This window comes from Amblyomma mixtum, chromosome 8 (assembly GCF_055824585.1).
Source record: "Amblyomma mixtum isolate Tamu chromosome 8, ASM5582458v1, whole genome shotgun sequence".
In the NCBI taxonomy this organism is placed as follows: Eukaryota; Metazoa; Arthropoda; class Arachnida; order Ixodida; family Ixodidae; genus Amblyomma; species Amblyomma mixtum.
The window spans coordinates 3,235,543-3,353,207 of NC_143019.1; the positions used below are offsets into that span (position 1 = coordinate 3,235,543).

Here is a 117,665-nt window from a genome sequence, read left to right on the forward strand (position 1 = left end):
TGCTCTGCACACTAAACACGAACACGTCCACAGGGGAGTAAAAAGAGAATAAGCTTTCTAGTGCACTGCCTTAGTGTGTAGGGCACCCCCTTTTACAAAACGGAGTGCTCTGCACACTAAACACGAACACGTCCACAGGGGAGTAAAAAGAGAGTAAACTTTCTAGTGCACTGCCTTAGTGTGTAGGGCACCCCTTTTACAAAACGGAGTGCTCTGCACACTAAACACGCCTATATGGGAGTAAAAAGGAGTAAGCTGTCCTCTAGTGCACTCCCTTTTATAAGAGGGAGTACCCTGCACTCTAAACACTAATACGCCTATATGGGAGTAAAAAGGATTAAGCTGTCCTCTAGTGCACTCCCTTTTATAAGAGGGAGTACCCTGCACTCTAAACACTAATACGCCTATATGGGAGTAAGAAGGAGTAAGCTGTCTTCTAGTGCACTCCCTTTTATAAGAGGGAGTACCCTGCACTCTAAACACTAATACGCCTATATGGGAGTAAAAAGGATTAAGCTGTCCTCTAGTGCACTCCCTTTTATAAGAGGGAGTACCCTGCACTCTAAACACTAATACGCCTATATGGGAGTAAGAAGGAGTAAGCTGTCTTCTAGTGCACACCCTTTTATAAGAGGGAGTACCCTGCACTCTAAACACTAATACGCCTATATGGGAGTAAAAAGGAGTAAGCTGTCCTCTAGTGCACTCCCTTTTATAAGAGGGAGTACCCTGCACTCTAAACACTAATACGCCTATATGGGAGTAAAAAGGATTAAGCTGTCCTCTAGTGCACTCCCTTTTATAAGAGGGAGTACCCTGCACTCTAAACACTAATACACCTATATGGGAGTAAAAAGGAGTAAGCTGTCCTCTAGTGCACTCCCTTTTATAAGAGGGAGTACCCTGCACTCTAAACACTAATACACCTATATGGGAGTAAAAAGGAGTAAGCTGTCCTCTAGTGCACTCCCTTTTATAAGAGGGAGTGTGCTGCACACTAAACACGAACACGTCTATAGATGAGTAAAAATTAGATGTGTGACGTGCGAAAGCGCGGTGGCGTAAATGCGACGCCGCGAGCGACACCAAAGCAATGAGATGGCGCAAATCTCGAAACTGTGGACTGCTCTTTCGGTGGCGTCCCGGACCGAATTTCTGGAAATGACCCGGGTCAAATTTGGAGGTCACCGTCGTGTCGAGCAGGCCAGTTACGGTTGTACGTCAATTCTCGTCCGATCGGCCAAGGTCAAATTTCGGAGATGGCCCGGGCGAAAGTTGGAGGTCGTCATCGCGTCTGGCACGCTAAATTATGAATGGACATCGTTTTTGCTCCATATCGGCCAAGGCCAGATTTCGGGGGAGGCCTAGGCGAAATTCTTGCCGCTTGGCATCACAGTTGCTATGGCAACGAACGATGCTCAAGCAAGATGCACAAGCAAGATTTTTGCTAGGCTCCGACTATCGTATGAGTGTTTCCGCCTTAGAAGGGATCAAGGTCTCCTTTAGCGCATTCCCTTTTGCAAAAGGGATTGCGCTAGAGGACAGTTTGCTCCCTTTTTACTCCTTTATGTTTGGAGTGTAGCGGACAGCTTATTCCTTTTTTAGTCCTTTGTGTTTAGAGTATGCGCCTGTTACACGAAGGATGGAACAGGACAGACGGTAAGTCCAGGGTGTACTCACCTCAAATAGTGCCACTGAACTGCACCCCATGAGCAGCGTGGTAACGACGCCTGCACAGTGCTCGAGATGACCGTCCTGGACTGCATAAGAAAAGAGGGGGTGGGGTGAGGTAGGCAGACTTTCGAGAGCACAGCTTCCACGGTTCGCATCATGCATGTGATTATGACGTGGACCAATCCTGGTAATATTTAAATTTATTTAGTTTATTTGCAGATAGTGCGGGCCAATATTCTGACTCAAGCAGGAAGGGCTTCGTGAGAAAAATATACAAAAAAATGCAAGGAAATAAAGCACGAAGTGCACACACAGGGAACAATTAACACAGAAAAACGAAATTCCGCAGTTGGACAACATAGTTCGTTCAGAATATAAATGAGCATTAAAAAGGCAACAACACGTTTCATGGACGACAACAATGCGATTTCATAGTATAATCCCTCTTGCCAAGGCAACAACATGATTAATGGAAACTAAAGAAGTGAAATATGGAACTCCTTACAAAAAACGTTGCATCTAAAAATGTTTAGTGGCAAAGAATTCAAAACCAAGACTGTGGCGGAAAGAAATGTGTGCGAGAGATGGCGGTAGATTTAACGAATGTTCGTACGCTGTGCCACGTTTTGCTCGTACGGAGACTTTTGAGATTTTCGGAAAGTCGGTTCAATTTTTCCGAGAACACTGCGAAGGATTGTAAAGCGAATAAGTTCTGTGCGGGCTTCCACTGTCGGTTTATTACTAACTAAGCTTCATAATTAGGGAGGAAAAGCCTGTAGTCTCTTGGACTTCCCAAAAATGGCTAGCAAGTGGGACGACTGTACAGTTATGTCCACGGAAGAAAATACTTACTGACAGCCTTATCAAAGCCCGCGTGTGGGTTGTACTAGTGTATGCATGTCGGGTGTTTTACATGATATATTTTGCATATTAAAAAATTGGCTTTTTTTAGTTTGAAGAGTGCTTTGTCGGCACAGCATTGTCAGCGGTGTAGCGCATTATAATACAAGTAAGAAGTACTGTAACTAATAGTCTGGTTAACTAATAACTTTTGAACTATTACTTTTGGTTTACTTATTTATTGAGGGTCTTGTAGCCCACCATAACATTCATATCAGTTCTTAGAATTTCGGAAACGTAGTTAACCTCGGGGCTGTGGGCCAACGAATTTCGGCTATTTTGATGAGTTACGTGCTCTGGAGGGGTTGCTTTGCCTGCAAACTTCTCGAAAGCACGTGTATTTTGGTGCGATGCATCCAGAATTGTTAGGCCACAAAATCATCGCCGCCGCGTCGCGACATGCTTGCGAACAACCGGCGCCGTGGCCATTTCGCCCGCAAAAGAAAAAGAAACGCAAGGCGTGCACGAACTTTGTGACAACCTGCACTTGCTTACTTTTAACATTTCTATTTATTATTTTATTCTTTTTATTTTCGGCAGCCGCTCGTCTCCAGTGCTCCAGTTTCTGCGGCCAGCACCTTCCTTTTTCCCCTCGTTTTCAAACAAAATTCAGGGGCCACTTAGACGATCTAAAGTGCGCCAGGCGGAAGTCTCGCCACCAACGAGACGACGGCCATAAGCACACACGAGGCTGCTACGGGGCGACTTGGATTGGCTAGTCAGGACTAATTAGTCATTGGTCAGAGACTGACTAGTCATGATTGGTTGATGAATAACTAGTAATTATTGGTTAATGACTAACTAGTCATGACTGGTTAGGGACTAACCAGACATGACTAGACATGACTAACTAGTCATGACTGGTTAATGATTCGATTTTAGGTTTGGTTTTATGGGGTTTAACGTCCCAAAGCGACTCAGGCTATGAGAGACGCCGTAGTGAAGGGCTCCGGAAATTTGGACCACCTGGGGTTCTTTAACGTGCACTGACATCGCACAGTGCACGGGCCTCTAGAATTTCTCCTCCAAAGAAATTCCAGCCGCCGCGGCCGGGATCGAACCCGCGTCTTTTGGGTCAGCAGCCGAGCACCATAACCACTGAGCCACCGCGGCGGCTGACGGGTTAATGAGTAGTTAGTCACGACTAATTAGTTGATGACTACGTAGCCATGATTGGCTAATGACTAACTAGTCGTGACTGGTTAATGACTAACTAGTGATGACTAAACAGTCATGACAAACTAGTCTAGACTGGTTAATGACTAATTAGCCATGACTAATTGGTTAATGACTAACTACCCATGATTGGTTAATGACTAACTAGTCATGACTTGTTGATGACTAACCGGTCATGACTAACTAGTCATGACTTATTAGTGACTAACTAGTCATGACTGGTTAATTAATGCCTAACGAGTAATGACTAACTAGCCATGACTAGTCATGGTTAATGACCAGTTAGTCATGACTTGCTACTAGTGATGACTAGTTGCGACTCAGATGTAACGGACGGACGGACAGTCATGGCCGCGAGTATGCGCGTATGAGTATGAGGCCTTAAACCTCCGCGATCATCCAGGGACGGCGTCGCCCAGGTGATCGAAAGCGACCGCAGCGTGGAGTCCGCCCTGCAGCCCAGGGCCTACGGCGGCTCCGAGCCGGCCACCGACAGCGTGGCCGGTCCGCTGGAGCTCTTCGTGAGCGGGATGGCGACGGGCGTGACGGCCGAAGCCTGGAGGCTGGCGGTTAACGACGTGCTTCCCCAGCACCTCAAGGTCGACCAAACGGCCCTCGTGGGTGCGGACGCGCCGGCCATATTTAGGGCCGCGTTCCAGGCCCTCTCGTCGACCGGCCTGAGGAAGACCCGCCTCTACCTGGGGGCCAATCTGGATGCTGAAGTCGCTTACCTCGAGACGTCCAGGGAGAGCCTGGGGTGAGCTCGGCGTACCACAGTAGAGGGCAGGGAAAACAAAATTGGAGGGGAAACTTAAGCTCAGCCTTAAGGGTATGATGCGATAGCGTCCGGGGTAAATTCTCTTATATTCAGAAGGTGATCCTCTGCTTTACATTCGTAGATCCCTGGGAGCCCTCATACCCCTCCTGGCGCAGTGGTGCAGCCATAGAGTTTCTTACTATTACCTAGAGGAAAGCTGGCGGCGCTGCACTTCAGCCACCATGGACGCCCAAAGCATCATGGGGCGGTGAGCTACTTGTTGCGGGACAGTCGCATTTCTTCGGGAACCATGAGTGGCTCTACTAAGGTGCTTCATTCTGAAAACGCTGTTCGTGTGTTCGCAGACGACTTTGGCGCGAACGCAGTGTGCAAAAACCATAGTAGTAAAACCGCAAGAACACACGAGGCCAATAAAAAAGGTTTTTATTTCCGAAATACCATTAAAGAACTCAACATTTTTTTTAAACATGTTTCTTTTTAAAAGTGCGCCTGTCAAACACAAAATATTAGTTTTTGTATGTTCAATACTTGGACAATAGGAGAGCGAGTCAGCTCTTATTTTGGGCAAACTTTGCATTTGCATGCTTTTCTGCTCATTTGTTGCAATCATTAGACAGGATATTGAATATTAGGACATTCTTGGTTATCAAACAGCGTTTATTTTTCTATTATTTTTTGGCCAAAAGTTGTAGTTCTACAGTCGGTAGCTCACCGCCCCATGATGTTTTGAGTGCCCATGGTGGCTGAAGTGGTCTTGAGGGAGCTCTACGCAAACTCCCATAGAAGGTAGTTAAGAAGAACTTCTTGTTGGGCGAGTTGGTGCATACTATTGTAGGTACGAATTGCGCACAAAAGACACACACAGGAAAAAAACACAAGAGGGAGACTTAAAGAGCGCAAATGCGCTCTTTCAGTCTCCCTCGTGTGTTTTTTTCCTGTGTGTGTCTTTTGTGCGCAATTCGTAACTACAAGAGTATCCCATAGAAGGGTCGCCAGCTTTCCCTCTAGGTAATAGTAAGAAACTCTATGGGTGCAGCGGTTAAGCGATGCGCCCCTCTCGTGCGATGGCAGGTGCTCACAGCGGTGGGCCTTGTGCGGCCCAGGTTGCTCTTCCCGATCGACCAGTCATTAATTTAACTGCCACCTGCCACGGTTGGCAGCTTGGTCACTAATCCTGTGGGCAGTTTGTGATGACGCCGCAATGTCACGTGACCTAGACGGCCGACCTGCCTCCTAGGGTGCTCTCTGGGAACCACCTGCTAGAGTCATGTGCCAGAGCCATGCTCGTGATTTTTCGCTCACAACATCGATACCGGATTTTATGGACAACGCGGCATTTAACGATGTCGCGTTAAAACGCTGGTGGCGTGGTTACGGAAGCGACGACTGCTACGCAACGGCATTTTGCAGTCGGAACAATTCGAGCAACGCCGAGAAGAATGTCTCTCAAAGGAGGCCCCGCAGCCAATAGAGTCGAACGATTGTCGTGGCGTCGCGTTTAATGCTCTTGCACCTGCCAGACCGCTGCCATGTCGCAATACCAGGTGCAAGGTGACTAACCGCGATACCATGGCAACAGGTAGACGCCACTGACAGGAGGACTTTCTTTGAGAGGCATTTGCGCAACAATGATTGGCGAGTTGATGGTAACGCCGTGAAGTCGTTGCGGAAGCGGAGACAGTCACTCACAGAGGAGGAGGTACCCGGGTTCTGACCCAACCGCGGCGACCGCGTTTGGGTGGAGGCAAAACGCAAAAGGCACCCACGTATACCGTGCGATGCCGGTGCACATTTAAGGTCCACAGGCGGTCGCAATTATTCCGGAGCCCTCCACTATGTCACCTTTCTCTCTTAAGTATACCTCTTTCGCTCCTCCCTTCCCTCACGGCGCGGTTGAGATGTCCACCGAGATGTGGGACAGGTACTGTGCCGTTTGTTTTCCTCACCAAGAAACCCCCGCCTTTTTTTCGCGCAGTTCTGCCGGCGCCACCAAGGCGGCGCGCTTCTGTCTGGAGCTGTGCCGCCGTATCCGGGCCCTGTCGTGGCACGAGCTCATTCGAGGACTCATCTACGACCAGGGCTTCATAGACGCCGCGAAAATGGTGAAGGACGAGTTCGCCTCGCTGACGCGCGCCATTAAGGACAAGGACGTCCTCACCTGGCTACCCGTCGATGTCCGCGACAAGGCGTACGAGCTGGCCTCCAAGATCGAGGTCGACGTCATACCGGCAAATGCCATCAGGTGCGCCGCTGTTGTTCAGGCGATGTACTGCGGGGATCCAATTTGAACCGTGCTTTCCTGTTCGCATGTGGCTAGGCCCGGTAACGTTGGCTAGGCCTAACCCCACCAACGGCGCCCCTAGGGGCGGCCATGTTGGGCAAATGACATCACTCGCCGGCGCAACTTTACCCGCTCGGCGCACCTGCCTTCGCGCCCTTGCTTTTGCGTAAAGCGGGCTGTTTATAAAGAACATTTTCATGCGTAGCTTATATTCCTGATGTTAATGTTGTATTACAGCCAGATGCAACAGACGTAAAGACCGAAATGAATCCGGAGCACTTCACTATGGCGAATTTCTCTCTCTCCCTGCTTTCAACACCTCCGTCCCTTTTCTGACAGCTCTCTTCGGATGTCTGCCTTGAGTGAGACAGTTGCTGCGCATCTTCTGCCCTCATTACCGATGGTATTATTAATGCGAGAGCATTAAATGGCTCTGTTGCATCAGCAAAAAAGTGTCCGCAAATATGTCCGCACAATTACGTCGTTCTCTGAAGATAAATGTGTGAAAGTGTGATTGTGACAGATAGCGTGTGATAAAATGCTGCCGTGCGAAAAATTTGGGTGATGAGGTGCACTAATACACTGACACGTCAAAATAGCCACGGACGCCGACTAGTACATGGACTCCAGACCAGCCACGGACGTCGACATAGTATGAGGATGTTTTGCTTTCGCATTCCTCCGGTGCTAGTCGCCGCAGTGATCGCTAAAGTTTTTCCAGCGGGAAACCATTTATGAACGAAATTTTTTCCATATAATGTAAGATTTCACTATAACAATCAATCAATATATGCGCAGATCACCCGACGGCAGTCTTTTATTTTTTTTTCGATTCACTTTTTTAATACCGTTAAAAGCGTTCCCCTTTGCTTTTCTATGGCAGTCTTGACTGTTCGATGAGATCGATCGAAACACTTTAAAAGCGAGATTTTGCCACACATCAGACGAATGGACCTTGAATGTTTGCATGACAGTCTCTTGAAATTTTCCTATAATCAGAATTTTTATCCGAGAACGTTAAACATTTTTTCCACTGCGTTCTCCAGCTGTGTCCGACTATATCTGCCTATGCTTAGAAGCGATGGAGCGGTCAGTGATATCCGCAGCGATTCTTGTCGTGTGATCACTGGTGATCAATTCACGCGTTGTGCATTTCGGTGCGCTTGAATTCAGCGAGGTCGCCATAGACGTGAGCCACTTCAGTCCGCCGCCCATGGATAACCCGCGGGCGTTCGTGTTCGGCTTCCTGGACGTGATCAAGGCGGACAACAAAATGCTCCTGGGCATCCCACCCACTCACCGGGACGTGATCCTCCAGCGAACCGAGCCGTACGGCCCCGTCTCGTACCAACCGGAGCTGGGCTCCGTGCTGATCCCCACGCTGTACATGAGGCAGCCGTACCTGTACGGGCACCGTGTACCCTTGTACTACAACTACGGGACCATGGGCGTCATGCTCGCCACGGCCATCGCTCAGGTGAGCGTCCTCAAGCGCAGCGACGCGGATGGCTATTCGCACGCAGAAGGGGAAGCAGACGGATGTGCTGCTGCGCAAATAAGGCAGGAATCTGCCCTGATGACAATGATTACGACGATGATGATGATTTATTGACTATCCCCTTTGTATCGGGTTGGCACAGTGTTTTCACAGCATGTGGCGCCCTCTAGGGAGTTACGAAAATTCGTTTGCACCTGATTCGAAACAAACGCATGTGGGAGACGCAGGCGCGATTTGGTTCCACAAGGAGTCAACTGTGCCTGTGTGTGTGTGTGTGTGTGTGTGTGTGTGTGTGTGTGTGTGTGTGTGTGTGTGCGTGCGTGCGTGCGTGCGTGCGTGCGTGCGTACGTGTGCGTGCGTGCGTGCGTGCGTGCGTGCGCGTGCGTGCGTGCGTGCGCGTGCGTGCGCGTGCGTGCGTACGTGCGTGCGTGCGTGCGCGCGCGCGCGTGTGTTGTAAAGTTCATTGATTTTAACGAAGGGAAAGGCGCACAACTGGCTCCCTGGGTCAGTGATTTGATTTATTTTCCATTTAAATAAAATGGTGCAAACTGAGACAAAAGCTGCATAAAGCAGCTTGAAAGGCCCTCAGTCCCAGTGAACTCATCAATCTCGCTTTCATGCACGTGGCGTTGGTGTCTACCAGCATAAACTGCTTTCGCTCAATATTCCGTGTTGAGCAATGCTAAACCGCCGGCATTTTTTATGTGAAGCATAGTACTTTAGCTACCACTTCAGCCCTTCACCGTGGTTATGCGCCTCCAAATCACGTGATACATGACGTCACAGCACGTGACACGATGACGTCACGACAGTGGAGAAACGGGGGCCCACCTCGCGCCGTCGCTGTGGTTGTGCGCCTCCAAATTACGCGACACGATGATGCTTCGCATTCTCCAGGCTTAACCAAGTTAAGCCTCAGCCATTTTTTATGCGAAGCATATTACTAGAGGTACACTACAGCCCTTCGCCGTGGTTACGCGCCGTGCACACCACGTGACACATGACGTCACGACAGAGGAAGCTGAGGGTCCACCTCGCGCCGTCGCTGTGGTTGCACGCCGTGCAGACCACGTGGTACAGTGACGACACACCACGTGACATACCACGTGACACATGACGTCACGACAGATCGCCGTCACGCGCTGGGAGAGGGAGAACGATGCCATCGCCCAGACACCGGAATGTCCTCGAGCGGCATTCCCGCGCATTTCGAACGCGCGTTCACACTCGGTGTAGGTGAAACGCTCGCTCCACCGGGCAGGCGGACGCGGCTTCCGTGGCAATCCAGGCGCCCACCCAACGCGCGTCTCGGGGTTAGTCGGCGTTCCGCTGTAGCCATGCCGTTGTCTTCCCCCACGACGAAGGCTTCTAGTGGTTGTATTAAAATGATCAAGTATTCAACCAAGGAAAGCCATGTATTAACAAGCCTAGCCATCAATATGCTTCGCATCTGACCAGGGTTAACCAAGTTAAGCCTCAGCCATTTTTTTTTGTGTGTGACAGCCTAGTCATTCTCATTATTTTGCGAAACAGCAGAGCCAACAGTTGTGCCAGCGCTCTTTCACGTGACCGTGATGATCCCAGGCCATCCTGAAGGAAGCAGAGCGCACCGCCGAGGCGAGCGATGAGGCAGGGACCTCCACCACCACTTCTCTCCCGCCGGCGCCGTCCTGGTGGACGGCCGAGATGCACGAGAGGCGCAACCGCACCATATCCTGCCTGAAGGAACTGCAGCAACGCCTGGGCTTCGAGTCGTCCTCGTCCGAGGAGGAGACGCCGAGCACGCGCAGCGAGGACGACACGCTGCTCGCCTGGGCCTCGGGCCTGGAACTCGCCTACCGCGCCCTGCACAAGCGGTTCGAGGAGATACCCGGCGCCGAGGTGCGTTTTCCGCCAGTGCGTAGAAAAAGAGCGAAACGCCGAGGCAGCGTGCGAGTATCGAGCGTTAGCGATATCGAAAGAATATTGCGTCATTAGCCACCGGTTCGTTATGTCCGGACATCTACTTTCTTGATGCCAGACGTATACATCGCAAGATGACAAATCGTTTGGCACCACTTCGAATGTACTAGGCCAACTAGTTTGGCCATAATGGACGTTTGAAGTTTCAGGAAGTCACGGTTTGAGGAAACAAAAATTCAGGGGGCACTTTGGCTCTCTAAAGTGCTGCAAGACGAAAGCGTTTCCTGGCGTACTGTTTTTTATTTATTCTTTATTTTTCATATTAGATTTTTACTTTATTTCTCGTTTTTGTTTTCTTATTTTCTTGTTTCTTATTTTCATTTTTTATTCCTTTTATTTTATTTATGAAGCCCATGCATTCACTAGATCCGCCTTTATTTATGCTCAAACCTTGAGCCTTCGTGCCAGCGGGTGTGAAGAGGTTTTTCTTCAAGTTGCACACTGGGACGTTGCTGGTTAAAACATGGATGGAGGAGAAGGGATTGTTTTTACCATGGGGTGCTGACTGCTTGTTTTGTCACAAACCAGAGTCAATAAAACACGTCTTTATTGATTGCTGGATGCGCTGCTCTTTTGGGACGTGCTCCCGCGTACAATAAAGAAAGACTTACCCTCGACGCCGTATGGGATACGATTCCTGGACGTTGAGCCGGATCTTTATAAATATGATGTAAATTTTCCTTCTTGGCCTGCACAGTATTTGGCGAAGCAGGATGGCTGTACGACACTGCGATGAAGGTGCGTGGTCTGTCCGAGATTACTTCAAAGAAAACATATTTAAGCTACGTGAAGTGTACAAGGTGCTATGTTTTGGAGATTGAGTCATCGAGTTGATGGGAGAGTTGTGTTCCCTGAAACAGTTTTGATTTTCTCACGCGAGTGAAACACATGTCCGCTCTTGGTGTTTGAGAGTGCAGCGCAGAACATCTGTTCATGATCTGTTGTAATCTGTCAGAACAGGCAATAAAGACAAAAAAAGAGCCTTCGTGGCGTAGTAGTAGCGTCTCCGCTTCACATGCCAAAGCCCCTGGTTCGATTCCCAGCCTCAACGCAGTTTCTATTTGAGTAGTGACGCCGAAACGCGGACAAATCTGCTGACATGGCTGCCGACACTGCTGCCGACACGGCTGCTAACGACAGTTTGAGGTATTAAAAGCTTTCGCCTTAAAAGTCGTCGGTGCGAATCGCTACAATGCGCTACGCTCTGATTCGACTAGTAATTTTATGCTCCGCAGTGCGCTGAATCGTTTGATACCACTCCGAACATTCTACGCCACTTAGGTGGTCCACAATCTGTGTACCAGTGGCACTCCCCCACTGGTCCCACTTGAATGGCCTTTTGTTTCATACGAACGCAACTTTGAGCAATGCTAGCTCAGCTGAGGGGTATCTGTGACAGTAGGTGTGTAACCTTTCCTCTCACATCTGTCAACACTCTTCTGTCTGCACGTGGCAGCGGGTGTGGCTCAGCCCGTGCTAGTGGGCAGGCCCATGCACTTTCCCTTTCATCCTTCCAACAGTCGCAACAACAGCAATGCTAGTATTAGAGCTAACGCACCAAAAGACATTGAGGACAGATGGAAGTTGGCTCATGGAGAAACGAAACGTAAGGAGAGGTCCTCGCTACCCGAGCTGACAAAAATGTGCCGGAAGTGATGTGTATTCGCAAGGGATGCTGGGAGTCTTTGGCCGATGGCGCAGGCAATGGTAAGTTCGACGCAGCGGCGTCGTCTTGTCTGCTGCCACTTGCCACAGTGGCCTGTAAGCTCACAATCGGGTGTTCAGGTTGCCGCGTGTCATGTTGGCAGTGGTGCCAACTTCCAGAGCCACTTTTCCCCAAATTTGCAAACAAAAAATCCCTAGATCTCCCTAGATACAAAAAATAGTGTTCAATTGTGAAAAAATGTATATTTATGCGTAGTTCAGTAGCAAATTTTATCATGCAGCTACCCTATTACCAGACGTTGATAAGCAAATTAGCTGTAAATTCTAAATGAAGCTACAAGATAAACGGTAGCGCTCCTTGGAAATTGCAAATTAAACGCTCTATATCGCGTATGTTTTTTTTTTCACTGTGCGCGAGATATTAGTAAACATGCATCGGCATGTAGAATTAACTAATTTTTTTTTCCCTTACGTTGAGTCGGTTTAGACTTCAGCCAAAGGATACGTACGAAATGCCTGGAGTTCGCTTGAGGAGTGTACAGAAACTGCGACATAAAAGCTGCTTGTTCATTTGCTGCGATTTCTCTAGAGGGTGGCTGACGTAACAGTTTGATTGGTTTGGTTTATTGGGGCTTAACGTCCCAAAGCGACTCTGGCTGTGAGGAACGCCGTAGTGAAGGGATCCAGAAATTTCGACCACATAGGGTTCTTTGACGGGCACTGACATCGCACAGTGCACGGGCCTCTAGAATTTCTCCTCCATCGAAATTCGACCGCCGAGGCCGGGATCGAGGCCTCGTCTGTCGGGTCAGAAGGCGAGCACCATAACCACCGAGTGCCACCGCTGCGGGTGAACTGGGAATTGTTCCCCTCTATGGCGTAGCCAGAAATTTTGTTCGGTGGGGGGAAGGGGGGGAGGGGGGGGGGGGGGGGGCTCATGTTGCAGCGCGGTCTCCTCATACAATTTGTGGAGGGATCAAACGCAAGAATAGTAACTGCATTGCCATTGCGTATTAGTTAACGCTACGCACCGTCTATACAAATGAAATATGTCTTTTTTTAAATAAAAGAATACATTCGTATGTCTTAAAAACTGTGGCAGACATAACTGATACCAATGCTTCCATTTCTTTGCGTTTTTAATAAGTAAAGGAAATATCACACGAAGTCTAGAACTATATCAGTCCAAAACCGGCAAAGCTGTACATGCCGCTGATATGAAAAACGTAAATGCCATGGAATTAGCAAGTATACAGGACAAATATTTTAATGAATCTTTGTCGTTCAAGAACCTTGAGATTTTTGTACATATGGAACGGCCCGGAAAAAATCTCAACGACGCTGTCCTTCGTTCCAGTGTACTGGGCAGCAGCAGCTGCCACGTATTGCGCGCGATTGCACTGAAATTTCAGTCGCAGCAACGAGCACATGTATAAACGAGGAGTTCTGCAAAATATACATGAGAAGTGTGCAGATAAAATGTAGTATTAGAAATGCGAAGATACAACTTGATAAAGGACAAAAAAGTGTCAATGGAAGCAAAGTCGTTGTATGTATACACAAAACCTCGCAACAGGATATTTAAATACACGTATGTCTCCATTAAATCTACGTATCTGAGCAAAAGTCACTCGATATAATGCGTCGAACAAGGCAAATAAACACCTTGCGGAATCACAGATAATAAGCTTTACATACGGAAAGACAGACGATCCAGGCAAGAACAAAACTATGATAGCTGAAGTCGCGATATGCACTTGGGCCATGCTGCGGTCGCGACAGCACCATATGGTTAGAATAATAGAGGTGGTATGCAGAAATCAATACGAAAGTACGTATTTTTTAAGTGCCTGCATGGCGACAATTATTCTGCACCCATAATTACAGAAGGGTATCCCTTTGGTTCAAAGAAAAAGTAAAAGCAGTTAGCTAAAAAAGGAACGAGAAGGACAAACGAAAGCCACGAATGATGCCGCAAGTTGAAGAAAGAAAGAAAGAAAGAAAGAAAGAAAGTATTTATTTAGCATAAAACATGAAATACAAACAGACAATTTCAGGGACCCAACAAAATTTGTTTAAGGGTCCCGACCACTATAAGCTATTACATATGACGTAGACGACAGCAACAAATAACGCAACTATATGACAATAAGCATGTTACAGCTGTAGGCACTGGATACTACTGACAATATCAAATAAACATGTTATAATTAGAAAAGAAAAACACAAACCACAGCACTAAAGAATGTAGACTAGGTTGAATTTAGTAGAAAATGTTTTAATTGTTTCTGAAAGGCATGAAGTGTAGGTGAAATTTGAACGTTATACTATTCCACAGATAAGGACCCGTAAATTGCAACGTTTGTCGACCATAATTTGTATGTATTGTAGGAAGCAAGAGCCGATGTCTTGTAGTAGACGTGTTCGTGCGTAATGAGTGACGAAGACATACTGTAGTTAAATTGAGTGTGTTGTGAATTATCTGATAAATTAAGGAAGCGGTATTATAAGTTACTAGGTCATATACCAAGAACGGCAAATAATTCATCCGGATGAGTATGCTGAATGTTTTGCGCGACAATTCGAAGAGCTCTTTTTTGAAAAGCATATAAGGGGGCGATGTGAGATGAATATGTGCATCCCCAAACAGATACACAGTAATTAATATGTGAATGGAAAAAGGCGTAATAAAGGTTAACAAGCACATCAACGGGGAAAAAATTTCGGCATTTGGAAAGTGCATGCAGGCCGTATGAGGCTTTTTTAATTATTGAACGGATGTGTAAATCAAACTTGAGATAACTATCTATCACAATACCCAAAAATTTTGTGTTGGTAGCATGCTGAATAGGCCGGTTATTGTAAATTACATCTGTATGCTGAGAAACAATTCTTCTGCCAGAGTGAAAAAGGATAAAAACGGTTTTATTAGGATTAAGGTTGACTGCATTCGCCATGCACCATTTATGTACATTTTGTAATTCTTTATTTACTTTTCTAATCAGGGCACTTTCATCGCGATCTGATAATACTAGAGTCGTATCATCGGCATATAATACAGTTTGAGCATAAGTTAATTGGGAAGGCAAGTCATTGATATAAAGCAAAAAAAACAAAGGTCCCAACACGGAGCCTTGGGGAACCCCGATATTAATCACCTTTGCAGTCGACTGTGAATTTCCGAAGAAAACAACTTGATGGCGGTCCTTTAGGTAACTTTCAATGAGTGTTAGGGGTGTGCCGTTGACGCCGTAACCAATTAACTTTTCTTTAAGAATGCTGTGGTTTAGAGAATCAAAGCTTTGGCGAAGTCGATAAATATGCCTGCTGCTAGGGAACCCGAATCAATAAACTTCCTAACTATGTCAACAAAGGTCGAAACGGCAGTTGTTGTGGAATATCCTTTTCTGAACCCAAATTGGTAGGGTGACAGAATGCTGTGTTTTTCTAGGTAGCTGTTAATTCTTAACCAATATTCGAACGCGTGTATGTTGGGAAACGCCGCGTGGGCAGTGCTTTCAATAAACAAGATCAGTCAAGATCGGTTATTGATGTCCTCAAAATTTTAGTATTCGCATGGTAATTTCGACCATGATACTAACTGATGTTTGCCTTACGTGACTCCAGGTGCATGGGCGTTGACATGAAATCCAATCCAAATTAGCAATGTTCGCGCCAAAATGTATTTTCTAGTCTCAAAAAGACATTGTAGGTGACAAAATCTAGAATGACTTCCGGCGCCGGAGGTTGCTTTGATTACCGGTGCGTGACAGAAAAAAATTTCGGGGGGGAGGGGGGGGGGGCTCAAGCTTCATAAGCAACCCCTACGCATCTGGTTCCCCTAGTTAGACTAGCTAAGATTAGGGGCGCAAGCATAGGGGCGCCTGCTTAAAAAAAATTGCGAGGACGCTTGGCAACTAAAGTGTTGAGAGGCGAGAGCCGAGGACACTGCCTTGACTACTTCCGGTGGATGTGACGTCACATCGTTTCCGTGGCTATATCGACGTCCGACCTATTTACACGCAATTTCCACATTTTTGCCTATAAATAATGAACTAATTAATCCACAGTCATCAAACATGGCTTCTTGGTTCATTTTTCTTCTATCTGAAGCAACCATTGGTTTTCTTATATCTTTTTTAGTTCCCGAGTTAAACGCGTGTGACACGCTTTGTTAACGGACGATAGTATGAGCCAATAAAGTCTTTCGCCTTAAAAAAAAGCGACGCAACCGCCTCTCTTCAGTTCTTTCCTTCCTCCTTGTTAGCCCTCCACTTTCTCTGTCTTTCCCATCTTCTGATTCTTCCTCCTCGTCCGCGCAGGAGGAGTACTGGCACTCTGCTCAGCGCACATTCTTCACGCGCTCCTGCATGCTCTGGTGTAGCTCCGGTGCAGCCACGGGACTGCTCTCACCGCAAGAGCACTGCCTCCTGCCCCTGCACGTCTTCGCCCCGTTTGCCGACGCGTACAGCTGCAACGTGCGGGAGGACTACGTGCAGGGCAAGTGCCGAATGTAGTGGGAGCGCCTGTTCCCCAGTTCCAGGGAACGGCGATCCCTATTTGGGGACTTGGGTGCGCCCTCTGTTTACGGCCGCCAACAACGACGGATGACGAAGACGGTGCTGAGACGCGGGACGACATGATTCCTTCCGCAGCTCTCAAGAGACACTCTTTATAGAGAGACTATTCAATTTCAGTTTTATATTTTTCTACTCCTCTCGCGTTGCTGTTGTATCGTTCACGTTATTGCGTACGAATCCTCGCGATCCTGCGTTTAAAATGGCACGCTGTGTATCGAACCTTTCTTACCAGCGCGCACATTTTCGCGCTAGATTTTATGACCTTTGCGATGCCTTAATTGAGTGACCTTCACAGACTATCGAATGCGCATTTTTACTTTCCTTTTTTTTCGCTCGGTTTCGCTCGTTTCGACTTTTCCGCTACTTCTTTCGCACCCGTTTTTCTTTATTTCACTGGGAATAGAATCTTTCATGTTCTATTTGCGCAGCCTTAAATAGTGCTTTTGGAGGTTTGCGGATATCTGATATGGTTTACTGACTGCCAGTTTATTTATGTACTTGTGCTTATATGGTTTACTGACTGCAACTTTCTTTATGTGCTTGTGTATCTTTAATTGTTCGCGTTTGTGTTTGCTTGTGTACCTAACTGAGGACCAGCCTAACGATGCTGTCTTGCTTTATGAACTCCGCACCTCAGACTGAAAGCTCAGCTTCACTGTGTTTCTCGATTGTTGCTTCTCCCTCAGGAAGATGCTTATACCTTGTGCAAGTGCCAATATATATATATTGGCATCATATATAATACCCAAAGTAATGAAACAGCGCTGCACTAACGTGGTTATTTGTTTGTCGCCTTTCTCTTTAGGCCTCGTCTGTAGGGGCGGATTTCTTCTTATTATTTCAGATGCTGTCAATCGCATTGGGATTTTTACAGGATGGGCACATAGTAAGAAGGTACAAATCGAATACAAATAGAATGGAATACATTATAAAACACTGTTGGTTGCAAATAATTACATGGGCATAGGAAAAATACAGATAACAGAAAATTAACCACAAAAGACAAAGCATTTTTTCGCAGAAAACGGTGCAACTTTATACATTGTAAGTAATGTGTTAATACAGATGCTGTTATATGCAGTGATATGAGTGGTCTGTTGTACTTGTTTAATTATGTTTTAATTATCGCGCAGCCGTTTTTCTACAAGAGTTGCAAATTTCTGCAAAGATGTGTTGTGACAGAGGGGTTAAACTATTCCATTCTTTTATGGCAAGCGGGAAAAATGAATATCTGAAACAGTCGGTTCGGAATGCGTACTCTCTAAGGGTTAATGGGTGCTAATGCCGGGATGGACTGGATTCTTCTACGAATATATATAACGAAGTACGCATGTTTAATGTATTATGTACTAATTGGAACAATAATTTTAATCGTGCTAGTTTGGCGCGTTTCTCTAAAGTAAGAATACATGCTTGCTTTAGTAGTTGGGATGGCGAATCACTGGTCCTGTATTTGTTAACCCTTTCGGCCCTGGATTTTTTATTTCGGCCGTAGATTTTTTTGCTCCACGTTTTTACAATGCCCAAGGCCCCATAACCACGCAGTAGAAATTTAAAGCTTGTGGTGCGAGTATTAATCGATTTACAGGTATGGTGTCAAAACGGACATCATGGCTCAATGGGTGTAAAATGCTAGTGAGACCGTTTTGGTAACCGCAACAGACAAGAAAGAAATTAACGAAAAAATTTCTTATTTTGCAGTGTGGAGACCTATAAAGAAGGTTTTTTTACTTTGTAAGGGATAGATAATCTCGCAGTTTCCACAAAAAACTTCGCTCCCTCCTGTTTACCTTGCGTTTTGTATCATACCTCCGCGTTCTTGTTCCTGCCAGGTTTTTGTTCCAGCTTGTGTACGTCACGTCAGCAGCTCACATGTTCAAAACTTGCGTAGCCTTCCTGGAAGGCGACTGTGGTCAAGATAAAGGCTTCCCTCGAATCTGTAACGCCCTCCTCTATCGAGCTTCACGAAGCACTTGCCCAGCGCCAAGGTCGGCAAATCTAAGTTCTAAGCTTGCGCGCGGCACACTGCATCTCCCTTGCGCTTGTTCTCAAACCAGCTGTTTGCTATAGAAAAATTCATAAAGTGGAACATAACCTCGTCGTTTCTGTGTCTTGACCGAATGATATTCCCTACAGGTGACAGGAAATTCCCTCTCATCCATAGGCTTATGAGTTCGGGATATCTCTCGGCCGGGGAGAAAGCAGAAGCTGATTATCAGCACACCAAATACGCTTTCTCAAGAAAACACAGCCAAACACGCTGCATTGATCCGAGCGTCGAGGGCGCGCCACACGTGCTGCACGAGCGGCGGAGCGCGAGTTTCAGTGTAAATACCCCGGTCACTTCTTGCAGCGAAGTGTCGATGCTCACAGCTGAAAGGAGGAGCAGGGAGGTAAAAAAAAAAGGAATAAAAGCGCTAGGTCAGGCGTGCATTTGTTCTCGCTATTCCTTTGGTCCGGTTGCTGTTCGCCGACATCCGCATGGTCATTTCCAGGCTCAATCCGAATATTCACCATATATGATAGCGAAAATTTCAATTTTCCAATTCATCAGAAAGCAAATTTTAAGCTTTTGTCCATTTTCTGTAATGAACATTCATGTCAGCAGTCCAAAAAGGCCGTTAGTATAGGTGCATCTGCTAAAATACTAGCAGATTCTATTCCACAAAGATGACCTATCATCACTTAATGGCCACCGCTGGCAACCGTTGAGCCCTGATGGTGTCAAAATCGCACATGTCAGAAATGTGTTCAAACGCATCGTCTACGCATTCAGTAATATTTACGACGGGGATGTGACCTTGGATAGGCATTTCGCACAACATAGAAAAATCTGAGAGGAGAAAAACGAATGGTTAGTGAGACAAAAATGAACAAATTTGCTACACCTCGGCTTCTTCACTCCATGCCTCCCATGCCGCTACTTCTTCCTTAGACCGCACAGCTCAATGGAAGTCCGTGAACAGCGATGTCGATAGCAGCAGGGATCCCTAAGGAACTATTGTATTAAAAATTAATACTATTTTCTTCTGTTACTGAGGCGTGAGCGTAATATTTGTGTTGTGGTGTCAATTGACACCGCCAGGGCCGAAAGGGTTAAAGATAAATCTTATTGCCTTTCGCTGCACTCCTCCTTGGTTTGTTAATGAGCTGTTGTGTACGGGGAAACCAAATTGTGTTTCCGTATTCGAAAGCTGATCGTATAAATGTGCTGTGTGCTAACAGTTTGGTCTCCGTTGGCGTTTCTCGAAGCCGTCTTCTAAGGAATAACAACCGTTTTAAAGCTGATGATACTATACTGTTAATATGTGATTCCCATCTTAGATCATGTGAAATGATTAATCCAAGGTATATGTGTTCGTGAACTCGGTTGAGCGGTATGTTATTGATGCTGTACACATATTCGGATCTGTTTTTTTTCAGGTTACAGATAAGAAGGCTGTTTTTTTTTTTTTAATGTTCAGTTCCATTTGCCATTTGTCACACCATATTGCCACATCATGAAGGTCGCTGTTTAAATCATCGTGGTCATTTATAGAGCTAATTTTGTTGTAAAGGATGCAGTCATCGGCAGAAAGTTTAATTTTAACTTGTATGTTAGTGCGCAGATCGTTAATGAAGATAAGGATTAAAGTGGAGCAAGGACGCACCCTTGTGGTACTCCCGACGTAACGAGCGAAGTATATCCTCGATTCAAATGATAATAGAGCCGTTACGTAAAGCCAGTGGCGGTCCTAAGGGGGGGGGGCGGTCGCTCCCCCCCCCCCCCCCCCCCCGAAGCCTTTGCACATTTTCCCGAACGTCCGTTTTCAGCCTCTCATTGGGCGAGACGTAATTTTTGACGAAGAACTGGAAAGCCTTTTCGCCTGTGATGTGTCAAGTAGTCCCCTATTTTGTACGTTCACCGTGTTAGCGGCTATCTTATTTCACACAATTCCACGTTCTACACGTTGGTAGTTATACCAAGTACAATTTGTAGTGATTGTCGAGCTATTGTGTTCCTGCCGTGCCCCCAACGTTGTCTTGCCATGCCTCCGGCGCGGCGACCACGGCGACAGCGGTGCCATGCACCTGCGGTTGCGGTGGCCAGCAACCTCGTCGGGGCCGAAAGGAGCCACCCATTCATGTCATTATCCCCCCTTAGGGACACAGCGACGCCAGCGAGGGGATCATCCTTAAACCCTAATAAACCAAACCAAACCTTTTTGGCTTGACAAGGAGCGCCGACCAGCCGCCTTGAAGAAGGGGTCAGGGCGGAACAAAGCCACTTCCCAGAATTGAGTAATGACGGCCGCTAATCCCAGTGGTGAAATGTCGGGGCAGGTGCTTTGACCTTCGCGGACATGCCATGGCGGGACATCTTAGCCGTCGACTTGTTTCCCCTGGAATCGAAATGAATATTGCTCGCGTAAACGTTAACATTCAGAAAATGAGTAATGGTATAACATATATATCGTTCGCCATTTATTGTTCAACAACAAAGCTCACAAAATTTTTGTGTAAACAAAATAAATAAAAAAACGTTGTTTCTATCTTTTTTTCTTTTTTAGGTATACAGAAGTCTGTCCGCCCCCCCCCCCCTCCTAAAACCACTCTTAGTTTGCTGATTAGTTTCTTTATGGCTTACTCTGTGAATTGCCTCGGAGAAATCTAGTGCAATCAAGTCAACTTACTTTTGGTTATCAATGCTCTGGAATAAATCATGTGTTAGTTCGAGTAATTGGGTGATAGTTGGAAGGCCCCTCCGAAATCTATGTTGGACAGGCGATAAAGTGTTCTCTTGCTCAACATAACTGGTGATATGTTTTAGAATGATGTGTTCCAATAATTTTCCTACCGTGCACGTTAGTGATATTGGTCTGTAATTTGAAACGTCATCTTTGCTTACTGTTTTGTGTATAGGAATAACTTTCGCTATTTTCCATTCATTACCTAGACTACAAGTTGATAAGGATTTATTGATTTGTTGATTTATTTATTGATTGATTTATTTATTATGGGTAATAAGAGACTATCACCCCCCCCCCCCCCCCCCCCCCCGCCCCTTCCTGGCTAGAAGGAGAGTTGAAATCTGGGTTAGTTGGTACATACTTAAGAAAAAACCAGCCAAAAAGACGGGGACAATGGAAAGACGAGGCACACACAACGACTGGACTACCAACTGTGATTTATTGAAAAACAGCCAGTCTCCCAGGAAACCTAACAGAGCATGCGCAGCTCAACGGCACCGCAAAACCAGCACAAAAAACCGCGATGAAGATAGTCAAGCTGCAGTGTCAACGGGACAGGTAACCTATTTCCTTCTGCATCAACATGATTGACGCCGTGCTAATACAGTTATCTCCTTGATTACTAATGTGAAAAGCTTCGAGGATTTCCCTCTAAACCTTATCCTTGCCTCTACCGAGAAAGGTGACATTACAAAACAATGGATAGCACCCGCAATCGCGGCAATGGCGAGGCAAGTTTGCTCCGTCAGCCGGAGTCAGAGTTATGGTGCTCTCGTAGCCTTTCATGTATACACCGGCCAGTTTGGCCGATGTAAACTTTTTCGCATGTCAGCGGAATCTTATAAACCACCCGTGTCGCACAAGGAACATAGCAGTTTTGATGCCGCGTCGAACAAACAGGGGGTCTAGTTCTGCCACGCGCGACACGTGAACAAAGGCTTGAAAGTTTGCAAGGAGCAGAAAAGACAACATTGACACCTTGTCTTGCAGCAACTTTTTTGATGTTATGGTAAGCCCCGTGCACATAAAACATTACCTCAAATTTTCTTCTTTCAGCCCCTAGAAATTCTTTCAGGCTAGAAATTTGCTGTAGGAAAACCATGCTGCTGCACCCAAGGTTTAAATCTCGGGAGCGAGAGCTTACACTATACGCCAGCTCTTCGAGCCTTCGGCGTGGCACCCCGTGAGCTCCGTGGCGGCGCCGTTGGTCACATGGGTTGTTCACGTGGTGCGGAGCAGCTGCCGGCGGCGCGGCGCGCCGGCGAAACTACTGTAGGCGAAACCGAGCTGCAATAGCTGTGCGCATGCGCCGTGTCGAGTGGCGGTGGGGGGGAGTGGAGAGGGGTCGAGGAAACCACTCCAGCTCTCGCATTACTCCAGTTTAACCAGAGCTAAACCACAGCCAATTTTTATTGCGTAAACAATACTGCGCCAGGTTTCGAGCGCCAGGTCGACCTTTATAGCCGCAGCGAGGTGAAACAGATGGAGCGCCGTTGCCATAGCAACCGTTTCAGCCGCGCTCCACTAGGCTCCACGCTGCTTACGCAACTTGCCCGGTTTAACCAGAGCTAAACCTCAGCTTTTTTTTTTTTTTTTATTTGGAAGTGATTCAGTGGGGCGATTCGAGGACTTTCAAGGCTAACTGCGCAGGAGTAGGCACGGCTGACTCGGCAGTCGTCACGTTTGCCAATGGCAGAGCATCACTTCACAGCAGGCCGCTTTCTCTGTTGACCAGGGACTGAAACGCTCGCTGTATTTTAAATACATCGCTATTCACTCTTTCTAGGCGCTCTTTCTATCTTTCTGTCTTCCTGCGTTCATTCCCTTGCGCCATTCAAATTTATTACGAAGCACAACAGCAAGTACTACTTAGTTGCTCATTTAATCACTGTACTAACTGTTCGAATATAGTTCTACACCGCGCAGGTGTTCAGGGACTATTTGCTGTGTATTCCTGCAGCCCTGATTGGACGAGAGAGCTTATGTTCCACACTGTAGCAAATTACTTGTGAGATGAAGCATACAGTGCCCACATTGCAGCGAGACAGTGACATGCAAACATCGAGCGGCTTTGCTCGCACTCACTGGTATTCCCTTTTCATGTCTCCTGTTCACTTCCTTTTGCACGCCTGAATTGCGAGGAGGAGGGGAGGGTGGCGTGCATTTGTAGTCGGATACAACTCAAGAACGAAGCGGCTTTTCCCCATCCAAGGGGACCCCCTTCCAGCCAGTGGCGTCGGCTGATTCTTACCACGCTGTTAGCATGAATATGGAGGGAGGGGACTGTATCCCTGACAGTGTAGGAAGACTATCCCCTTTCATCTACTACTCCCTGCATTGTCACGTTAGCAGGGCCATGAACGACGCCAAGGCCGACGCCATTGGCTGGAAGGGGTCCTTCAACGGGGAAAAGCCGCTTCGTTTTTTAGTTGTATCAGACTGTAGGTTCTGTAAGCAGCCAACGACACTAAAAAGGTTTTGTTTTTTGTTTTGCTAATAGCGACAGCAAGGTAAAGCCACCAGGAGCGCCAGGGTAGCAAACTTTCGAAAGGAAATCGACGAATCGCGATTTTATTTGCGCCTGCAATCTCGAAGCAGAGGCAGCCCCGTTAAGCCTAACAGCGTATTTCTCAGCGTGGTAGGCCCGTTCACACTTGCCCAAAAATACGGCGAGCGAAGCGGATTCGGCCGCCTTTGACACCGAGCGAGGCGGAAAGCGGCGCGGCGAGGCCTATCGGTCCAGACTGATATCCGCCGCACGGCGACAAACATGGCGGCGCCCTTCGAAGCCGGAACTACCGGAACCCTCGCTTCGGACTGAATTCTCGTTGTTGCTGCCTTTTTCACTGCGTTCACTGGCCGTAAATGGGGCACCGGCCTTTCGCTTCGTCTCACCCCGCCTATAAGAAGTGTGATAAATTTGCTTTATTAATTTTATTAAGTTGCTAACACTGGGCCGCGGTCCGCGGCGTCCTGCATCACGCCGCTGGCCAATCGCAACAGTAGAAGAAATCAGGATTTTAATGTTTGACTGTATCAAACAATACTTGTATCAAAATTCTAGAGCTCAAGTTTTTTCTTGTTATAAATTTCTTGTTTAGGTAACTATAGGCTGAGTTTATTTTTTGCTAGCATACGCTGAACTAAATGTGGGAATGCGCCTGCGTTTAGCGTACGTAAGCATGCATACGCTTATGGTACGTAGACCGCGTAAATTTATGCTCTTTTCTCACTATCTGTATAGTGCCTAGAACATCTGTGTACGCCGCGAGCGGCGACGTGGTGTGCGAGAAACAGCAGGTGCGCGGCAGTTCCGCCTCGCCCGGCCGTCAACAGATGATAACAGGTCCTAGTTTTTGCGGCGAGCGAATCTGCTTCGCTCGCCAGAATTTTGGACAAGTGTGAACGCGCCCTGAGGCAGCGCGCCGTACTCGGAAACGAGGAGCGCAAGATACAACAGAAGTGGAACTAATTAGAGAAGACTACGAAGGAAATGATAAGAAACCTTGAGCTAAAGCTCCTCAACTACCGAGATCCACGTCAGAATATGTCGCAAGCCCTAATGAGTGAGGAAATGTATATAAAGCAAGTAACGAGCGGAGAGTCACCCCGCCCACCCAAGCTTCCAGATGTACCGGCGAGAGACCGTGAGATCGCGATAATATATAGAACGGACTGAGAGTGACGGAATGCATACCCATCAAGCTATAGCTACTAGCATTAGGCTCGCGGCAAGAGAAACACCAAAAGACACTCACTTCATTACCCGACTCGACGGAACGCAGAACGAAAAGTTGGGGGCCACTTGACGCGCCTTAACGGTGCACTGATGAGGAATCTGAACTCCTCTTTTTGCCGCGGGAACTCAATCTGCACTTGAAAGCACAAGCTGATGGGCGAGTTGGTTATTCATTGTTTGGCGTGCACATCTTAGCTTGTGTTGGCGTGCAGAATCCCAGTGCATGAATGAGCTCTTTGCTTTGTTTTCTTTTTGGTGCCTGAATGTATTTATACGTGCAGCGTGCCAAATAAATGTCAGTTGTTAGTTCAGCGCTGTGTCGTCCGTTTCTTTCTCTGCTCTCTTCTTTGGCTTTTAGCCTTGCGCTGCTTCAAATCAAACAATCAATCTGCACGTTCCGAGCATTCTTAGAAACTTCGATTCATTGCCCTGTGTGGCTGATTTTCCTAATTAAATCGAATTAACGACCGGCTCCCGCCTTTTTTTTTTAATTCTCCCTCGTAAGGTGGGCGGAGTCGACCAACGCGTGGAGTGCCTTTCAGCCAGTCCCGCGGCGGCTTGCCGCTCTGCCATCGGCGGAGTAATACGTAGTAGTCCGTAGAAGCAAATAGTCCGCGCGTATTTTTATTTCTGCGGGCTTATTTTGCGTCTATATTATCCGCGAATGAAACTATTTATTCACGGAAACCTAAAAAACAAAATAAAGCGAAAGCAAAGCCTCCACGGAGCTGGCTGCAAGGCACTCCACGCGTTGGTCGACTCCGCCCACCGTACGAGGGAGAATTAAAAAAAAAAAGGCGGGAGCCGGACATTCATTCGATTTAATTAGGAAAATCAGCCACACAGGGCATTAAATCGCAGTTTCTAAGAATGCTCAGAACGTGTAGATCGAGTTCCCGCGGCAAAAAGACTTGAGTTCAGATTCAACTTCAGTGCACCTTTAAGAGTGCAATTCGTTTGCATTATAAAGATGCCCATTGTTGCTACTATGGTTTCCGCGTCATTTTTTTATGGGTTTCGGGGTTGCTGCTGAGGCACTCGTGAGCACTCAACCGGTCCACGTCGATCGAACAGCTGCATTCGAAGATGAGGCCGCAAGGTGACGTGAGCAGTCCTCATTAAGCTTGCCCCCCACTCGCTTCCTCTTTTAAACACGAATTTACCTTGGGCCCCTTCCAGAAAAAAATATACCGAAGACACTTTGGGAATTCTAAAGTGTGCTTGGTGAAAGCCTTGTGGTCAACCCACTGTCGCTTTGCCGAACCGCTTGGCGCGGAATCACTGGTCCGCTTCGGGGCCATGCGTCTCACTCACTCGACACCAACGAGACGTCTGGCTAGTACACTATAGTCTGGCGAAGGGGCGGCGGTGCAGATGCCACCGCAGGCGCGCGCGCTCGTTCTACCGCTACTGTGCGACGTCACGGCTGCTGTGCACAGCTGCGCCCCCCACCGGCGCGCCAGTTGCTAAGGTGGGGGGGGGGGGGGGGGAGGGGTTGCGCCGCTGCGCGGAGGAGAGGCTACAGTTGGCACGATTCTAGCGCAAGGACGAACACCGCGAGCATTTGCCATTTAAGGCTTTCGCCTCAATACTGCATGGCGACGTGCCTGCATTCGGGTTCTACTTTTAAGAAGATGCAGGTGACATTACACTTCTTCACAGATTAGATAAGACCACGGCACAGATGATGAGAATGGTCACAAGGCTCGCAAATCGCAAACTCAGCGTGAAAAAAAAAAAAAGATGCGCTTAATTAGTGCAAGCCCTAGCGATCAGCAGAATCACATACGCTGTTTCGTATACGCAAGCCTAAAACAGTCACAAACAGATAAGAAATGCTCCTCCAGAAAGTGCATAAACAATCCCAAGGACTTTCCAAGATGGGCTTCCATATCAAAACTACTTTAGGTATACACAACATGGTAGAATAACAACTGCCAGAAACATACCTGCCGCGTAAAAACAAAAAAAAAATGGAGTCACTTGAGCTCCACCTTACAAGGTTACGACGCGATAGGGTAGGCAGGTGCTGCCTCCGGTGGGTCTTGTGCAAACCAATTTGCTCTTCGCGAGCAGCCTCTCGCGATCAACCATTAACTTAACTGCCACCTGCAAGGGTAGGCAGTTTGCTTACAATCCGGTGGGTAGGTTGTGATGTCGCCAGAAGATCATCACGTGACCTAGGTCGCCCACGTAGGTTGATTCTCCGGCGGTGGCTGCCCAGGCCACTCTACGCCACCCCAATTATCGTTCAGAACGCCGACGCCAGATTATCTGCGTAACGAGGTCTTTAACGCTATCGCGTCCACAGAGCCCAACCCTTACCAGCCCGGAAGCAAGACACTAAGAAAACTAGGGGGAACTACCTGAATCAATAACACTACATAAGACATCCCCAAATAAATCGGAAGCAAACTAGGCGTAGCAACAATGCCACGAAACATGCGTCCAGAGCACCACAACGCCAGAAGATTAGAGCGGGCCTGGTCCGTTGTAGCGACCACAGAATGCATGGTAAGGTCTCGTATTAGCTTAGATTTGAAGAGGGAACGGAGGAAACTAGTGAAGCGGAAAGCTGTTAGCGAGTTTGCGTTAAGGGGGAAAGTAGAGGAATTCAGGATTTCGCCGCAGAACAGATTTTCCGCTTTAACTGAGGAAGACGACCGTAATGTTGAAACAATAAACGATAATCTCGCAGCTATCTTTACGGTGTGCGCCGTAGAAGTAGGCGGTAGGTTGGTTCTGCAGGATACTGGAAAGCTATCTCAGGAGACGAAAGATCTGATTGAGAAACGCTAAATCATGAGGGCATCTAACTCTGCACGCAGAATAGAACTAGCAGAGCCGTCAAAATTAAAAAATAAGCGCAAGGTAGCCGACATATGGAAGTTTAATATGGAGAGAATGGAGCATGCTCTAAAGAACGGAAGCAGCCTAAAAGCGGTGAAGAGGAAATTAGGCATAGTTAAAAACTAGGTGTATGCGTTAAGAGCAAGAGACATGGAGGACAATGCCATTAGCAATATGGGTAAGATAGTTAAAGTAGCCGAAGAGTTCTACACAAATCTATACAGTAGCAAATGTAGTCAGAACGCTACTGAGAGAGGCAGTCGAGCACAGCAATGGGACATCCCAGCAGTGATGAAGGAGGAAGTAAAGAAGGCCTTAGAAGCAATGCAGCCCACGCCATGGGTATGTGCGATTAAGCCTGAGGACATCATCATCAATGCAAAGGGGGAAAGCAGCTGGTGAGGATCAGGTAACAGCAGATTTGTTGAAGGATAGAGGAGAGACAGTGCTAGAAAAACTAGCCACCCTGTATACGCAATGCCTTGTGACCTCGAGCGTACCAGGAGCCCTGCAGTGGGCATAGTCAGGCTGATGATGATGATGAGGTATACAGACGCGAAATACAGGAAGGGATTGCCCTCACGGACGCGACGGACTACCCAGATCGAGAAGCCGCGACAGCAGTCACAATAACAGAGGGAAAGGTAACAACAAGGCTGACCACCAAGACCAGGAACATGACCACAGCAGAAGTTTATATTGCACTAATAATAAGCCAAGGGAGCACCAATACGGTCATCACACATTCATAACAAGCAGCTACGAATTATGGCGATGGCAGAATCTTGAAAGCAGCGAGCAGTATGTCCAAGCAACGTTTTTGACTCTATAACTGATGACAAAGATGACGGAAATTCCACTTCGTTTGTGAAAAGAAAAATCGTTTCGAAATCTTTACGGCATTCACAGAAAACCCCAACATCGCCAATATAGACCTGAGGAGCGGGAGGACACACTGACCAGCCCTGACCTGAAAACACAGCGACAGCTGATAACCAGGGCCGCGCAGGTAGCAAAATGAAACACAGTTCTGAACTAAGGGCACCGACAGGGAGGAAAGCCCTTGAAATGAATAAGCATTTATTCCTCCTCCTGGTAGGACAGATTGATTGATTGTAAAACATTTTATTCGCCGGGAAGAGCTTGGCAAGAGGTCGCGTTAAGTGGTCGAGAGTACATAGCCCTCGACGACTTTGTCAGCCCACTCCACCGCCAAAACTTGCGTTCTGGGGTCAGAGCTAGCCAGCACGGTCTCCCACCGCTCGAGAGAAGGAGCTGTAACTAGATCACCCGGAGGTGGCTCTATTTTGCAGTCCCACAGGATGTGATCGTAGGTAGCACGTTGGCCACAGTGTTTGCAGTTTGGGTTGTAAAGATCTGGATAAATGTGCGCGAGGAGTGATGGGGTACGTATCGATCTCGTCTGTAGACGACGCCACGTAACCTCTTGTTCTTTAGTAAGTCTTTTGTCTGGAGGGGGAAAAATTCTCCTCTCTAATTTAAAATGATTGGTGAGATCATGATATGTGATCTTGAGTCCTTCGTGAAATTCAGGGAGCCAGACTCATCCACTGCCCGGTCGACGAAACCTCGGGCTATATTGTGGGCTGCCTCGTTCCCCGGATTCCCCGAATGGGCTGGGACCCATATCAATTCGGAATAATTTGGTGAGAATTTGGTTGCGTTAAGGATTCTAAGGGAGGTGTTTGTAATTCGCCCTTTAGCGAAATTATTGATACCCATTTTGGAATCGCTGAGGATGATGCTCCCTTGGGTATGTGCTAGGGCGAGGGCTATAGCCGCCTCTTCTGCCGTTTCAAAGGATTTCGTTTTGATTGTCGCCGATACAATGTGGTCACCATTCTCGTTCACAACCACAATTGCAAAGGCATTGGTATTTTTGTATTCTGCCGCATCTACATAAAGTGTTGCAGCGCACTGTCTGTATTTCTTATGTAAGGCTTTGGCTCGTGCTTGTCTTCTACCCTCATGGTGTAAGGGGTGCATGTTTTTGGGGAGTGGTTTGATTAGTAGTGCCGTCCTATAGTCGCGAGGTAAGTCTACTTTAGCATCGTTATTCGTAGGTTGAAAGTTAATTCCGAGCCTGGTAAGAATACTCCTGCCAGTTCTGGAATTGGCTAATCGCGCTGTTTGAGCCATTAAATGGGCTTCTTTCAGTTCATTGTAGGTGTTATGTATTCCTAACCTCATAAGCCATTCGGTTGAGGCATTTAGTGGGAGTCCTAACGCAGCCTTATAGGCCTGCCGTATCATGCTATCCAATTTGTCCTTTTCTGCTTTCGCAAATTTGAGATAAGGGGTGGCATAGAGTATCCTGCTTGGCGCAAAGGCCTGCACTAGGCGGCATAAATCTCTTTCCCTCACCCCTTGTCTGCGGTTAGCTATGCGGCGGATTAATCGCGCCGTCGCTTCTACCGTGCGTTTTAGCTTAGTGAGTGTGTCAGTATTGTTTGTAAATACAACCCCAGTATTCTCATGGTCTGTACCTCTTTGACAGATCGTCCATTAACATAGACGTTAATTTGCGGGGGGGATGTCGTGGTACGCCTACCTCTTTGTTTACGACGGATCACGAAGAGTTCTGATTTTTGCTCAGAACAAGTGAGGCCGGATTCCCATGCGCATGCCTCAATGATGTCCACTGCTGCTTGGAGTGTGTCTTCTATGTAGCCTTCGCATCCTTTGGTTACCCAAAGTGTGATGTCATCTGCATAGAACGTGTGATGTAGGTCTGGTATTTGTGCCAGTTTGGGGGGAATTTTGATGAGGAAGAGGTTAAAAAGGAAAGGGGACAGGACGGAGCCCTGTGGCGTCCCTTTACTTCCTAGTGTGATTGGGGCAGACTCTATTGTTCCGACCGTTATCACTGCTGTTCTGTTAGTGAGGAAGGATCGGATGTAGTTGTACGTCCTTTCTCCGGGGTTGATTTCTGACAAGTTTGTCAAAATGGCTTGGTGGGTGACGTTGTCGAAAGCTTTAACAAGGTCTAAACCCAATATTGCTTTCGTTCCTGTTCCCTCGTCAGCTTCAATTATGTCCTTGTTAAGCTGCAAGAGTATGTCCTGGGTAGATAGTTGGGCCCTGAATCCTAACATTGTTTCAGGTAGGAGGTTCATGTCCTCCGCATAGTTTTGGAGCCTATTGAGGATGACATGCTCCATGAGTTTGCCTAGGCATGATGTTAACGAAATTGGGCGTAGATTCTCAGTGCTGAGTTTCTTACCCGCTTTAGGAATAAAAGTGATTTTCGCGTGTTTCCACTCTGGTGGTATGTTGCCTGCATGCCAGTATTTGTTCATAAGGTCTGTAACCGCCGCGATCGACGTTGCGTCTAAGTTCCTGAGAGTCTTATTTGTTACTTTGTCTGGTAGGACAGAAAAGTACCGCCATGTAGACTGTTTGAAATTCCCGCCATTACAAGACAGCGAATGGAATAGATTGTATTTTGAGAATAAAATCATAAAACTTTTCTCAGAGAAGTGAATAAGTTATTATCAGTTCGTTTTTTTTTTTATAGAACTTGGAATGGTCGCTCTGACGAATTAATTACTGAATGTTTCGCAAACGTGTTATTTACATAGAGTTAATATAACAAACTCATTTATTAGAAACACGGTCATTTAGTAGAAACACGGCAGTTCGAAGGGCTGTTGTATCTTTCAAAACATTTACGAGAGTTGCATATCGTTCAAGAATAGCGCTTCGAATAAAAGGACATTTCATCACTGGTAATTTTTCGAAAAAGTGGCGCAACGCGATCGCGACGCGCCGTCAAGCGGCCGTCAGGCGCGCTCTCTGGCAGCTGTTACAAAACATAGGTGGCGGCACTTGTAACGACGGACGCAGACATTTGTGTTGATAATGGATGATGCCTGACCACCAGAAACTGTAAGTTATCGCCTCGTGCGTTTTTCACCCGCTTCGAATCGCATGCATTTCGTCGCCTTGGGCTCGCGGAAACGTCCGAGCACCCATCGCTACGCGCGACACTGCGAATCCTCGCGCAACCGGCGCCGTAGCAACGGCTTTTCACAAGAACAACGACTCTCGGCTTGGGCTGCTAGCAGCAGCTAGCGGCGGTACGGTCGTTTGATAATAAACCGCTCCTTGCTGCGTTATTCACCTTTTCTTGTTTCGTTTCCGCTCGAAACACCGCCGTATTTCTCATCGTGTGAATGTGGTTCTCGAGTTCTAATTCCACGAAGTGGGCGACGCATTCTCAGGTCGCCGTTTTTTTTTTTTTTTTAAGCTCTCGTGCGACAACAAACAAAAACATTCTCACCCCCTCCGTGGCACATCGTTTGGCACGGTTGTTTCGACGCGCGCACATCTCGGTTTCTCACTCGGCGTTGTATTTCACTCCGCGACGGCTTCAGCTCGATTTTTTTCTCGCGCCTAGATATCGAAGCTGTAGTCTTCCTGTCTGGTCGAGCGACCCACGTTTTTTGTCGGGGTCCCCGAAAAAAACTAGCGTGTGGGAGACGTCGGTTGTCGGGACACGCAGCGCGTTGAACAGGTTTGTATAATAGTCTGACGACTGCAGGCCCGAGATCGTATACGCCGCCGCGCTGTTCGCAGTCAACGACAGGTTTGGGCTTGTGGCTGCTGCTCCGAAAAAATCAGTCAAGGCTGTTCTGACCAGCTCACTTTCTTTTTTTATTATCTTTCGCCGTTCCGATCTCGCGGCGAGAGAAAAACGCGGACACCACTCCGAGGCGTGTTTCAGCACACCACACGAAGTCGCCGACTTGCCAACTGAGCACCTTTTTCGCGAAGCGAGATCTCTCTCTCTCCCTTTCGAAAGGTGCTTTCGTGTGTCGGCGATGTCGTGTGTGTTTTCCCACGAGCGGCAGGGTTCCAAAGTCCCTGCCCGTCGCTGGCGTGTTCGGGACCCGCGACGAGGGAGCTCGGATTGCACGCATCTCGCGGCGGGTCTTGTCTCTGCTGCTGGGTTTCGGGCGTGTGTTTTGGTCATCGAACTTGGCTCGACGCCGAAACGTCGGCCTTGCATGTTCGGCCGCCCTCCAGTCGTGACGGGAAAAGTAACGGCCTCGGAAGAACGACGCCGCTGTCGCCTTTGTATCTTGCGTTTTACTTTTTTTTTTAGGCGCGGGCGTTTCTACTTTCACGTGGGACGCGCGTGGATGCGCCCCTGGAAGTCTCTTTTCGTGATTTGTGTTGTTGTTTTGTTTGTTTTCTGCCTTGTTTCCATCGAGGGGATTTCCGAGGGTTATCACACAGTTCGCGGTACCTACGCGTCGCGACATGACTGGGCATGATATCAGTTTGTAGCCGGCGCTGCCGAACGACCTGGTATTTTGAACCGAGATATGTGGAGGTGTATAGTGGGAGGAAGTATGAGTAATTTGTGTGAACGGAGTCGATACTGGTAAAACCGCCTTCTTCCAGCTTATTCACCCTTTTTGTGGTTTCCCTCGTGTCGCTGTCCTGTGCAGCTACAAATGTTAGTAAAACGAAAAAAAAAAAAAGACAATTCGTTCGCGTTACTTTTGTTTGACACGTCTCCAAAGGTGCGCTCGTATGTAAAAAAGAAATGAGAAACTTGCTTTTGAGACACATTTCTTGCCTTAAATGAAGCGTCTAACTTGCCTGTAACTTATAGGGAGTACTTTTTGAGAAGAAAAAAAAGCAAACTACAAAAAACTTTTGTCTTTACTGTCTGCAGACTACTGCTTACAGCAGTAAGATATGCATACACGCGGTTAGGTCATAAGACCTTTCTCACTGCATTCTTGAACTTCGTCATTTTAAGTTGTGAGCTCCGCACAGCCAGCTAAATGTTGACTTTGCATCGGATGTTTTTTCAGCACAGTCGCTTTGCTTCGGATGCAGCTGCTGGTGATATCAGTGCAGAGGTTGGCCTTCACCGTGGCCATTGCCTTGCTGTTGGTGACGCAATAATGACACATTGGCACTTAGTAGGTGGTACTGCAGTGGCAAACAGGTGTAGGCATTCTTTACAGGTGGAAGGCTGTAAAGTACCCATTGTGCTTGACTTGGTTTTTGTCTTTTGTGGTTAGCCAAAATGCTGGTTGAGTGGATTCCCTCTTCACAGTGTAATGCTGCCTCAGGGCCTAGCAGAGGGCACAAAATAACAAAAATGATCAAAAAACAAGCACAGGTGCAATCATAATGCAACGCTAAAGAAAAAAAAAACAATGTTTGTGATCCATCTTGCATGTGCACAGAATATTTGCTTGTAATATACTGCAGCTCGAGGACAAAAGCCTTAGCCTTAAGCACAAGTCTTGGATCGACTCAGGCACGTCTTGTCACGTATTTGCTATCCAGCCCAGTACAAAGGGCAGGGTTTTGCTTTGGTGCCCCTATCAGGGCTTTGTTAGTGTGCTCAAACAGTGGGCTTTAGTTCGTAAGTTGTGTACACTAAGGGACCATGTGATGTGTGCTCGTAGGTTGGCGATAGCATTTACACTACTGTTGTCACTTAAACTGCACTCAATTTGGTTTCTGCATGAAGGGTTGAGTTGAGATATTTATTTAAAAAAACCACTTGCTACCATTTTGGTTGGTTTTTTATTCTTTGGGCAGGTTTACTTGATTATCATCTCCTTTTCGGTTTTCCTTGGTTGATTTGCAGCGTCAACACAGATTTTTGTTGATGTTGTAATTTTTGTGTAGAATCTTGATCAGTTGCAGTGTATTTGGCGAGAGTAGGTATGTGCAGCTTCACAGTGCCATTCTTGTTTGAGCAGAAACGGGGAAATTTTGGTATGGGTGCCTGAGTTTCAGCATTTCGTTTTGGCGGAGATTTGTCGGCAAGTCGCTGTTGCAGAACAGATTGAGTACATGTGCAAGGCATTGCCAGTGAGGGCTGTAGACTGTGGACATTTTATTATTAGTGCAAATTATGCAGGCGCAATTTTTAGTTCAAGCTGTAGTGCAAGCATAGTGGCACAAGGGTCTAATTGAGGAGTGCATGAGTACAATGCGGGAAATGCATGCCACTTGCACATTGTTATGGGTGCCTCATATGCTGTTTCAATGGCTCTTGTGTTTTTGCCGTTGTTTGGCGTAAGTTGCCTCTTGGTACGCTCTTGCCATGCAAGTGTCGGCTTAGACTTCGCTTGTGTTCCTTCATACCTCTTTTACTGAATTATTTAGCCTTACTTGCTTCGAACATGAGCTTGTGTTGGCAGCAGACCATTTTGTGTTCCTTGTGAACTCTTCAACATTGCAGAACAGTACACAGAAATATCCTGATAAGGGATGCCACTGCTCATGTCTGGTGCCTGAAATCTGCAAATTGACTTGTCATTAAGGTGGCAAACATTGGACTTAGGTTTCTTCTGGAGGCCAGATTCAGTATCTTGTTTCTTGGAACCCGTTTTCAGATTGAGTTGGTGTCATTTGTTTCATAAGTGTTGTGGGAAAGTTACAACAGCTCGCTGAAGCTTAATTTAGGTCATCAGGTTTTGGTTCCTGTTCGCTTTGCAAGACCGAGTGATGTGTTTGAAGATGATCTGGATGAAGTGAAGAAGGTGTGCAAAATTTTTTTCAAGAGCTGCACAGCTTCAGGCCTGTTCAGCTGTGATGTAATGATGTGCACAATAAGAGAGTCACTCTCTGTACTGTGCAAGGATGCCAACCTTAATCTCTCTTCCATTCGTACAGACTCTTCACACTGTCATTGGTCTTTTCCATCAGCACATGTTCCAAGCTGAGCGGTCATAATCTTCCATGATACTGCGATTGAGCACTGTGTTTTCCTTCTGGTTGTGGACAGAGTTCTGTCTTTTGCCACTACGTTCTTTACTGCTCCCATCTCCTCGTCTGCATCTCAGGGCGCTCAGCTTGCTTGATGACTTGCCAATTGTCGCCAGCTTGCTAAATGAATATCTGGGCCATTTGGCAAGAACGCAAACACTGCTATGACCAGCACCATCACATTGTGTCCTTTTTGCTTTGGTGATGAAGTTTGCAGTTCTGCAAACTGCAAACTTCTGCAGTTCTGCGTGTGCAGTTCCTCAACCATTTCCTTGAGCCATGCGTGAATCTCGTTGAACAGACATCCTCTGTTAACTATCTGCCCGGTTGCTCTCACATTGCGTCCAATCACTGTGAGTGTGCTGTTGAGATTGTTAATATCTAGCTACTGAAGCCTTGTGGCACTAGGGTTACTGTTTTGAGTAGAGATACATGGTCGGCTGCCGTCTCTTTCTCTCGTTATTTCTCATCATCATCATCAGCCTACTTATGCCCACTGCAGAACACAGGCTTCCCCCCATATCCCTCAGTTAAGCCTGGTAACTGTGCAAGCTGTAGCCGCCTTATCCCTGCAGGCTTCGTGATCTCATCTGCCTACATGGCTTGCTGTCTCCCTCTGCTGCGCTTGCCTTCTGTAATTATTTTGCATTCGGTGACAAAGGCATGACTGAATAGCAGCACGTCATCAAAGGTAGCTAGACAGACGTCCGCAGGTCATGCAAGATATAGTGTTCACAGAATCTTAAGCATGGGATTGCTATGATGAAAGTTATGTGTAGTCAGGGTATAGTGCTCAGAGAATACATACTCTAGCTGTCAGGAAGTTCACAGACTGTAGTGTGAAGCAGCATGACAGGACTTTAGAGATTCATTGCAGTATTGTGCTAATGAACTGATGAACTGGACAAGTAGTTATCCTTTTTTTAAGGTGTCATGTTCTTGGGCACAACAAAGGTTTTCATTGTATCAAGTGTTGCCATCATAAAACACGAAAAAGTGGCATTGTTTCCAGGGATGAATCTGTGGGTCACTTTTGGAGGGGGTGGTTGGGAGGGGGGGGGGGGGCAGTTTTGCTTGAACCTTGCATGTCTTGGACTTTTGTCTTCGATGAGGTTCAGCATGGTATTTGTATGTGAAATTTCATGCAGGAAGTTGGGGGGGGGGGGGGACTGCATTGCTTAACCAACCACTGTGCCTTTAGTGGTACGAGAACTTGCCATGATTGATCAATGAGCACGTTGCGAGTAGTTACCACAGCTGGAGTTAACACACAATCGGAGATGACGCAATGGGAGATGATGCAATTTGAGTAAAATATAAGTTGGAATAGATTGGTGAATGAAAGAAGAATGCTGTTGCATTTCCTCCACATCAGCACGCCAATTGATCACCTCTGTTTCTTTTTTCTTTGGTGCTTTAGCACGTTTACCTGCCTTGTCAAGTATTGATTGACTGATGGTCTGTGCCTAGATTGGTCTGCATGGGTCCAGACTAAACTTGTGAGTGATGTTAAAATCACCTGTCTTGCACTCTCTAAGGAACAGTTCACTTACTATAGTAGGCGTGGTCTTATTGTGACCTAAGCAGTGTAGCATAAATATTAAAAAAAAAAATGAGTAGTTTTCTGGCATAGGTTCTCTCCCGGGCTTTTTGTCTGGTGACATAATTGACCATGAAAGCCTGCAAGATGGAAACTCCATGAAGAGTTAATAATGTGCTCCTTATCATTGAAATATTTTTTTTTATTTTGGGAACAAACAAAATGGGTGCTATTGTCAATCAAACCTGGGCTTTTGTTAGGCCCATCTTCATGAAAATAGCGTTTGTGTTAGGTGTCAGTTTGAAAGTACACGTGTCGTAAGAAACTGCACATTCTAAGAAGTGACCACGTATTTTGTCAGATGTTTGTGGGGGTGGTAAATTGGTGCTAATTTATTGCATGCCTGTAATTCCTTTCTTATACTATCGGTTTTGTTTTCCACATATAAAGTCTCTGACTAACTTTGACTGCTTCTCTTGCAGGCAGGAATTGTTAGTGTTTTCTTGCCTTGAGCTGAGGTAAAGTGTTCAGACATGTTGTAGGTTATAACATAACGGAGAATAAGGCAGCTTGAGACCTTTTATTCTGGCAGTCGGGGCATTTTGCAATATCATCTTGGATTGAGTGGATGGGGATGTTGCTAGTTTAAATCTGCGTGATTTCTGTAGTTCTTATTGTTGCTTTTTTTCATACTTGTTTATATTGTTCCTTGGGTGCGTGGTCTCCTTTACGTCGTTACTTGAGGAAGGCCTGCAATCTGTACGGCATCATGTCACAGTGCCTGTTGTGTGGTCAGAAAGCAAAAAGAAATAGGGAAAAAGGTGCCCCAACTGCTGCATAGATTATTTGGAAGAACACTGCATGCACCGTACAGACATTGTGAATTTGTTTTCATCAGGAAAAAAGCAGAGGTTCCACTTGTCCTTTAGTAGGAAGCATGGCCACTAGCACAGAATGATTGCATGCTAATTGCGTGTCTTGCATTGTCATTACCTTTGCTGTACTCTGCCTAGTACCTTGTCTGGTAGCATCCACCCATCACTGTCATGCCCCATACTTTCTGCATAGTCAGCATTAGTCTTTGTTGACAAATTCCAAGCTTGACGATGAATGCGTTTACAGCTGCCTGTTTTCATACCATTTTGGTATGTTGACGGAGATACCCTGCTGTGGAGTGGCATTGGGAATATATTGTTGAATCAGTCGTTTATGAGCGGTTTCATTTAACAATGAGCATTTTAGCAAGTGTCTTATCCTGAGGAAATCAGTGCTGTTACCTCTCCAGACAAAATTGTCTGAAAAAGCAGAACTGTTTCACCTGTACTGTCATAAAGTGCTTTGCAGCTTGTTGCAGAAATGAATCTTTTCATTGATAGTCCCCTTCTTCAACTGAACAACCAGATTGACGCATGATGTACCTCCCCGCGTAGACTGCATGATAAACATAGCATGTGGACGTAAAATGAAGAGAAGAGGCTTGCCTGTCAAAACATGGTCATAGGAAAGGAGTGTGTTATGCTGTTTTAGAAACGCCTGCTTTTTGTTCAAAAAGATGAAACTATGGTCGGCACCTTTAATAATTCCAATAGTTCTTGCCTGTCCTCCTCCTCTTTTGTTCTTGTTTTTGAAATGTATAAGAACTGTTAACAAAGGGTTATGAATTAACTGGCTTGGGGCTCATGACCTGTGTACAGAACTTGATGTTCCATATCATGATATTAAATTTTGTCTTGTGCTGCGGACTGTGTAGAACCAGTGCCATGTCAACACCCAATCAGTGTATGCCAATTTCGTAAAAATTGATGTCCATGATGCGTGTTAGATCTGAAAATACTGATGGAATGGAGTCATTGTTAGAAAGAGGGGCAGAAATTTGAATGAACTTAGTGCTCGCTGTGGTGAATAATATACTGTTAGTAAATTGTTGCTCGTGAAATATGCGAAGGCTAGACTCCAAGCAGGAGTATATGGGCCCATGGTTGGGTCATAAGTGTGCTGTTCTTAGAATCAATGGTCAATGGTTAGGTCAGTGGTTTGGTTATTCGCTAAACTAGTGGCGCTTGTTTGCTTGTTGTGCAGCATCTGGTGAAGGACATTGTTTTGGCAAGAGTCATGAGGTGGCTGTCACATTGTGCAAGAATACGCGAGAATCTTCGAAGGTTTTTCTTGAGATCTAATCAGGCTTAACTTTTGAGTGTTTTATGCTAATTAGCCAGCACAAACGCGTGTCTTCCATCTCATAATCGGTAATGCGGTAACAACCAAGGCTCACCAAGGAGTGATTTGTCATTCATCCTCGAGTGGATTCCGCTTTGACCTGTGGCTAACCGTGATTTCCTCCGCAATTCTTTTTGCCAAGTTTTTGTGAACCTGTACATGCCACCTTTAACGTTAGCTGTTGGGCTATGCTACGACTTCATGGATCCGTTGTTGCGAACAGTGCTCTCATTTCATTCCGGTATAATATTTTTCTTTTTTCGAGAGCTCGCGTGCACTCGTAACCTTGGAATTTGCGCGATGCAACAGTTGCCTGGCTTCGGATGAGCGGATGTTGCATGCACATTCAACTTTTTTTTTTCCCAGATCCAGTTGACATCAAACATGACGTCGTTGCTATGTGGTGTGTTTTAACCGATTGAAATCAAGCACGACTTCGTTGCCATGCGGTGTGTTTGAAAAAAATAAAACACAGAAAATTTGAATAGCATCAGAGCGCACTGCTTTCAGCTCGTGTTGACATTGTGTTAGGCCTGTGTGATGACAGCCTTCCCGCTTTGCACGGGTTTGGTTGCGCGGCATGCTATCTGTAAAATGAACGAGCGCCTGCTTTGCGACACACTTGGCTAGCAGCGATGAGTCGGTCTGTGGTGTGCATTATGTTTTAGCTTGCCGAGAAATGACGCAGCTGTGAGGCCTTTTTTTTTGTTTGCTAGCTTGAGCCTGCCATTACAAAACTTGCTTTAGACAGTCTGTAGACTGCACATAGACTTTTGTCTGCGTAGTCTATAGACTTTCTGTAGATATAGGCTAATACAAATCCCATAGACAGTCTATAGACAGTCTGTAGATCTATGGCCATGCATTTTTTTTTTACTTTTTCTATAGACAGTCTGTATGCACTATGAATAAACAAGAGGAAATATCTATAGGAAGGGAATAAAGTCCATGAGAAGTGTGTAGACAGTCTATAGACCATTTTTGTAAGTGCATAGCCGCCCTCAGCATTTGTTGGCCCTGGAAAAAAATCGAGTGTGGAATGGAGAAGGCCAGGTGATTCTTGTTACGCGCGAAACTCAGGGACAGGCACGGGTGGGGACACATGCGAGTCCCCTCTGTACTTGCATTGTATGTGCCTGGTGGTCTGTGTGTTTGCAGATATGTCTTACTGAGAACGCCGGCGCCTCAACCCTTGTGGACGAAGTCCTTGCCGTCTTTAAGAGCATTGCCGTGAGTGACGTCATTAAGTTGACGCCATCATGGCTGCTATGCGTGCATCATGGTCCGGGGCGTTGTATGCCCTGTTTGATGGAGTGCAAGATGATTGCCTTACTCAGATATTTTGTGCGGCAGCTCTGATACTGAAGGTAATGGGCGAGACGCACGGCTGGTAATGGCGGCCTGTTTCCGGCTGGGCTAAAACTCTTGGATGCTAAAGACCGGCAGTTGTTACAACTCCGTAAACGGCAAACCTGATTGGAATGGTGTGCAATAGTGCGCGACAGAAAACTGGCAAACGGTAGGAAAAAATAGCCTCATTTGTGGCTAGGGGTTTCTGTGACTGTTCAGTTATAGAAATCTAACTTTACAAAGCAGCAGTTAAGAAGCATTGCTGCTGCTCCTGTAATCTGTGTCCAGCGTGTGCTGCATGGTTTCATAAATGAACGCGGACGCCTTGTGTGCTGTTTAATCACTGCTTTAATATAATCACCCACAGCAGCCCAAAGGTATTACACTCTTTAGGAGGGCCTTGAAGAATATAGTGTGCTCAGACCGCGCTCCAGGCACTATTGCATTAATTTCATTTCACTTTAAGGCGTCACCATCATTCTAAACTAGGTGGATTGCCAGGAGAAACACCTTTCCCACTGGCCTCCAGTTAACCGTGTCCTTCTCCGAGGGAGGCTACCATACCTCGGAAGACATTGCATTCATTTTGGTGGGCAAGCAAAGTGAAGAAGAAAAAGTGATCCCCTGCCCCATGGCTCTACCGGCTCCTGAGGCATTTCATTCGATGGTTTGGGTCTGTCCTAAGATGATTTCAAAAAAAAAAAAAAAAAAACTCGCAGCGAAACGTTCGTTATGTCAGTTGTCAACACACAAAAATTTCTTTGGAACGTCGTGATATGTCTGAGGTGGCATACTAAGGTTTGTTACATTTGAGGTTGGCACACGAAAAGTCATTAAATCCGAGGTTTTATACTAAGTTTGTATGATTAGTATGCTATGTTCAAAAAGTAGCCTGGTGGGCAGGTTTTTCTCCTGCCACTGATGGACGACACTCGCCATTTTCGCTTTCAGTGACCGTTGTAATGCTAACGCATTTGAAATTGGAGGGGCATTTGAACTCTGCCCTATCGGTATGACGTGATAGCATAATGGGTTCATTCCCATGTATGCAGAACGTCATTCTCTTTTTTGCATTCATAGATCCCCGGTTGCCCCATACCCCTCCTGGCGCAGTAGTGCAGCGGTTAAGCGATGTGCCACTGCCCTGTGATGCAGGCGCACCCAGCAGTGGGCAGGTTGCTCTTCCCGGGCGGCCAATCATTAGACACCTTTAGCATACCGTGTTACGGTTACCGTTAACGAAGTTCCGGGAGCCCGCCCACCGCCGGTGGGCACGCGCTGAGGTCGCGATGCTGCGTACGCGCGCGCAGCTGCCGGGTACCTGGCGCCATCTGTCGCCGTCAAGGCTATATGCGAAAGTGCATTGGCTGCACGCAGGCTCCCTGTACTCCGGTACCACTCTGGTACCAGTAACGGTAACACGGGGCACGGTATGCTAAAGGTGTCTGCCACGGTGGGCAGGTTGATGACTCCGCAAGGTCACGTGACCTATAGGTGGCCCTTCTGCCTCCTAGGTTGCCTTTCGGCCCCACTTGCCAGAGTGAAATTGGTAAATTGGTTTTTGAGGGAAGGAAGTGGCGCAGTATCTGTCTCGCATATATTGGCGGACGCCTGAACCGCGCCGTAAGGGAAGGGAGGAAGGTGGGAATGAAAGAGGTCTCCGGAATAATTTCGACCACCTGGGGATCTTTCACGTGCACTGACATCTCAGAGCACACGGGCGCCTCCTGCGTTCCGTCTCCGTCGAAACGCGGCCGCCGCGGTCGGGTTCATGCTCGTGTTTTTCGCCCCCAAAGCCGACGCCGGATTATCTGCATGGGTAACGGGGCCTTTAACGGTATCGCGTTAATAACTGGGAAGGAGGGGGTATTGTACGCACTACAGGGATCACTGTGCTACAGGCCGCGTAAGAGTTTTTTATCCCCGTCAGCGCTCTCGCAAGCGGGTTACCCACTGAATGGCGCGCGCTGGGCCCGCGAAGGCGAATCTGGGCCAAGGAAAGCGAAAGCGCGCGTGCGCGCGTCCCGCCGTTTTCTGTTCTGCGGCACTGCACGTCACTCCGTGAGATTGAATGTGTTATACGCGCTTGATCCTGCAACGAATGGGACGGACAGTCTTTGTCAAAAGTAACCAGGCTGCATGGTTTGTTTCTAGCTCGTACAGTGGAGCCCTTACAGCTTCCCTGGAGCTGAAATTGTCGTTAAAGGTAAGGACTGGGGATCTTCTTACCTTCCAACATGTTTTGATCTGTAGGAAGGCCACAAGGGCTCCACTATACAAGCTAGAAGCAAACCATGCAGCCTGGTTACTTTTGACAAAGACTGTATGTGTATGCATTGGTTCTGTCGCGGTTTGGATGCACCACAACAGAGCTGGCGGAGCCAGCTATATTGCGGACTTTGTAGCAGAGTAAAAGCTGATAGCTGGGCTTCTTTTTTTTTTGTCTTTATATTGGCGCTTATTCGGCACAGGAGCACGCTTTTTCGGGACGAAATTTGAGGGCAGTTTTAAAACTGCGATATTTTTTTTGTCCCAACACTGTGATTCAAACGTTACGTAATAACGTCAAGAGATTGTGGCTGGGCTTTGTTTAATTATCCATATTTAGTTTTGTCTTAACGTTTTATGTATACGTAGCATCAATACGTTCACTTTCGCCAGACCTCTCATGAGGCGTTGTGTGATGCCTCCACCAAAAAATTGGCAGCGATTTAGCTACGGTTAAATCTGGAGTGACGCGAGAGCTCCGCCGAGCCGCCTGCTTGTACAGCTGCGACCCCCCCCCCCCCCCCCCCCGCTCGACGCGGCGCATGCGCACAGCTGTTGCAGCTCGGTTTCGCCGGTGCGCCGCGCCGCCAGCAGCTGCTCCGCGCCACGTGACCAACCGGCTCAAGGCCACGGAGCTCAAGGGGTGCCACGCTGAAGGCTCGAAAGAGCTGGCGTAGTGTAGCTCTCGCTACAAAAGAATACGATAATAATGCGGCTCTATATAGACAGCAGATACAGCAGCGATGTGTCTCCTCAAGCCCACATTGACGGGATTTGAAGGCGCAGGCTCCTTTCCCAAGCTGTGCAACCCTAGGAAACCGAGCACCAGACCGGGGCATAGCTCGTACCCATTTTGAGAAAACTGGTGGGTACCTGGCCGGCAGCGGGAGTCGAACCCACCACCTCCCGAAGTCGAGGCGGGAGCTCTACCACGGTGACATATGCGTCAAGGTACAATTATACACATGCATATGCAATGCACGTCTGCAGCAGTCGCTACGCGTGGACATGTCAAGCTTTCGGATCCGGTTTAGCCGAACGTGCTAATGCCGTCTACGACGGTATAAGCGCTGTGCTAGATAAGTTTTGGCTCTCAGCGACATCCCCTCTGACAACATCGGGGTTGTTGTGTCACCCGCCGTCTTGCGGGTGTTTCTGCTTTTTTTTCTTTTTAGGTTCCTAGCTTTGTCCGCGAAAGCCGCATCTACAGAGGCTTTCGGCAGGTGCATACTGGGCATATCAGCAGCAAAGAACAGGGTTCTTGGCCATCGTGTACTCGCTGGTTAGGAGAGCCTGCAGGTCAGCGACTTTGGCGCCGGGAGTTGGCTTCAGGATGCGTCGACAGGTGCCTGGGAGGTGCACAGAAAGGGGGGCTCGCTTGGCCGACTTCCCTGCGTGCTGCTAGCTTAGCGTGACGCCGTGCATTGTTGTTGTCGCTCTGTCCGTTGAGCGACGTCGACGACGCTGTGTCGCGCGCCTCGGGCGTTCGCAGCTGCTGTTTGTCCGTGCTCGCGTTTGAGAGAAGAAAAGGGACTCAGACGTCGCTGCACTGCGTGTATACCCCCGGTACAAAGAAAGGGGGAAAGATAAAATAAAGGAAGAAAAGGAAAAAGTCCCGTTGTTGAGCCCTGGCCCGTATCTCGGCAGTCGGCGCAACGGAAGATTGCAGCGGTTGACTGTCCCCGCGCTGTCGGACTGTTGTGAGGCAGCCTTCCGAGTCGTGTGTGGTCGCGGACTCGTGTCCCTGTGCGAGTCGTCATTCATCTCCGAGCAAGCGCGACGCGGGTCTGCGGTCTCGCGTCCACATCGTCTTGACAGAAGCGCGCTGCTGGGCTCGCTTAACGGTGCATGTTTCGTGAAGGTTTAGCGGAGGGTGACGACGCCGGGTTTGCTCTCTTTTTTTGTTTGTCAAAGAGAAACCAGGGGGCGCGTCGGTCACGTAAACGTCGCCTTATCTCAACGCTTACAGCGATCGAAATCACCGTTTTTCTTCTGGGAACGAACATTTATTGGCGAATAAATATTTTCCTTGTTAGTGCCTGTGTTAGTATGATCACCTAGCGGAGTTCACGCGTGAAGTGTGTATACTTCCGAACTGATGCGGGGCGGCCCGCTCCAGCGAAGGCGTCCTGGAAATTGCGGTGCATTTTGCCCTCCTATCCGCGTTTTCAGTATACTTACTCCCCGTTTTTTTTTTTTTTTGCGCCAGTTTCTTCTTCCTCGGGAAAAGTGGTCGTTATATGTAAGTGTTCTACAGCGGCGGAATGCCGCCGACTCGATGACCCCTCTCGAGGCCCCGAAGTGCAGCTTACTTCGCGCTCGCGTGGCTTAACCTCTGGCGATTTCTTTTTGCCGCGGCGTATTTTTGCTCGCGTCTGCGTCTCCTTCCACTTCTTTTATCGTCGAGCAGTGCTGTATTCTCTTTTTGTTTTTCTCTTTTTGCTTTCGCTTGAAAAATCTCTCCGGCACTGCACGGCACTGTGTGGCGTCGTCGCGGCCGCAAGATCATGACTGTCTCTGCGGCCTCGTGGTACGATTTAGCGCGTGCCAAGCAGTGATCACCGCAACCGGCGACTCGGGAGGAGGAGGTGATGGTGATGACGGTGGGGCTTGACGCGCCGTTGGCAAATGGTCGTCTGCTGAAAAGTTCGGAGAAAATGCGACCGCGCTTTCGAACCTCCCCCCACACCCGGACTGTCTTCCAGCCAGTTGAAAAGAGGGGGCGCTGCTCTGCGAGAGTCGATTTGGAAAGGAAGCGTTTAAAAGTGAGAGAGCAGGGGAGGAGGGTGGCGGGGAATGCACGGGTCGGTTATTCGCTCGTTCTGCTCACTATACTACTTTCATAAGAGGCTGCGTTCACGGTCTTGATGAAAGCCAATTTCCTGGCGCGAATGTTTCGGTATGCGTTGTGTCTTCCGCGGCGACTGAACGAAGGAAAGAATGAATTTGCGTGGCGTGGGAGAGACGTATAGGAAATGTAACAAACGTTCCGCTGAGCGCGCAGCGTCACAGCCAGCCACTGGTCCGCTAAAGCGGCGATTCCCGTGTTCGAATGCATTAGGGACCACGAAAATGTTATTTTCACTTGTTAAAGTTTTGCAACCGTGTTATCTTCTATTCTCGCCGAACTCACTTGAGCACCGTTCCGGAACCGCGTTGAAGTTCGAAGCCAACGGTGAAAATTGTCTCCGAGACCGAAATTTTCTCTCGAATGGTACTTATAGTCGGGTACAACTCAAGAATGACATCCAGTGAGGTCGGTCTATTCTCATGACACTGCTAGCATGGCAACGCAGTGAGTGGCAGATGAAAGGGGACATTCCCCTCCCTCCACGGTAGGGAATAATCCCCTCCTTGTATGTTCACGCTAGCAGGGTGATGAGAATCGGTCGACGCCATTGGCTGGACAGGGGGTCCTTTTGAGACGGGGAAAAGCTACTTCGTTCTTGAGTTGTATCCGACTATAGAAAACCACTCGCGGTCATCACGGCTGCGACAAGCGCTGCGTGTTCATGCTGCTATTTCTATTATAGAACGGTGCCACCGAATTAGCGACCAAACTGACGCGTTCGCAAACAGGTGGACGCGATGGGTGCCGACTGCGCCTTTGGGATCTTCATGTGTGAGTTTAGGCAAATCCTGCCCTCGCTGGGGTCGCATTGGGACAAGTACAGGCATAGGTCAAGGAAAACATTATCCGTATTCACTCAGTGGCTGTCTCAATAAGTGCGAGTGAAAATAACTCCACTGTGGAAGTAGCAACAGAATTCATTATTGTGTGCAAACGGAGTGTTCCCTTTCGTATTGGCGCTACCTGTACTCTGGTACAGTATTTAGGGGAATCCCCCTAGGTGGAGTACACTTGTAGTAAGTGACCTTATTAGCATCGGCACAGGGGCAGCCATACGGCCACAAAGGAAAGCTGCCGCCGCGGTGGCTAAGTGGCTATAGTGCTCGGCTGCTGACCCGAAAGACGCGGGTTCGATCCCGGCCGCGGCGGCTGGAATTTCTTTGGAGGAGAAATTGTAGAGGCCCGTGTGCTGTGCGATGTCAGTGCACGTTAAAGAACCCCAGGTGGTCGAAATTTCCGGAGCCCTCCACTACGGCGTCTCTCATAGCCTTAGTCGCTTTGGGACGTTAAACCCCATAAACCAAACCAAACCAAACAAAGGAAAGCTGTATACGACTTTCACAGAAACTTCATAGCTGAAGAAGACTAAAGACTGAAGAGGTCACTGCTCTGCATAGGCTACAGACGGGCTCCTTCGTAAACTTGCATAAGCTACACAAGATACACCCCACAGATTCTAGGGGCATATGCCCAGGTCTCCTTGGTTAGAAGAGCCAACAGGCTTGCAGAAGCCAACGGAACCGTTGTGTGGGCGACCGCGGCCACGTTTATTAGAAGGCTGCCGGAGGGATGATAGCGGCGGCGTCCAGCCGAGGCCAAGGTCCCGAGCGTTCTCCAGCGCGTGCTAGCCGCACTTTGTCCTCTTCGGCATTGCACCGCTGCCGGCCGCGCGGGTCGCTACACCGTCAATGTTTAGGGGAAATACCCCGCGTGGAGCATAGTTTACAAATTCTGGCTCTACCCTATAACTGCGCCACCTTGGGAGATTCCCTGGGCCGGCCAACACCGCGTGCCGTCTTTCAGTCGTTGATCAATTCACTCTCGCCTTGCCGTATGCTATAGCTGTCCCGGTTAGCTGAGCTGGCAGAGCGACTGCCTCGGTGAGGCGGTTGTCCCGCATTCGAATGCCGGGCCAGTACGAATTTTTCATGAGCTGCGAAGTTTCTGCGGAAGCTGTATAGGTTTCCCCTGTGGCCGCATGGCTCCGCTTGGGTGGATGCTAATAATTACTCCCTTGTGTGCCACTTGCCGCTCATGAAGTGCTGTTGAAAAAACGAGAAAATTGGAGGCACTCAAGTTCCGCCTTAAGGGTATGACGCGATAGCGTATTGGGTCAATTGCCACAAATGCAGAAGGTCATTCTCTGCATTCATAGATCCATGAGACTCCTTTCTGCCCCTCCCGGCGCAGCGGTGCAGCTGTTAAGCTATATGCGCCACTACCCTTGCGACGGCAGGTGCTCCCAGCGGTGGGCCTTGTGCGGCCCAGGTTGCTCTTCCCGATCGACCAGTCATTGACTGCCACCTGCCACGGTGGGCAGTTTGCTCGCTGTCCGGTGGGCTGGGTGCGATGAACAGGCCGCAAGGTCACGTGACCTAGACGGCATGCCTGAGTCATGCCTGTTATTTTTCGCTCACAACGCCGACGCCGGGTTTTCTGGGTAAGGGGGCCTTTAACAAGCTGTATCGCGTTAATAGGCTATGAACGCTCACATGTGCACGTCTTTGTCCTGCGCGAGCGTACGCGGTCTCTGCTTCGAAGCGGAAGACTTCCATAGTCCGTCCGTCCGTCCGTCTGTGCAGAGGTGGCGCGAGAGAAAAGTTTCTTCCCCGCGGGGTGTTCCTGGCCGGGGGTCAGCGCTATTCTCGTGATTCGCTCAGGGATAAACCGCCGGCGGCACCGCGGTGCGTTATAAGCTCATCCGTTGCGCCTACACACCCGAGCAGTGGGCTATCTCGCTGCTCTTTCGCGCGGATTCGTTGTCTCCTCCCGAGAAGGACGCATACTGCGTGTCTCCGCGCGTGATGCGCCGTGGCGCACGCGCATTTGGACGCCCGGGCGTTGCGGAAGGACGCGATAGCCACGCGTTTTCCTTTCTCGCCTGGCTGCGCGCCCGCCGTTATTTGTTTCTTTCTTTCTACGTTTTAAGGCGAAAGCCTTTAATGGCTCATACTGTCGTCCGTTAAAAAAGCGCGTCACACGCATTTTACTCGGGAACTAAAAAAAGATAAAAGGAAACCAATGGTTGCTTCAGATAGAGCAGGAAAAAATGAACATACAAGCAAAGTTTGATGACTATAGAGTAATTAGTTTATTGTAGTCAAAAATGTCGAAACTGCGTCGAAATAGCGCGGACGTCGATATAGCCACGGGAACGGTGTGACGTCACATTCACCGGAAGTCGTCACGGCATAGTGAAAATTGTCACCGAATGGTCGGAAAAACGTCGGATTTGTGTCAAATTGGGTGGAAAAATGTCTAATGAAGCTTAGTTAACACTAAAGATCCCCGAAAGATGCATAATTTGGTTATCGATATAGCCAGGGGAACGGTGTGACGTTACAGCCACCGGAAGTCGTCACGGCATAGTGTCCTCGCAATTTTTTTTTCTTTCTACGTTTTAAACGCCGGTGGGTGGCGAATCTCTGTATTCGCCATAGTAACGGCCACCAGGGCTTCGTATTTTGGAAGTGTAAGCGGGCGTACGTTCAAACGTTCGTGGCTGAAACTTAGTGCGTTCTCTTGCACCGAAAAACTGTAAACCCTTCGCGATGGCTCAGTTGTTACGACGCTCGGCTACCGAGCCGGAGTTCCCGGGTTCGAACCCAACCGCGGCGGCCGCGTTTCGATGGAGGCGAAACGCACAAGGCGTCCGTGTGCTGCGCGGTGTCAGTCCCCATGAAGGTCGAAATTATTCCGGAACCCTCCTGTACGGCTCTGTTTGCTCTGTGTCGTCTTTCACTCCCTTCCTTACGGCGCAGTTCAGGCGTCCACCGAGATGTAAGGCAAATATTGCGCCATTTCGTTTCTTAAAAAACCAATTTCAAAAGCCAATTTTCACTGCCGCTGCCGCTGCCGCCCTGCATCGCATTAGAGGACTGTAGCATAGCGCGGTCTGCGAACCGGTTCCTTCAGGCGCTAACTGCGCATGCGCTGATTGCTCCGAGCGGCGCCCTCGAGCCAGTACACAGGCGCGGCTGGAGTGACCGCGGATCGCGTTGTACTAAATCGGTCTATTATTAGATACTTGTAGCATAGCGCGATCCGTTACTGTCATGCCCTTCCGTGTTGGGGGTCGCCACTGCGCATGTGCAGATGGCCCCGAGGGCGATGGCGCCAGATGCGGGCCCGCCTTCCGCGTCGAGACCAATCAGCGCGTACGCACCGGCGACCCGTGGTAGCGGACCACGGTAGCAGATCGCGCTATGCTATAACTCTCTATTGGTTTTAGCACAACGCGATTCGGTATCGTATTCCCCGCGTTGATGGCCGGCACCTGGCACCCTCAGGGCGAACTGCGCATGCCCTGTAGTTCTCGCTGAAGGGAATCGCGCGTGCTAAATATCTATTTGTAGGGAGTTTGTGGGTTCCTACGTGGACACAGGCCACCACCCACCGCGGGTTCGAGCTTCGCGCGAGCCAAGGGCCCCGATCAGCCGTCACCACACACACACTGGGACACCGTTGCAGCGCACTCAACCTCCGCTGGGAGGAGAGCGATTCGCCGCAAAGAAATAGGCCTCCAAGTTCACCAAGGAGACGTTTATTCACGTCGTCCTTCAGCAGTACACACGCACTCAATCGTCACCCCGTCCCGGGGGCGCGCGAGGAGCAAGGCTCCGCTGCGCGCACGAAGCGACTAGAGCAATGCGCGCCGCTAACACGCCGCTGCAGGAGAATGTCCCCGCGGCAGTGCTGTGATCTCTCTCTCGTGTCGACCGTTGGGCCGGTTGCGAGAGAGAGTGGGCAATCAACGCAAGGTACGCCTGTCGGAGGTCGCTGGACCCCGCTGGACAGGCTCGAGCCGCTGCAGGTCAGAGGACACGTGCGGGCGAGCTCGAGTAAGCACTGGTCCGAGCGGCCAAGGGCCGGCACGGACAAACAGTAACGTACGCACCTTACGCTGTCTCGGAGGGATCTCTCTCTCTCTCTGCCCCGCTCGGACGGTCGCGGGATGCGCGGCCGCCAAAACGGATCCCGGATTCCCGCCAAAACGGATCCCGGATTCCCGCCAAAAGGCGCCAATGGCAAAGGCCCTTGGGGAGCCGGGGCGGAGCTGTGGCTAAATGACAGTGATTAGTCACCCAGCCGCCTCTCCACCGCCTGAGGCGGGAGCAAGGGAAAGAGGAGAAACGACGCGGTAGGCCGGCACAGCCGCGCAAAGGCGACGGCGGAAAGCCAGATTCCCACATCCCCCTCTCCTTAAATGCCCTCCTACCCATCGGCAAAGCACGCGGCCAAAATAAAGAAATCAATACACAAAAAAAATAAGCTACAGTTCAGTTCCAAAATAAAGAAATGAATACACAAAACAAAACTAGCTACCCTTCAGTTCCAGCCAGAACAACATAAGAAAACAAAGGGAAAACAAGGCAAACAACACTTGCATACGCTTCAGTAAATCAAAAACAGCTTGCAGATTATATACATGATACACAAGAAGATGTGAATACAACTGTACAACTATGTTACAGGTGGATGCCAGCCTCAAAGTTCGGTGGCGCGGCCCAATGGGCCGGTCGGCGACTCACCGCTCGCAGACTTCAAGTTGAACGGGTTGGGAGGGCCGACGACTGATGGCGGTCTTCTTTCCGTTGATGTAGGGTGCGTTGATGACGACGGGGCCGCGGCAGAGCACTGACCTCGCGCCCTTGGACACGACATCACGTTCGGGCACAAGACAGTTAGTACACCCCCCTTCACGCCGGCTGAAACGGGCGAGGACGTTCGGCGGGGTCCTGATGTGTAACCTTGGCCACAGCGAGGGGTCCTTCTCATCCTCGCGCTCACGCAGAAGGACACAGCGGCACAACTCACAGGCGTCGCCTTGGCTCATGGTTACGCGCGCACACAGCCACAGCCACAAACACGCATACACCGGCACGTGCGCGGACGCTGGTCGGCGACAACGACCCCCCCATCAGAAGCGTCCAGAGGCGCCGCGGCGAGGGTCAAAGGGTGCACTTTCCGCCCCCCCCCCATCGCCCCAAACGACCCGCCAACCTCCCCTCCATACGGGCCGCACAAAACTCGCACCGCGACACACGGCTCCTTAACGAGCCAACCACCCACAGTCGGGCCGGAAATGAGAAAAAGCGCGCTGTACAAACGACACCCATCGTTTTCTTCTTGAAGATAAGAGCAAGCACGAGCTGGCTGAAGTTTGCCTATGTACAAGTCTGGTTAAAAAAACTGAACGCCAACGCAGACGCATGTTACCTATGTACATCTCGGTACGTTAGAACGAAAACAGACCAACAAGCTGGAAACGAAAGTGGCTAGAAACTGACTCAAGCAAAACAAATAAATAAATAGATAAACACACAAGGCTGGAACTGACATGCTGCCAAAACAACAAAAAAATAACACACCGTGCTTCGCCTAGGTAGGGCCTGACGAGAAAGCTCGCCAGCTAGCTGAGGCTGCGTGCCTTCGGTTGCGGAAAAGTCCGCCGTCCGGCATCAATCACACCGGTGACCGTCGCCTCAGATTGTACCGGTGCTCCGTACGCTTGCGTTCCGCAGCACCTGTTGTGCATTTGCGCTTGCCTTTGATACCAATGGGTACCGGCGCAAGCTCGTCAGACCGTGACGCGTAGGCCTTCAGGTCTGCGAACCCCTGCTTGCTCCTGGGGAAAGGCCCCATCAAATCGCAGGTGGCCATCTGCCACGGACGCACACTGTCAATCGGTTTCATCATTCCAGGCGGCTTGCCGCCCCGTGACTTCACCGCTTGACAGACATGGCAGGAACGGCAATAGCGGAAAATGTCACGCTTCATGCCGGGCCACGTCACCGAATGACTCAGTTTCGCGAAAACTTTGGAGCCACTCAGATGACCGGCCAGTGGTTCGTCATGAGAGAATCGCAAAAGTGCGCCTCTCAGACTTTTGGGGATAACCACCTAGAACGGGTCGATGGACTCGTCATCGGTGGCTATGTACTTCAGCACGAGCCCGTCATGGTCCAGCAAATATGACTCCCCGGGGTTCGCCGCGACACACGCTGGCTTCTGCCCCCCTGCGCCCGCTACAATACAAGTAGCGTCACGGCGCTCCGTCTCCCTGAGACCGTCGCTCACCTCGCGACAAAAGGGGTCATTTTACTGGGCTTTCAGTAGCTCTTACGGCTGAAAACGATTCCAGTCATCCCAGAGGGGAGCATGGTCTCATCCCCACTCAGGTTTGCAGCCAAAATTTCCGTTCGCGTCGGCACCTCCGAGGCGCTCACGCAGAGCTTTGCCTCTCGTCCGCTTTGCGAAGCGCTGCTCGCCTGGTTAGCGGAATGGGTAAACCCGTTTGCGGGTTCCCCCTCCTTGCCGCCCGGCGGCTCGTCCGCTGTTTCGCCCCCTCCGCCTACAGGCGTCAAGGCGCCGCTGGCGAGTGGGGCACGGGATAGCGCGTCAGCTACCACGTTTGTGCTCCCCTTTCGACACTGCACGGAAAAGTCGTAATGCTGTATCAGGAGAGCCCAGCGCGCCAGCCGACCCGCAGGCTCGCGGAGCCGCATCAGCCAACTGAGCGCACTGCACCCCTGCCTCAGTGGAGGCTTGGGTGGGCTGCACGAACGAGGGCGGCAAGGCTCCTAGTTCGATGAGCGGCGTGGTTTCCACAGGGAACCGGGCCAGCGCCTCGCCGTTCCCAGAGCAGAATTGACTGCTCGCGGGGCACGGCTGCTGCTGTTCGAAACTGCCGGTTGCGGCAGCGTGACACGAACTGCTTTCGCACTGGACGGAAAGCTTGCACAGCTGAGGCATGTGACCAGCGGATGCACCGCAGGGTGCTCCCGGTACAGCTCCAATGGGAGCCGCGTGGTCGACATTTTGGGTTGTGCCGCAGTAAACCCCAATGGGGGCCGCGGCCAACCACGGTGTCTAGCTATTCGAAGGAACAGCAGCCAGCGGATCAAACGACGCTACAACTCCGTAGGGAGCCGACATGTAGCTGCCGAGTGCCCCGCTGGGGGTGGTAGACATGGTGCGCAAGCGTGATCGGCAAGGCGACCTGCTCGGCTAATGTGCCATCAAAGGCGTAAGCGCCAATGACTTAGCACGTTGGGCGCCAGTTATGGGTTTCTAAGTGGACACAGGCCACCACCCACCGCGGGTTCGAGCTTCGCGCGAGCCAAGGGCCCCGATCAGCCGTCACCACACACCACTGGGACACCGCTGCAGCGCACTCAACCTCCGCTGGGAGGAGAGCGATTCGCCGCAAAGAAATAGGCCTCCAAGTTCACAAAGGAGACGTTTATTCACGTCGTCCTTCAGCAGTACACACACACTCAATCGTCACCCCGTCCCGGGGGCGCGCGAGGAGCAAGGCTCCGCTGCGCGCACGAAGCGACTCGAGTAATGCGCGCCGCTAACACGCCGCTGCAGGAGAATGTCCCCGCGGCAGTGCTGTGATCTCTCTCTCGTGTCGACCGTTGGGCCGGTTGCGAGAGAGAGTGGGCATTCAACGCAAGGTACGCCTGTCAGAGGTCGCTGGACCCCGCTAGACAGGCTCGAGCCGCTGCAGGTCAGAGGACACGTGCGGGCGAGCTCGAGTAAGCACTGGTCCGAGCGGCAAAGGCCGGCAGGGACAAAACAGTAACGTACGCACCTTTCGCTGTCTCGGAGGGATCCTCTCTCTCTCTCTGCCCCGCTCGGACGGTCGCGGGATGCGCGGCCGCCAAAACGGATCCCGGATTCCCGCCAAAACGGATCCCGGATTCCCGCCAAAAGGCGCCAATGGCAAAGGCCCTTGGGGAGCCGGGGCGGAGCTGTGGCTAAATGACAGTGATTAGTCACCCAGCCGCCTCTCCACCGCCTGAGGCGGGAGCAAGGGAAAGAGGAGAAACGACGCGGTAGGCCGGCACAGCCGCGCAAAGGCGACGGCGGAAAGCCAGATTCCCACAAGTTTCAGCATAGAAGTATTTGAAGCTGGGCTTGTTGGTGCATATTCGTGAAAGACATGAGAGCGCAAAACGGCAACAGCGCTCGTCCTGTTCCCTTACTCGTCCGTGTTGCCGTTTTGCGCTCTCATGTCTTTCACAAAGTCATAGCGCGGTGCAGTTCCGCGAGGCGCCGACTGAGCATGCGCAGTGGCAAGTGTGTGCGCCTCTCGGGGCCATGTGATATTCACTTTTTGCATTACAACTGTTGATGCAGCCAAGTTGGCGTTACGGAAAAGTCTGGTTTGATATCGCTACGTAGCCGCCACTTTGGAGTTCGAGGTTCCTGCCAATCGGCGCAGAATGGAGTGGACCGAGTCGCACACTGTTCACTTCCGAAATACTGGCCTGTGTTCTCGCTTATAGTAGCCACTGTGGATTCGGGTCTGAACATGACTGCGCTTATACAGCTGTCTCATTTCTTCGTAGTGGAAGAAATCTTTATCTCGGCCCGGGGTTCTGTCCCGGCCGCGGCGGTCGAATTTCGATGGAGGCGGAATTCTAGAGGCCCGCGTACTGTGCGACGTCAGCGCACGTTAACGAAGCCCAGGTGGTGGGAATTCCCGGAGCCCTCCACACGGCGTCCCTCATAGCCTGAGTCGCTTTGGGTACTTTAAACCCCCCACAAAACCAAATCTCGGCCCGGGGATGGAATCCTGGACCAGACGGCTTTCTAGTGTTCAGTGCTGTCACTGCTGTGTCATTCAGGGACCATTGGCGGTATAGTTTTGAGTTTCGTAAGCGACTCCAGAGCTCATGCTCTTGGAGCACTGCCCCATCTCGCTTGCACAATTCCTTCGTGCTCGTCACCACGTGCCCATTACAGTCCAGGTGCAATATGGCGACGCACAGAGGGCGCTTCGAGCAAAGCGGTACACACTAGCGTCGATTCCAACCGCTCCGTCGCTTACCCCTCCCCCCTCTTGCTTCGCACGCGCCGTTCGCTGTCTTGCTTCGCGTGTACAGTTCCCCCATCGGTGTGTCTAAGGAGCGGCATAAACAAAACGTTTCGGTGTTTATGCAACGCACAGCCGGTCGTGTGTGCGCTCATACTCGGCATATACCTGGTCACGAGGCTGAGACGAAGACCCACCGCGTGAGCGCGCTTTAACTCGTAGCGTTGCCGTACCACGCCCATCCCAAGCCGCATGGAGAATGAGGGGCGCGCAGATTCGCGCACGTCTACTATACCTGCCTCCTCCTGCGCGTCTTCGGCGCACGGGCGTGAATCGCTTTGCGTGTGAGAGCGGGCTTATTAAAACTCGCCGCACCCAAAAGCGTGAGCAAGATATTGCTCGCGCGTGAACTGCGCCGACGAAAAAAAAAATGAAAAGTAGTAGAGCCGCTCGTGTGGGTCCGTTTGGTTACGGGGTTCCCTCTTGATGTACAAGCCTGCTGGCTTCTCTGGCTTTTGTCGGGCCACGAGCGTCTCATGTTTTCTCTTCGCTTTTCAAAGTCCTCCCTTTCTCTCTCTGACTATGCCTCCTTTCCTTTAACGCCGTGGCTTGTCTATAAAGCGCCGATTAGCTCGAGGCGGCGCGGTTCTTTTGTTTGTCTCGGCTGGCAGCGTGGCCAGGAAGCTCGGCTGTGTTCGTGTCTGGTGTCCCGGGACATTAGGCGTGAGCGCGGCGGGTCTTCGCTGAAGTGGCTTGATTGACGAGCTCCACTTGCCGAAGGGATCTCGTTACTGTATACGGCGCCTGGACAACCGGCGCGTGACGGTGCCGGCGCGGAAGTGGTGCGGCAGGTTGAAGCTGTCCAGGACAGAGGAACATTGGCCCGTTGGAAAGGATCTGCGTTTTTGGGAGGATACCAAAGGAAAGGAAGCTGGCGCTGATCGTTGGACTCTACTTATCACGTCACCTCGTGGAAGTTGAAGGGCTTGCCCTGCTGTCTTCTACGTCTCCTCGAGCGGACGTATGCTCCGATGTTTCCTTAGGGTTGCGAGGATTGCGGGTCCTTAATTCAGACTTCTGTGTGCTAGTAAGGTGGCAGGTCTTCGTTATCGGCGGTCTGGCAGTACTGATTGGCTAGCTGGCGGGCCGCCTTATGCGAAGCCAGCGTTGGAGAAAAGAGCGGTCTGAGCTCTGAGCGCCAACTCCGCAGGAGACAGACTAGAGAGCGTTCGTTTTGCAGTTTTTCGTGCCACGGACAAGGGTAGACATCTTCAGGGTTTTGTTTGGCGCCGTGAAGGGTTCCCCTGAAGACAGCCAGACTTCCGAATTCCTGGTGGAAAGAACGTCTTGAGAAGCTCATGAGCCAGGCTGCAGCATAGGCGTCGGTGCCATTTGGATAGTGCATTCCATCTGCCGCTTCCATTCTGACTGTTGACACTAATTAATGATCGCTGGCAGCGCCAATACTTCTACCTAGCCAGCTGGTTTACTTCAGCGGTAGCCTTTGATTGGAGCTGTGCCCCAGTGTAAAAAGAGAAACTAACGCCCTCTCGGGCTCGTCGTTGGACGTTGCTGGACACTTGAATGCACTGATTTATTCGCCTGTCATCGATATACCAGCCAGTCACCATCAAGTCTTTGCCGGACTACGTCTTACAGAAGGGCGGCGAGATTTCGAAGCTGCGTCGCCGAAAACAGATGCGCTGAGCCTGCTGATGCCGAAGGATTAGCGTTTCCGGCCGTTGTTCGCCTGCCGTTGTCTCAGTAGTCTGCCACATTGGAATTGACCGGGCATCTCTCCTGTCTGGAGAATCGGGACGTTTCGGAGAGTCGGGGCAATCTTGCGTGCGTCTGGCCGCTGTCCTCCAGCGCGGGAAGTGAACCACCGGGTTACGCGTCAAACTGCGGGCGCCACGAGACACGGCCGCCGCCACGTCGCAGCCGCCCCGGAAGACCTCGGACCGCAGCCCTAGCATCTCCGGCGCGTCCTCCAGGTCGGACCGGCACCACCATCGCCGTTGCAGGCCGTGCTGGAACCCGAGCACGTCGCCGAATTCAACGGGCGGCGGCGGCGCCAGGGGAGGAGGGCGGCTGTCCCGCACCCTGGCCGCTCTGGATCGCCAAGCTCCGGCCGAGCCGTCAGCGGCCGCGGAACTGCGCGCCGCCGCCTTGCCCATGTGGGAGGAGCTCGTCGCGCTGGTCGCCAGCGTCTTCATCTTCCTGGGCGCCCTGGTGCAGATCTTCTGGAGGCACGTCGTCCAGAGGAGGCGCCGCCCTGCCCAGGGACCCGCCGGTGACTCGTCAGCCTCCGGCTCGAAGACGTCCTCGTCTTCGCCCGCTGCCGAGAAGGTCCGGTCCTCTGGCGGCGGCAGCGCGGGTCCCTTCGCCAACTCCGAAGACACCGGCAGCGGCGGAAGCGCGGGGTCTTCGCCGACGCCGAAACAGCTCGCGGCGTCGTCCGACCTGGGCGAGGAGGTGGGCCTGGGCGACCTTCCTGCGGGGGACTACCCCGAAGACGTCCTGGAAGGCGTCGGCGACGGCAGTCGCGTCGTGCGTCGCGGTTCCCTCCGGCCTACGTACAAGGACCCGCCGCCCGTCTACAAGGAGCCGGTAAGGGGCCGGCGGCGCGCGGGCTACCCTGACCTAGCTATACTCGCCTCGTTTATCGCGCTGGCTGCTGTATAGTCCAGCCCGAACAAGTCGGGTTCATTAGTTCGCTTAGATCGTCGCGCAAGATGGGACACGTCGAGCATTGCCTTCAGACCTGTGCCGTCTGTTGGTGACCTGATTGGGGAAAGTACTTCATTTTGCTAGGGTATCGCTGTCGCTCGTCCGTCGTTGAGTTGTTTAGCCCAGCGGGGATTATGCGACCTAAAGGCATCTGTAGGATGTCCTGCCATGCACTCAGCGTTGCATGCATTAGCTGGGTAAGAGCGCGTCGGCGAGTGCCGTGGAAAGGAGATAGCCTGAGCTCGCTGTCGCTGTCAGTGTGGTTTATTTCAGCGCCTCCCGTTGAAGGTCCGCGTCTATCGCCTTTAGGGAATTAAAACCTTAGATATTTGTGGAGGCGAAAGCCCGCAAGTTACTTTTCCTTGCGACGGGTTAAGCGGTGCAACATCTCTCAGCGAAGCGCGAGTGAGAAAGAGGGTCGCCAAGCTAGTCGTCTGAACTAGACTGCGCAGCATGTCGCTCTTGCGAGATCGTGTTTGGTCGAGGACACACACACTGGGGTGGACATGGTGAATCGTTGCATGCCGGTCTGCTCACAAGGCTATTAATAAGGTTCACCGATGTTAAGCGTGCCCTGACCGTGTGCTGAAAGCGCTCACTGTGATCGTCGTCATCACTCTGTCCGGCTGCACCCTTCCGACCGAATCAACCTCCGTTTCCGGTCAGTCATTCTTGCGTAACCGCCTCGGTGGCTCAGTGGCTTTGGTGTTTGACTCCCGAGCCCCAGGACGCGGTGTCGAATCCCGGCCATGGCGGCCTCGTTCCGATGGATGCGAAGCGCGAATGACACCCGTGCGCTGTGCGATGGGAGTTAAAGAACCCTATAGGTTCCGGAGTTCTCCACTGCGGCGCCCCTCATTAGCCCATGTGCAGCGTCCGGACGTTGAACCGCACAAACTAAACCTTACGGTGCACCGCCTTATCATCAGCCTGACTACGTCCACTACAGGGCAAAGGCCTCTCCCGTATTTCTCCAATTAACCCTCTCCTTTGCCAGTTGCGGCCACCGTATTCCGGCAAACTTGTTAATCTCATCCGGCCACCCAACTTTCTGCCGCCCCCTGCTACGCTTGCCATCTCTTGGTATCCAGTCCTTAACGAGAATCTGTTATCTTCCCTTCGTATTACATGCCCTCTGCCCATGCCATTTCGACTGGGATATCATTAACCGGCGTTTGTTCCCTGTCCCACTATGCTCTCTTCCTGTCTCTGAACGTTGCACCTATCATATCATTTTTCTCTCCTTAGCTCTACTTCCTGCCTGTTCTGTGGTGGCGTACTGTGTGCCAGCTTGTGTGTCAACAACCGAAACGTCCCGACCCGCTACGGCTCCTTTTAGGGGAGGCGTTCTCAAAAGCCTTTTTGCGCTGTATCGCGAGGAAACAGGATATTTAGTACACCTGCACAAAGTGACGCAAAGAAGAAGAAAGAATTAAGCGCTAGAAATACGGTTACGTGGTTCCTAATTGTTAACCTTATAAGCATCTCCCAGCGCCCGCACGGCGCCGCGGTCACGCGTTCGAACTGGTGCTCATCGGACTCTCCTGGGGACTCTCCTGCTCATCACTGGGGCCGCATCGAAAGGCGGTTGCAGCGGCGCCAGGAACGACGGCCACGCCATGGCGAGCCTGGAGCAGGCAGTAGAGGGACGGTCGGTGCAGCAACAGCGAGAGGAAGAACGCGTTGTAAGGGGGGAAGCAGCGCTCCGAGAGCCCCCCCCCCCCCCCCCCCCCCCCCCCCTCTAGCAGAATCAGGGTCACGCACGCTCGAATTATGCACACGCGTACGGTTGCGCAAGACCCCAGCGAGGTTGGGACGTGTCCAACGCCCCCTCCTCTTCCGCCCTCGCCCCCTTCCAGCCTCCTCCTGTCTCTCCTTCAGCCCCGGTCGTGTGTATCGGTGTCGGCCGTGGGATCACTTGCCTTGCAGGCAGTGTAGTGTGTCGCGGTGCTTGTTTGCTCGCGCGGTCGCGCCTGTAATCACGCTAATAAGCGTAGCATTGGCCGCCGCATTGCCGCTGACACGTGCAATACAGCGCACCCCCCTAGCTTCCACTGGCACTGAGTCGCCTCGAAGAATGCCCCCCTCTGGGGTAATATTGCGGCGAAAGTGCTGGCGCACGGACAAGGCACGTGCGCGTGTGTGCCGCGCTGAGCAAATATGGCCTAATCGATAGCAGCTGTTGCGTGCATAGGAAGCACACACACGACACGCCCTAGCGCTGAATTATAAGGGGTGCCCCGTTCTACCCGGTTGGAGCTTCAGCGGCGGTTCAAACGACGGATATGTTTGTTCGTTTGTGTGCGTGTTTAAATTTCACTCCGAAATGACACTGTGGGCAGCAGAGATCGATAACAGATTTTGTTCCTTTGGGAACAGAGTGCAGTCCGAAATGACAGTGGGAATGGGAGGAACGAGGTCGCCTTCTGTTTGGGCTCTCGGCTCTGCGGTTAGGGACGAATGTTTTAAGGGTGCGGATTCGACGAAAAAAAAAAACCAAAAACTATTTCTGTGGGGTCGGACGACGAACTTCAGTGAAAAAGATCTGAGGCAGCCTATGAGTGTCGAGCGTTAGCGATTGCGTCATTAACCACCTTCGCTATGCACGGTACAAATTTTTCGTTATATCCGGATATCTACTTCCATAATGTGATCACATACAGTGCAAGAAGAGAAATCGTTTGACACCACTTTGAATGTCCTACGTCAATTATTTTGGCTGTAATGGACGTTTGAGGTTTCAAGAAGTCACGGTATGCAGAACCAAAGGTCGCCGGTGCGAATCCCTGTGATGAGCTACGCTCTGATTCGTCTAGTAATCTTATGCGCCGTAACGCGCTGAATCGTTTGATACTTCTCCGAACATTCAACGCCAATTAGGTGGTCCACAATTTGTGTGTACCAGTGGTACCACCCACTTGAATGGCCTTGTGTTTAACATCCTAACGCGACCTTGGATAATGCGAGCATTAGAGCCAACGCTCTGAAAGCATTGGCACGCATTGAGGACATGCGTGCTCCATTCTGCGGGGGAGTGCATAAATAACCTTTTTTTTTTTTTGTTGCGAATCTGTATCCCGCAATTTTTTTTTACCCACGACTGCGCATACAGGCAACTTATTGCCGCTCAACAAACCGTCGTGTTCCCCTTTAGGGGAGTGAAAGGCGTAGCTCGTTCCCTCGTTCCCCCCCCCCCCCCCCCCTTTTTTTTTCGGGGTCGAAAGATATCCGCAATGATTTTTAAGCCCTCTTCAAAAGTAGAAAATATATCCGCGAAACGGTTCGATTCTCAGCGGTCCGCCGCGCGTGATTGGCCGCTTCGCTGCTTGACGTCATCAGGCCGGCTACGTCACCCGGCGAATCGGCCAATCACGCGCTGGGAACCGCGGAGAACCGGGCCGGTTCCAGAGCGAACCGTTTCGTGGATGTACCCCCCAGTTCTTGATTTCGCACCAATTCTCTCTCCCCCCCCCCCCTTTCCCTCTACCCCTTTGTTTTCTGGCGCCCTGTACAACATGGCCTCGGCCGCGGAGGTATGTGGAGTTGCACAAGGACAGCTCGAGCGTGTACTTTGACGCACTTCGCTGTGTATACCGCACGTGTAGCGGCGAGCACGCGCAGCTATTTATTTTTGTCGGTGCTGTTTTAATTTTTTTTTCTTCGCGTCTGCACTTCCGCCTGGGTTTTGATTTACCGTCGCGAGCGCCTCTGCCTATGTCGCCGTCAGAGCAGTTGGTTCGGTCAGCTTAGCGACTGTAGAGCTATGAGTGCGATTCGTTCGCAGCACGTTCCTTGTCCAGGCCGTTGTCATTCCTTCCGGGACCCCTCTCAGCTCGATGGAATGGATATGTGGATCTTGGATACAGCGCGTGTGCTTGTTCGGTAAGCGCAGGTGCTTATTCTTGCGAGGCCTTGTCTTGTGAGCTGTCGGTTCTCGTACAGACGGCGCCGACGTACTCGTTCGAAGCTGGTATCAAAAATTCATGCTGAGCTTGTTGGTTTACTGTAATCTTAGAAATGTCTTTTCCAGCCCGAACGGGACGACACAGAGCAGAGCAGAGAACAAGACAGAGCTACTGTTCCCCTTCCAGCCAATGGCGTCGGCCGATTCTCATGACCCTGCTGGTGTGGCAAAGCAGGGAGTGGTAGATGAAAGGAGGTAATCCTTTCCCTCCATGGTCGGGGATAGACCCCTCTCTTCATTGTGGCGCCGCTCCCTGCATTGTCACGCTGGCAGGGTCACGAGAATCGGCCGACGCCATTGGCTGGAAGGGGGGGCCTTTTGAGACGGGGAGAAGCCGCTTCGTTCTTGAGTTGTATGCTACTATAGGCTTGCATATGCAGTGAGTATAGCAGTGAGCCAACCAGGCTAAACACATGCTTCCGCATGTCTGCTCGGTTTAACTGCGATAACACCATGACATTTTTTTTTTTATTTTCGCCTATATCTAAATGCGGGCGCCGCGACTGGCATTCGATCTCGCGACCTTGGGCTTGAGGAACAGCTGCCGAACGCTTAAACCGCGGCTGGTGCCCAGACGAGAGGGAAAGCTTTATAGGCGGCTTCTAAACGGATGCTCTATTGATGGACTGCTCGGGGTCCCTTTCAGAATGTAGATGGTTTGGTTTATGGTTTGGTTTGGTTTATGGGGTTTAACGTCCCCAAAGCGACTAAGGCTATGAGAGACGCCGTAGTGGAGGGCTCCGGAAATTTCGACCACCTAGGGTTCCTTAACGTGCACTGACATCGCACAGTACATGGGCCTCTAGAATTTCTCCTCCAAAGAAATTCCAGCCGCCGCGGCCGGGATCGATCCCGCGTCTTTCGGGTCAGCAGCCCAGCACCATAACCGCTGAGCCACCGATCCTTACGATGCTCGGGGAGGTCGGGACAAATTCGCATTCAACGGAGTGGCGGTACTGTCTCCTACGCATATGACGACGGCGCATTTCTGCGATCACAAACGCAATTACCGATCATTCGCACTCTCGTGGTACTCTTACCAATTCGAGAGAAAAGTATACAACAGCTGTATCTTACCGGTACTCACCTATGGGGCAGAAACGCGGAGGCTAACAAAGAGGGTTCAGCTTAACCTAGGGACAACGCAGCGAGCTATGAAAAGGAAAATGATAGACGTAGTGTTAAGAGCCCGGAACCGGTAGAGTGGGTGAGGGCACAAACGCGGGTTAATGACATTCTAGTGGAGATCAAGAGCAAGAAATGGGTTTGGGCAGGGCATGTACTGCGAAGGCAAGACAACCGCTGGTCCTTAAGGGTAACGGAGTGGATTCCAAGAGAAGGCAAGCGTTGCAGGGGGCGGCGAAAGTTAGGTGGGCGGATAAGATTAAGAAGTTTGCGGGGATACGGTGGCCGCAGCTGGCAAATGACAGGGTTAATTGGAGAGACATGGGAGATGCCTTTGCGCTGCAGTGGGCATAGTCAGGCTGATGATGATGATGATACTCTAGCCCCTCACAGCCCGAGGCTGACCTTCCATCCACCACTATCACTATGCCTTGCGCCCCCCCCCCCCCCCACCCCCCCCCCCCCCCCCCCCCACCCCCCCCCCCCCCCCCCCCTCAACTTCCCCGTGTCGAAACGTAGCTCGCGTAACTGCTGTCACGCCTGCCTGTGACGCACACCCGGAAAGAGAGAAAAAAAAAAGAAGCCACTCGCGTGACCGTTATGCCATGCGCCGCTCTGCTCTGCGTATGACGTCATCGCGCGGGGACGGTCGCAACTAGCGGCAACTGCGTCGCACGTGACCGACGTCGGCGCCGAGTCGCAATGCAGGCTGTAACACGTTGGACGTCTCCGGTAATTGGCGGAGCTGCCGGCTTGGAAACCAGGAAACAAATGAAAAAGCCTCGCAATAAGTGTCACCGCGTCTGTTCGCTGTGAAGGTTCGAAGCGACGGGGGTGGCCTTTGTGAGGGGCAGCTGTGGGTTGAGCAATGCGTGGAAGTTGCTGACAGCGCGTATAGCAACAGCAGCATTGCACGAGGAAGAGGAAACACCTGACGAGGTGCGCTTCGTAAGCTGCCGGCGAAAAAAGCGAGAAAAAAAATGGCACTGCTTGTCTATCCTCTACCGTAGGAAGATCCCTGGAGAAAAACGGATGTTCTATGACGAGGCAAGCTTAGATTCTAACTGCGAAGATTTTTGCTGCAGCTATTCCCACCGCTTCTTTTAAGGATTTGGTCTTTTTTTTGTATTTTGCTTGGGCGAGAAAAGACGCAGCCGACACAGAGGAGAGACATACGAGGTACGCGGTGGTTTTTCTGTGTCGTCTGCGTCTTTTTGCGCCGAGGCCAAGAAATTCAGTGATTGAAATTTCGCCCAACTAACTAGCTGCCTCCGCGCCTTCAATGTCAGTCTTTCCCGGTCGAAATTTTTGTTGTCACTGTGAGCAAGGTGTCTGGAGGAAAAGCGGGTGGGAATTTGCGACCGCCCGCCAGTGCCCAACGATTCCTCGTCTCTCACTTTGTGACAACTGTTGCGGGGAAAGATATATCTGCCGAATAAGAAGGAAAAAAACTATTAGTTCGGAAAAAAAGGAAAACAGAACTTGAGGTCAAGGCTAGGTGATCAGATTATCTCGAACCAGCGCGAAGGCCTAAGGGCAGTGGGCATTTTTTTTTTTATCTGCGAAAAGGATAGCTTCGAACGCTTTGTCGTATTTAAAAAAAAAAAATGTGTGCTATCCTTCGACCTTGGGGCTTGTTCGATGCCTCGTGTTAGTCTTTCCTACTCGGGGCTATAGAAGCGCAAAATGGGCCAAATGCTGATTGTTGCTAACTGGCGACAATTTTAAGCGTGTAAACGAAGTTTCGATGCTTGCTTTTGAATGTGGGCACATTAGCTGGCATGGCTTGAAGGTGATGGTTTGGTTATTTTCATTGATTTCTTCGTAATTTGGCCATTAAAGGGCTGAAGACTAGTTTATTCGTGGCACGAGCGCGCTCTGCTCAGGGCGTCCCTTTTCTCTTATTGCCCGGTTCTCGAAAAAACGGAACAGGATGTAGGCACGGTAGAAGTACTACGCTGCTGTACCCACCCCCTCCTCCTCTCCCTCAGAGAGCGCTCATCCGCTCCCGTCAGCGGCTCCAGTCCTGCAGGTCCTGAACGTGACAGCTTATAGTGCGCTGTAATCGCCTTCCGTTACCTGCGAACGAGACCGTCGTAGTACATATGTACTGTCGTGCAACAAACAAACAAACAAACAAACAAACAAACAAACAAACAAACAAAACTTTCTGTTCGACCTGCTCCTGCTTATTATGTATGTTCCAGATTCTGTTTCGTTCAGGCAAGCCGCCAGTGGAAGTATCCGTGGAAACACGGTTACCGTGTGAATGATTGATTGTTCGTGTGCCTGTTGAGTGCCAGCATGCATGTTGTTATCCTCGTCGTTCTGATGGCCAGGGAGGCCGGTAACTGGTGGTGATTGAAAACTGAATTTTTTTTGTGGCGCAAGGGTACCTGCGGCCAAAGAGCGCCATGGCACAAGGCGTTTTTCTTCTACTAAACCTGGGGTCGAAGACCAAATTTCCATGCATTTCACCCTAAAGAGGCCGAGCACCTGGCCAGGGGAAAGCTTGCACCCATTGTATCACCGGTGGGTGCCCGGCAGCACTGGGGATCGAACCTCGCACCCACCGCATGCATGGGGGCTGCTCAGATCACTAGTCCGCCGCCGCGGTATAAACAAACGAACAAACCTTTTAGTCATACTTGCTCCTGCTTCATCTTTATTTCGTTCGGGCAAGCCGCCAGTGATGGTGGAAACACGGTCATCGTGAGTGACTAATTGTTGGTGTACCTGTTGGGGATCTTATCGTGAGGGTCTCACCGACCTCAGCTAAAGAGGCCGGTGCTAGCGCAGCGCAGGCAAACAAACACCGCCAATTTTAAACTGGGTCCATCACTGCTCGTTTCCTTTCCTGTTCGTATCGTTCGGCCTGTTCTGTTAGAAAGTGTTCAAAATGTGACCCCCCCCCCCCCCCCCCCCCCCCCCCCTTACAAAACGCCCTGCGGGCCTGTAAGGTATTTCAAATAGATAAACAAAGACATCTGCATCAAACGAGAAAGAAAAACGAAGTTCTCTCTGCGCGAGCGACTTGGTCGCGGTGCCCCCCCCCCCCCCTCCCCCCCCCCCCCCTCCGTCCGCGTGGCCGAAGGCGGCAACGGACGGTCGCACTTCCTCGCAGGGCGGCTCGGAAACGGAGAGCTGGAAATTGAATCGCTAAATCATGTCGATCGCGGTGGGGTGCACCGGAAAGTGGCGAGCATAGAGTCTGTCCCCTTCCGGGTAGCCACGTCGCCGCTTCCCGGGCGCGTTAATTACTGGCCGTGCCAATCGGCACTGCGCCCAGGCGTGTTCGGTTGGCGTGCATTGCAGCGTGCACCACGCGCCGTACAGCCGCTTATTACTGCGGGCGTGGTCCCGTGGGGGAGGGACGGGCGTTGCGGGTGGCTTGGCGTGGCGATCGCCGAGTGCTGCGCAGTGTATGTACTGCGTACTGTGCGCTGCGTGTTGCGCGCGCTGGCGAAAGGCGACACGCTGCGCGGTGCCCCGCCGCGAGTACCGCGTCGTCCCCGCGTATAGGTCGGGATGAGCATGAACGAATGAATTCCATAAAGTGGGCAGTTTGTGGTGGATATGAGGAAGACGGTTTTCAGTTGTCTTCTGTACAAGCTGCTGTGTGTTCGGGTGTGCTCCCGTATCGCCTTGCAGAGGGGACCGTGAGCTGTGATCACGCTGTCTAGCAGTTTTTATGCACGGCCCCCTTTATCGTGTTGATGAAAAAGTAGATTATTATTGTTAGTAGTAGTAGCAGTATAGCGGCAGCACCAGTAGTAGCAGCAAGCAGTAGTAGTACCAGTAGTAGTGCTGTTAGTAGTAGTAGTAGTATTAAACGTTGCAAACGGCACTTTGATTGGTCCTCAACTTTCGTGTGTCATATGGCAAAAGTTGCACTGCAGATGCAGACGATCACAAATGACGCAAGCATAACTCACGCGAGACTCGCCCGTTTCGTGACACGTGCGTGCGTATTCACTTCTGAAAATGCACTCCGCTATGCGTGGCCCTGCGCCCGTCACTTTTGCGATTCCTCCAAACAGGGGGCACCTTACGTGCGAGTGAATGCGGCATGTGCGCTCCTAGGAGCTTGCATCCTGCCGCGTCATTTCCTTCCGCTTCCGCGCGTCTTCGCCGCTCCCGCACATGGCGCGCACGTGGGGCTTTTGGGTAAAGGGGGAGGGGGACATCCCCCTCCCTCACACACACTCTTCGTTCATTACACGCGTTCACGGGCGCATATTTCGCTGCTTGCCAGCACAGCGCATGCCTGTTTGGCTGACCCGTCGTTGGAGTCTTCGGCACCGCTCGGAAAAACGAGCGAGGAGTAGGGTGGGCGTGGTGGTGCAGTGCAGCGTCCAGCTGCGACTAGCCCCCGGGGGTATACACCGTCACGCCCTGTTCTCATTGGAGCCGGCGCTTCCAGCAGCGTGTTCGTGACGACGCCTTTTTTCTTTTTTTTTTTTTTTTTGCTTTCTAGCGCACGTGCGCGACTGAGTGCGTCGGCGCCGATGCTTCTCCACTCGTTTATTTCGTCACGGTGGGAGTGTGGTTCGAAGGAGAATGCGGCTCATTAAAGCTTGGGCGCTTGGTTGTTTCTGCTGCGTTTCATGCTGGCTGTAGTTAACGGGGACTGAGGGTAAATCTGTCCCGTTTCTGTAGGTTGATACTGGAGGTTTCCCCATCTTCGTCTGTGACCCTTCCCCCCCTCCCTTCTACATCCTCGCATACACTCTAAACAGAAAGCAGTAAAAAGGGAGTAAAGATGTTTCTATTACGCACTCTCTTTTATAAAAGGGAGGACAGGTCACTCCCCTTTTTTACTCCCACATAGGCGTATTCGTGTTCAGAGATCATCGTACCGTACATGTTGGGGTTTAAAGTCGCTGAGACGCTCGCGACCTATGAGGGTCGGCGTAATGAAGGGCTGAGCCGAATTAGTTTAGAGCATCTGGGTGTCCCTTAGCGGTAACCGATATCTCGCAGCACGAGGGCGTCTTCGAATTTTCCCTCCGTCGAGATGCAGCCGGGATTCGATCCCGCGACCTATAGATATATGGCTGAGTAGCCGAAGTCGCTGAGCGTCCGTCGTGGCTCTATGTTAATGAAGCCGGAGAAAATGGCAGCGCAAAAAATAAAAAAAACGCTTACGTAGCGAAGGCACAGAGACCTCAGGACAAGCACTGAAATTGCAGAGAAAAAATTGGAGCGTTTAGAAATTTGAGATCCGGCCTGTGGCGTAGGTGATGACGTCGAGTGTCGTGCGTCAGCTGCTTCGCTTGAATTATCCTGTCCACTTTTTCAATTCGTCGTAACTTTCCGCGATGAAGTTGCACAAAGTTGTTTTATCTTCACTGCGAACTGTGTGACAGTATTTCTTTTGATTGCCATTTGTTTTGTTTCTATCCGCTATTGTATAGTTGTGCCTAAACGCCGAGTAATTGCGTATTGTACCTGTATGCATTGTATTATCTCATGTTGTTAGCCGCTGTGTGCCGCCAAATGTTAAGGGCGGGTGCCCGTGGCCTAGTCAAGCTGTCAGAAGACGGCTTTTACTATGGACACCCTGCCGTCATGTACTGCATGGTGGCAAATAAACTATTATTATTATTATTATTATTATTATTATTATTATTATTATTATTATTATTATTATTATTATTATTATTATTATATAAGCGCCGATGTATAAGTCACGTTTAAAATCGATGGTTTGGTCCCCCACTTTATATTCTGCGATAAAAAATAGAGGTAAAAACTAATCTGATATCATGGCAACGCCGAAACGGTTGGTGGCTGCGACACCTATTTGTCATCTCTGCCTCTTCTATAGCTTATAAAAACTCCGTTTTCCGTAAAAGGAGCGTCTTTCTGAAGGGAAAGTCGTGATTGATTAGTCTGGGTTAACTTCGTTTTGCGCTCTGTTTACCTTTAATAAAATATCGGAATCGACAGTCTAATGTCAAATAAAGAGATAAAAAAAATAGAAAGCCCGAGAAAGCATAAAGCGAGCGCGGCGATCCACGGCGCACTGAATTGGGGCTTAGTGAAGCGGATGGTCTTCCGAACGGCCTCTGCGAGAGCGGCTGGGCTGGAAAAAAGAAATGCGGGTTTCGAAAGTGGGCTAATGGCCGAGATTTCGCGACTGCGGGAAACGGAAAAGGGGACCGTTTAGAGATCGGCTTGGCGTTATAAAAAAAGACAGTGATGCATTCGCTGAAGGGCACAGAAGCTGGCTGTGCAGGGTTACACGAAGGCGCGCTCCGTATAGCTCGAACCGCACGTGGCAGTAATAACCGTCGGCTGGGCGGTTGACGTATTCGATCCGATTAGGGGGGGGGGGGGGGGGGGGGGGGTATACAGTTGCGGACGCCACCGGAAATGGCTGCAGGCGCGTTGTGCCCTTGGGAGACTAGTCCATTGGAGCGTGTTCTGTGCTGTCGTCGGTCTTCCTTAAAAATGGGATAAATGGTTCACGGACTGTGTTATACGTGAACACGGAGTGTGTAGGGAATTTCATTTCGATAGCATGCTTGAAGAGCATATGCCAGCTGTTACTATATAGATGTTTGTAACATATACGTTGGCTGTGTTTACGAAATCGATATCGCGATCTATTATCAGCAGTAACTTTAAAGTCACTGCAGGAGGATGAATAAAAGAGGAGGGGGGCCGGGGATATTGCAACGATAAGGCCCGACTTTGTTTTATGCGGTGGCGTGGAACCGTAATCGATGCGAAAACCCGGCGTCGTCCAGAAAACTCCCGATTGGCTGGTGGGCAGTGACGCCACCAGACCGCGGAGAATGCCCATTGGATGGAGGGAAGTCACGTCACCATACTAGGTTCGCCTGTCAAGCCTGCACCGGCCAACCGTGCAAGGTGCTGTAGAGGAAGTGCAAACTGAGACTCGCAAGCTCCGTCAGTACGTCACTTCCTGCATAGGCATCAACAGGTTCAAGTGCTGTCGAATTATCATGATTATGAATGGGATCATTTGATTTTATTTTTATGCAGGTGGACGCGTTATTCTTTCGTTCCTGCTTGCGCTGCCGTACTTTGCGCGCGCGCGTGCGCGCGCGTGTGTGTGTGTGTGTGTGTGTGTGTGTGTGTGTGTGTGTGTGTGTGTGTGTGTGTGTGTGTGTGTGAGAGAGAGAGAGAGAGAGAGAATGCGGCAAAAAGCGTCCGCAATTTTCTCCGCGTGGTTGCGTCGTTTTCTGAAGATAAAGGTATGCAAGTGGAACTGTGACAGATAGTGTGTGATAAAGTGTTGCCGTGGGAAAAATTTATTTGATGAGAATTAAACTCGAAAAGATGCACTTAGACGTCAAAGTAGCCATGTACGTCGTTATAGTACATGAACGTCAGAACAGCCACGGACGTCGATATAGTATGTGGGCGTTTTCCTTTCGCGTTGCTCCAGTGTGGAGAGTCGCCGCAGTGCTCTCAAAGTTTTTTATCCCTTTTTATTCTCTTCGGTGACTGTGGTCCTTACCGGGCATGCAGTGCCACAAGTCGTAATTCCTGTGAACGTACAAGTCGGATGAACGCAGTAAGTGGCTCAGTATGTTTAACCTTATGTGCCCTGCCCTCGAACCATTTTTACTTTCTTTTTCTTTTTCTCGTTTGAAGCGGCATCGACTTCGACCTAGTTTTTCGGTATGTGGAAATAACGCCGTTTCTTTTTTTTTTCCCTCACTCGCAGTCCGCCGCGGCGTGAGACCGGATGGATTGTTTGTGCAAACAGAAAGGCGCCTAATCTTGTTAGCGCTCCGAGCGTTTGCGCTGTGTTTGCGTGCTTAGCGTGTTGACAGTATAGCGTTAACTCGACCCGAGCGTATGCGTTCATTGACGCCCTGATCTCCCACCGTGCATCGTGCGACCACCGGACTTCGGGGTGATTGTTAGGGAAACAACTATAGAAGAATAAGAATTGGGCAGAGCGCATATGGCAAGTTCCCTGAGATCATGAATTGCAGTTTACCAGTATCCCCCAGGAGAATGTTTCGTCGCAGTATTTTGCGGCTTAAGTATAGGGGGAAAGTTTTTCTGGTTTGATATTAACACCGGCGTTAACTTCCGAGTAACTCGCTTTTTATTGTATGTGTGGACGAAAGGAGGAGGAATTTACACGGGATCGAGAGTCGCGCATTAATACTACAGCCACGCCCGTCACGGTGGCGCAGTGGTTACGGTGTTCGGCTGTTGAGTGCGGGTTCGCGGGCCGCGACGTCGGCCGCAGTGGCCGCAGGCTGTGAGGGACGCCGTAGTGGAGGGCGCCGGATAATTTAGACCACCTCGTTTTTTTTTTTTTTTCATTGTGCAATGACATTTCACAGTACGCGGGCCTCTAGCATTTCGCCTGCATCGAAATGCGACCGCTGCGGCCGGGATCGAACCCGCGTCCTTCGGGTCAGCAGCCGAACGTCGTAACCTCTGAGCTACTGCGGTGGCGGACTGACCAAAGTGTTGGCTCTAACACTCGCACTACTCAAAGTTGCGTTAGTATGAAACACAAGGCCATTCAAGTGGGTGGTATACCACTGGTACACACAAATTGTGGACCACCTAATTGGCGTAGAATGTTCGGAGTGGTATCAAACGATCCAGCGCGTTACGGAGCATGAGATTACTTGTCGAATCAGAGCGTAGCGCGTCACAGGGATTCGCACCGACGACCTTTGGTTCCCCCAAACCGTGCTTGAAACTTCAAACGTCCATTTACGGCCAAATTTCTTGACGTAGGACATTCGAAGGGGTGTCAAACGATTTGTCTTCTTGCACTGTATATGTTCACATTATAAAAGTAGATATCCGGATATGACGAAAAATTTGTACCGGACATAGGGAAGATGGCTAATGACGCAATATTCGCTCGATGTTGCTAGCGCTCGATACTCATACGCTGCCTCAGCGTATTGCTCTTTTTTTTTTATTAGGTGCGTCGTGCGTATTCGGAGATGCCGCTATCCCTGCTTGTGTTTCAACTTGTTGGTGTCGTCTTGTATTCGTGCCCGGGGCGGCCGAATCGTTCGTTCGCGAGTTCGGCGCCATTTCTTCGCCGGTGGCGTCCGCGTGTCTTCGGCGACTGGGCACCGGGCTGCAGGTTTTCTGGGGCTGCGTCGCGTCCTCTCTCTCCCCACAGTGTCTCCAAACCGAATTACGGGCGCAAACGAAAGCCTTTTCTCGAGCGCCGCGAAAACTCGCGAAGCCGCGGGGTCCACTCGAATTCTGCGAGGCAGATATCCGCCTAGCGGCGCTGGTGTAGTACTCGCTTCTCCCCGGCTGTCGTCGCTGTGTTATCTAGGCACCCGTAGCTGTACACGCATAGACGCGCTCGTCGCTCTAGAGGGCGCTTTCCTGAAGCCGCTTGACTTGCGATATAGTGTACAGTAGGGTCCACAGTTAAAGGGAACATGCGATCGCGTGGCCTCCGCGCTTCGCGGCGCACCGCCATCGAGAGTTTGTGGGAATTGTCGGCACAAGACGCATGCTCAGTAAGCATAGCGGCTGGTCTTTCCACGCAGCGCCTCATGCCGCCTGTTCTCGCCGCATCTAGGTAGCAGGGCTTCGTGAAACGTGGAGGACCCTACTGTAGTAGTACAGTATACTTGCGGTGAAAAACAAAAAAAAAAATTCCAAAAAAGCGAGGTCCTTACGCCGTGCACCGAAGCGAAAATGTTTGACAAACCTCCATGTTGTTGTTCGTCTTCGCTTGCTTTACAGAGAAAATTCTGATACGAAGCCGCCCCTCCTCAACCCCCTCCCTCGCCCCGCTCCCCCTGACGGATTTATAGCGCACTTCGCCAATGTTCTGTCACGTGACCGGGCGTTTGACGGTCTTTGCTGCGAGCATTCCAGCGTTTTGTGATGGTCGTTTGTTACTTTTCAGGTGGGATTACGACGAATATATGTATAAGTGCACGTGTCTCTGAAGTAAAACTCGGTTGAAGTTCCGCGCTCTGGCCTGTCCGTTTCCTCCTTCGTTCCTTGTCGTTCGCGCGATTACAAGATGCGTCCGAGTACAAACCATCAGCGGACCCGCCTTTCCCTGTTATGTTTGCGCCAAGCGCGTTGCAATCGGCGACATCTGTAGCCTAGTGTATGGGTCACACAGCATAGCGTGCAGGCAGTTGGCGGTATACGCCGTGAGCGCTGCCTGTAGGGGCGTGAGAACAGCGTTTGCCGGTCTCGTTGCCTGCTTCCCTTACAAAAAAAGTTTTAGACAGTCTATAGAGTGTCTATAGACTAATGCCATACGCAGTTCATAGATAATCTATAGATTTATGGCCATACACTTTTAGTAGACTTTTGTCTATAGACAGTCTATAGACTTTGAATAGATAAAAAGCAATATCTACAAGAAGTCAATAGGGTCATTAAGAAGTCTGTAAACTGTCTATAGACCATTTTTGTAAGGGTTGTCGCAGCCATAGCGGTTCAAGTCAGTGGCTGAGGTTTCATCTTCGTGCCTTCCAGCGAACGATATTTCTATAGCTGCAGAAATAAGATGCAGAGGTGGACAGGCCCTCAACGAGGCTGGTCGCATCTTCGACGCCGCTGTAGCACGGCGAGCCCAATGCGCGTTCGCGCTAACTGCAGCCGTGCGCCACGGATGGAATGTCTTGCCTTCAAATTACCACACCAATTCAGAAACCTAACCTTTCGGTGCACTTACCGAAGAGTTTTGACAAAGCGGTGCTATACTCGACGCAGTTATATTCTGTGCCACCACCGTAACCCGGCCAGTTATTGACGCCTGAGCAGACTGAAAAAAAAAAAAGGGGGGGGGGGGGGGGGGGTATGAGGGGAAATGATCTTCTCCTATGCTGCGTTTAGGGATCCACCACCGATGTGCTCGTTTTGAAAGCACTGCGGTGCAAAACATAATATGTAAGAGCACTTAGTGAAGCACCTATAGCGTATGTTTTCCTTTGATTGCCGCACTAGCAACAGGAGATAATTAAAAAAAAAATATTCGTAATCCGACGTAACCTCTAAAATATCCAGTTTTCGATGGTAACCTTTCGAACTCCGAACTACTGCACTACAGGTAATATTCGCGGTGTAATGCGTGCTATAGCCTTTGACGCTCGAGGCTCCTTTGTTCAAAGGCAAAACAAAATGCTAGTGATTTTAACCCGAAATTAACAAAGCAAAAAAATAACAAAATAAACAAAATGATTGCAAGCAAATAGGTACGCTATGAAGTTTCATGCTTCAGTAAATATGCCTTTCGATCTGCGGAGCAGCGTCAGGTGGCAATCACAGAATCGCGCACAGGTGTTGTAGTGAAGCCTATGTTAGTAAAATCGCAAGGACGTCCGCATGTTGTACAGATAATGCAGCCGTTTAATCGAGCGCACAGGAATGAGTCAGAAGCGCGGCATGCTACGGCACAGTACATGACAGAGGTAAATACAGCGCATGTCACCTATAGGGACCAATGAAGCTTGCCATACCAGTGCACGGTTGCACGGTTAGGAGTTCCGAACAGTGCTTAACAGCCTAACGCTGTTCATGCGCAAAAGAAAACCAGTGCAGGGATAAACTCAGATTGATCACATCCCCAGAACAGTTTCTTTTTTCGCGATATTTATCCACGGGTAGGTTGCGAGTCACGCCACAAGCAAGAGAGCGCGCCCGAATTTGCGCAGGAAGGATAAAGCCGTGATTTCCGATGAAAAACCTGCCTCTTAGATTAATAGCATGCTTGTCCGATTATTACCTCAATCCGTAAAGCCTCCGTATGACGGCACATGCGTGTATGCAGAGTTTCCGAGAGAGACGCATAATCAAATGGCCACCGACCAGCAGGAAAAGCCAGAGGCAAGCAGCAAGTCAGCGGGAGCCGCCCCGTCGCTGCTTCGCAAGAGCGGCGACAGGCGGCGCAGCCGGCGCAAAGCTCATGGTTTCGGTTTATAAGTTCCTCTGCAAGGTCGCGATCGCTACTAATTGCATGCTACGCCGCGCTTACCCCGCTGAAGGACCCTCGTTCAGTACGTAATATATTCGGCAGTACTCCGAAACAGTCGTCGCGCGATCAGAACACTCTTATTGAGGAACATTTTATTTGAAAAGCGTTACTCAGACTCATTTTTTTTTTCGAAAGAGCATGCGGGAAAAAGGCGAAAAAAAATAGATAAAACACACTGCCGAGCGCTTGCATCCAAAGGTGATGCTTCTGACGCATGTTCTGCTCTGCTCGTGTGTCGTGGTCCAGTTTCCGCGGTTCCAGTGTGGCCAGTCAGTACCACCAGTCCGCCCTGCAATCGGTCCTGCTAAATAAATGTGTTTGCCGAACTGGGCCGGCTCTCCATTTCCCGCCAACTCGTTGTTTATTCGCACGCGCCTTGATGATGGGGGGGGGGGGGGGGGGGATGTGGGAAGGTTGGGGGGGGGGGGGGGAAGGGGGGGTCGAGATTATTCTCGTGGCTTCTTCGCGCTTGTGAAAGAATGGTATTGTTTTTGTTATACTTCTCAAGAGAATGTCGGGAACTGAAATATCCTCCATTGTTCGGTGCATCGGCGTCCCTTTGTGTCGCGTCAAACCCGGCTTGCAAGCCGGGACATTGCGTCTCTGGTTCCAAGACGCGCGCTCTCTCTCCTCAGCTCCGGAAATTCCCTAGAGGCCCGTGTGAACAGCCGCCCAGTCCGGAAGGAATACCGCGAGGAAGAATAAAAGAAAACAATAAATTGAAGAAAAAAAAGAGACAAAAACAGAGGCTCGCAGATAAAAGCGCCTGGTGTTGACCAGATAAGATATACGCACCTCTGTTATCCGCGCTGTTTGTGTGCGCGTATACAAATACGGCCTTGCGGTTAGCGCGTGATGCTCCTTCCAGCCAGCAAGGGTGACGGGGGAGATGCTCTTTGATGGCCTTATTTGCCACGCTTCGTGTCACACGTCTGTTCCTCCCCGACGAAAAGCTCCTGCGCGCGAAGAGCTCGCGCTCACGTTTGACTCGTGACGCCCGCGTGACTTCCACGTTTTGTTCTGCGTACTCCGTCGGGGCTGTCCATGCTTGTGTTTGGTTCTTCGTGACGTCGTCAGCCTTCGGTGGCCGCCGTTGGTCGTCCTAAATGTGCGTATGCGGTTGGTCTTTACCGGTTTTGTTTCCAGTGACGCCGACCGGCTAGTGTAGTGAGCTTCAGGGAATAGGAAACGCGCTAGATGGACCGTAAAGCGCGCACTCCTGTCACTGCACATGCGCCGCTGACTCCCCGCGGAAGCTGATGGTGGTAGCGAATCGCGCTGTGCTCAATATCTTTTATGTTGTACTGCCTGAAGCCTGCGCCTCCGGGCATTTTGCACATGCCAAGTACGGCTCTGAGCGTGCCCACTGTGTATTCCCCGTTCGCTAAAACTCTCGGCCGTACTACATGGCAGGCTGTACACTTAATTCTACAGAGCGAATTTTCCGTTGCGATCTTTATACAGCTTTAGGGCCCTGGAGATGAGAAGGCTGTACCCTGTAAAAAAGAGTGCTTGTCGGTGACTTCCACTGGCCATAGCTTGCGCGCATTTTTGCATTGTGGTCAGCGTGGGAATGTGGGAAAAGTTCGGCTGTGCATTCTGTGAAGTGCAGTGGGCGAAAAAGCGTTTTTAAGTTAAATTAACCGGGTGTAAATGTGGCCGAAACGAATCTTCAAAGGAAGCGTCGTTGTCGGCCGCGCAGTTTCTCTTAACAGCGTGCGAAACCCACACCCCGATATGTGTCCTCTTTTCTTTGTCGTTTTCTTTTTTCTCTCTCTCTTTCGCGCAGATAGCGCCTGGAGCACTTGTTTACAAACCTTGTGAAAGCACGTGGTACGGCGTCTTCTTGCGTGGAGTCGTGTGTGTTAACGCTCAAACTGCGACTGCGCACAGCACGTGTTTCCTTAGGTCGTTGTTCCTGCGAAATGTAAATGACAGGACAACACAGTAAAGGTTCCGGCCGTGCCCTCCTCGCCCCTTGCCGCCATTGTTTGATTGCAACTCGACAGGTGTTCCTTTTCCGTGGTTTTGCCGCCGCGGTGGCTCAGCGGTTATGGTGCTCGGCTGCTGACCCAAAAGACGCGGGTTCGATCTCGGCCGCGGTGGCTAGAATTTCTTTGGAGGAGAAATTCTAGAGGCCCGTGTACTGTGCGATGTCAGTGCACGTTAAGAACCCCAGGTGGTCGAAATTTCCGGAGCCCTCCACTACGGCGTCCCTCATAGCCTTAGTCGCTTTGGGACGTTAAACCCCATAAACCATAAACCTTTTCCGTGGTTTTTCTTTGCTTCTTTGCGTGATGGTCGGGGAAAGACCGCGTTTTATTGCGATGGACTGCTTGACGCCGCCTGGTTCAATGTCCGTTGTCCCTGCATTCGTACAGAGGCGTGCCTGTTTCTGGGGCCTTCCCTTTAGCTCTGGTGGTGAATTAATTGCTACGTTAGGTTTGTGGGGGTTTAACGTCCCAAACCGACTCGGACTGTGAGGGACACCGTAGTGAAGGGCTCCGGAAATTTCGACCACCTGGGGTTCTTTTAACGTGCACTGACGTCGCACATCGATTGAGCTGGCACGATGAGATTGATTGATTGATTGAAATACCCGCATCGTTCGGCGTCTTCATCATCATCATCAGCCTGACTACGCCCACTGCAAGGCAAAGGCCTCTCCCATGTCTCCCCAATTAACCCTGTCCTTCGCCAGCCGCGGCCACCGTATCCCCGCAAACTTCTTACTCACATTCGCCCACCTAATTTTCTGCCGCCCCCTGCTACGTTTGCGTGTACGTTTCCGTGTACGTTTCCTTTAAAGGTGTGAGAGAGGCAAAGGATACAGAAAGCCCGGCTGTAAGCTAGCGAGAGGGGGGGGGGGGGGGGGGCGATGACGCAGCGACGACGCGGTTCAAAACACACGACACGCCGCGTTTTAAACGCATCCCAAATACGTATACAGGAAGTGCAGACACCCTTATTCGCTGCCATTCGAAAGGCGTGGGATCTCGAGCTGTTCCTGCTTTCTGTATATTTTTGTCGTTCGCTTCCGTCTTTTCACGCTTTTCGTGTGTATGTGTGTGTGTGTGGGGATCGGTTCCTCGAAGGATCGCTGATCCGATCACACTTTGGCACGCGTGCCACGTGCGTATGTGTGCGTATAATATAAACTTTCCATCCGGGTTCTCCCGGGCCCACCGAAAATTGGCTTCGCTTCGTGCTGTGGCGTCTACTTTTTTGCCCGGTCGTGCGCGGCGACGGGAGTGTGTTCGCCCCGCGACACGTTCTGCGATCTTTTTGCTACGGTGTTTTCGAAGCGGACATTTTTTTAAATCCCGCCCACAACAGCGCGGCCTTTTTGTTTTTCTTCTGGTGCTTTTTTTATTGTTGTTGTTGAGCGTGAGAGATTCTTTCGGGCCGCAGTCACAGCAGCAGGCATATGGTGGATGTGCTCTGACGCAGACGATGCGCGTCTCTTCTGTCGTATACGGTGTCATCGAACCCGACTGTAGGTGTCGTGAGTTTGGCACGTTTGTAATTCAAAAAAAAAAAGGGCCAGGGTGTACTGAGCTTTCGCGAAGGGAAAATGGTTTAAAAGGGGTTTCTACAGAAGAGAGTGGATTGGGATCGGAGAGAGGGAAAGTTATTTAGCTAGGGAGAGACGGGTAGTCACCTTAGGTGTGAACACTTATCAGGTTGCTGACAATTCTTACGAGCGTGATATAACGGTGTCTGGCTTCTTTCTTATTATATATTTATATATAGCAAACAAGGGAAGGGGAATGAGGGGCTTGTTGTGAATATGAGAGAAGCCGACAGCCGCAGAAACCAAGGGACACAGGGGATTTTTTTTATTTATTTATTTTGTGCTGTTGATCAATTTAGAATTCTAAATTGACACACACGCGCGCACCATGAGAGAAATATCGAGCAGCGATCGTCGCCACCTATTCGGCCACTTAAAGAACAAAAAGAAAACTGCGCGGCAAGACCTGTACGTCTAAGCAGTGTATGCCTGATTATTCGTCACTTCGAGTAAACGGGCAATTCGAAATTAAAGAGACCTCGAATTTGAGATATTACCACATCATACGTCCTCTCCCGGGCGTTACATTTGTCTGCGCTGGATATAGAACGAAACTTGCGGGTTCGTCTGCGAACCTTCGCAACATTGCATGCTGCGCGCCCGTTTTAGTGTTTCTGAGCACCCACTCCTGCTGTATTCTTTTTGTTGTTATTTTTTCGAGAAGTAATAGACTGTTGTGCCGTGAGGGACATCTGCGGGAACTTCGTCTGTCTCCCACATCTCGTATACTCGTCTCGACCGCAGTTGGAGTGATCCACGGAAGTTAGACTTGAAAATTTTGCGTTTTTTTCTACCCCAGCACTTCGATTCCTTTTGCTTGTTTCTTTCTTTGGTATCGGTCGCGAAGGTTTCATTTTATTTTGGGGGGGGAGAGGAGGGATCGCTAAACGCGAGACCGAACCTCTGTAACCGAACTGCGCAGAACGCTCGCTTCAATAGGCCGCCGTCACGCGACACAATTTCGCGCTGCGTTCAATTTAGTTTCCCGCCTTTCTTTTCTCCTTTTTTTCCCGCAGCAGACGACGTATCGTTGCGTCGCAGCGTCTTCCGTCTGCTGCTGCTTTCCGTCTTAGCAGACGACGACGACCGTACTTAAGCACTATATCGCGTCGGATTTCTTTTAGGCCTTGCGCTCCGGGGACGCCATTGAGCTTGCGTGTCGTGGCACGTCTATCTCCGTACGTGTATATACTCACCGAGCACACCGACGTCATCGCGCCTCTACCCAACCCGCACTTATTTCATCGCTCGCGAATGATTTAACTTTTTATTTTTTTTGTTCATTTTTCTTTTCTCCTTGACCCGCGAACATCGTTTCGCGGCCTCTGTACTCCACTGCTTAGAAAAGAGAGAGGAAAAAAAAGAAAGCGTTCCAGTTTTCCCGAAAAGATCTTGTATATTTTATTTCTGTTATTTTTTTTTTTTTTTTTTTTTTTTACAGTCTCGCCGTCTTCCGGGCGTCGTTTAGAAAAAGGCCGCGACGACCGGTCCTGCGCGCTGTTAGAATTCCTGAGTGGAAAATGAAAAAAAAGATAGAGAAACGGAGGCGCTTTCGCTTTCCGCGACCTTTCGTTGGTGGCTCCAGCGGGGGTACGGATTGCGCAACGCGCTTTCTTTCCCGGAGGACCTTGCCCGCGACGGCGGTGGGAACAGGAAGTGAGCGGCAGCCGCTGGCGACGTCATTCTCTGACGTCGTTCCCTGCTCTCTTCCGGTTTGGGGCGCGAGCGTACGACGCTCTCCCAAGGACGGAATAGAGATGTGTATACGTGCAGGCAGCCGTCTTTCAACGCAGAATGCATTTTTGTTTTGTTAAAGAATCACCCGGTGCAACTCCGCGCAGTTTTCGTTCGTAGTAAAAATCGATTGCTTGGCTTTCTGTGGCATTGTTGACGTTCGGTCAGGATATGAGCTGTTTTTTTTTCTTCTTTGTAACTGCGGCTACCTAATTATGCATTAAATTTAGTTAATCCTTGCGGCAGGAGTGTCAGAGACCTGATACATGGTGACGTCGAGAGCCCTGCGCCCAATGCAGGGCAAAGGTCTCTCCCATGTCTCTCCAATTAACCCTGTCTTTCGCCAGTTGCGGCCACCGTATTCCCGCAAATTTCTTAATCTCATCCGCCCACCCAACTTTCTGCCGCCCCCTGCTACGCTTGCCTTCTCTTGGAATCCACTCTGTTACCCTTAAGCCCACTGTCGTACAGGTTTGAATGGAGTGGCCAGAGTCTTCCTGTATTAAGGCGAAAGCCTTTAATGGCTCATACTGTCGTCCGTTAGCAGAGGGTGTCACACCTTTGGCAACGTTTAACTCTTGTTAACTCGGGAACTAAAAGAGGTAAGAGAAAATGAACCTAGAAGCCACGTTTGATGACTGTAGAGTGATTAGTTAATTATAGTAAAAAATGTCAAAATTACGTCGAAATAACGCAGACGTCGATATAGCCCCGGGAACGGCGGGGCGTCACATTTACCGGAAGTCGTCACGGCATAGTGAATATTGTCACAGAACGGTCGGAAGAACGTCGGATTTGTGTCAAATTAGATGTAAAAATATGTAGTTAAGCGTAATTAACACTTAAGATCCCAGAAATATGTATAATTTAGGTATCGATATATCCACGGGAACGATGTGACGTCACACGCACAGAACGGTCGGAAAAAGCGCCGGATTTGTGTCAAATTCGGGGGGGGGGGATGTGTAATTAAGCGTAATCAACACTTAGGATCCGCGAAAGATGTATAATTCGGGTATCGATATAGCCACGGGAGCGGCGTGACATCACATCCACTGGAAGTAGTCACGACATAGTGAAAATTGTCTCAGAATGGTCGGGAAAACGCCGGATTTGTGTCAAATTAGATAGAAAAGTGTGTAAGTAAGCGTAATTAACACTTAAGATCACCGAAAGATGTACAATTTGGGTATCGATATAGCCACGGGAACGGTGTGACGTCACATCCACCGCAAGTCGTCGCGGCATAGGGTCCTCGCAAATTTTTGTAGAGAACATGGCCCAACAAGGCGAACGAAGTCGCTGTGTAATCGCCGTGCTTCGATCGACACCTTGACCTCTCGGACTTTCTCGCGCTTGCCGCAATATAAGCCGTGGGGGAAAATTGAGCCTTCCCGGCGGGAACGCATTTGGCTTTGTAAGTCGGAATCAGTATACCGCACCGAGGTGCGAACGATCGCAACGAGCTACGCTACGCGTGTAGGCCGACGGCGTGTGGTGTGTGTGTACTGTGCTTGTGCAACTGCGGAAGGAGCTTGTGGCTGGCGCGGGGGGATGAGCCAAGCGGGCGACGCTTTAAAGCGACACCGCAGTCGTTAGACGATGGCGAAACGGGAAGTCCGAGGCTGCGCCGTTAATTATCGCCGGCCCGAAGCCAAGCCCGGATAGGATGGTGACGCAAAAGGTTATCCTCTTGTGTGCGTAGGCGCGACTTATTAAACGTGTAGTTGTATTTACAGCTGTAATTATGCGGGTGGGCCTGCCTTGGGTAAACGAACGGCTGGGTGTTGTATTATACCGTATATCGGCGATCTGCTGCACCTGTACCTGCTGCCTATGCCCGGTGTTTCAAGTAGAATGTTCGGCAGTTTTCGACGCGGTGGCTCGGTGGTTATGGTGCTCGGCTGCTGGCCCGAAGGACGCGGGTTCGATCCCGGCCGCGGCAGTCGCATTTCGATGGAGGCGAAATGCTAGAGGACCGTGTGCTGTGCGATATCAGTGCACGTTCAAGAACCCCTTGGTGGTCGGAATTTCCGGAGCCCTCCACTACGGCGTCCCTCATAGCCTGAGTCGCTTTGGGATGTTAAACACCGTAAACTAAACCAAAATACGTTTTTTTGAGTTAGGACAGTGCTTTTTTCGGCATAGCATTGTCAGTGGTGTAACGCGTACGAAATTAGCTAAGACGTGCTAACTTGTAGGCTGGTTGAGTATACTGTTGAGTAGTCAACTTTTTAACCATTATTTACGCTCGGCGCTGTGTCGCAATAAATTTTGGCTACATCGCACCAAAGTGCACGCGCTGTCAATAAGCTTGCAGTCTAAGAAACCCCTCCAGTTTCCAAGTTTCTATGAATTCCAAGTTTCTAAGAATGCTCGGAACGTGTAGATGGAGTCCCCGCGGTAAAAACACGAGTTCAGATTCCTGTTTAGTGCACCTTTAAGCTCCGCCTTAAAGGTGTGACGCGATAGCGCAATTCCCATATATGCAGAAGGTCATTCGCAGCTTTACATTCATAGATCCGTGGGGGTGCTCATTCCCCTCCTGGCGCAGTGGTGCAGCTGTTAAGCTATGCGCCACTGCCCCTGCGATGGCAGGTGCTCTTAGCGGTGGGCCTTGTGCGGCCCAGGTTGCTCTTCCCGAGCGACCAATCGTTAACTGCCACCTGCCACGGTGGGCAGGTCGTGATATGACACAGCAAGGTCACGTGACCTAGGTGGCCCACCTGCCTCCTAGGTTGCTCTCTGGGCACCACCTGCCAGAGTCATGCTCGTGACATTTCGCTCACAACGCCAACGTCGGATTTTCTGTTGAACGGGGCCTTTAACGCGGTCGCGTCAAAAAGGGAGTGTGCTTGAGGTTAGGTTGCACCCTTTTTACTCCCATGCAGGCGTGTGTAGGCGTATTACCCTGTAATGGTCAGTTACCTGTTCTTCGCTTGTCTTTTGTGACCACCTAGTTGTTCCTGAAAGCCGTGGTCAGGAGGAAGCATAGCACTGCTTTGGGTTCAGCGCTGTTGGCGAGCGAATGCATTGCTGGCTCTCTGGCACGTGGCTTGGCGGGTGTGGCAGAACGTGCTGTCCTTGAGGTGTTCGAAGACGCTCGCTGGCGAAAGTTTGGAGTCCGGCTTCCGCCAGTACTAGTTAGTGAAGGGACCGGTTATAAACGGACGTTGTTTTTATAGCTGCGATAACGTGGCGGGCACGAATGCACTTGGCACGCGGCAGTATAGTTAGGGGATTTCGACTTTCCTTAACCTGAAGTGCAAATCGGCCGTTAAAATTGAAACGCGCTGCTCTTCGAAGCGGGGCTCGGTGCTGTTACGATGGGCTTTCCTTAATTCGAACTCGCCTGATTCGAACTTCCGGTTCATTCGAACTGACGTCCCGATCCTGTCGACATCGCTTGTATGGTAGCTCAGAGGCTACTACGTTCGGGTGGTGAGCCCAAGGTATCGGATCCGGCGCCGCGTTTTTCAGAGGAGGCGCCAGTGTGCTATGCCATTCACTACTCGATAATGGATCTCATGTGCAGCTTCGGGACCTCAAGCCCACCATACCATACATATCATACCATACGATACCATACATACCTTACCGTGCATGCCATACGTTAAAGCAATCGCAGGTGGTCGAAATTTCCGGAGCCCTCCACTACGGCGTCATAGCCTGAGTCGCTTTGGGACGTTAAAGACCCATAAACCGTACATAGCATACCTTACCATACGTACTATACCGTACCATACATACCCTAAAGTACCATACCGTATACCTTAGCATACCGTGCAATACCGGCCGCTGCGGCGGCTCAGTGGTTACGGCGCTCGGCTGCTGACCAGAAAGACGAGGGTACGATCCTGGCCTCGGAGGTCGCATTTCGATGGAGGCGAAATTGTCGAGACCCGTGTACAGTGCAATGTCAGTGCTCGTTAAAGGGGTGGGGACACCAAATTTGTGGGTGGCGCGTTCTTTGTTTCAAACGTTTCTTATTGCTCCAGGAAGCATGATACACACTCGAAGATTCATATATTCAGAGTGAATAATTTAATATCGCATTTTTAGGTGAACGATTTTCGGTTTCTGAACGCCGAGTTGGACAGTGACGTCACTATCGGATGCTCAACTGTTTTGCCTGGTCACGTGGGCCCAAAAAGTTGGGACGCACCTACTGCTGCATCGTCAGCTTTCTCACACACGTGCTGACCAGCGCATGAAAACAAAACGGCATGACTAGTACCAACAGCTCGGATTTTGACGAATCTGATTCCAATGAGGACATCGACTTTTTTTAACGCACGATCGCACGCTAATATCGCCTTCGCAGGTTCGCGTGAGGATGCGAAGCACTGTGCAAAATGCCAGTAACTTGTATGGCTAGTTCGGCAATACGTTGACAAAAACTAACTGAGCGAGTGGCGGTTCGCAGCAAATGCGGCTCGCTGGTGCGCTCACGTGGCTCGTCACTCGTACCTCATGGCGGCAGCTGTGCCCCGCTCATCGTACGTCACTGTATTTTGGTATGACGTCACTAAAACGTTGGTTACTCTATCAGCGTAGTGACGTCAGCGTTGATCACGCTAGCGATGGCTCTAGATCGTGAGAGTGAGCATTAAGGTAATCTTTGGAACCGAATTAAAATATTTTTTGAACTTTTGTTGTGTCCAACACCTGGCTCTCAGTGTCCTTGCGTACAGAGGAATCCCATAGCAGGCTTTTTATAGCCTCAAAATTTGATGTCTCCATGGACCCCTTTAAAGAACCCCAGGTGGTCGAAATCTCCACATAAACCTAAGCCGAAATCTTACCACACATAATTTACCGTATACGTACTACACCGTACGTTACCATACATACCTTAGCCTCCCTTAGTTCGACCTCCGCATTATTCATACAATTGTTAGTCCCTTTCGCCTTCGAATTTTTGCGAGTCGACTGCAGCTGATTAGTAAGCGCCGCTGATATCAAAGTCCGATAGCGCGCCGACGAAGTGTCAGAAATATACAAGCCACCTAGTTCGCTACTTGGCCAAGCAGTGGGGTTGCTGTCGCACCTCTGCTTAGAGTTCCGAGCACGGCGATCTAAGCTAGTGTTCCGTGTATATTTGTCACGCAGAGGCTGTGCACCGCGTGTTTCGGTTCCGTCCTGGCCCGGGCAGAACGGGAATGCGCTCGGAGACGCCGGCTCCGTTCCTTTTCTATGCCCCCCACCCGTAATAAGCGCGTATTTCGGACCACGCGTTGGGGAAAGTAATAAGCGAACAGCGGGGATCGCGGAAGCGCGTTAGAAACGCCGCAAACCGGCCGGGCAACATCTTATTTCTCTGTCGTGCGCCGCGGTCGGTGGCAGCGCCCATCGGTAAGTGGTAGCACACACACACACACACACAGCCCGGAATAGAAGAAGAAAGGCCGGTTGGCGGGCTCCCTTACAGAGCGGGGAAAAGGAGTGCGCTCTCTCGATAGAAACGCTAGCCCGCCGCATTCTGCCGCCAAGTGCCGCTTTCTTGCGGCCGCCGGGCGTTTAGGGCAGAGCCACTCGTTGGCGGCCCCGCCAGGATGAATGCACAGCGCGAGGGCGACGCCGGGGCGGCCGGGTTTGTTGTTTTGTTGTGCTGCGGAGGGGGTGAGAAAATGCGTGCGCGCGGTTGCTTTGGTACGTCGCCGACTCCGGGTTGAAGAATGCCGCCACGCCGGCGACGTGTGTGCATGGCCTCCGAGAGCGTTGTTAAGAGTGTGGGGGATCTCTGAGACCATGGTGTGTGGATGGTAGTGGCGGTGGTTACCGTTAGTGTCGCTGCTGCTGATGACGGTGATGACGATGGTGTATTGCGTGCCGTTACCGCTGTTAGCGGGGATTGATATGGGCGCTGCGGGCTGGGTAGTGTTTATTTTGACCCCAATTTTATTGCGCACTGTCGAATGTTGGTGGAGGCCCGCGTGAATTCACGCCCACACCCCCACCCCTCCCTCCCCGCCTTCCTTGGGCAGTGATGTTCCGTACCGTAGACGAAAATTCCCCCCAATTAGATAAAAGAAATTTCCATTTCAGGGTCGTTCTCCATTTCCAGTTCCCATTTCAGGCTCTTGAAAACTCCGTCAATTTGAAAAAAAGCCGGACAATTTGGTTTTGAAATGTTGCTGAAATTCTGTAAAATTTCTTTCGCCAAATTTTCGCTAAATTTTACCCCACAGATATTTTTGGAGCAGGAGAATTCTGCGAATGGAACATCAATACCCCGAGTTGCTGCTTCTAAATTTCGGCTGCTGACTGAGTATTCGATGACGTCACAGCGGCCGCCATTTTGTTTTCTCCGGAGCATGCGCAAGCCCGCCCGCTCGCGTTTAATGGACTTGTTGCCTCCTGCTCGCTCGTTAAAGAACCCCAGGTGGTCGAAATTTCCGGAGCCCTTCTCTATACGGCGTCCCTCATATCCCGAGGAGGCGTTAAACCCACATAAACAAACAGTCGTCCTTCTCGGGCCTGCGCACTGCTGAAGCGGCCCTCTGGGCAACAAAATGACGCCCGTGATGTCACGCGAATACCCTGGTCATCACCGACGTGTGGGTCACGTGGCAAGGTCATATGACCCCTTTAGTGTGACCTCTGGGTCACGATACTGCCGAGACGACGTGGTCAAGTATCGAAGTGTGCTTATATTTTCGGGACGTGGCTCTGTGCTTACGATGTGATGCGGTCATCAGAAGGGTCCGGTCAAGTTAAGGGGAGGAGAGCACCCAATATATTTCCACTATCGCGGGGGGTGGTCAAATAGGTGAAACAGAATGGCGTCACGCCAGCTCGAGGACCACGAAGCCATAAACGCGAAATAAATGAGGGAGCTGTGGTTGTTGAGTGGGGCGATAGAGGGAGACTGCCGAGGGAGAGAGGGGCAGACTAGAAAGCGCGATGTTTTGAGCGCCGATCGTTAACGGTCTGGATAAAGGCAACGCGGAAGAGTGGAGGATCGTAAGCCAGAAAGATGAGGGAGCGATGAAAAAGGCTCGCTTGACGTCGTATGTGCGGTGCTTTGGAAACTGTGGTGTGGCTGTACCGCAGCAATTCTAGCGCCGTTATCTTTACTTTTCACATCTTCTTTATGCGCAGCAGCTCCGTCGTGGCAGGCACGGGTAAAGCGCAGACCGTTTTTTCAAGCTGTGCACTTTCTGACGCGCTTCGTCCGGTTTTTAATAAGCGTTTTTCTTTTCCTTTTTTTTTTTGCTTGCGCGCCTCGTTCTCAACGTCTGCACGCGCTTGTGCATGCGTCTGCTAAAGCAGTTGTCGTCTGTTCGCGCGCGCGTCGTCTGCTATCGACGTCGCCGGCGGCGTTTTCCGAGCGCACAAAAACGCCGGGCGTTTTTCGCGGTCGGTCGCTCGGTTCCGCACAGTTCCGCGCCGTCCGCTGTCGCCTTCTTCTCCTTCCGCATCTGTTTTTTTGTTCCTTCTAAACTTCTTTAGAACGGTATATACACTCTCTCCTTTTTATCTCCGACGTCGTTGGCGCACTGCCCGTCTTTGTGAAAACCCGATACGCTCTCAGCTCTTTTTTTTCTGTTGGTGTTGCTTCTTTTTTTGCCAGAGTTTCGTCGTCTTCCCGGGGGCAGCGAGGGAGGAAATGTAGATACGTACAAAGGGAGAGAGAAGTAGTCTAGCCTAGCCGCCTTTGCGGTGGTCGTCGTCTAAGTTTAGGGCCGTATTTCTTCTATTTATTTTTTTCTCTCTCATTCTCCCCCCACCTAGAAGACCGGCCCGCGCGGACGACTATAGCAGACGACGCCGAAAAACCCGCTTTCATTTCTGTGTTGTCCGGTACGGCGCGCGCGTGTATGTGTGTGTGTTCGCGAAAGTTTTCGTCTGCGCACGCGAACGCGTTTTTCCGGAGATCTCGGAGCTTGCTAGCAGTGGATACGTCCTACATCTACCGGCTGTCATCGTCTGTGGATATATATTCGTCTCGCCGATCTCGACTGGGCCATTGTTCTTGATTGCGAGCAGAAGTGACGGCTTAGTCATTCTAGTGGTGACAGTGACGCAATTAGCGCGGTACGCGGTGTTGGAACCCCCCCTGCGGAGCGCGATATGTGAATGGCGCCCGACTGTGGAGGTCTTCGACCGCGAACGCAAGTGCAGCCTCTGCCATTCCTTCCGCTCTTTTGTCTTTGCCCCCATTGTTTCTACCCATTTCCTCCCCCCTTATCTACCGGATTCCTCCACCTTTTCCGTTTTTGAACGTCATTGTGTTTCGCGGTGTCGTCGTGTAGTTGTAAACATTCGCAAGGTCGTCTGTGCCAGGGTACTTCTCGCTTGGAGGGTCGTCTTGTAGAGTGCAACTGCCTAGCATATTTGCTTGTTCGTTCCATGGGTGTCATGAAAGTGAATTGAGCCATGAAAGGGGCCCAGCTTGATGGGGGGCTGAGGTATGGAACTGCGTAATGCGACCTTTTTATTCAGTTAGGTATGCTCCTTTACCTATAACATACTGTGTGCAAATTGTTATGCAGTATTATTACTTCAGGAGAAAAATTCTCAACTGTGCCAGAATACTCCGTGCTTGGAGGGTCGTCTTGTAGAGTGCAACTGCCTAGCATCTTTGCTTGTTTGTTCCATGGGTGTCATGAAAGTGGCTTGAGCCTTGAAAGCGGCCCAGCGTGATGAGGGGCTGCGGTATGGAACTGCGTAATGCGACCTTTTTATGCAGTTAGGTATGCTTGTTTACCTATAATATACTGTGTGCAAATTGTTTGTGCAGTAGTATTACTGCAGGAGGTATATAGGTTCTTTACCTGTAACATACTGTCTACAAATTGTTTGTGCAGCAGTATTTGCAGGAGAAAAGGTTGTTCCCTGTTGCAATTATTGCCCTGTACATCCTTTCCACTTTTCACTGTTGTGTGCATCCGTAAACGATGTGACCAGTGCTACCGTTTCGTGGCAGTTGACGCTAGTGTTTGCTACCTGACCGCACATTTCAGAGATTTAGTGCTATATTTAACTCTTCTATGAAGAATATCAGAAGTTCTTTTTGCTAGGTTTTTGCTGGATGGCTTTCGTTGGCAAAAATTAAGTCATAAACTCGGTTTCCCGGCGCGTTTTCCTGTTTCTTCATTGCGGTCTTTGCATCTCGGCACTTCCTGCAGTAATCGTGGCGTTTGCTCACTGATATGGATTGAGAGAGCCTTCTTGCCTTATCCAGCAATGCCAGTGGGTCATTCCTCGGCTGTGCTTTTGAGTGCCGAGAATGAGTGCAGCATATGTACGACTAGGAGCAAAAGTTTGTGCATGAGAGAGCGACCTTTTACCATACATGTACAGTCCTTGTCGGAAGTTTAAGACCCAAGGGTTTTGTTTCTGGACGATGCTGCGGGGGACTTGTTACACATTCCCGGCTTTCCAAACTTTTCAAGGCACATAGGGTACAACTGCGTGCTCTTGCTTTGTGCCGGCCAGATGTGTGTTGTGGTCTTGACCATGTCGGTGGCTGGTGTGCAGGGCCGACAGCAGTACTACCACCGGCGCCAGTGCCAGCTGCCTCAGCAGCCGGGGGGGAGGCCAGTCGAGTGACAGCGGTGGATCGTCCGGCCCCTCGTCACCCCACCAGGAGGAGGCCGACCCCATCAGCGACCGCCTGCTGCTCGGACCCCCCAGCGACAGCCCCCACGCACCCGGCCACCACCCTCCGCCCGTCAAGTTCGGCGAGCTCGTCCTACTAGGGTGAGGGCGCCACTTGCACGTGTGCCAGAGCTACGCGTGAAGACACCACGCATAGTCTGGCTATGGCTGTACTGCTTGAAACAGCAGAAGGGCTGCCTTTGTATTGAAACTGTTAATCTCGGGGGCATTATTTATGGTGCAGATGACACATTTTGAACCATACAGGCAATGGGCTGGTTACTAAGACTTTCTCAGGTGCTCGTAACACACAGCATATTTTTGCGGGTAATTAAGGAGGGGTGCGGCTTTCAAATTGCGATAAATGCCCCCAAAATGATTTTCTTCTTAAATGATTCTGTCTGCTCGTATACCTCATTTTGTATGCTCTCCTGAAGTTTTCATCGTCAAAATCCACTGGGAAATACTATGAAAAAATTTGTTTTCTGAGCCGCTGTGGCACTACATATTGAGGAAGCACTCGAAAAATCGGCGCTTTTTCTCCATTCCGGATTTCTGACTAGATGCTCATCTTGTGGAGTTAGCTTTTTTTTTTTCACATTTTAATCCCGTTTGTTTTGTGTTGCACTTGCAGAAGTACCCTACATGGGATGGCAATCTTTTAACAGCATTAGTTCTTACTCATAATGTTTTGAGATTTCGTGGGGTCTGCTACCACAGCGCCATCTATAATAACATTGTAGAAACAACCACCTGCCGCATGCCAGTGATGACGTCACGGTCCAATATTGTGGATAGAGGTGGAACTATGTGAGTATGACATTAGGGGACGAAATGGTGGCATAGCTAGTGCTTGTTACGTCAACGTCTTCGAGATGGTGGTGGCCTTTTTTTTTTTTTTTTCATTTTGATTTTAGATTTTTCATGCGACATCTTGTTTACAACTTAGTCATGTCTATGCCAACTGCTTTGCAAAGAATGAAAAGAAAAAGAATTTGTTTTGCGGGAAAAAATCTTGAGAATCTCATCGTATAGGATGCATTCAGAAATGCAGTGAATGTTAAAAACAGTCTTCCGCCACATTTTTTCAAGTTTGCAGTCTTTCCAGAAGCTGTAGAAGAGGTAAAATTTGTGGGAAAAAAAACAGTTCCTCGGATATAATGCCGAAGTTTTGTGTAAGTTTAAAAGCAGTGCTAACGTGCAAACAGAACTGACCACAATCCATCGAAAAATAGGAAAGTTGGTGTTGAAACACGCATCCCGCTCTTAAGTGGGTGCAAAATTGGAACTCAAGAAATAGCCCCTTCATGTCACCTCAGAGCATGCCAGTGGGGATTTTAACCTGTCCAAAGGGCAGCTGCATAGGCGCTCCTTTCTCGTGCCCCCTCGTTGTGCAGGTACAATGGGTGTTTACCCCATGGCGAGAAAGGTAGGCGGCGGAGCAAATTCTTCCTGTACAGGCGTCCCTTCCCCAACGGCATCAAGAAATCCAAGCACTACATTGTCAAGACACCACAGTCTTCTAAGGCAAGCGTCCTCCTCCTTTTTCCTTCTTTGATGTGTGGAATAAGTAGCCCGTTAGCAAGTGGGGGGAGGGTTGCTGTTCACGTCACAGGTTGCAAAAGAAATTATTGCAGTTTGGTGTTGTACAGGAAGATGAGCAGTAGGTGTGTGTGTGTGTGTGTGTGTGTGTGTGTGTGTGTGTGTGTGTGTGCGTGCGCGTGCGTGCGTGCGTGGGTGCGTGCGTGCGTGCGTCGAAGTATACGCTTCGTTAAAGGAAACATATTTATTCGACTTGACGTTTCAATCGGAAGACCCATCTTCTTCAGGAGTGATTTTACTTTGTTACTACATCCCCTTTTATAGGGGTGGGCACAGAACAGGTAAATGAGAAACACAGAAACACTACACATACATATATATAGTGTAGTGAGAGACCTAAGGATTTCACAGATGCCATTGAAGAGGGCTCTGGGATAATTCCCTAATGTAGTATGGCTTGTAGAGAACATTTCTGCTCGTAAGCACATTTTCGCATGCCACTCTAATTGGAATGTGTTCGGTTGTCAAGGTATCCTCCACTGAGTCACTCAGTGTACAGCGCTCTACATTTTTAAGATCAGTGCGGTGTAACAACATTGCCAAGCACAGGCTGGTGCTCGTGATGTGTGGATCCTCTCTTTTGTGTCTTTGTTCTGCTAAATATTCTTGCGTCTGAATCTGGGTCTGCCAGATAGCTTGCCGCTGTTTGCTGTGAAACCATGGCCTCTTGTCAACACCCACACGTTCCCTCTCTCTGGACAGGCTGTACTGGACAGCAAGCAGCACTCGATTTCGTTCACGTTATCGCGGACGCAAGCGGTCATCGTGGAGTATGTGCTCGACGAGGAAACGGACCTCTTCCAGGTGGGGGCTCCTGTCCTTGTACCGTGGTGTGCTGTGGTAGAGTGGCGTTTTTTTTTCTTTTTTTTTTTCGACCAGCGGGGTGCAGGAGAGGGTGACGGAGGAGGAGAGTTGAGCGTGCGCTGCTCAGTCATGAGAAAAAAAAATGGATTCAATTAAAAGGGAGCACTAAGGCTGGGCTTACACTTTTTTTTGTTGCTACTGAACTGCTGAACAACTCCTTTGGCTGCCTCAGCCAGTGAGTGTCCCCAGTCATGCCGGGCTGATGTGGACACTTCGGTTCCTGGTCAAAACTGTCCATGAGAGACGCCGTAGTGAAGGGCTCCGGAAATTTCGACCACCTGGGGTTGTTTAACGTGCACTGACATCGCACATTACACGGGCCTCCAGAATTTCGCCTCCATTGAAATTTGACTGCCGCGGCTGTGATCGAACCCATGTCTTTCGGGTCAGCAGCCGAGCACCATAACGACTGCCCCATCGCGGCGGCTGTCCATAATGCGAGTCGTTCATATTAACTGACGTCGTTTTAACTGGACATGACTGTACTGTGCTGGGGAACAGTCTCGGCAGGTGTTGCACCATGCATGTTGGGCCCTGTATGCATGAACACCAAGCCTCTTGAGGTATTTGGCGTGTTAGTAGGCATGCCCTAGGCAAGAGGTGTGGAAACAAAGTGTTGCACTTTGTGGCCTTGAAATTTAAACTTCCTCATTCATGTAATGAATATAGTACAGATTTGTCCAACACTGTCTGAGCCCGTTACCAGACTTCTTGCACATCAAAAACGTTAGGGCAGTAGACTCTCTTTAATCCAAACTTACTTCATTTCTACTGCAAGCGTATTCAAACTGACAGTTTGGTCTGGTCATCATCAAGCATGTATCGAAACGGCTCCCCCTAATTTGAACAAATTTTCATTCTTTTTCGAGTTTGAATTATAATGAGTTCACCGTACATGGAATTCACTGGTTCTAAGTCAGTGCATTTAAAATTAGCAGCGGGAATGAAAAACGATATAAATGCACAGAAGGTTATAGTTTAATGCATTTACTACCCACCCTTGTGTGTGCCCAGATTGGCCGCTCCTCGGAGAGCCCCATTGACTTTGTGGTGATGGACACGGTAGCCGGGGACAAGGCGGGTGCCTGTAGGGTGGCCCAGAGCACCATCTCCCGCTTCGCCTGCCGCATCCTGGTGGAGCGCAACCGGTCGCACCGGTCGTACGTGTTCGCCGCGGGCTTCGACTCGTCCCGCAACATCTTCCTCGGGGAGAAGGCGACCAAGTGGCAGCACGAAGGGGAGATAGACGGCCTGACCACCAATGGGGTCCTTATCATGCACCCGCAGGGTTCCTTCTGCGGCGGAGCCACGCCAGGCATCTGGCGCGAGGTCTCCGTCGGCGGCAACGTGTACGCCATCCGCGAGTCCCGGTCGGCCCCCAAGAAGGGTGTCAAGGTGAGCCTCCCTCTTCCGTGCTCCGGTTAACTGAGAGTAGTGATTGGGCTGTGCCTCATTTCCCCTTCAGGCTTGATGAATCACGTAACGCTTGTGTTTGTGACCATGCAGTGCCAGTATGTGTTGTCTTGCTTGTGCACAAGTTCAGAAATTTAGGCTAGTTTGTATGCATTTGCATGTGGGCATTACTGAACTAATCGGTTAATTGTGACAGATCTTAAGTGCCATGACTGGAAACCTCCTGGGCTTCATTTTACAAAACCGTTGCCGCATTTTCGTTCTCTCTGAGACTTCGAGAGGTAAGCATCACATTTTGCAGTATGATACGTGGCTGGTAAGGCAAACCGCCCCTACACCATCCACGCCTAAAGAGCGCTTCAGACTCGGTGAAAATCATAGCCAGAGGGTACTGGTGCCTCACAGCTTCGACCGCGGTTCTCAGTGCTACCACTTCGTTTGTAACTGCTCTTTGTTTTTGTCCAAACACTCACCGAGGCTTTGAGAAAGGTGGATGATACGTGGAGGAGTAATATGTTTTGTAGTGTGAGCTACATTGGCCACAGTCTCGCCATTCCGCGTGGTCCCTCCGTTGACCATACTACGCATGCTCGAGGAGCGAATGACGTCACTGCGCACAGCTGGTGCGCCTCACCGCGCGTGTTTGCCGTCGCCGCGCGTGTTCGCCGTCGCTACGCATGTCACTGCGTTGAGCCACGTGATGTCACTGCTCGCGCTACATATATCCTGGCATAGCAGAGCTAATCTGCTGCCAACTTTTTTGCGGATGCACTACTCCCGCAACCTCCGTAGTGTTGCCTGCTACGTATGATGTACCTAGGTGGAATGGTGCTACTTATTTTTTTCCTTTCTTTGCACAGAAGTGAAAGCAAGAGTTGGGTTCATGAGTGAGTATGTAGTGTTTTTGATGAAGACGTTGCACGCTGTGAGCCCCCCTACAGCAATTGCTCGTGTGTGTCCCTCCCAGATTGAAGACGAGACGAACGTTCTGCGAGACGGCTCGCTCATCGACCTCTGCGGAGCCACACTCCTCTTTCGGTCGGCCGAGGGACTCCTCAAGTCGCCCACGAAGCAGCACCTGGAGGCCCGCGTGGCCGAGCTGAACGCGGGGCGCCCCCAGTGCCCCGTGGGGCTCAACACGCTGGTCATTGCCAGCCGGGCCACCCTGAGCCAGGGGGACAAGCAGCCCTACGTGTACCTGCACTGCGGACACGTCCAGGGGCTCCACCACTGGGGGCTGCCCGAGGGGGCCTCCAACGTGCGCACCTGCCCCATGTGCCTCAAGGTGCCTCCTCATCCTGAACTGTAGTTTGGCATGCCGTATATGCACTACATGGTGTGCATCGTGTGTGTGTGTTGGCTTGGTTTATTAGGGTTTAATGTCCCAAAGCAACTCAGGTTATGAGGGACATCATAGTGAAGGGCTCCGGAAATTTCAACCACCTAGGGTTCTTTAACGTGCATTGACATGGCACAGTACACGGGCCTCTGGAATTTCGCCTCCACCGAAGTTCTACCGCAGCGGCCGAATTTCGATGGAGGCAAAATTCTAGAGGCCCATGTGCTGTGCGATGTCAGCGTACGTTAAAGAACCGCAGGTGGTCGACATTATTCTGGAGCCCTTCACTACGACGTCCCTCATAACTTGAGTCGCTTTGGGACGTTAAATCCTTATAAACCAAGCCAATATATATATATATATACATATATACACGCACACGCACGCACACGCGCACACACAGAGAGTGGCCGCCGCGGCGGTTGAATTTGTTTGGAGGAGAAATTCGAGGCCCGTGTACTGTGCGATGTCAGTGCATGTTAAAGAACCCCAGGTGGTCGAAATTACCGGAGCCCTCCACTACGCCGTCTCTCATAGCCTTAGTCGCTTTGGGACGTTAAACCCCATAAACCAACCAAACCAACACACAGAGTGACCCAGCTAATTTGGACCAAGATTTTTTTAAAAATAAAAGCTAAGCGTTCTTTAGAGCTGAAATCGCTGGATGTTGTTAGGGTTTATCTAAAGTTACAGTACCATTTTTTTCGCTCGTCCTACTTGAATAATTACTCAAGATAAATTAACTTAATTAAATAAATTAACTTTTTAAATATAGCTTGGAACGTTCAGATGCCAACAGGAAAGTTGTGGAGCTGCACAAATAGGTCCAACCCAGGCACTTCACAAGAGATAGACTTAGCGTGGCTGTTCTCGCTGTGCTAGCCGATTAGGTGTGCTAAAGTGCACCTTTAGCAAGCGACACTCTTTGCAAGTGCACTTTATTTTGCGTGCTTGACAGGGGGGTATTGGGCTCTGCAGGTCTGTAGTTGCATTGCAATCAATGCTAGGAAACTGCAACACGAGACGTACGCTACCGTGGTCTGTAGCCATAGCGTTAAGGCAGGAAGCTGTCAGCATGAATTCAAGAGCAAACACCAGGCGACAGTGCCATGACTACGAATCGAGGAGAGAAAATTGTAATAATGATCGTTTGTTGCTGTTTTCGTTGGCTTGCTGTTAAATTTTCATGTGTCGGTAGTCGATAGCTGAGTCCATGAGTGAAGTCTTTTTTCCCTCCTCCTCTCTTCTCTGCCGCGCTGCAGAAAGGCCCCGTGGTGAAGCTGTGCATGGGCATTGAACCGGCCTTCTACGTGGACAACGACCCACCGAACCACGCCTTCAACCCCTGCGGGCACATGGCCTCCGAGAAGACCGTCAAGTGAGCTTCCCCTCCTCACTTGGTTGCTGCGGTACTCCCTGCTAATTTGAGGAGGCCTGAGCAGTTTTTTTCAGCGAAATTAAGTGCCACAAATTTCTGCAGCCATTACTGACACCCCTTGTTCTTTGTGTGGGCCATGATCTAGCTGGGCTCTACATACTATTATGCACAAGCAGTTTAAGTGTCTTTCTTTCATTGTTTGGTTTTGTGTGTCCCAGGCCTTTGGTAGACGCAGTAGTTTCTAGCCTGAAGGAGGTCCAGTATATCTAATACAGTAAAGCCCCTTGATTTGGATTTTGTGGCAGCGGAAGGAGTGTCCGAATTAACCGAATGTCGAATTATTGAGGGGGGCAGAAAAAACGAAACATAGTGCCCCACGTCTACTTACCTTTATTTAAAAAAAAAAAAAAAAATCGGTTATTGTTGACTGCCTCGTGCGGGAAACTTTCATCCCTGCTACTCTACTTTGAACACTTCTGCCAACTGATGCAGTGCGTGCGCGCTGTCTGTAGAACCTGCGCATATGTCTTCCAGAGCACTCAGGGCCTCAACAGCCTCCGTCACTGTGTGACGCGTTAGTTCATCACACGCGTTGTTGTCATCTTCGGAACTTTTGCTGTATCGGTGGTCTACGGGTCGCTGTCTTATATTCTTGAGGCACCGTGGTTTCTGTGATTTTCCAATAACCAGCAGCAGCAGCTGCTCTGTGCTGGTCGTATTCACAGCAAAACTGCCACCCTGTCCTTACGTCGCTTGCTGCCGACGCAAGGGTCCCCTTTAAAAGTGAGTGTCCTATCTGCCGGGGCCTTCTAGAAAAGTGCTGTCTCATCGGCATTAGACCCGTTGCAGGGCTCATAAGCTGCAAGGTGCCTGGGAAGCTCGGCCCTCGAAATGTTCTCCATGCTTGCATCCACAGCACCTTTCTCGCCACAGACACTGCGGAAGACCTAATTATGCCTCTTCTTGAAGCGCGTTCAGAGCATCCTTCTGATGCACTGAAACCTCCGATGTCCATCATTAGGGCAAACTTTTCCGCTTATGCGCAGATGAGAGGTCCACTCAAGAGCAGCTGTGAATTTCGCGTGTCTGCAATCATTCGAGGCAGTGCTTATTCCAGCTTCGAGTATCATCATCATCAGCCTGACTATGCCCACTGCAAGGCAAAGGCCTCTCCCATGTCTCTCCAATTAACCCTGTCCTTCGCCTGTTGCGGCCACCGTATTCCCGCAAATTTCTTAATCTCATCCACCCACTTAACTATCTGCCGCCCCCTGTTACGCTTGCCTTCTCTTCGAATTCACTCCGTTACCCTTAAGGACCAGCGGTTATCCTGCCTTCGCATTACATGCCCTGCCAAAGCCCACTTCTTCCTCTTGATTTCAACTAGGATGTCATTAACCCACGTTTATTCTCTCACCCACTCCGCCCGCTTCCAGTCTCTTAATGTTACGTCTATCATTTTTCTTTCCAATGCTCGCTGCGTTGTCCTCAACTTAAGCTGAACCCTTTTCGTTAGCCTCCATGTTTCTGCCCCATAGGTGAGTACCGGCAAGATACAGCTGTTGTATACTTTTCTCTTGAGGGATATTGGTAAATTGCCATTCATGATCTGTGAGAACCTGCCCTATGTGCTCCACCCCATTCTTACTCTTCTTATTCCGTCAACGCACTTCCTCACCAGAGCAGGATTTGGCCACCCTGGTGTAGTACTACTTCACCACAACCTTCTATGAATAACCCAGTTAACCCTCGGCCCTTCAGTGATGCAGCTAGCTACAGCTCCTAGTGACGCATGTTTGATGTGACCTGTGTTGTTACGGGGCCGGTGGAATGCCTCGCTGTCTTGGCAGCTCTCTCGCTTTGGCCTCTAGCTCTCTTCTGTGGTCACTGGCGCTGGCCTCTGCGATTTCACCTCAACTCTTTCCTGGGGTATTTGTTGGGGAAGGGGGGCAGTCAGAGGCAGTTACATTATCCCACGAGTTCGTCAATCAAAGCTTCACAATCTACTCCGGTCTCCTTTTACATAATAAATTTTTCTCTCTCTGTCTTCGCGACCATCGTTGGAGAAATAGATTCAGCCCTCAACTAATATTTATCGCTTGCAAGCTTAATGTAGCAAATGGCCAAATTGACAATTTTTCAGGCCAGTTTTTCTCGGCAAAGTGATTTTGTTAAAAGTTTGTGGATCTGTCGGACTGTTCGCTTATTTGGGCAATTTTTCTGGTGCTGCTGAGGCCCAAAAATCGGTCAGTGGCTCTATTCGGTGACAGTTTGCGGGGAAATTCTAGTCGTTAGTGCCGCTACCATCTTCACTTCTTTCCTTAGGTAAGGATAAAAGACTGAAGGTTTTTTTCTTTCTTTCACAGCATCAGTTGTTATCAGCGTACTCCTAACCTCGATGTCATGGCCATCGTGTCTGCACGACATGGTGTCATCACATTGCAAGGTCACGTGACCCGTTTAAATTTGTCACATGGTTGATCATGTGACCCCTTGGCCACGTTACACGGTCAGGTGACCTGTTAATTATCTGCTAATTGACTGATCGATTAACAGATCATGTGGACGTGCTGCCGCGGTGGCTCAGTGGTTATGGTGCTTGGCTGCTGACCTGAAAGACGCGGGTTCGATCCTGGCCGCGGCAGTCGAATTTCGATGGAGGCGAAATGCTAGAGGCCCATGTATTATGTGATGTCAGTGCATGTTAAAGGACCCCAGGTGGTGGAAATTTCTGGAGCCCTTCACTACGGCGTCCCTCATAGCCTGAATCGCTTCGAGGCGTTAAACGCCCATAAACCAACCAATAAACCAAAGATCATATGGACAATTAATGTGACTGACAGGTCACATTAATCTGCCTTCTTGTTCCTTGTGCATACAGCTGATGCTGATGTCATATGACCTGGAAACTCCCTTTCGGAATGGAATGTTTGCCCTATGCTTTGACTGTGATGCACCACTGTGGTCCTTTTCCTCTCCACCCCCCCCCCCCCCCCCCCCCTCTCTCCAGGTACTGGGCGTCAGTGTCCATCCCGCACGGCACCAACGGCCTGCAGGCTGCGTGCCCCTTCTGCGCCACCCAGCTGGAGGGTTACCCGGGATACGTGCGCCTCATCTTCCAGGACCACATCGACTGACCGCCCGACCCCACGGCGGCCTCCAGAGGGCGCCACTGGTGCTGGGGGAGGAGACAGTTGCCACCGACGGCAGTCACTACCGAGCGTCGGGAGAGAGGGAGAGTGAGGGCGCTTGGTGGGGGATAAGGGAGGTGTGATCGCTTCCCGCTTTGATCGCCCCCTCCTTTGCGACCTCCGTTCGGTTCCACAAGAGACGGCAGCTGCCAGTGCCAACGGGAGACCGGCAGCCAGAGGTCGGTGATGGCCGTGGTTCTGCAACAACTGCAGGATGCACCCTGTCTCTGCCTGCTGAGCAGTCTCGGCGCGAGGGGTTCTGCGGTCGTCGCGTTCTTCGGTCGTCAAGAGTGCTGTGACTGTCAGAGGGCTGCTGCTTTGTTGGAAGCCGTGCCGTCAGCTAAGCAGTTCCACCGTGCTAAAGTGGCTAAAGTGTGCTTGCATGCACCTGTCCACCGAAGCACCCAGTCTCCCCCTTCCCCCCTCTCTCCAGGGGTCTTGGACCCCTGTGGCGCACGATGGGTGGCGACCGGTGGCAGCCGAGTGAAGACGAAAACGCGATGGAAGCGCTCGCGGTGGGCAATAGGTTTGCCATCGGGCCAAGCCGCCCAGTTCAAGGGAAAATCAAAAACCTCTGGAATGGTTAAGCCAGCAGATTTGGAACAGCTATGCCGGGAGTAAAAGCAGCCTTTTGCAAACGATTCCATTTGGTGCGCAAATGGTATCGGCAGGGCTTTCTCCCAGTTCCTGTAGGTTTTCTTTTGTTTTCCTCCGACTGGGACCGTGCGCCACAGGTGTTCATTCCTGGTTCCACTACTAGTTTTTGCACTTGGCAAAATGTTGCATGTGTGAAGAGGAGGCGAGCTGTTTTTTGTCGCATGACTATCTTGTTCTATCATGCCGTGATTTGCGCAAAAGTTTGTGGCGGTTTGGACCCATATTGAGAACTGGCGCGAAGTTAGTTGTAATGTTGTCACATATTTCATATTTCATGCCGTAATTCCGATGTGACACTGCGGTGTTTTGGAAATGGACTCCAGCCAGGTTGCATCGGTATAATGTTGTCACCTTTTTCCATCGGATCAGGGCTTGACTGATGCCACAGAGGCCCCAAATTGCGGCTGGACTTGAGGGTAGGACATGTTGCCCCTGTTCATTACGCGAGGGGCAGACAGGATTGCATTGCAATGTCTCGCATTACATTGAATAAAGCGAGTGTACTCGTGGCGGTGGAAAGAGATGCCACATGAGGCATATGTGTGCTTTTTTTTTGGCCTCTGAATAGCAGGGTGTAGAGTTTGCTATAAGCCGGCTCTAGCCATGAAGTGGGTAGATAATGACTGGCACCACTCTGTACATTTCGTTGTCCACAATGGCCTCTGCTAGAAACATCTTGCGAAAGGACCAAGCAGGTGCAGTGCTGTTATGAAATTGCTGCTTTTTTAGAAAAACAAATAAAAACTGAAACAAATAACACACTTTGACACTACCACGAATGATGTAGGTGCAGTTTTTCTTTTCTCAAACGAGAGAGGTTTGTGTGCTTCAGAGAGTTTCTTGCAGCGTTTGGAACGCAGAATCTCTAGCTGTGCCAACTTCAGCATTACTTTTGGAGTCAGCGGTTGATTGTTCTTGGTGTGGCTTGTATTCTTATTTTTGTGTGTGTTGAACACATTTTTGCTGTTGTATTCTCTTTTTTTCCACTTTCATTTATCATGTCTCGTACCATGTGATGGCTGGTCTGGATAGAAGCTGTGACAGATATTTGAGATTTTAGATATTTGACTTCATCGGTGATGCACTTCAGACTTCGTTTGCTTAGGTGACGAGCTCTTTAAGCTGAACACAACATTACCCATTGCCCTGCCAATGATGCATCGAAGTTCACTCCTTAAATAAATGATTCATGGCTTGAAATTTTCTAGTACCAGGCTTCGAATGGGCCCTAACCCCCTCCTTAATTTAGGCGAGGTACCATCATAAATGTCTGGCCCAAGTTGTGCAGTTGTATTCAGCAGGTAATGCTCGAATGTGGAGTGCGAAAGTAAAATCTCCTTTCTTTCTTGCCGTTTCTTTTCTCACACTGTCATGACGTAATACAGTAGTCGGCTATGGGGAGGTCAGTTTCGGCACTTTTTCTCGCTGCCGCTCAGTGTAGTGGCAAGAACAGATTTGCCATGCACAACAACACCGGCAAATGACAAAAGCGGAATATTGTACAGTGCTGGAATGCCGAGCTCCACGATGTCTTGGTGACATCTACCACTAACCCTTCGACTCGACATTCTTCTGAACAACAGACAGTCGAATGCGTTGGTGCATGTTCTATACTTGAAAAAGAGCTCAGCCGGCAGCACCTGAAAGAAGACACACAAGCACATACTACCAGCTGTTGTCATCTGAACACCTTTTCACGTCAAGGCTCTACATGCCTTTTAAATGGAAAGTGAAACACGAAACACAAAGGAGTACAGGCCTGAGAAGATATTGCCTCAAGCTGTACGTTGCTCGTAAATAAAGTTGGCGTACTGTGGACAAGTGCATGGAAGACTGTGCATTAATTCAGTCTGCGCAATTGCCAAGTGGCTAAGCCTTTATTCTGCTGATTGCAAGGTTGTGGGATCGATTGTCCACTGTGGTGACCACGTTCTAAGAGGGGGGTGGGGATGAAATAAAAAAAAAAAGTGAAAAAGATAGGCCGTGTGCTCTGTGGTACGTCGGGGCACATTTAAAGAACCCCAAGCGGTCGAAGAAAGTCTGAAGCCTTCCGACGTTGAGCCCCATGTAGCACGATAACACAGCACACTGTATACGTTTAATTTGTCCAGTCATGTTTCTTGTTTAGAGTAAATTTATTTTGCTACATAACATTCAAGTGCTCTGTAGTATCCAAGCCATGGTCGACAAGGTGGTTCAGGGTCCCTTTAGTGTGTTCTTAGTTGACAGGCAAAGCTTGAACACAGGGTCCTCAGTCAAAGTGTGGACGTGAATTCATAGCTATCGGTTGTCGCAGCTGGTTCTAGCCAGTTGCACTCTCTACTGTCAGCAAAGAGACCTGCAGAATGGATGTATCATCCAGTATGTATGACAGTGTTGAATGGGTGTGTTCCTTTTCCTTTGCTGGGGTTTTGCGTTTGAGCCTTTGGAATGTTTTTTTTTTCTTCATGTGTTTCATAGCTGTGCCAATTTTCTCGTGTCAGATTACTTTTTGCATCCGTGGTGTTTCCCGTTTGCGAGATATTCGCGATAAGACATTCCGATCTACCCTCTTGTGTTGCGTTGGTACTTTCTGTGCCTCCTAACTTTGTTTCCACATCATCAGGCTTTGTATCTTGGCACTCCTTTGATGCTTTTAAGAAACGATCATCCACCTGTTCATCCACAGAGCATTTCTCATTTGCTGTCAATCATAGGTGGGGTACGAAGGAAGCCACTATGTTCCTTTGATCTCTGTTGAGGATGTACTTTGCAAGTCTCGCTAGGGTGCCTTTGGTACAGTTCTGCTGTCCTGTTTCTTGCGTTTCAAGGCATCTGTGGAACACATTTTCATTCAATTTCTGTTATTCGTACACAGTTGCCTGTCCTTTGATGCCAATTCAGGGATAAGCACATGTTATTAATTGTGATGTCTACTGTGGGATGTGTATCCTCTGTCATCAGGCTTTTCACTCTGATTAAAGTGAATAGAGATAGAAGTACAATGGGCTACCCTCAGTCGCTCTGTGCAATGCCTGACAAGTGAACCATATCACACCGATCTCTTACGGTAGCTGGCGAAATGTGTACAGACATATTGCAAAGTCTGGCTCTCGCATATTCAAATTTGCCATCAAGTGGCTTGCAAGTACAAGCGCCGAAACTCTAGGGGTGTACAGGGTTCGTCAGAAGTAGGCAGGCCGTTTAATGCAAACTGCTTTTCTTTTGTTTGGTTGTGTGCCGGAGCAAATGGCGGGACGTGTTTGACATTCCTAGTGAGGCGTAAATGGCATGTAAGAGAGTCCACTGAGCTGCCTAGAATTTCGGAAGCTTGGGCAACCTTAGCTTGCCTTGCTTCCATGACAAGGAAATGCTAAGTGGCCTACATACTTCCGACGAGGACTCCAGAGGCAGCAGCCCTTCGCAGTCAAATTTGCTGATGAGTGCAGCCTGGAAGGAAGCCCATTGCTGGTTTTTGAACACAAAAAATGGCGCCATTTGAGGACAGGGTTAATTGGAGAGACATGGGAGAGGCCTTTGCCTTGCAGTGGGCGTAGTCAGGCTGATGATGATGATGACCTTCCGGCTGCTATCTGGTGCTTTTTCTTTCATCTAATTATTTGCTTTGAACACAAGCAGCAGTGCTCTCTACAAGAGGAACACGTGTGTGCGAGTTTTAGCTTTTGGCAAAGGAGCTTGGCTTTTAAGATGCAGTGGTTGCCACATGATGTACGCAGATTGTGTGGTTGCAGGTAATTGTGTGGTTTGATGTCCTCTGTGGACGCTCTGCATAGAACGCTTGAAACAATTGCCTTCTGGTGGTGTCAGGTGCGTGGAAGGTTTTTGGTGTTGCCGGTCTATCTGCCTTAGCTGTCATTTCTTTTATTCTGATCGTAATATTTTAATTTACGTGGCGTATTTCCCTGTGCAATGGAATTTAATTATGTTCCATTGCCAGAGTGTCATTGGCTCAGCTTTGCCGCAGGCATCTTTCTAAGAGTAATTGCATGAATTTTTCTCTTTTGTAGTTTGATACATCTTTTGATGTTTTAAACATTCAGTGCAGAACTCCAGTGTTTAGTATGGCACAGCTGCAAGAACATTCTTCTGAAGGACATCCATTGTGTGCGGGAGAATTCTTTCTTTTAACGTTTCAGGTAATGGAGTTTGTCATAGATAAAATAGAACTTTTGGATTGTTTTTTGTGGGGGGTGTCAGCAATTTCCATGTCGACGACCTTTTTCCACAAAGCACCTTATTTAGGGCTTTTGCTCTTTCAACCGGGGCCACGGCGGTCGAATTTCGATGGAGGTGAAATTCTAGAGGTTCATGTACTGTGCGATGTCAGTGCACGTTAAAGAACCCCAGGTGGTTGAAATTTCCGGAGCCCTTTACTACGGCGTTCCTCATAGCCTGAGTCGCTTTGGAACCATAAACCCCAATAAACCAAACCAAATCTTTCAACCGTCTTGTGCTCTTTTCTTGATGGTTCTTCTAGAACACTGCTCTTTAAACAGCGGACACGTTTATTTGACACCGAGGATGCTGAAGCAATGGTGTTCCTTTAGCTGCAATTGTTTTGTACTTGGATACGAGTAGGATTACACGCCAGGTTACAATGGATGCGAGGTGTTTTGTGGTTTTCGATTCTCATTTGTTTGTAATTGACTGTTCTCACTTTCTGCTGCTGAGTGTGTGCTCTCTTCTGGTGTAGTCTCCACGAGTTTGTCTCGCGCCAAAGAATGTGTTGCGTATAGCCTACACATAGTGTCACGCACACTCATGACGTTTACAAATTCCTGCCTGGCATGGAGAAAGAAATCTTTTTGCTTAATGGATTTACAATTCTCATGTTTAATTCTGGTTCTGTTTGAGTTGCGTGTGAAACCAAAATGCTTAATTTCAAGCCTGTTTTGTGTATATAGGTCTCTGCCTACATTTTCTTGCATTATCATTGCTCAGTGTCATTTCACAAGTGCATTTCATTACGTGCCATTTGAGTGTGCACACATATTTTTTTTTTATATTTCTTACCTTATGAATAATGTAAACCTCCTGCCTCTGAAACAGCACTTGGTCTGTTTGGTGATTGTCTTGGGTTTAAACTATGAAATCGTGTCATCATCCCAACCCCCCCAAAAAGAAAAAAGTCATTCCATGATCGAGTTTTGTTATGGTGGGTGTTTTCTTGTTTCTTCATTTCTTCTCTTGCTTTCTTTCACCTTTGGCTTGCCAGTTTTTATTGGTCTTTGTTTGCTTTATTGTGATTGGTTTGTTTGTGGAAGCCAATGCATGAGATTACCCAAAGTTTCAGTCGAATCTGCATTTCTTTTACAACCATTGTTCATGTTCATGTGAAATTGCTCTGCGGCTTCATGGCTCTGGCAAGGGCTTAAGGAAGTTTTGTGTGTTTTATCTTCATCATTTCAGTACCGTATTAGAATGGCATATTCTTTCTTACGTAGCCTATGCAAAAATGGGGAGAATGATTTCAGCTTGCATTTTCCATCCACAGTTCTCATTTTTGATGCTACAGCGTTATAAAACGCCATTAACTCCATTGTTCACTAGCAACCTGATTTAGCGCACATATACATCAGAGTGTCTGAATTTGTGCCTGGGGTGTAACTTGCTTGCCTCTGAATCAGACGTTTCCTAATGCCATGCTTGTCCAGAGAGAAACAATGAGCCAGCTCACACGAAATATTCAGTTTTCATGCATTCATCGTGATGCACAGTCAGATATTAGTAACAGCACAAAATGCTTTTAACCACGTCAGACAGCTTGAAGTGACTGAGGCTGCAGTGACCATTAGTTACTTGTCGCGTAAAACTTCTACACGCTTTACAAGGGGGCATGTGATATCAGGGCTTGTTCAGCGCTGTGGTGTATAAAATGCAGCTTATCTGTATTTAAATGCACCGTTTTAGGAGGGTGACTGCTACACTCTAAACAGAGAAGAGTAATAAGGGAGTAAACTGTCCTCTAGAACTCCCACTAGAGAAATGTTACTCCCTTTTTACTCCCATATAGGCATATTTGTGTTTAGACTGTATCGTTTCCTGGTTTTCCAATTGTGGGGTATTTAAGTGCAGTGTCTGTCCGTACTAACTCCGAGGAACATATTTTGGAGGGAGAGGGGAGTGCAGTTTGTGGTCCTGCCATATGTTTGTACTTACTTGACCATTTTTGGTTCCTTCTGTTTGTTAGGTTTTTCTTTCTTTAGTGAGACCGCAAGCTTGACTGCTTGTCTCGAGGGCATGTTTTTTTTTTTGGGGGGGGGGGGGGGGGGGGGGGGGTATTTCTGATGTCATAGGTGCCACACCGTATCGCCGACAAGAAACTTCTTAGTGCTGTGCTTAACAAGTTCCTCAATTTCTGTGTGCCATCAGCTGAGCTTTTGCACTAGGCGTCAGTTTGGTTACTATACTTTGTGCAGTGAAGTCTGAAGGATGTTTTCAGTCCGATTAGTTGCCGACAGTAATTGATCGTATTAGCAGTTTGTGACATGCGGGGGAAGAATTTTGGGGTACTCTTAAGTCTCGTATGAAACCAGAATTGCATACTGGCATGAACCAGCTTGAGGAACAGGATTATCATGTAGGACAGCCGTAAGCTTCGTGAAGCGATTTGGTTTTGCCAAAGAACTTGAGTGGTCCTTAAAAGATAGTGCTTGGCTTCTTACAGCAGGCGCCTGTTGTTCTTGGTAACAGTCTGATGGTATCCCTCGTTTATTTCTGATAGAATTGCTCCTTCCTGTTTACATCTGTGCACATTGTGCGAGGAATGTAGAACATTGTTTTAGCATACATCAAGCTTAGCAGATTCTTTTTTCATGACTTGGGCTTCAAGAAACTGGCACAAGATATCCAGGGCTGTGCTACGATGAACTGGCTTCTGGGCTGATGATCTTTTACAGGCAAAAAGGAAATTTGACAGTGTCCTAGCTGTGTTTCTGAATCGCCAACCACCAGCTTATTTTTCGCCGCTGTTTTTTATTGCCTACAGAATGTCACGCCTGGGAACTGCATGACCGTGTACGCCGTATCTTAAAGGGCATAGTGCTTTCACCACCCTCTTTTGGTTCATGGAGATTGGCGCACTGTGCCATGAATGAGGATGCTGTGGATTTGAAGAAAGCAATGGAGTTGTGCCTTTGGCTGTACTGATTGAAAACAAGAAGATGAGCATTGGTTTCTGCAACATTGTTTGCTTCTGTCTGAGCTGGTTGCAAAAGATGTAGGCAGAATTAATGTTGTTTACCAACATTGCCTTCTATAAACTTTCGATTAGGGCTGTACAGTGGCTCCATTGCTATTTGGGGCAGGGGGTGTTTGCGTATGCACTAGTGCTACATTGACTTCTTCTCCTGGCTACAGAATCGCTAAAGGTTTACACCAACACTGTGTTAGTCAATCTGTACACTGGTATCCGATTTTCCTGGTTTTTCTTGGCCATGGTCAAGAATGAGGAACATATCAGAAAAAAAGATTATTCTTGAACATGTTATTGAACCCTCCATTTCTTGAAGGATAGAAGTTTTGGAACCCAGACAGGTGTTTTTTTTTTTAATCTTGTCAAAGTGACAACTATCACTGTTTTGCTAACAAGCGTTTGCCGGCCCCACAGATGGATTCAGTGATGTCATGCTCTCGCACTGCTCTGCCTTCCTTCACGCGAACGTTTATTTAATCAGCGAAATGCGACGCGACTGCAGTGTATTTAGGTGAAGTAGGAGAATGGCGCTTGCTTTTGAATGCCACTTCTGTTTGTTTTGCGCCTTGCGCTGCTGCCTGTCTACGATGATGGATGTCGGGTGCACCGTAGTGAGGAGAGAGAATGCACGCTGTTTATTATTAACCTCTTTTTGGCAGTGTACAGACGAACGTTTTTCACACAGACACACACACACACACACCCACTAAACCCACTTGTGTGTATGATAATGTTATGCCTTTGCCGCTCGTCCCCTCTGCGGTCTGTCGTCGCGTTGGCGAGGACCTATTTATCGAATGTGTGTACGAGTGTGCATCCGAAGCTATGTAGATACGATACCTTACCACCACTGGTATTTCTATGTACCATAGGAAAATAAAGACCATTTTCAACAACACTGTCTTTCGTTTCAGCATGTGTGGCTGGCTGCGTGACTGGGGCAGTCTTCAACAAATTTTTCTTAGTATACTGTAATCTTTTGTGCCATGGGTCAGTGATAGGCAGTGGAAAGCATGTTTGCTTTGAGCTAAAACGACTCAGCTTCTTTGTGGTATTGTGTTTTTTAGAAGTGGCAGGAAAGAATTGATGCACCGTGCTATATGGTTGCCTTTTTTTTGCCAGAATATACTCGTTATATGATACCCTTAGACTAAAGAATACATTAGAGATGAAAGGAGCTTAATAATATGCAAGACGGGTAAAGACCTGAAGATAGCATCCCAGTAACTTGGGTACCGGTAAATTGCATCAGCAGAAAAGTAGACTATACAGGCATGCAGTTAATGGTTCATGGCAGTGGTGCCTTATAGTTGGCACCGTCTGTTCTGCAGCTCTGCACCCTTTTCTATGTTTGACTACAGTATGCTGTTTGATGGCCCTTTCCCCAGCACCCTCCTGCGCTGCTGGCGCGCAAAACCGGTTTCAGCACGTCGTATGAAGAGGCAATGTCCACGCCCAAAAGAAATGGGCAGTTAAAAAACAAGCGTTTGCGGGTAGGCAGGCTGGAAACGCTGATTGGTCAAAAAATATGACGTCATACGCGTGACGTCATAGGTCACGTGATATTTAATGACGTCATGTCCGGTTGGGGACAGGCATGTTTTCCTTAGATTTTCCCCCGCCACCGCTCGTCAGCGGACGGGGCTGCTCGCGAGGAGCCGAGAGGCGAGGAGGCAGCGTGCACTGCAGCGTTGCCTCCTCGGCGTGTCCCCGTCATGTCTTTCGACCCGCCATCCGAAAGACGCGGGTTCGATCCCGGTCGGGGTGGTCGAATTTCGATGGAGGCTAAATTCTAGAGGCCCGTGTACTGTGCGATGTCAGTGCACGTTAAAGAACCCCAGGTGGTCGAAATTTCCGAACCCCTTTCACTACGGCGTCCCTCATAGCCTGACTCGTTTTGCGACGTTAAAACCCCAATAAACCATAAACCCATGTTCTTCAGTGCGCGCGCGAGATTAAAAAGCGCACCTGTCGCGCTGCGCTGTCACACTGCATGCCTGCTTCCGTGCATTTCTTGCGGACTCCTTTCAGTCATACTTAGCTATACTTTGACCAAAAGGCTTCTTAAACAGTTATTTCAAGTTTTATTGCTATGTATAAAGAATATGTTTGTAGCAGGTGCGTGAGCCCGAACAAAAGAAAACTGTTTTTATTCCCCTTCAGTATTCCTGCTTATCGAGACTTGAGTATTTATATATTGCAGTACATCTTTTTTCAGGCATCACAACTGATGTTTCGATGTGTTTGGTACATATTCATCTTCAGACATTTCATGTCTGTTGGGTAAAAAAAAATATACGAAATAATACTTGACTGCATCAATTGTGACTGAGGCAACTAGCATCACGTATAGCATGCTCTTGAAATTACTCTAGCTGTTGCACAGAAGTCTGTAATTGACTTCATTGTAGCTTCATACTTGCACCATTTAAACTCTGCACATAGCTCTTTTTTCACAAAAGGAAATGTGATTAGGTTTCTGAATAGAGCTGTGCACGGGCCGCAATTTCGAACCCGTGCCCGGCCCGGGACTTAACCTACCGACAGGAAGCCCGGCCCGACACTGAAGGACCCTGAGCACGCTCGTGCTCGGCCCGACCTGCAAAGCGGCGACGACACAAAAAGAGAATTTCAGGAAAATGAGTTTATTTCAATGACATTCAAATTTTGACCTCGCATTCCAGATCACAGTTTGGGATTATACACAAGACACAACGCATAAAGGTATAGATTTATCACTCTAAATATGCAAGTTGTTCATTGATGATGGCTTGATCGAAACAAGAGCGGCGCTCTTTCATTGCGAATCCTGCGGCGCTGAAATTTTTCTCGCTGCTTGAATTGGTGGCCGCAACGGCTAATACTTTCATAGCAAGAGAAACGCTTGAAGTATGAAGGGGAATGACAGACGTGGTGTCGTAAGCCATGGATGGCGTGCCACAACAGGAAGACTTTTTGACTTGTTAGAGGATAAGCGAGCAAATAAGCGACAGGGCGGCGCTATCCTGCGAATGCCGATGTGGCCGCGACGTCCCTGCTTCTACTATTCACGGGAAGGCACGGTGCTGTGTTCACTTTGCTGACAAGCGATTACGGCGAAACGCAGCACTGCGCCAGAATAGTACAAGCTGAGCCGTAGTGGAGGCGCCAGTGACATTCTTCTAATGCCTTTCATGTGGTGCCCCCCCCCTTCGCTCTAGCCCGCGACTATTGTCCGTCTCCCCGGCCGGAACCTGCCGGGTAGGCGGACAAGAGAGAAGGCTGCCGGCTCTGCGGTGCGCTGCGAGTGGCGAGTGGAAGAATTTAACCTTTTCCCGATGTGCTGCTGCAGCGCGACTCCGTGACCCCGCGACCTCGCGTGCGCCGTACGCAGCCCTGCCTCCGCTTCCCAGAACCATCCTTTCTTCTTACAAGGCGCCCAAAACTGGTTGCTTTGCCCCAACGTTGGTACTTGCTAGAACGAAAAATGCGTTTCTAGCACCAGCTAGCTTTTTTTTTTTTAGCGTTTGTACTATTCTCCCGTCCTTGTACATTCCCTCCTGGATGGTCTAGACACAAATCACTTCCTGCTGTGCATACAAGACGCCCAGCGCACCACAGCCATATTCGCACTTCCACATATATGATATATGCTTTGCCCAACTTAGAGCCTTGGGCGTTTGGTTGTGAGTAACACCGTATGGCGCGTAATGCATTCCCATCAGGCAGAATTAAAATATGAGAAAATTCATCGCAAGATATATTTCCTTGTATTCTCCAAGTAAATTACTTCTATACTAACTCCTCCCTTCTGAAGTGACCAAAAGATAAAACAACTCAGCGTGTAAAAAAGGTGAATGCAAAAATACACTACTTTTGTGCAAAATTCACAGGAAGTGCACTTAAATTGCCACAAGTGCATGGCCAATTAAGGAAAAAAAAAACAAGGGCAAAGGACGGAGACGCACAACAGGAACACAGGACGACGCTGTGTTCTGTGTTCCGAGTTCTGTGTCCCCGTCTTTTGCGCTGGTTTTCTTTCTACAATCGTGAACCAATTAACTCGCCCAGCTCTCCACTCTACTGGACCAATAAGGCATCAAGCTTCACAGTGCATTAGTGTTATATCTTACGCTACACATTTTCAAATTGTTTTTGCTCGGCATACACGTCTTTCATTTGTTTAGGAAGAAAGCAGCGCAGTCAAGAAAGTTACTCCCTCCTGCCAGCGAAAATTTAAAAAAATGCGGTTTTTTCAGTGCCAGTATAAAATCTTTGCATGCTGACGGCATGTTGAAATTTTCGTTAATGCACCGTAATAATTATCTCATGAAGCCCCAGCTCTTGTGGCCCAGGACGAAGAGTACGATGATTTATGGCAATATTTGAGGTGCATTTATGAACCAAGTTCTTATTGCTCTAACGTTCTCCTAAGCAAATAAAACTGAAAATTGTGATAATTTTGATAATGCTTTATGGAGCTAACACTACCAGGACGTGGTAATTAAATAAACAAAAAATAAATTCTTTGATAAAGGCCTGTACGCTGCACTTGTGCTGCTCATTTATTTCATGCTGTCCATTTTCTCAGTGCAGTGTCTTCTTTGATATGCATATTTCTGGCTCATTACATACTTTGCTTCGGTTCACAATTCTTCTTTTAGCTATATTTCATCCACTTTCCTGCCATGATCTCTATTCAAACGTAATTTGTGTAATTTTGCTTTGTCCGGGCTCCTGCAATGTTCTAGTATATATGAATGATGTGAAGACCTGTTTCAAGCTGTTGCACTATAATTCAGTCTAACCTCCTCGATCACGATCACATAAGCCTTTCCTTATCTGTTGCCATACTTTTTTATGGAAACACTTAAAAACAAAGCACCATGATCTATTTCAGTATTGTTTTATTTGCCGATCTAATTTTTTCGAAGATAACATGGGATACCAACTCCCCTTTAATGTCCCCGTTCTCGTCTCGAAGTCGCGAATTTTTAGATGTGCGCTCAGTATTCTCGTTAGTGCATTTGTGCTCACAAGGGACTATAACAGCCAACGCGGCTAATACGCTAGATTTAATCCTGACAAATCGATCTGACATAGTCTCACCTATTACATACCTGCCAGGCATCAGCGACCACTTGCTAATGCACTCTGACATTAATCTAGCCACTCCGAACACTAACAAAAAGAAAAAAATAGTAATACGAGACTACAATGGAGCAAATTTTCAGGCGATAAATAATGAACTATTTTTTTTTATCGATGCTTTCCCATAGCTTTGGTGTCCGCAGCATTCAAACCAACTGGAGCATGTTCACAGCTATAATCACCCAACTCACAGAACAATACACTCCTGAACGCACTGCTACCACCCACTCAATAGCTCCCTAGTGTAATAATCACATTAAACGTTTATCTAACAAAAAGAAAGCCTCTACCGCATCGCAAAGTTCTCGCCAACTAGTGAGTGATCGGACTTCGTATTCAGCGGCTTCCAACATGTATGTTCAGGCGCTCAAAAGCGCTAAAAGCACTTCCACTCACATGTAACCACCAATGTCAAAAATTCTGGCGGGTCATTAATCCTTCCACCGACGATAGTTTTGCGTTATCTGACCCGTTAGGCGACCTCATCCCTTCCGACGTTCGCGTCACGATTCTTAACCGCGCAATCACTGACAACTTTACACCCATATCTGATGTATACATATGCCTACAACTCACCACTTCAACTATGTTTTCATGCCACCTATAACTGTTGCTCCTACTGGTGTGAATAAGCTTATTGATGGACTCAGTGTTCATTCCGCTCCGGGTTATGACTGCGTTACTTAAAAAGCACTGCAGCTTATTCGCCCATTATACTAACCAAACTTTTCCAGCATTGACCAGTCAACGCTGCTACTGAGTGGAAGATCGGAAAGGTGGTTACAGTCTACAAATCCGGCAGCAAAGCATTCCCTATTAATTATCGTCCCATATCCCTTACCAATACTTGACCCAAAATGTTCAAACATATAATATTCACCAACCTTGTTAACTTCCTTTCATTGAACAACTTTTTATGTCAGCGCAACATTGTTTTCGAAAACTTTACTCTTGTGAAACACAGTTAATATAGTTTACACATTCATTGCACTGTATTCTAGACCTATCATCACTAACTGGCTGTATATTTCTGAATTTTTCAAAGGCTTTCGACGATGTATGTCACAACCTTTTGGCTCACAAACTAAAACATCTTAATATTGACTGTAACTTATTGAAATGGATTGAATGTCTACTTAATCGCTCACAATTAGTTTTTGCTTATGGTTATAACACCTGTTTTACAGAGGTGTCTTCCGGAGTTCCACAAGGTTCAGTTCTTGGACCCTAGCTACTGTTCCTGATTTAACGTTAATGATCCCCGCTCTCTTATGGATTCTCATATTCACCTATTCGCTGATGTTTGCGTCATTTTTAGAGAAATAACCAACACTAACAACCTTACATTACTTCAGTCAGTGGCGGTCACAGAGAGTGGTTTTAGGGGGAGCGGACAGACTGCTGTATATAAAAAAAGAAAAAATAGAAACAACGATTTTTCATTTTATTTGCACAAAAATTTTTTTGCGCTTTGTTATTGAAAAATAAATGGCGAAAGGTATAGACGTTATACCATTACTCAATCTTTGAATGTTAACGTTTACGCGAGCAATATTCATTTCGATACCAGGGGAAATGAGTCGACATCTGAGATAATTGCCACGACATGTCCACTAAGGTCAAAGCACCTGCCCGGACATTTCACCAGTGGGGTTAGCGGCCTTCATTTATCAGTTCTGGGAAGTGGCTTAATTTGTTCTGCCCTCAGTCCCCAAGGCGGCTGGTCGGCGCTCCTTGTCAAGCCAGAAAGGGATGGTCCCCTCGCTGGCGTCGCTGTGTCCCATGGTGGGATAAAGACATGAATGGGTGGCTCCCCCCCCCCCCTCCCGCCGACGAGGTTGTTGGCCACCGCAACCGCAGGTAAATGGCACCGCCGTCGCCGCCGCGCCGGCGGCATGGCAAGACAAGGGTGGCGGGAACTTGATTACTTTTGCATTTTGTAAATAGTGTACAAAGCTCTCCCCTGTCCTTTCTTGCTGTCGCTCCCCTCTATACTTCTCCTCACTATCCTCTCCCTTTCCTTTTCATTTCCGCCGGCTGCAGCTAGGGTGCTTAAGATATTAGATAGCAATTGCCGCGGCCGGCAACACTCTTTTGCTTCCTTTTTTTTAAAATAAGCCACTACCACCAAGGCAGGAACACGATACCTATCAACGTGTAGAACGTGGAATTGTGTGAAATAAGACAGCCGCTAACAAGGTGAACGTACAAAGCAGGGGACTACTTGACGAGACCGCCACTGACTTCAGTGCGAAGAATGGTGAATGCAGCTATATATGAACAAATGCAAAGTCATGCGTGTATCTAGAAAAACTTCCGTCCCACCTCACTACTACATCGATAACATTTCGTTGGAATCAGCCTCATCATATAAGTGCATCGGCGTCCACATTACTTATCTTAACTGGTCTCTTCATACCGAGAACATAATTGAAAATGCTAATCGCATGCTTTGCTACTTACGTCGCAACTTCTTTAACGTTCCTTCCAATTTGAAACTACTGCTTTATCAAACACTAATACCATAAAAACTCGAGCATGCAACACGTGTATGGCACCCTGCTCATGACTTCATTAATGATCTTGAGCTGGTGCAAAATAACTCTGTGCGTTTAATCCTTGTTAACTACAACCACACAGCGAGTATAACTACTATGAAGTCTAATATCTGCCTCCCATAACTGACATCGCGTAGAAAAGTGTTTCGTATCACCCTGTTCCACAAGCTGTACCATCATCCCGCTCTTCGTGATCACCTCATCCCCCGTACAATTTCTGTATCCCGCCGCATTGATCATGATCACAAAGTTGGAAGTATGTCATGCAACAGAAAATGCTGCTCGCAGTCATTCCTGCCGCGAACCTCATGCGACTGGAACCACCTTACCGCAGAGCCGCACTGAAAATTACGAGCAGTTCCGCGTAGCACTAGCTAACATTGTATATTCAGGCGCTGTTTAATGTTCATGTAATCAACTGTATTTTTCTCTCAGTTTTCGTATATTTACCATTCCCCCTGTGTAATGCCACTAGCCCGTTGTGCTCTAAGCGGTGCGGGCCGGGCTCTATTATTTTACTTTCCTTTTAGACAAGCCCACCCTAACATCTGTGTAATGACACTGGCCTTGAGGGGTAAATAAATAAATAAACAAACAGAGTAATATGCAAGCCTCTCACACAACATTCACTAATATTTCTTTCTTTCGGTAATAACAATTTGTAGACAGCCTAAACGCTCATATTTCACTGACGTGAAGGTTCATTTTTCAGTCACAGTTCCATACTGTAGAGCGCAGGATAGCGCTTGTGCTGCATAGTTCTTCTGTGTGTGTCATTGTAGGCGCTATTGTTTGTTTTCTCAAGTACTATGCACCGTGTATCCCAAACTGAAGTTCTTCTAAATCTTCTTTGATATTAGCAGTTGCAAATTCAAGCCTTCTGCAGGATTTGAAGGAGGCCCAAGGAGACGAGGACTAATTTTATGCATATGCAAATGTAAACAGCTAATCTATCTGTACTATTGTAACTTGCATTCTCTTTTTTGCTTTATGTGCTGTTCTTATATTTCGTGCCATAATGCTGAATGTCGTAATTTTTGTATGTATTATAGTGTAAATTGATACTGTATGTCTGCTGTCAAAGTGTTTTCTTTTTCTTTGCTGTAATGCGCGATTGTAATGTTTATCTCTTATATTGTTTGGTGTACTTTCCATGTTCTTTTAAAGTACCAACTCTTTTTTCCTACGTTCAAAACTGTCATCTAATGGTCCACTGGGCCTTGTCAAGCTGTGTGCACAGCTTTTAGCCCAGGGTGACCAGCCAGATTTTTCTGGTAAATAAAGTGCATTGACTGATTTATTAATTCATTGATATGCAACTTACAAATGATTGGAAATGAGGGGAACATGTGCACAGGGCGGAAAGCGCGTGGTCTACCAGGAAACACTGAGGTGGCCCCGAGAAGGGCCTTTAGTAAGGACGACATCCGTTTTGTGCCTCTTCACTAAGCAGCGACGACACGGCGTGCGCAGCCCTCGTTTTGCACGAGCTGTCGAAGCAATCCTTGGTAAAAAAAAATACGAGGGAACAAAGTCGTGCTGTGTATGCAGATGCGATCGCCTCGTGGTTCCATTCACGGCGAACAACCATCCGGCAAGCCTGGCTCTTTCGACGGATTCAGGAAACGACTGAAAAGAACAAAAGTAAGGAGCGAAGAAAGGTGCACTGCTTACAGGTTAGAACACAAAAACAAAGCTAGGCGCTGCACTCGGTTGACCCATTCAACGAGGCGTGGCGTGAGCTTTAAATCCGATTTCGACAAGGCGTGAGAAGTCGCTAAAGAAGCAAAGGCACACTGCACTGAATGAATGATATAGATAGACTAAGCGCAAGTCATAACTTCTCTAAAGCCACACTGCACTCGTTTAACCCTGCAACGAGGCCTAGCGCGGGTTCTGATGTCTGGCGCCGATTTCGACAAAGAGAGGGAACACGGCCGCGAGATTGATGACCGCAATCTTCCAGGAAGCAATGAAGC

General features: G+C 49.3%; 2 protein-coding genes across 5 annotated transcripts in view; both read left to right on the plus strand.

Annotated features, from left to right (window-relative positions):
• Positions 1 to 16,451, plus strand: part of LOC149331166 (uncharacterized) — a 35,194-nt gene extending 18,743 nt beyond the window's left edge. Inside the window, exons 3-7 of the mRNA XM_089555892.1 lie at positions 4,154 to 4,507; positions 6,504 to 6,770; positions 7,983 to 8,286; positions 9,892 to 10,188; positions 16,257 to 16,451. Coding sequence (XP_089412018.1) covers positions 4,154 to 4,507; positions 6,504 to 6,770; positions 7,983 to 8,286; positions 9,892 to 10,188; positions 16,257 to 16,451 — 1,417 coding nt within the window. The remainder of the gene's footprint in view (positions 1 to 4,153; positions 4,508 to 6,503; positions 6,771 to 7,982; positions 8,287 to 9,891; positions 10,189 to 16,256) is intronic.
• Positions 16,452 to 31,642: 15,191 nt separating this feature from the next.
• LOC149331167 (protein pellino-like) lies at positions 31,643 to 101,582 on the plus strand. Of its 4 annotated transcripts, none has more exons than XM_089556353.1 (8): positions 31,643 to 31,742; positions 90,240 to 90,461; positions 91,757 to 91,886; positions 92,664 to 92,765; positions 93,840 to 94,220; positions 95,206 to 95,523; positions 96,840 to 96,955; positions 99,966 to 101,582. In XM_089556353.1, the coding sequence occupies exons 1-8, from the start codon at positions 31,720 to 31,722 to the stop codon at positions 100,090 to 100,092; spliced, it is 1,419 nt and encodes a 472-aa protein (XP_089412479.1). In that variant the 5' UTR covers positions 31,643 to 31,719; the 3' UTR covers positions 100,093 to 101,582. The 4 variants fall into 4 exon arrangements, with proteins under 4 accessions (XP_089412479.1, XP_089412477.1, XP_089412480.1 ...); XM_089556351.1 differs by lacking the exon at positions 31,643 to 31,742 and adding an exon at positions 61,922 to 62,264; XM_089556354.1 differs by lacking the exon at positions 31,643 to 31,742 and adding an exon at positions 76,324 to 76,553.
• The last annotated feature ends 16,083 nt before the right edge of the window (positions 101,583 to 117,665 follow it).

Coding starts and splice junctions, on each gene's coding strand:
- LOC149331167 (XM_089556351.1), top strand. CDS start 62,146: ATGAGTGCGATTCGTTCGCAGCACGTTCCTTGTCCAGGCCGTTGTCAT. Junction 62,265..90,239: donor ACAGCGCGTGTGCTTGTTCG/GTAAGCGCAGGT, acceptor GCTGGTGTGCAG/GGCCGACAGCAGTACTACCA. Junction 94,221..95,205: donor CCCCCAAGAAGGGTGTCAAG/GTGAGCCTCCCT, acceptor TGTCCCTCCCAG/ATTGAAGACGAGACGAACGT.